Consider the following 144,179-nt stretch of genomic DNA (forward strand, 5'->3'; position numbering starts at 1 on the left):
TCATTCATAAGGGAATCCATCAGGATACAGACACATGTACAGGTAGGTAACAACCAATAATTATAACAAGATTTATCTTTGTCTGCTTTGCCAACGCTGCCTGTGTGTTCAAACTCCGTCTAGCTCAAAAGCACAACAACAGCACCTTTTGGGAGGGCTTTCAGTGACCATAGCACAAAGCAAATATTTAAAAAACTAAATCCAGATAAGTCTTCCGGCAGCTTTTATATCATCACCAAGAAATCCACCTGATAACATGGATAAATGACAATGTCATCAGCTCCAAGACTATTTTACAGCTTTAAAAAATTCTGCTAGGTGTGTAAATATGATCATATTCTTTTCCACTATCCAAAGCTCTCTGTAGCTGAGACACGTAGAAATGCGTTAGGCATCTCGGGAGTTGGATTAACTCATTCTAGACAAGAGGGGTAGACGGCTATAGGCACCATTAGGTAGGTTTTGTCATTTCTTTAGAAAATCAAACGCATTCAACAAATCAGAGTTCAGATGTCCTGGAATGCTGCTGGGTGTTCCATTCATTTCAACGAGAAACCAGGGCCTAGCACAGGCATGGTACAGAGTCGTTAAGCGGACGTTTATTTAATAAATCGACAAAAATGACCACAGTCAAAACGAAGGCAATTATAATAAACAATGTTTATTGATTAATCCATAAACATGACCTTTAAAAAAAATCAAAGTATAAACCATATTCTTGACTTTAGTTAAGAAAACAAGGTGCTCCCTGGGCGAGAGTCCCCCCTAACCAGCACAGCTCTTGCAGCGCTGAAGACCGTTCTCGTTGCAGGCGGTGCACTTCAGGGCCTTGAAAGAGTCTGTAAAGCAGTTTCGGAACACTGACATCTTGCTCCCGTGGCAGGCGGAGCAGGGCAGGAAGCCAAAGCCTCCGCAGGAGGGACACTCATGCGGATGCTGCACTCTCTGTAGCAGGAGGCCAAGGGACAAGAGGGGACAGAAAATGCATTAGCATGAGCAACTCCATCAGCTCCCCTGTCTTTCTGCACTGTGGACAGTCGGAAAACAACTGTGGCATAACACGGTTGTGGACTTGAAATCACCCACCATTTACACACATAGAGACCCCGGGGAGGGCTCTATTATCCCACTGATGGCCACCAACAGCACAACCTCCATCTGTGAAGACTGGTACTATTTAGGGTAAAGGGTCCGAAGCTCTGGAAATCTAGCATATGAAAATGCATATTTACAAACCAAACAATTCACGGGATGGTTATTTATATTAGAGGAAAGTACTATAGCTTTCCCTTCAGTGCCTCTTAAGTTTTATGTCTTTGCTTATAGAAGAGTTATCACTAACAGTGAGTCTGGAAAATCAGAAATCTAAATGCTAAAGGGTGGAGGAGCCACTATCAAGTGAAGATTTATTGTTGTGCTGCCCATTTGACTAATGCTTTGTTTTTTAGAAGCACTTCCAAGTGCCTTCTTGTATAGCATCTCCCCTCACCCCATCCTTTACACAAACAGACCCCTTCTACTGCAAAGCACGTAATTCAGGCATCTTTACCCTCATTTTCTATTTAAGGAAAGGGGCATAGAATTCTTAAGACATTTATCCAAGTCCATAAAACTTCCCACAATGGCCATCCGCCTTTCTACCTCAAGTAAAGATAAAATACCCTCGTACTAGAATGAAAATAAGTATGCGGTGTGTTGAGGATAATATTTTGAAAATTATTCACACACATTTCTATTTGCTCCTTTGAGCACATATCCCTTGCTGGAGTCCACTAGAGGTATCCATCAGGCGGGGAGCTTAGGAGCCACTGCAGAATCACACCAAGAGAAACGTGAATTAATGCCAAGCTTCTGACTTGCAAAATAGGAGTCTACAGTAGTGTTTGAAAGCTTGATTTTGTGAAGAAAATAATTGCTAAAATAAGACTGGGAAATGTAAATACACACACACACACATACACACACACACACAGAAATGCATTCAGGCATATTTCACATACACATGTGGATGGCCATTCTCTGGAGACTCACATCCGCACATACGAAAGTCCCCAAAGCACTCAAATGAAAAGGAACCTGATTAACTGGGTTTAACCCACCGTTTCCCCAGCATTCACAGCTATGATAAGCCTCTTCCCAGGAAACAACTACATAATCCTCTCACAATTAGTATCTTATGGAATACATTTTGGGAAATAAACATTAAGGGCATGATTGCTTGAAAATTTATATGTTCCCAGACTCCTTTTAAGATGTACATTTTCTATATATGACAAAGTTCACTTGCAATTACAGTTTGACTTGGCCATTATATGAGGATGGTGAAATCCATGTGATAACTCTCTTTTAGTGGCACAGAATTACTTTGATGGAAAGTAGTAGCTGGCAAACTAAATGTCACAAGCAAGGAATTTTATCAAGATTATAGATTCAGGGACGCCGCCCGGGTTGCTCAGCAGTTGAGCGTTGCCTTCGGCCCAGGGCATGATCCTGGGGTCCCGGGATCGAGTCCTGCATCAGGTTCCCTGCATGGAGCCTGCTTCTCCCTCTGCCTGTGTGTCTCTCAGAAATAAATAAATAAAATCTTTTTAAAAAATTATGGATTCAAAACTAACCCAAGAAGTTAGATTGAGTGTGTATAGCAATCTAATTACTTTGTAGGTGAGTTTTTGTCATTTCTTTGTACAAGATTTGACCAAAATATGGTATAGTGAATTTACAATTTTATATTAAAAGGTTCTTGGAATAAAAAAAAAAACACAACTTTGAGTAAAAACAAACCTAGCTATGGGAAAAGAGGGTAGTTTAAAAGCAAATTATTGGAGAATTAGTAAATAATGGTGTTCTTATCAAATTTTAGAAAGACTATGATAAAGTAGACAGGCACTTGACATTCACTATGACAAAAGTTTGTATTAAAGATATAACAATGACCTGTACAGCACGAGCCCTGACTGGTCAGAACAGATGTTGGGCTGGCCTAGGTCCTAGAGAAAGGAACTGCAGGGACCCGGAGTCTGGGACTTCACCATTAGTGCTAGATTATAACTAGGTCTGAGTTCCAAGTGGAAAAGAGTTGTCAAAGTTCGCAAATAAAAATATGAGATGCCCAGTTAATTTGAATTTCGGGTAGACTACAAACAAATGTTTGTATAGGTATGTCTCAAATATTGTCAAACTATGGAAACAGCCCAAGTGACCCTTGACACTTGAATGGATAAAGAAGACATGGCATATATTTATATATATATATTATATATTTAAAATATTTTAAATAAATATATATATTATATATTATATATTATATATATTATAAAAGTAAAATAAATATACATATATATATATTATATATATATATATATAAATGGGATATTGCTCAGCCATCAAAAAAGATGAAGTCTTGCCATTTGCAATGATGTGGATGGAGCTAGAGAGTCTTGTGCTGAGTGAAATAAGCCAGACAGAAAAGGACAAAAACCATATGATTGCACTCATATGTGGAATTTAAGAAACAAAACAAATGATCACTGGGGGGAAAAAAGAGAAAGGCAAACCAAGAATCAGACTCTTAACTACAGAGAACAAACACGTTTATCAGAAGGGAGGCAGGTGGGCAATGGATTAAAAAGGTGATGGGGATTAGGGAGGGCACTTGTGATGAGCACAGGGTGATGTATGGAAGCGTTGAATCACTGCACTATATACCGGAAACTAATATTACACAGTATACTCAGTAACGGGAATTTAAATAAAAACAAAACAAAAGAGCAAATTCCATGGTCTTTCCTCTTGCAGCTTTTAACCTTTATTTACATCCAAGCTTGTCTCCAATAACGTATTACATGGGATCCCCAAACCTAAAAGGGTTCAAACAAATGCTGCGACTAAAACAGAAGTGGAGGTGGGGGTAGGGGCGTGGGTCTGGAGCCCCCACCACTCCACTAGCCTCCAGGAACCCCATTCATGTAAAGCCGTCCAGCACAATCTACTCCATTTGTCCTTCTAATAACAATAAATAATTCAGTCATTTCTCACTGTCTCCTTCAGAGAGCACTTGTGGTATAAGGTTATACTTTTGTTAGACTGTGGTCCCAACCTAGAATCTCAGCAAAGAGAAAGAACTGACTTGAATTAGATGTATTAGGTGCAGCTAAGTGGACAGCTCTGCCCTCAGGACAGATGTTAAAAGAGCTAGAAAAACCCCCTAAGCACGGGCAGTGTTCTAGGAAGGAGGAAGAGGGATCACCTGAAGTTAACAACAGTCATTACTCATGGCAACCAAACAGACTTCCACTCTCAGGGGGGAGGTTTGCTGCAGAGACATGGCACCTGAAGCGCTTGGCTCCGCGGTGCCCTGTAGCCCCCAAAGCAAGAAACCATGCATGGGGTGAGAATAGCACAGAGGCCTGAGTCTCCAGAACGGCCCTCCTCTGAATAGTGCTTTGGGTAGACACATGTCCATTTGGGGTGGAATTCAAGAAAAAAGGAATGAGAAGTCATCCTCCCTTTTGACCTATTTCTGCTCACATATACTCGGTGAGAGACTTTAAAAAATATACTCGGCAGGTGAGACACTTTCCTGTACTCATTCCTTCGGCAAGTATGGAGTGTCTCCTTGCCAGGCACTGTACAGGGCACTGCGGATAGAGCAGCGAGCCAGACACTTCGTCGTGGCTCTGCGCCCCACCCTTAGGTTTTTGAATAGGTCCACTCCCTACTGCAATCGTCTGAATTGAAGCCCAGAGGAACTCCAGGGTCACTCACAAAGGACCGAGGGGACAGGGACAAGAGGGTGGAGCTCATGAATGGTGCTCAAATAGATTTCCTTTGTAGCCCAAACCCAAATCCAGGAATCTAAAGAGATTTTCTCATTAGCTAACAAAAGAAACATCAAGGGCTTCCAGTCTCTTCCTCGAGATTAGGAAATGAAGGTATTTACTATTTATTATCTATTATCTATTCCTATTCTAGGAGAGCTTGAAAGACTCTTACATATGCCACCAAAGAGGAAGTGATTTATCTGAGTTCTTGTAACCATGAACCTCATCATCCAGATTGTCTATGAAGCAAAAATATCCACATGACAAATTGTCCAAGAGCGCACACTTGGCATGTAATCATCTCTGGACAATTTACCTCTGTCCGTGTATTTTGTTTTAAACTGTATTCAACAATTTAAGTCGACAAATGATTGTTAAGTGCCTGCTAAACACCTCTCTGAACAAACTGCTAATAAACACAATCTTCCCTGATAATCAGAGTTTCCAGCGTCCTCAGTTTGCAGCCTTGAGAAAGAAGCCACTGAGCAAAATGCAGACACAGAGGAAATCTGTGGCTTATGATCCTAAACGTAGTAATCTAAATATATGAGGCTGATTCTTGAACCCAGGGTGATAGACTGCCCCATACCTACTTAAAAAGATGCTTGGACTTCAGAGAGAGGTAGACAGAGTACATGGCCTGATTTCCCAGATGAGTAGGTGGTGCTCTGCGGCCCTGGTCGGTGACTATGCCATGGCCACCCCCACTGGGAGGGGCAATCACTCAGAACCATACCCCGCCAGGGAGGGCTAGGGCAGTTTCTGACTGTTCCAATGCCCTGCAAAAATAACCTGTGCCATGTCTAGCATCTTCCACATGTAGCTAATAAACCTTACCTCTGTTCTTCATGCACAATAAATAAGTAGTCACTGGCCCTCAGGTGAGAGTCAGATTTTACAAGAAAAAAGTACCGGAAATGAACACTATGTTGGCAATCTCATTAGAAATGACAAGACTGTTCATATCTTTAAAAGAAATAGTAAGACAAAAGCTTACTTGGAGCCTCTCTACCATCTGCAAGCTTTAATTCAGTATCTGCCATAACCAGGTGTTTGCTAATACATCTCAAGGCTCCCCTGGCTTTCTCTGCATGGACACCAGCAGGATCAGCTATCCATCATGGTTATTGTTCGGGGGGAACACTTCTTTGCTTCTAATCTCCAGCTTGTTTATTAAGATAAAGAAATACATAAATATATAAACAAGTAAATTTTACACAAATGGTGTTTTGATTTCATCCTTCTCACCCGAGCATTATCCTACATGAAACAATTATTTTTCTCTTCTTTTTCATCAGTTAACTGCTTTGCCTTCTCAAAAAAGAAACCTTGGATGAAAGAGGACTCATCCATCTTTTCGCTCACCAAATACTTCTCGTCTATTATTTGCCAATCCCTGTTCTCGGCACTAGAAGTAAAGAATAGCACAAAATAGACGAGGATCGTGTGTCCACGTGGAGCTCATACTGTAGTGGGAGGATCCCCTGCAAATTTGGTCTCAGGAAGAACCCCCACTGGTGCACCTAACTCCATTGAGCCCAAGGATCCACACCAGCTATTGCTGTATTCCACTGGCTTCTGCTGGCTTTTGGCCAGCTCTTCATGTTTAAGTCCACTGACAATCTTAATCAATGAGTCAGGCCCATTCGGCTTCCCAGAGCAATTTTCACTGGGGCTGGATGTATGCTAAAATTATTTGACCGGGAAACTTGAAATTCTTTGCTGACTCTTAGAGCCCAACTGCAGCTACTGTGCCTCTTTCCTCACCATCACTTGGAATAACTACTAAAAACTAGGACCTGCATTACAAGGGCCAGGAGAGTCATCGTCTACCACGTAGCACCAAGTAACAGCAAAGTAGAACTTGGCAAGGTCTGTCTGGTGGCTCTCTAAAGTCATTACCAACTCATCTACCTTCCAGGATGCTTCACCCCTCTGAGAAGAGCCCAGTGCCAAAATCTAGTCTGTTCCCTGGACCCCATGTTCTGTCTACTTGAGCCTTGGGTCTTGCCACATGTGGTCGGATTTCTCAGACAACTAAATGACACTTCATTGGAGCCATGACAGCATGAATTCATGCTGAAGACCACAGGCTTTGGAGTCAAGATGACTAGAATCATGAATCCAACACTAGGTGTTAAGGGCATCAGCAAGGGATTTAATCCTCTGTGTCTCCATTTCCTCGTCAGTAAAATAGGGATAGTAACAGAAGCCAGCCTGCAGAATTGTTTGGAAGTTTCAATGACGTCATACATATAAAATACTGAGAATATTACTTGCTACATAGTTAAGCCACCGATGTTTCCAACCTCATGAATATTTAACTCCTACTCCACTGCCAAACATCTGTTTAGACCTGAATCTTACATCCCTTATCTCCTTTTCTTGACTCTTCCACCTGCCTCTCTTGAGGGTCAGTATCTTTACCTAGGTTAGCGTGCCTCAAGCCCTAGCCCCTTTCACAGGCAGAGTTTAGGGCTCGATTTCTCTGCTAGTTTTGTTTTTTGTGACAAGCAGCCAAATAGAGTTATAGCACCTTCTAGCAACTACAACAGAAGAAGCCAGTAGCATACAATTCTTTTCAACGTCAAGAATCATCTTAAGGCACCTGGGTGGCTCAGTGGTTGAGCATCTGCCTTCAGCTCAGGGCCCTACCTTGGGGTCGCGGGATCGAGTCCCACATTGGGCTCCCCGCAGGGAGCCTGCTTCTCCCTCTGCCTGTGTCTCTGCCCCTCTCTCTGTGTCTCTCATGAATAATTTTTTTTTTTTTATAAAAAAAGGGGGCAGCCCCGGTGGCTTAGCAGTTTAGTGCTGCCTTCAGCCCAGGGCATGATCCTGAAGACCCGGGATCAAGTCCCACATCCGGCTGCCTGCATGGAGCCTGCTTCTCCCTCTGCCTGTCTCTCCTGTGTGTGTGTGTATCTCTAATAAGTAAATAAAATATTTAAAAATAAATAAATAAATAAATAAATAAATAAATAAATATAAAAAAAGAACCATCTTAAATATGTGTACCCTATTTATGTCATCTGTAGAATGGAGACAGAATTAAGTAGAACAAAATCTTCTTTTTGAAATTCTTTGAGCTCAGAAAGAGGTTATATTTATATAGCATGATGATGTTAATCAAGTTGAATTAAGGGATTATAGACTCAAAGAACAAAAGTCCATGAACAGCTAAGCCAATCATCAATCTTTAAAAAAAGCAATGAGATTTACCCTATATGACTCTAAAAGATGCTGTTAAACCACAGAAATAAAAACAATATGATATGACAATGGAACTGACCAGAGCTCAACCCAAGGCCCAAGTATATATGGGGATTTACTATCATAGAAAATTGGCACAACAAAGCAATAAAAAGATAGATTATTTAATAGGTGATTTGGGGAAGCTATCTCATCATAAGTAAGAAAAAAAAAGTGCATTCTATATAAAGACCTAGATGTGAAACATTATAAAGTTAATAGAAAGGAATGCAGGATACTATCTATGTGACCTTAAGATGAAAGGTTACTTCATTATGAGGCAGAATGATCAATTTGATGATATCAGAGGATTTCTGTTGGGTAAAGGCCATCCTGAAAGAAACTGAAAAAAGGAAAAGAAATATTGACAATGACTAAAACAAACAAAAAGCTAATATTTAGAATACAGCAGGAGCTTCTGAAAACCAACCAAGAAAAAAGACAATTCCAAGACTCTTCTGATGTGAGGTATAAGAATACACAATTTACACACAAAAAATTAAAATCTAACAATCACAAATGAGATACCAAATTCAGTGGTCATCAGAAAAATGTAAATTAAATCCATAAGGCAATATGTCTTTACACCTACTACGCTAGCAAAAATTAGAGAACAGAACCTTAGAAAACAAGGTAAAATAGTCAAGAATGCAGAAACAAACAAACAAAAGAATGTGGGAACACACCGAATTTCTTTCTCTACAAAAGGGCGCATTTGTAAGGTGCAACCATTTCAGAAACCCCTCTACCTAGAAAATTAAGTGTATGCTTAGGCAATGTCTACTCCCAGAGAAATCCATAAGGGAATGTGTTCAAGGTTGTTCCTGGCTGCACTGTTTGAGAAGGGTGTAGTAGGACAGCTGGGTGTCCATCAGTGGGAAAGTAGGCAGATAAAAAATAGTGGGTGGTCACCATGGAGCTGCACTGTCCACTGGCCACCTGGGACTATTCACATTTAATTTTAAATCAAGTAAAATCATATAAAAATAAAAATCCAGTGTATCAGTCACACTAGCCATATCATTCACTGTCATAGTGGCTATGACGTGCTCAGTAGCTCATCTAGCCTGTGGTTCCTACTTTGGACAATAAAGATATAAAATATTTCCATCATGAGGTAGTTAGAAGACATGGATTAAATGTTCGCATAGCAACATGGATCGCCCTTGGAAACACAGCACTAGTGAAAACACTCTGCAACGAGACTAGGCATAATGCATAACAGCATTATATACATTAAAAAATGTACACAGAGGGGGATCCCTGGATGGCTCAGCGGTTTGGTGCCTGCCTTTGGCCCGGGGTGTGGTCCTGGGGTCCGGGATCGGGTCCCGCATCGGGCTCCCTGCATGGGGCCTGCTTCTCCCTCTGCCTGTGTCTCTGCCTCTCTGCCTCTCTCTCTGTGTGTGTCTCTCATGAATAAATAAATAAAATCTTTAAAAAAAATGTACACAGAAAATAATGATACGCGTCAACCAAGTTAAACCATTTAAATAAAAAGATATGCCAAATTACTGGTTTTATAGGGTTGGAGTCAAATATAGAGACAAAAGGAAAAAATAAATAAATGCAACCATCCAGATTTTCAAGCTGAGAGGAGCTTCAGACTATGAAGTACACGTCATCACTGTGTTTGGTCTTTCTGGGAAAGATCACAATATGAATAAAACGTGATTCCTAAAACCAAGGAGCACATAGCTCATTTGGGACATGAGTCAACCAACCAAAGAAAAGTAATACAAACCTCAAAAGACTTGGATAAGCACCCAACAAAAAAAAGAAGGCTATAGGAATTCCAAGATGAGAGAGACCAAGAATGATCTGGGGAAGAAGGGATCCCCCACACGGGTCTCGAAGATCGCGGGAGTAAACGAGGAACTGGACCAAGAGCATTCCAGGCAGACACAAAGGAACGGTAGGAAGAGGCCACACATGGTTCTCTCTGTCAAGTGGGCATAAAAGATGGTAGAGAATCAGACACGTGGCCGGTAAAGGAGACCAAAGCAAGAGGAACCGGTAGCGGCCTACAGACACCAGGTGACCATATCGCCTGGGAATGTCCCGGTTCCCCTGCGCGGGCCCAGAACAATTATTAATATATCCTTTTCACTGTCAAAACGTCCCAGTTTGGGCAAGAAAATATATAAAAATATACATTCCACCCGTCGAACCAGGCTGATGCGACAGCTTAGCAGAGGGCTTCCTGGTCCCATACTGATGTGCTACATTATGGATGTGAGCCAAGCGCCACTCTGATGCTCCACTTATAAGCGTTGGGACAAAATTAAAGTGTGCACTTTTGGAGAAATAATTTCTCCGTAATCTTTGGAAATGATAAGCTGGTCCACGGGAAAAAATAATTTAAATGAAAAATTGTAAACGTGCTTCAAGACAATGGCCTGCCCCTGAAAGCCCTCATCGCCACCTCTATTGCCAAGAATCAGACTCTAATAAAGCTGACGAGACTTCCCGCCCAACAGTAGGAGGTGGGTAGAAGCGAAGCCTCAAGTCACTCCAGCCCAAGCAAACCTAACAGTAGGGAATCTCGAATTGAAACTGCCACACGCGTATCCTGTGACGTGTTCGTGAGAACACAGGGAGAAAAATTCAATGAGGAAAACTCAGTTACAATCAGAACGTGTTTAACATTTTGATTACTAAAAATAAGTTGCCAAAAGCACAATTACCTCAATTTTGGTTAAGAGGTCTTGCAGTTCTCCTGATTCATTCATTGACAAAATTTTCTCAGCACCCTATTAACAAGAAAGAGTGGGGAGGGGGAAGAAAATCCAGTTTGTTAGTATTGGAGGGAACAGTTCTAGGCAGGAGAGCTTAACCCACAAGAGACTGCACGCCGTTCTCCCCTCAGGTCTAAGTAACCCCACGACCAGGAGGCCAGAGAGGGGAGCTCATTCCTCTTTCCTTTCACCTACTGTCCCACGTAGCGAGGCTTGGTGACAGCAAACAGAAGACTGTCAGCCGGAGGGGACAGCCCACAACTTGTCACAGTAAGTCCAGGTATGGAAGGTTCCAGAACACCCTTTGCAGCAGGGCCGCAGGCAGCTTGGTCATCTGGGAGAGGGAACCATTGGCCGACAGGCAGCCAGGACTGTCTGCCCCGAGGTCCCCGCGGTGCTGACATGACCCCTTGGAGTCCTGCGTGTAAAGCCCGCAGCAGCTGGCGGCGGTGAGCAAGTGAATAGGCCCTGGCACTGAGGAAGCACACACATGAGTGAGGCAGCCAACCTCACCTCCCGGGGGACAGACCCCAGCACTAGCCTGAGGCCAGCCTCAGCAACACCAGGCCCGGGTGACAATTCCAAGGCCACCCACGAAGGAAGCAGAATGGGAATGGGACACCAGCAGGGGCCTCACTGCACCGCCAGTTTTCACTTCTAGAACTTTACTATGGGGGCCCCTGGCGGGGCTCAGTGGTGGGCACCTGCTTTCGGCTCAGGGCATGACCCGGGGTCCTGGGATCAAGTCCCACATCGGGCTCCCGGCATGGAGCCTGCTTCTCCCTCTGCCTGTGTCTCTTCCTCTCTCTCTCTGTCTCTCTCAGGAATAAATAAAATCTTTTAAAATAATAATAATAATTTAAAAATACAAGTCTACTATGAACGCAAGAAGGGGGGGGGCAATGTTTGCCCTTCCCGCAAGGCCACGGCACCTCTTCTCACTACTGTGTTCTCCTTCCTGAGTCCAGCCTCGCCATCTCCTACCCGATTGCCCCAAGCAGAGCCACAGAGAGGGAAGGAGACTGTTCCCCATCAAGGGCAGAGGCCGTGGAGGCCTGTCCACACTGGCTCCTGACACCGAGTGACTGTGGCGGGCACAGAGAGGCCGTGGAACCAAGTGTTGATGAACCACCCAGCCTGGGACAGAGCATCCCCTTCCTGGATCCCCGTTGGTGCTGCACATGGTGGGAAACACAAAAATGCCCTTCAAAAATTGTGAAAGTCTTCATTTTTAAGAAAGTTACAATGGATTTTTATGTAAATGTGCAACAAAGGAGCCCCAAGGTAGAGCGGCAAGAAGTGGGGGGGAGCACAGGGAAGGAGAGACGGAGGCTCAGGGAGTCACGTCGTGGGCTGGCCTGCCCACTGGGGCTGCTGGGATGGGTCCCAGGATGGGCCACTGGGATGGGCGCCACGATGGGCCTGGGAATGGGCCTGGGGATGGGCCGCTGGGATGGCCTGCAGGGATGGGTTCTGGGATGGTCCGTGGGGATTCCCTGCTGGGATGGGCCTCCAGGATGGGCCCTGGAACGGACCATGGGATGGGCCCAGGGATGGGCCCGGGGATGTGTCGTGGGGATGGGCTGCCAGGATGGGCCACAGGGATGCACCACTGGCGATGGGCCTCAGGGATGGGCCACAGGAATGGGCCCCAGGTTGGGCCGTGGGGATGGGCCACCACTGAGGGAGGCCTCTGAGGATGGGGGGCTCGCAGTTTCGGTGCACGGGGGCCTTTAGTTCTGCGTTTTCGTGGTGCTTCAGTTTATCTTATAAAATCTGTGTCATCTTCATCAGCATCAGAGGTGTCAGCCTGATGTACATGTTACAAAGTACAGCGAAGGCTGGCGCGGGCTCCAGGGGACACCGTGGCTCCCCGAGGCGGTCAGTCTCCTTGGGGCTGCAGAAGACACGCCCACAGTGACAGCCAAGGCCACCGAAGCCCCGAACAGAACAGGAAATTCTAGGAGCCAGCAGCTGCAGGTGCTATTTTCCGTTGCCGCGCATGAGGAGCCAGCTCCGGGCTCTGGCCGTGGAGGGGCAGCCCGAGAACCGGGCCTCGCGCCTCCCCAGGCCGGCTCTGCCCCTCCACGACCCCCAACAGCACGAAGGTCCCAGAGGGGCCCTCAGAGAAGCCACGGCGGCCCTGCTTCCCCGCCCCTCAGCCGCCCCGGGGTCACCCCCCAGGTGCCCAGAACTCTCGGTGCAGGCGCGGAAGGGACGCCGGCTCCAACCTGCAGGCACTTGCCCCGGACACCGGCCACCCCCGCCCCGCACCCTGTGTGCTGCTGGAGCAGCCCCATGTCAGCAGAGCTGCCCCTGCTCCCAGAGCCACAGCTGCCCCCGGGTGCCCAGGGGCCCACCCAGAGCTGAGGGGACATCCCGTGCCCGACACCAGGCCCCGGGGTGGCCCTCGGCTGCTCACCCGCCCACAGCGTCCCACCATGTCCCACAGTGTCCCACCGCATCCCATCGCATCCCACTGCGTCCCACGGCATCCTATGGTGTCCCACAGCGTCCCACAGCATCCCACTGTGTCTTACCACTACCCACAGTATCCCACAGCATCCCATCGCATCCCACTGCGTCCCACGGCATCCTATGGTGTCCCACAGCATCCCACCGCGGCCCACCACGGCCCACAGCGTCCCACAGCATCCCACCGTGTCTCACCATGACCCACAGTATCCCACAGCATCCCATCGCATCCCACTGTGTCCCACGGCATCCTATGGTGTTCCACCATGTCCCACTGCGACCCACAGTGTCCCATCGCATCCCACTGCGTCCCACAGCGTCCCACAGCATCCCACTGTGTCTTACCACTACCCACAGTATCCCACAGCATCCCATCGTATCCCACTGTGTCCCACGGCATCCTATGGTGTCCCACCATGTTCTACTGCGTCCCACAGCATCCCACCATGTCCTACCGCATCCCACCGTGTCCCACCGTGTCCCATGGCATCCCACTGTCCCATGGCGTCCCACAGCATCCCACCGCATCCCACCATCCCACCACATCCCGCGTCCCCCCTGCGCTGACCCAAGAGCGTGACCTCTCTGGGCAGGATGAGGGAATCACTGCCCCCTCCTCTCCCAAGCAGCAGCAGCAGCAGCAGGTCAAGGAGCCCAGCCCAGCCCAGCCCATAGGCCTCACAGGAAAATTAGATTCCTCGGGTCCTGAGGCCCTGACGTTGCTTGGGGTGGCCTCCACCTGCCCTGCTGAGCACCTTGCCTCCCTATACAAAGGTCTCCTGCCCCACAGCCTTCCAGCAAAAGTTAATACTTTATTTCTAATTATTCTAAATCATCACTTGCTTTATAAAAACACTGGTATGTCCGACAAAAGGGACAGTAGTTTTGGAAGTATTGACATTCTTAGGGAACTATCTTTCCAGGTTGGTATTTGGCTAAAAGTATCACATGTGAGTTTATTAACTTTTGAAATGTAAGCCTAGGAGCCTCCGGGTGGCAGGGCTCAGGGGTTGAGCATCTGCCTTCATCCCAGGGCATGACCCTGGGGTCCTGGGATCGAATCCTGCATCAGGCTCCCTGCATGGAGCTTGCTTCTCCCTTTGCCTGTCTCTCTCTCTCTCTCTCTCTCTCTCTGTGTGTGTGTGTGTGTGTGTCTCTCATGAATGAATATATAAAATCTTTAAAAAAAATGTGGGTCTACCATTCAGTTCCATGCAAGAAGAAATTAATCTTTCTATTACTCGGTGGAGTTTACCAAGACTTCCAGGATGCCTACAGAAATATTTCTAATGTATTTTTCAATTGATTCAGAATTTTTTAAGAAAATCAATACAATCCTGGAATTAATGATAATAGTAATGTTTTGGGTGCATCAGCTCTTTTAATCATCAGTGCAAAGTAAGCATTATTTCATTTTTTCAAATAAAGAGAGTAAAGTTGGAAGAGAATAAGGAACATGCCCAGCACCTGTCAGTTAATCAATACAAAGCCTGGCCACATCTTGAATGCAGGTGGTGCTGCCTGTTAAAGCTGCACTCGCTCCATTGTGCCACCCATGCTGCCCACACACTGATAGGATTTATCAGTGAAAACATGGTCCCGATAAATCCTAGTCCAAGGAACAGGACAGCCTATGACTGGGATTGATTGTTGACGGGTGCCCAAGAAAGTAAAGAGCATGAAAGCTTTCACTGCAATGACTCTAAGCAAAATGAATGTGCAGAGCAGCTAAGGAAACCCCCCCCACCCCAGTTCTTTCGTTATGCCAGGGTCATGCCTTATTTGGTTATTTCAAATACGCTGCATATTCCAGGAGAAAACTTCATTCATTATAAACTTTGACACATGAAATTAACTCTACTCTCAAATTCTTCCCACCCTAAGATTCTGAGCAGCGAGCTGTGTCATGTGAACAAGCTGCTTTATTTCAAATGTAACAAGCTCCTCAGACAAAGATAAGACAGTCCACATACTCTTTCCCCACTTGAATCACCAAAAAGAGACTCCTCACACCTTCACGGAACAAGAGTAAGATGAGAAAAGCTATCAGCCCCTTGCTGATTGGGACGGCCAGACACGTACCCATCGTTCTTCATCTGTGAATGTGCAAAAGTGTGCAACCATACCCACTCATACTCATGTCCATTCATTCAGCACAGCTTTGAGCCTCGGCTGTGGGTTAGGCACTGAGCTCTTAGAGATATGAACAACAAACAAACAAACAAAAAGACTCCCTGTCCATGAGGGAATGTGAAATCTTTTGGAGGAGATAGATGTTAAACAAAAGATCACACAAATGAATGCAAATTTGGAACCATCAAAAATACTACAAAAGAGGGATCCCTGGGTGGCGCAGCAATTTGGCGCCTGCCTTCGGCCCAGGGCGAGATCCTGGAGACCTGGGATCGAATCCCACGTCAGGCTCCCGGTGCATGGAGCCTGCTTCTCCCTCTGCCTATGTCTCTGCCTCTCTCTCTCTCTCTCTCTCTCTCTCTGTGTGTGTGTGTGTGTGTATGTGACTATCATAAATAAATAAAAATTTTAAAAAATACTACAAAAGAGATATTGGGATAAGATGTAAAAGCATACGTAACAAGGTGCAACTAACCTAATCAACAAGGTTAGGGGTGTAATGATTCATTTGTTATCTTTATGTAAAAGAGCAGGTAACCGAGCACATAGAGAAACTGAAGGAAGGAAATCATTTAGGGCAATAAGGATACCAAATATCACATGTACACGACTTTCGTGGTCATCCCTTCCTTTGATTCAAAAAAAAAGAAAAACTATGTTCATCAAAACTTCCTATCAGATTCTGCATAGTATTTTGGGTTGGAGCCCTGGAGGAAACGTACATAAGATACCCAGCCACAGTGTAAGCAACCTATTTCACCAGTAAGTCAAGGAAACCTTAAGATTGCCATCAGCCAGCGTGGATCATACTCTTCCGAATTTCTGTGAAGAGCTGTAGATCAAGGGTTTCCAAACACCATCATCCAAAAACAAAATAAACAAATAAAAACACTTAAGTGTTGTGTCTGAAGAATTACTTAAAATCACACGTGCAGACTGAAGCCGCCTCCGGGCTGACGGACCTCCATGCTGCTATCCAGGCTCCAGGAATCCACATGGAACTCCGACGTTTGGAAACTATTGACCTGAAATTTCTGAGAGGTCCAGAAGAACTAGAAGAAAAATGTTCTCATTAACCAACACCAAACGCAACTTTTAATGCGTTTATACATATAAGCGTATCGTATGCTACTCATGCATATTACACGCTCCCTTGTCTTCATTTTTATTCACATTTATCCATACAACTGCTTCTTCCTCTTAGGAAAGTCGCCCCCCAAAAAAGATCCATATGATGATATCATAATTGAATTAAAAATTCAAGACTTGAGGAATGTCCTAAACACATTTCAAAACAGTAGCTAGGACTGAACCCTAAATGTAATTCTAAGCCACCCCTCAGCTGAAACAAAGTCTTTCTTGGCCTTGTAGCCGAAATGCAATGCCTTCCAGATGCTTTAGGTGATCTGGCTACGATAAGAAATAACACCCTTGCTTCTTCATTAACCGGTAAAAGATAGTCTCCAAATAAATGCCGTCACAGAAGCGGCTCTTTACTCAAGTGGGACAAGGTTTCATCCTCCCTGCTGGCTTCAGGCAGGCTCCTTTGGCCTCTCCCTTCCGCTACCTCCCTGCCATCTATTTCTCTCTCTTTTACTGAACATCCTACACTGCTGTCAGTGTCTCTGCCCACGACTGGGATGACAAGCAGACTCCGCAGCATGGTTGACAAAACCTACAGGATCTGGAGGCACCAGCCCTCCCAACCCTGACCTTTAACACCTTGTATTCTACATGCTCTGAATCTCTCTCCTTCTTGCAGATGTGACAGGGTCTTCCATGGGATAATAGGCCTTTACGCCTGTTTGTACCTTGGCCCAAAGCTCTGGCTCCTTCCCACCCTCTCCTGGAAAACTCCTAGGCATCCTTCCACACCCGACTGAAATATTAGCTTACGGATGAAGCTTCTTCGATTCTCCCAGACAAAAATGGGTATTGCGGCCTCTGTGTTCTCATGCCATGCTGGACCCCAGGGCATGGCAAGCCCGGTGGTGGGTCTGGGGCCCAGGGCCCTGCGAGGTGTACCACACACACTCCGTAAGGTCAGTGGCAAACATGGCTCTAGATTCCAGGTGGCCGCTGCTCACAGTGAGTGCTGATCCTAAAGGACAGGTCAGCCAAGGCCCAAACCAGAATGCGCCTGGGGCAGGTGAGTCTATAGCTGATGCCAAGTGACGGTATAGCACCGGCCCCTTGGGGACTGAGGCATGAGGGCCAGGAGGTGCCCCTTCAGCCCCTTGCAGTGGCCACCTGATGGGGAGTGAAGGGTGCACCCCTGGGAGCTGTGCCCTGATGCAGACCAGGAGGCCTGGGCCGTGCCGCACCAGGGGCGGGAGGCGAGAGCAGAGGGCGGGGTGACACTGAGAGTTTGATGGCTGCTGAGGGGTGTCTGTGGCTTCCAGATTCCCCCAAAATGGGGCTTAGGACACCCAGGGATGGGCCGCCTGAGCTCACATGGGGAATCAGCCCTGGGTCGTCGCCAGGACGTGAACAGACTCCGTCGAGCTCCTGGCCGGGGTCGGCCCCAAGCACCTGGCTGGGGAGCATCCAGAGCAGGTGTAGCCACACCTGGGCAGCGCCAGCCCGTGCCCCCTCCAAGGAGCACGGTTTCCCTGCATCCCTGGCAGCAAGGATGAACTGCAAACCAGTTGACTTGGTTTGTATAATTCTAAAACACTAACTTTGGGGTCTTAAAAAAAATGCCTGTCAAAGACAGTGATTTGGGTTGGGTTAATTAACGCCCAGTCGCCTCTTTTCAGTGTTGCTATAAAGAAAAATTTCTCACAGGGGCTAATTTTGATTTTTTTTATAATAAAGCCATATCATCAAAGTGGATGATCACGGGGATATATCATTCTCTTTTCTATGCAGAAGGCCATCTCTCTTGTTCCTCTCTGTATTTTCTCTTTCCTTTAAAATTAATATCAAATCATAAAAAAGTGACATCAAGTTACTAGGTTTAAAAAAAAAAAGGATAGTATTGGGAGCTGAGCTACAAGCCAGAAGACTGTTTTAATTAATACACTAAGACTGCTGTCTACTGTGTCACAAAATTCTCTGCATAAACTGATTTTTAGAATGCAGTGATTAAAGGGTATTTTTAAAATTCAAATTGACATATAACATTTTTCCAGTCTATGGGGCACAATATAACGATTCAATATTTGTATATGTTGCAAAATGATCACCGCAGTAAGTCTGCTTGATGTCCATCACCACGCGGAGTAGCACATTCTTTTCTAGTAATGAGAACTTTTCAGACCTACTCTTTTGGAAGCTTTCGAACACACAGTGCAGCGTTGTTAGCGATAGTTACTACACCACACATTACAGCCCCAGCGTTTATTTATTTTATAACTGGAAATTTGTGCCTTTTGACCCCCTCCATCTATCCTGCCTGTCTGTCCACGCCCCCACCTTTGGCAACCACCGATCTGTTCTTTGTATCTATGAATTTGTTTTTTTTTTTTTTCTTTTTCTTTAGATTCCACAAATGAATAAGGTCATGCAGTGTTTGGCTGGCTGGCTGGCTGACTTACTTCACTTATTAGCATGATGCCTTAAAGTCCATCCATGTTGTCAAAAATGACAGCATTTCATTCTTTCTTCAGGCTGAATAATATATATTTTTACATATATATATATACATATAAAATATATATATTTCTATATGAACATCGCAGTTTCTTCATCCATTCATCCAATAATGAACGCTGAGGTCATTTCCATATCTTGCCTATTGAAAATATGGCTGCAGTGAATATAGGGATGCATATACCTTTTTGAGTTAATGCTTTTGTTTTTGTTAGATAAACACCCAGAAGTGAAATTGCTGGATGATATTATGGTTCTCTTTTCAATTTTGTGAGGAACCTCCGTGCTGTCTGCCACAGTGGCTGCACCAATTCTCTCTAACACTTGTTATTTCCTGTGTTTCTGATTATAGGACTTCTAACAGGGATAAGGTGATATCTCATTGGGCTGTTTATTTGCATTTTCCTGACAGTAATGTTGAGCACCTTTTCATGTACTGGTATGTGTTCTTTGGGAAAAAAAAATCTATTCGGATCATCTGCCTATTTTTTAATTGTGTCGATTGTCTTTTTGCTATTTAGTTGTATGAGTTCTTTATATTTTTGGGTATTAGTCCTCTATCAGATATATAATCCGCAAATATATTCTCTCATTTGGTAGGTTGCCTTATCATTTTGGTTGATGGATTCCTTTACTATGCGGAAGTTTGTGGTTTGATGTAGCCCCACTTGTTTATTTTTACAACTAAAGGTTTTCTGAATAAGACTCCAAATTCAATCCTGGTGCCTCCACTAAGAAATTAATTTAATTTGGACAAATAGTGTAAACTCTTTAAGATTCAGCTGCCTTATTTGTAAATTGGGTATAATTATGTTTCTAGTGTTGTTGTAAAGATTACATGAGATGATATATAAGTCTAGAACACGATATGACGCACAATAGGAATTCAATAACTGGTAGTTGTTTATTATTATTATTATTATTATTATTATTATTATCATTGAACTCTGAGAAAATTTGTGATTTAGGATCAATTTTGTGTGCACAAAATTTGGTCCATAAACATTTCCTATCTAGAGTCAATAAATAAAAAAATAAAAAGAAGATCAAAAAGTGTATTACATTGTTTTGGATAGAGCCACCATTAAATAAAGAATGTAATTTTTTTAAAAAGGAGGTGGGGTGTTATACAAAATAGTGGGATGAAAGTGACTTATTGAAAAGAAAAGGTGATATAAAACTTGAGGACTTTCCAGCTAAGATGTAGATTTGCTAAAGTATTCTTCATTATGAGAGATTTAGCCAGCTTTCAGCTAGGGCTCTCTGGAAAGTCAGAGACTAAGGACAGTTAGTGAACAACAGTACTGAAAAAGAACTGAGTTGATTATTTTTCTTGGATAACATGGATATTTAGTCACACGGTGAGAAAAATATATGAGGAAGATTCACATGGTGAGGGGAATAGAGAAATATAATTAGTTGGTCAAAATTGTCCATTATAAATCATTAATAAGAGGGTGCTCCTACTCAAATAGGCCTAGATCCCAGATGGGATCCAAGGATGTTTAGACATGGACAGGCTACTGAAGAGTCAGTCATCACTGAAGCTTATGCATTCAATAAAAATTACTCTGTTTTTCTTATTATGAGCTTAGTGAAATTGCCACCCCTACTTAGTTGCTACCTACAAAGATTTTCTGCAGTGTTTTGAAGTTCATGGTCATGAAATGAAGCAGACGTCCCATTTTTATAAGGTACTATAATGCTAAAGAGTCATGAGTTGTCTAATAATCATTCTTTTTAAACTCATAAGGATGACCCAATGCATCTTTTAAGATGGCAGCAGGAAACGTGGATGCCCAGAGTTTAGCTGAGGAGCATTAAGGAAAGGATAATCTACAGACGCGGGGATGACATTTGGCAAACCAAGCTTGGTGAAAACACCGGGGGTGGGCAACAACGAAGCTAACAATCTTGAGGAAGGTACCGTAGGACAGAGCCTAATGGAAGAGGTGGCCATGGGAAGGGTCTGAGAGGAGCTCAGCAGCGGACCCAACTGCACCTCAGCTTGAAGGGAGCAGAAAACGCAAGTAGTCTCTCTCTCCCGCCTCACTCATTTCCCCCTGGGCCTCCCTCTGACTGAAGGCAGAAGGCAAAGGCATCTGTGTGGTGGCAACTCTGAAGCTCCTTCCTGAGGCTCAGAGCTGGCCTGTGAAGGGGAGAGAAGGGATCTAGAAGAGAAAGCAGAAAGTAACGAGCCCACCAGCCATGAATCACAGGATTCCTTTCATTCTGCTGGAGTCGATCACAATTTGAGTCCATCTATTATGTGTCTTCAGAACAAGAGAATAAAAATATGAGAATCTTCCTGTAATCCTATGGTGAAAGGAAGTGAATCGCATGGGTAACAAGATATGTTGGAAAGGCTGAACCGCTGGAGTTAAAACTGTGGGTTTGGCCACATATTAAATCCTGTCCCTGATACTTAATTGGGTGTGCAGCTTGGGCAAGTTACTTAAGCCCTCAAAACCTCAGTTTTCTCAGCTATAAATTGAAGAGAAAAATATCCCCATCAGGTAGGGTTGTAAGAAATAAATGAGATAAGGCATGTTACGTACTTAGCATAGAATCAGGCACGTGTGGAGCCTCAGTAATGAGAATCATAGTTGTTCATTTTTGTTATTTTTAGCAAGCTAGTAGAATTAATGGATTTGCCACTGAACCTAATTCCAAAGATCTATTTTGAAAGCCTCATTGTCATCTGTTTTCTTTTTAAAATCAACTGCAGTGACCTCCTTATTGTGGGACTACCCTCCTTGTATTATTGTTGTGGAGACAATATTAATTACCTCCACTCCACTGTCACTATCCATTCTCCTTTTTAGTCAGAGAATCCTCTAAAATTTATTTACACACAGCTTATAGTGAAAGACTATTTTCCCAGTCTCCTGTGTAGTTAGATGTAGCCATGCGACTGAGACCCTGTCAGTGAGACGAGAGCAGAAGTAATGCATACAGCTTCCCGGCCAGACCCTTAAAAGCAAAGAGATCATCCCATATTCATTCTTTTTACCTTTTGACAAGCTGGGAAAAAAGTGTGATGGAGGTGAGCCATTTTTAACCAGGAAATGAGGCCTCACTCCAAAAGAAGGGTCAATAAGATAAAAATCACTCATGGAGCACAGACGATCTACACCCTTGGACCACTACCAGTTCAGTTACTGGAGAGGCAAATAAATATCTACCTTATTTGAACCGATAACCTATGATTCATATAAATGATGGATAAACACAGAGATACGTAGATATAGATATACATACATATGATGGATGGATGGATGGATGGATGGATGGATGGATGGATGGATGGACGGACAGACAGACTTATGTAGGGACATAAAGACAGAGACAGAGATAGATAGACACAGGATGAAGAGGACATTATAGAAGTGAGCTGGAGGCCAGCATAAACTCCTGGGTACTGTCCAAAATTTAAGAACTTTTTTAGCTATAAGATTTAGGAAAAGAAATAAAACAGGATGGCAATAATAGCCTTGTCCAGAGAGATTTCTTGTAGATATTTTTAGACTCTTTCCCCATTCCTTTAGGAACTCTCCCTGCCAGAAATGTCTTCTGTTTGGGGAAGGACACCAAGGAACTAATTGTGTAGGCAGGTCAGGAAGGATGAATAAAACTCAGGTCTCTAAATCTGGACTGAGAACAAAGCGCGGTACTCCTTTGTCATCTCCCTTTGTCTCAGCCTCTGTGGCCTCCAAAGAAAGCAAGCTTGGGATTTTCTCAAAGTTTTGAGGCTCCCGTGATTCACCTCTTAGAAACTTGGCTGTTGAAGTGGTAGGACAATGCCAGGAGGACAGTTCTTAAGGGGTGTGGGAGGAGGGGGTTTGAGCGATGGCCCTAAGCGAAGCCTCCAGGAGTTTAGGAGCACCTACCATTAGCCATGTGCCCTATAAACATTGCCCATTTAAATCTTTAGCACATCCCAGCAAAACATTTCTTAAAATCCTAAGCTTTAAAATGAGGAAACTGAGACTCAAAGAGATTAGAATAATATGCGTGTCATAGGAGTACTCATTCAAGGTCATCACATGGCAAACAGTCGTCAAGATAGGGTTCAAATCTAGATCTACCTGGCTGCAAAGTCTATGCTCTTCTTCACTGAACTTCACTTTTTCCACTTTTAAATACATATATTTTTCCCCAAATAATATCCACCTCTAAGGGATGCTATGAGAATAAAGCATGATACCAACATGTTAAGCCACAGTTTAATATAGAACGTTGCAAGTGCTTAATTAATAATGCCCAGTGCTACTATTATTACTATGACTTTGATTATTGTACTCACACACCATGATATTAATACATTACAAATTTACAAATTTTGCCTGATGATCAGTGACGGTACATGATAAAGAACATAGACTTTAGATCTTGCCATTTCTTAGGTCCTATAGACCATTTCAGCATTTCATTTATTTCACTGGTAAAGGCAATCTTCTGCTCTAAAGTGCTGACCTGTGAGTCTCCTATTTGCCTCCCTGAAGCACAGAAGTAAATGGGTTGAAACAGAGGCCATCTGTCAAAGTACAGGTCTGTTTTGGAACCTCCAGAGAGTAAATATGTCATGCTCTTATTTAGAAGATGGGCTAATGCAAAAGTCATCCATGAAATGACCATTTATCTTACTGACCATTTAATACGGTGAAGCACATAGATAGATAGATGATAGATAGGTAGATACTAATACTAAAAAGATGTAATAAGCAAAGAGAAATGAAAGCACACTTGAAGTCATAAAAAAGTAAAGTAAAAAAGTAGATTCCAAGAATTAAAAAAAAAAGTAATATAATCAATGAAAACAGGGTAAAATGAAGCAAATAAAAACCAGGAAAAAGATATTAGTGAAATAAAACATTGTAGCCAAATCCACAGCAGATGAAGAAAATTAAGATAAAGAGAGCCCCAGAAACGTTTTAAATATAAAACAAAATGGGGGAAAAAATATGTGAAACTAGGGAATTGACTAGTTAACGTGTTAAAGGCATGAGAACAGAAGGCCAGGAGTCGTATGTAATGCATAGGCGAGGCAGCCTCCACGGCCTGAGGCACAACAGCCGACATGGGGAGCACCCGGCCTTCAGAGTGGTGCCAGCTCCTGGCCCGTGACAGGCACCCCCAGGCAGCCAGCTGCTCGAGTTCAGTCCAGCCTTCGTCCAGCCTTCGGTCGAGCCTTTGGTTGAGCCTTCGATCCAGTCTTCGGTTGAGCCTTCAGTTGAGGCTTCGGTTGAGCCTTCGGTCCAGCCTTTCCAAGACCGCCCGTGCAAGCAGGGCAGGAAATGCTGCAGATTCGCCTGCAAGTTCAGCTCGGGCCACCCGTTCCTCATCCCCCAGCTGCTGACATCCACTCTGAGACTCGGCCCTTTCCCTGCTTCTCTCCTTGCACGCCCCCCATGCTCTTCTCCATGAGGACAGAACACTGACTTGCAAAACCAGGAGGGTGGCTCACTCACCAGCCTCCAGACCCCAAGCATTGAAGCCCCCGCCGCCCTGCTGTGTCAGAAGCCAGCTCTGGCCCTGCGACCTGTCGGGTCCTGTGCAGATGGCCCACAGTGGATCCCCAGGCCCTCTTGTCTCCCCTCTCTCAAGCCCACAGACACACACACCCCCGCTGGGCTTTCTTTCCCTGTTTTTTTAGCTCCTAGAACATGTCACCTTTTTTCTGCCTTGGGGTATCAGCAGGTGCTGCAAGGTTCACGGTCCCCAGCACCAGAACACACAGCTCCCTGAGCACCTTGCGGTGGCCTGGTGGCCAGGCTCTGAGCCTTAGCCTCAAGTCCCAGAGCCTCGCACACACCTTCCCGGATCACTCACATTCATTAGGCTCTCTAATTGCCATCAATCCCAGATCCTAGTAGCTTCCTAGCAGTTCATGGTCTGCTGTGCGGCACGGACTCAGACCCCTGCTCACTTGGGCTCCACGGGCTGCACCCCAGCTATCACCTGCAGTGCTGGGCCCAGCTGGCCCCCGGCCCGGACTGCACTCCTACCAGCTTCTCCTAAAGATTTGCTGAGCAGCAGCATGCTGTGGGCTTCCTGTCCAAAGTTCTGGATTCCCCGTGAACAGAGATCCTCAAGACTCAGAATCAAAGAACAGAAAGCAGGATGCTGGGTCCCATGGGTCCTACCCACGGAGGACACTAGTGTCGGGATAACTGGATACAACAAGGTGGGATGCTGTGGCCTGTCTCCTGGGTGGTGATCCCTTCAGAGGTGACTATTCCTTGAAACAAAACCCTCTGCATTATGGGGAATCAGGAGACACATGACGTTTTTAGATGAGGTTATCCTCTGCTGGGAAATGCAACAACTGTGAAACTCCAGTGGGCCTGCCCAACCGCAGAGCCTGCCATACTGCCTTTGCTTGTTCTATTTTTTTCCAAGATTTTATTTATTTATTCATGAGAGACAGAGAGAGAGAGAGGCAGAGACACAGGCAGAGGGAGAAGCAGGCTCCCTGTGGGGAGCCCGATGCAGGACTCGATCCCAGGACCCTGGGGTCATGCCCTGGGCCAAAGGCAGCCCCTCAACCCCTGAGCCCCCCAGGCTCCCTGTTCTATTTTTTTAACGAGAAGACACAGACTTTTTCCCTTATACAACTTAGCCATTTTGGTGGCTTTTTATTCAATCATTTACCTTTTTATGGCTCACTATTAATTTCACCAAATATTTGAAGCTTCCCACAGATGGCAAAAAAAGGAAAAATAGCATAGAGGTAATCCAGATTTCAACTTTCAGTAATCTCTTTTAAGACGTTGTCTAGGCAAAATGGATTATACCTCTGGGTGATAATCTATCCTATTGATTTAGAATATTTTACACACCCATCAATTAAGACAACCATAAATGGCACACAAAGATGTTCATATGTCATTCATTTGCTCCATAATTTGTCAAGGTAGCCACAGACTAAACATGATAAAAGCCTGAACGAATGCAGTAGGGTATAAAGAAAAGGAGCAGAAATAAACGATTTTCAAGAGATAGAATCCAGAGTTCTTGGTGGCCAAGGGATTGTAACCAAGGGTGACCATCCCATTGTGTGTGATGAGATAAAAAGAGGAATATACATGCATATGGCAGGATATTCATATTTGATTAATGCCTATCTCATTAGTTTGAAATATTAACTCAAAATTGATAGCATCTCCTGGAGTTTATATTGTTATATAGTTAGGATGTTATTTGGCCATCTTCTATAATTACAATTTTGAGGGTGCATAACAGAGTCATCTTCAAAACACTATAATTAAGGATGACAGCTCTCCGTGACAAATCTGAACTTGGAGAACTTATGGTTTGGCTGTGTAAATTTGCAATGAAAGGAATACTTGCCAACTTTTAGGGCCAAAGTAAAAAACTGGTCACGGGCAAATCTGTTATTATACCAGAACTGCAAAATTAAATCTTTCAAACACATAGATTATTAGTCAAGATTTCTTCATTGTGCAAACCAAAAGGTCCACATATCACAAAGCAGAAGTTGAGAAAATAAGATGATTTATTCTCCAAGTAACTTTAGGTCAAAGTTAAATATGACTTATTAGGGTCATAAAATAGCTGTGGATGTAGTAAATTTATGTCTTTGCTTTGTTCCCTGTCATATTGTAACCAAAGCTATTTCTACCCTGCCATAATGTGTATTTTTAATCAGACAGCATTAGCCACAGCAGAGCAAACCACAAGTCACAAGGACAGATGATTCTAACTCTATTTATGTTAGAGATGGATTTCTGTGACATTGCATATAAGCAGGATTTATAAATCAAATTAAATATCCACTTCACTTCCATAATAATTTTGCTTCCGATGAAATCATTTTGACCCTAGGTTTCATCTTTAAAAACAAAGCTGGAGAAAAATAGTTGGATTTTTCTGCAGGTTTCTAAAGTAGCCACAATAACCTGAAAAAATAATAATAATACCTACTCTTTATTGATTAAATGCTGCCCATGATAAAGGAGGGGAATGAAGAAATCTGGAAGCCTCAGGATGTTTAAATCTGAAGTGTTCCCTAGTTAAGACCAAACAGCAGGACGTAAGGCCTGGTTTTGTCTGAGCAAGTCAACCATAGTTTTGTTTTGAAACTACTTCTAAGCCCTCAGAGGCCATGAGACCTTGTCTCCAGCTGGTTCAATGGCCCCCTCGATCCTTCCAAGATAAAATTCTGTTGACTTGCACTTCACCTTAGAAGGGAAGAACCATTAAAAACTTAAAATGTCCTTCCCGAATTTGCCAAGTCATTGTATTGACTTAAAGCGTGGCATGCATATACCTCACAAGCTTCTGAAGGCAGCAAATACACTGGCATTTACTCAGGTTTGCACCCCCGGGGCTTTCCCTAGCAGCCCAGGTCAGCTACGCCCCGGGATTGCAGGTCCAGCTCCTCAGAGCGGGGATGCGGTGATCTAGCGCCTCTTAGTGCTGAGAGCACAGCTGTGCACGTTATCTCCTGCCTGCAAAGTCCAAAAGAAAGGGGAAAATAATATATTCTGCTTTATTCCCTTCCAAACGAACAGATGAAAGAGTTACTGCTGTCAGAAATATTTTTAAATGGATTATTTCTACACATGCAAAATAAACACATGTATGAATAAACATTTTTTAAAAGTTCTCGGTAATAAAAACTACATGAGAGATTGTCCGAAGCAGCACAACTAACATTCATTGCTGAATATTGCTAAAATACAACCATAGCTTAATATTCCCAATCTCTGGGATTTTGTCCTAAAAACTTAATTCAAAGGGGACAAAAATCCATATCCGACGCTATCTATGAAGCAAACCACAAAACCAGAAAGATTAATCTCCAACAAGAAGGAAATCTTTTGAACAAATTCAAATAGGTCACCATGATGATACGCAATCAAACCATTCTCAAGTTTAATTATAAGTACGAGGGTTAAAAAAGAACACTGTTTTTGGTAAGACATTAAACTTAAAAAGCAGAGTAAAAAAATTTATTGTGAAATGATTATCATCAATTTATGTTGCCATAAAATATACGTACCCACGTATATACGTATGTCTAGACATGCTGGAAGGTACTATAGGACGTGACTGTATCAAGGCAGTAATATTATGTATTTTTCTTGTTAAGGACAATCTTCTCCAGAGTGGTTTTAGGTTCACAGCAAAATTGAGATGCAGGTGTAGGATTTCCCATACACTCCCCGCTCCCACACATGTACACCTCCCCCCATTATCACTATCCACACCCCCCACCAGGGCGCCCGTTATCACAACTGATGAGCCTGCACCCACCCAGCATTGTCACCGAAGCCTATGGTCTATATGAGGGTTCACACTTGGTATTGTACACGCCGGGGGTTTGGACAAATGTATAATGACACGTATCCCTCCTTATTGTATCATACAGAGTATTTGCCCTGAGAATCCTGTGTATTATATATTTTTAATGTTCCAAACATCTTTTTGTTTTCCTGGTTAAAAAAAAATGTCGAGGAAAAGAAAATAACGAAATTTCAAATCTATCTCAGAGTCACATGTAAGGATAAGCTACCCATGAACTTCTCAAACTTCAGATCTAATCAGCTGTTTCTCTCCAACGCCTGTTCACCTGGTGCAGCCCATTCCCTCCTGCTTCCTGAGAAAAGTCTGTCCCGACACCCTAGTCGGGGTGGAAGCGCTTTCTGAAATGTTCTCAAAGACCCTGTTCTTTTCCTCCAGAACGTTTCTCTCGCTTGGCGGTGGTTGGAGCGCCTGCTAGAGTGTGTGCGTGTCCTCCCCCAGGTTGTGAGAGAAACGCGGTGTACACAGGAAGCCTCCGTGCAGCCTGCGGAGCAAGGTGAAGGGCAGCACGTGCTCCGAGAGGTATGCGACTTGCACAACTTCCTGCAGCAGCTGGAGCAGAGCCAGGCACAGGTGTGAACCTGTGTTCAGTTTGCAATTTGCGCCCATCCACAGAAGAATCCTGATGATCGGGGCGCCCAGGGGGCTCAGGGATGGAGCACCTGCCTTGGGCCCAGGGCATGACCCCGGGGTCCCAGGATCGAGTCCCACCTCTGCTGCTTCTCCCTCTGCCTGGGTCTCTGCCTCTCTCTGGTCTCATGAATAGATAAATAAAATAAAATAAAAAAATTCTGATGATCTTAGAATCACCTGGTACCCTAGGGTGGAGTTCATCAGAACCTCTGGCTCTTTATTTCCTCCGATCAACTCCTTCTGTCATCTAGAATGGACATGTTGAGAGGCTGAGTTTCATTCATTTGGGGCCCCTGTTTTTGTCTCCTGATGCTGCTTCTCTCCCCTACTCTCCAGCATAATGACTCCAGCCCCCAACCCATCCTCTCTGTCCTTCCTGATACCATCCAAATCGATCAAAAGTTGTTGTGAATCTACAAGAACAATATAGTCCCTCTTTCAAGAACCGGTTTTGGCCAATATTCCTTAAACCTGATGAATCTTGCTGATGCTTGCTGCGGTCCTATGAAACCTTTCCTCCTCCTTCCCAAGTGACGAAGCTCCTGCCAAGCCTCCTTGTGGTGGCCACTATCAAAGAAAGGCTGGTTCACACTTGCTAATAAGCAGGTGAAAAACAAGAGGTGACACGTGTGCTCCACTCCAGGCTGTACACAGCACCAGCACCATCTGCTTGGAGCCTACCAATATTTTTCAGTGGAAATGAAGTGACTGAAAACCAGAGCCTGTCGTTCAGAAACTGGCGTGATAGGCTGGCAAAAGTCTGCATCCTCCCCACATTTCCCCACTTTTGCAGCTCAAGGGACAGACGCATCAAGGAATTAATAACCCAGAATCCAGGGAAAGCAGGAAGGAGACAGATAATGAAGATGAAGGGAGTGTTCCTGAGATGTTACGGAGGTGAATAGCTTCCATCTGGCCGGGAGCACATCTCCAGCTGCTGCTCTGACATCATCTATGCTTTGCCCGTGAGAGGTAAAACCCAAGGGGGTTGAAGGAAGAAAGAAGACATTCCCACCGCTAATTAAAGCAGCATTTGCCATTCTCAAAGCTAAAATGAGGCGTAGTATGTGAAATGGGGACAAAGAAAGGAAAGGAGAGGGGGAAACGAGGAGGGAGAGAGCTTTTAAGAAAAACTACACATTTGTTATGTTTCTCCCCAAATCAGAAATGTAAGAAATTTTACGTTACAGAAATGTAAGAAACCAAAAGAACTACAAAAATGTTCATATTTATAAAAATACGTGAAGATATTTTTGAGAAAGCCATTTAACTACATTTCATAATTAAGTAATTCCACTAAAACACGTAAACTTACACCTACACACAATCCCCTCACTTTCATAGTCTGAAAGTACCGATGGCTGTGAGCAAGGCAACGTCATTTGCTCAGCGTGTCATGAGCCTGAACCAACCCGGTAGACACTATGGGCTCTGGGTCCCAGGGTGAGAACCAGGACAAGGGTTCCCAGGTCACTGAGGACATAGCAGGATCCACTACGATTGTATTTAATGTAATGTAAGCAAATCTTATTTTTGACTCTTTTCCCCACTCATAACAGGGTTCTAAGCAGGGAAATTATGACAAGAGAAAAAATGAAAATTAGGTAACTGAATAATAAAGTATTGGCAATCTTCAAAGGTAGAAAAAAAGCAGGCAGCTTAATACATCTCATGTAAAAATATATAAAGCTCAAAATCACAGTAAATTAGTCATCTGTGTTCTAGTTAATTTAAAGAGTGACTTTTGGTGTTTGGAGACATTGATATTTCGGTAAAATAACGATCCCAGGTTTGACTTCTAGCGCTCCTCTTTCTCTCGACTACTAATTATCAATCAGGTTAAATGATTTAGCTCTATGAAGAAGGGCATTTGCAGAGTTTCATTTTACCCCCATGCCTATGGTTGTATTCCAGAATTTTTTTTTTAGGAAACAGCCATATGGGTTTCTAGGTAAGATGCTGACATAAGCCTAATGGGTCTAACTTCTCTATCCTCTGCTACCAAATCCCCTGAAGAGAAAAAGGAATATAAGCGTTAGGGAAAACTTGATTTAGTGATAAGAACTAGGACAGGGTAACATCCTCATGCCAGGGTCTTAAAGGAAATGCTCTAAAAGAAAGGGCAAACAGGATTGGAAGTTCCCTGAGCTCTGCCGTGAACGGGCTGCATGCCTGTGAGGAAGGTGGGAAATGCCTCCAAATACTCACCCACCACCAGCTTGTTCAGGGGTGGGGCAGTCGGGAGACCTCTGCCCAGCACATGTCCTCAGAAGGGACAACGTTGTCTCCAAGGGGGTGAAAGTTGATCCTAACAGGTGGGAGATTTTTCTTTTTATGTAAATTTATTTTTTTATTGGTGTTCAATTTGCCAACATATAGAATAACACCCAGTGCTCATCCCAGGTGGGAGAAAGTTATATAGCCTCTATAAGTGTGTGTATATATGTATATGAAGCTAAGAGGCAATAATAAAAAATAAAAAGTTTGAGAAACACTGAGATTTAGCATCAGCCACAGAGAAGGGCTTTGGACACAGGAACCACTGAGCAGCAATGACGATGTACACTCTTGTTCACGGGGCTCCAAGCTCATCCGCCAAAAGAGGCAGCTTATTGCTGCAAAGGCCTCACGTGCAGTCCTCACCCTATTCTTCCTAGACTGCCAAGAAAGCACAGTACAGTCGACAAGAGAGAGTCTGGTTTTGTTTTTAAAGAAAAAAAATAGAAAAAAATACATAAATCATAAGATAGAATGTCAACACTAAAGTGGAAAATTCCAGTGATGACAATAAATTTAAATATGTTCATTCTCTTATGGAAACAGATTTGCAGATTAGGTCAAATAAAACTCAATTGTATTTTTGTTTACAAAGCAGATACCTACATCCAAATTACTAAGTGAGAGAATATAGGCAAACAAAAAGCACATAAATACGCCATGGGAGATATGATGTGGATGTTGCTGTGAGTGGTGACATAAGACAAGAAAAATCCAAGCCAAAAAGCATTGATTTATCAAAAATTATTATTAGAAAAGCCATGAATATATCTATCTCTACATATTTAAATATATGAAGCCACATTGATAAAGACTAAAGTACAATAGCTCTCCCTATTTGATGAAAACAAAGATTAAAATAAGAATCAGAACATTTGAATGATATATAATAAGAATGCTGTGTTTTATTTATATAGAGGTATCTATAAAAATGGAGGTGATGTATCCTTCCCAAGAAGCCATGAAAATCTTACAAAAATGTATCATATACTAGACTACAAAGAAAACATCAACAAATTCCAAACACTAATCATCTCATTGGTCATATTACCTGACCACAATGCAATACAACTAGAAACAGACTGTAGATTTCAGACTGTAGATTTGTACATTTAACAAGTCAAGTTTAAATGTAAAACTGGGGAAAAAACCAATTTTCTTAGAACTGAATAAGTTCCCCAAAGAGGGCAGCCTGGGTGGCTCAGCAGTTTAGTGCCGCCTTCAGCCTGGGGTGTGATCCTGGAGACCCGGGATCGAGTCCCCCGTCAGGCTCCCTGCATGGAGCCTGCTTCTCCCTCTGCCTGTGTCTCTGCCTCTCTCTCTCTCTCTCGAATAAATAAATAAAATATTTTTTTAAAGTTCCCCAAAGAATAATTAGGTCAAACATGGGGGGAACCCTAAAATTACCAACTACCTTAACTCCATAAAAATGAAAATGTGACAGAGCAAATTTACATACACGATGTTTTAAGAAGCAAATTCTGATCACTTTCTATTCCTTAAAAAAAGCAAATTCAAGAAATTGCACAATGAACATCAAAAGTGTCCTATCCAAGCAAAAAGAAGAAAATAATAAAGTAGTAAATTTAGAATCAAGTTTAACCAGATAGTCAAGAGGATGGGTGGAGAAGAGCAACAGCTCAAGCCCTGATTATCCTAAAATGCCTATGTTCTTTGCTCTAAGTTTGGCTCTAGGAGAATGTAAACAACACAGCCCATGTTACCTGGTCCAGCAACCTCTCCAGTCTCGTTTCCCACAGATCCCCATATACACCTGTGAGAGAGGATATCCAGTAAAGGCCACCCCCACTTCCTTCCCACCCTGTAGACATGTCACTCCAACCATCAACAGGTAGAGTCTGTCCTCTTCCTTGAATCCAGGCTGAACTTGTGATTTGTTTTGACCTCTAGGAAGTGGGGGGATATGATGTTCTAGAACCTCCAAGCCCAGGCTTTAGGAAGGTCAGTGTGTCCTGCTTCTTCTCCTTTGGAAGTCAGAAGCCATACAAAACACCGACTACCCTGAGATCATTATGTTGTGAAAAAACCAAGAGAGCTACCTGGAGAGGTCACATGAAGAAGCACCAAGCTGCTCCACTAGAAATGAAGAAGGATAATGAGGACAAGGAGAAGAAAGGAGATGGAGGAGAAAGAGAAGGAAGAAGAGGAGGAGGAGGAGGAGGAAGGAGGAGAAGAAAGAGGAGAAAGAGAAGGAGGAGAAGAAAGAGGTGAAGGATGAGGAGGAGGAAAAGAAAGAGAAGAAGGAGGAGAAAGAGAAGGAGGAGGAGAAGAAGAAGAAAGAGAAGGAAAAGGAGGAGAAAGAGAAGGAGGAGAAGAAGAAGGAGAAGGAGACGGAGGAGAAAGAGTAGGAGGAGAAGGAGAAGAGGAAGGAGGAGAAGAAAGAGGAGAAAGAGAAGGAGGAAAGAAAGAGGTGAAGGATGAGGAGGAAGAAAAGAAAGAGAAGAAGGAGGAGAAAGAGAAGGAAAAGGAGGAGAAAGATAAGGAGGAGAAGAAGAAAGAAAGAGAAGGAGTAGAAAGAGAAGGAGGAGGAGAAGAAGGAGAAAGAGAAGGAGGAGGAGGAGAAGAAAGAGAAGGAAAAGGAGGAGAAAGAAAAGGAGGAGGAGGAGAAGAAAGAAAGAGAAGAAGGAGAAAGAGAAAGAGGAGGAGGAGAAGAAGGAGAAGGAGGAGAAGGGAGAAGGGGAGGGGGAGGAGGAAGACCTTTGAAAGGGTCTTTACTTCCAAGCCCAGCTCAGCCGCCAGCTAAATGCAAGGGACTGAGCAGCCCCAGCAGATGCCACTTGGAGCAGAAGAATCACCCTGTTGAGTACACTCAACCCATAGAATTTTGACACACAATGAATTGCTGTTTTCAGTCACTCCCCTTCGGGACACCTTGTCACAAGGAGGTTGCTAACTGAAACACGGCCGACGCTGTAGTCATGACTACATGACTGTAGGTGACTCAGAAGCAACCATGTCTGTGAGCTTGTACATTCTACTCTCCTGTTCCCGCCTTTGCCCACTGTATAGACTTCTAGCCCACTTGAAAGACCCAACTAAGCATTTCCTCTTCTAGGAGGCCTTCCCAGAATATCTCAGCCCATTACCCGTGATGCCCCCAGATGTAGTAATGCACCGACGTAGCACATACTCTTTGCACTCGGCCTGCACGCTGAGGGACACGTTCGTTGCCACGTCCACCTTCACACCGTGAGCTCCTGTGGGCACAGCCTGTGTTGTTAGCATTTCCATATTTCCATTGCTTAAAACAATACCTAAAAAATAATCCTATGAAGGAGAAAGGATCGTTCCACTCTTACATATATGGAAGCCGATATATACAGTGCTAAGGTGATGCACTCAAGGTCACTCAGAAAGTTGAAATACAGAGTACGAAAGAGTGAAATTCTGTGAGCTCAAGAAGTGTTTCCAGATAACTCCGTCTTTCATTGATCTTTTTCTCCTCTTAAGTCCTATAGCACTTACATCCCCCAAAAACTATCCCTATGGAACAAAGAATACTCTTGTCTTCAGACTCATGGCAAGTTTCTGGCAGGCCAACGCCACAGTTTATATTGCTACTGAATCCTCCGAAAACCCTGGTATAGCACATGATAGGTTCTCATTCATTTATTAGCAGGTTGTTTCAAAAGTATTAAACTAGTCAACGATAAAGAGAGGTTCAGGAAAATGTGTCAAGTATTTTTCTAAAAATAGAAATACACTCAAACATCCTATATTTTCAACCCCAATTTATTAGACTATGAAGTGCAACACATTTTTAAAATATATGTTTTAAAATAAAATAAATGTCTTTGAACACAGGGAAAAGAATGCTCTTGAATGACTATTCACTGTGAATAATCTCCTTTTCACTGGAGTTCTGTTCTACCCAGAGTGAAAGAGGAGACTGAACCGGGCAATCTTCAGGAAAGCTCATACCGTTATTTTTGTTGTGTCCCTTGGGTGAGAAGGGACTGAGATTTGGTGTCATTTCTGCGTCAGTGCTGTCAACCAGCAACAGAATAAAACTGATTTATTTCTCATTTTGACTCTTAAAAAAAAATCTGAAAATTTAGATCTTACCCTTTATTCCCCCGGGGACAAAACACACTAGACAGAGAGGAGCCAGGATTCTCAGCAAGCATTCCGGTAGCCGGGACAGCCCATGTCCCTCTCACCCACTATTTACTGCATGTTCAAATTCTCCTGACTCACTCAAGGTCAAACCAAATTACTGAAGTGCAGACTAAGGTCATTTCAAGTCCAAAACTGTGTGACACCGGAGGACTCAGTGAAAAGAGCAAGGAGGGACCGTCCTGCCCTCGGTGGGCACTAATGCCTTCGGGGCTTCTGACTTGTCAGCCACAGAGGGCCGGACACCACCAGCCAGAGCTGGGCTGTGTGTCATACAAACTGTGTCCTTAGGTAACTCTACTTTAATTCTGTTTTATGGAGCTCTAAGTCGGTCTGTTACTCCTTCAGGAAAGCCCAGTGAGTCCCTAGAACTCCTTTATCCCGCATTTCACCCCCTAGATCTCTCCCAGAACTCAGCCGAATCACACAAAGATGTTCACAAGTGGGGCACCTGGGTGGCTCAGGGGGTGAGGCATCTGACCTTGGCTCCGATCATGATCTGGGGGCCTGGGATCGAGCCCGGAGTTGGGCTCTGTCCTCAGTGGGGAGTCTGCTTGTCCCTCCCCCTCCCCCTGCTCATGCTCATTCTCGTTCTCTCTCTCTCTCTCTCATAAATATAAATAACGTCATTTTAAAAAGAAAAAGATGGGGATCCCTGGGTGGCACAGCGGTTTGGCGCCTGCCTTTGACCCAGGGCGTGATCCTGGAGACCCGGGATCGAATCCCACGTCGGGCTCCCGGTGCATGGAGCCTGCTTCTCCCTCTGCCTGTGTCTCTGCCTCTCTCTCTTTCTCTCTCTCTCTCTGTGACTATCATAAATAAACAAAAATTTAAAAAAAGAAAGAAAAAGATGTTCACACGTTAGGCATTCTGCTATATTTTTCTCTAGAAATCTCTTATGCTGGGAACACACGTGGCACAGAATTAGGGGCACATTCCCACCACTTCTGATTAAAATATCATGCATTTTGCAGAGCATAGCTCAAATGCTGTCTCCAGCTTAGAACCTTCCCTCGTTGCCTGGGTTGAAATGCGTCTCTCGTTCTCTAAACTTTTACAATTAGCTTAGCACTTAGCACAGCTAGCTCGGGGTGACATAGCATGTGTCCTCCTCACTCCCTTCTCCCCCTCACACGCATCTCTTACATTTGGAGCATTAGATGGCAAGGACTGTGCATATAAAATCTTTGAACCCCTGGAACATTGCACAGTGCTTTGTACACAGAGGGTGCCCAATGTTTGCTCCATGACTGTTCACTTTATTCCTTCTGGGATTTTCAGGATGACAACTTTTACGAGAGCCTGGAGGTCATGCAAAGAGACTAATCCAGACCCATGCCACCTATTATAGATCACGACTCCCACCCTGCATTTTAAGGAATATGACTCAAGTTCCAAAAAAAAACACTGAATTTTTTTTTTTTATTATTATTTCAAATCTTTCAACAGAAATTATAGATGGAATACTACAAAATGTGTGGACTGGAGGGTGCGTTGCAAGGAGAGCTTGAAACCCTTCCCGCTCACACTATCCAGAGGGTTCCCCTTAAGGAAATGTTGAAGGAATGTCTGGGGTAACACAGAGGACACTCTGATAATCACTAATTCTGACCCACCTCCTCAGATTCTGAAATAGGCCACAGGAGTCAGAGAGTTGTCCAAATCACAACCAATGGATGAACCCTGGCCCCTGGGGCCACTGCCCCTTATTGATTTCCTGCAGGATGAACTTCATGACACCCAAAGAGGCAGCCCCGGGGCAGCTCTTGCCCCAGCATTTCAGGGCTTGTTGTTAGACAGGTACTTCGCTTCATTTTATTCATTCTATTGATTCTTTGAATCTAATCCAGAGAATAAACAGCACCAGGACCAAACATATGGTGGAGTCTTTAGCTTAATTTTTGTTTTTGGAGAGAGAAGCATCTTGGGCTGAGTTCCACCAAGCTGGGAGTACAAGGAGTGATTAAAACCACAACACAACACAAGGTATCCTAATCCTACCTGAACATAAGGAAGCCTGCCACTTGGCGCAGGAGCTATTTACTTTGTCAAATCCCCATGTGCGATGTTTGCTCCATTGTAATCATATATAATATCATGGTAACAAACTAGATGTTTATAGAAAAATAGGTCCTAAGGGCTAGAAACTCTCAGAGAAAATACATGCAGTTTAATTTTATTTTTTCCATTCAAAATATAAAGGAATGGTGTGTTTGATTTAGGGTTAGGCCCCCAAAATGTATTTATTACATGTAAGTTTTTGAATACTCAATTTAAAATTGTTCTGATATTTTTTTTCTTTTCCTAAAAGGAAATCTGGATTTGAAACTTTGCTTATTATCCATGTATTTAAGACACTTAACTTTAATTGAGCTCATTTATCCTACTATATATTCAGTCTATTTTCTTATATTGTGAGAGCCCTCTGGTGGTTGAGAGAACACTAAATCTCTATGCTCATGAGAAGAGGAATAGTTCATTACCAACCAAAGCTTTTCTTTACTGAGATACTGGTTTCAAGTTCTATTAGAAATGAATGCTCATTAAAATTTCTATTAGCTTTCACCTACTCAAAGAATAGTATATTATTTTTTTGCATTTTCTAAGATTAAAAAAAAGATCTTAAATGCTTACATTATGTCTTTAAATCCAAATAAGAAAACACTGATTATGCACAAATATATTTTCTTTTCAATCAGATTGGGGATAGTTTGCAATTTACATCTAAATTGAGATACAGGCAAATTGGCTCTTGGAGCCCTTTATTAGGTGGGGTACTCTATGTCCTCTTTTAACGTGTGGCCAAGTCACAAACAGACACAGCTCTTTTATATTTCCACAGAGCCTAGGTCCATTGCACCAAATTTAAGACTTCGGTTTTGACATATTATGCAAGTCACTAAACAACAAACTTACCAGACACTTTATAAGTATCTTGCCATACAGAGAATTAATTACAGGAGGCAAAACTAGAAGGAGTGAAGTCTTGATCACGTGAGACAATTCATTGAAATTTGTGAAATGACAAAGCCCTGATATATATAAATATATATAACATATATGTATATGGGTAAAGCTGCTCCTTGGGCCTATAATTTAAGAATACCCAATGCCTGCATGCTCTCTTTTTAACTGACTCTAAGTTTTGGGAGTGAAAGTTGAATAGGACATAAACAGGTATCAACGTACTTACTGCTATATGACTCTTCATCTCACTGATTTAAGTGTGGCACCAAAAATATGAGGTGAAAACATTGTACTCATGGTACTTCTGCATTTCCTCTGCAAGAACAGGGTGAGAGCCAAACAAATCAGCAGAGCTGAAAGCAAAGATTTGGTCAATGGACCAAGTATATCACAAGATGTTAGTGGTGATGCTACAGGATTACTGTAGGAATAAGATGATGGTGTGTGACTGTGGAAATTTGAAGAGGGATGGTGCTTTGACTTGGTCCCACACAGCTATGCTTTGAATGCCAGCTGTTACACTAATTTCATGAGCACATGCAGTGTTAAAGCATGATTAACTGACTTTGGCAAATCAAGAGTGTACAATCCTCCAACATGAAAATGTCAGTGAGCACACCTGACCAGCAAAAAGCCAGGATTGATGATGTCAAAGGTCTCTACTTTGGTAGTTTGTTGCAATAATTACCACCAACGTGTCCATGCCTCATTGCACACCACTCTACGACGTGACATTGGTGGTCCTCCAATCAAGAGGTGGAATCTGTTTTCTCCATCTTGAATCTGGGCCTGACCCTCTGATCTGCTCTAGTCACCAGGACAAAAATAACCATCTCACTTAAGCAGAGGTTTTAAGTGTGCGTGAGCTTCAGGGCTTGCCCTCTTTCACTTCTAGGAACCCTTTAGCCACATTGTAGCAAGTTCCAGCTAGGTAACTAAAGAGAAAGAAATCTGAGGAACCAATTTCCATACAAGTGGGACCATCCTAGAGCACCCAGCTCTAGACAAGCCACAAGTAGACCACAAAGAGCAGCCCGGCCCAGCCAACATCACAATCCATACGATAATTATTGTTTTAAGTCACCAAGTTTTGGGGTGGTTTGTTATGTAGCAAAAGCTAACTGATACAGCTTCTTCCATCATAGAGAGCAAAGTTTGACTGTGGTTTGTTCCAGTCCATGACCACATTTCTCTGAAGATGGAATTTTGAGTCACTTGATAAATTCTTTGCTTCCTGATTTAAGGAATGATACAGCACCAGACTGAACTGCTCATAGAAAGAAAATAACTGCAGCCCAGGTGGCTCAGCAGTTTAGCACTGTCTTCAGCCAAGGGTGTGATCCTGGAGACCCGGGATCAAGTCCCGTGTCAGGCTCCCTGCATGGAGCCTGCTTCTCCCTCTACCTGTGTCTTTGCCTCTCTCTCTCTCTCTCTCTCTCTCTCTCTCTCTCTCTTTCTCTCCCCCTCTCTCTGTGTGTGTCTCTCAAGAATAAATAAATAAATAATCTTAAAAAAAGAGAGAGAATGACAGTCATCAAAAATAATGGGCTATATTTCCTCGTTGTCTTAATTATTGCCTACTAACCACACATCCATGGGAAAGGGATCTTGATACCTAACAAAATGGACCTAAATACCACGGGCACAAGGAGTTTATCTTGCAAAATAGTTTGCACGGAAGTTAAGTAAGTATTTTAGTTAGCCTCAGACTCAATATGATCAGTTGTATGGCACAGATGCTTAAAGTAAATGTAAGCTCCATTAATAGAGCCATAGAGATAATGTTCACAGAGATAAGCATCTAAAAGTTTGGCTCTAGTTTTGGGACCTGCACTTAAAGACTAGACTGTGTCCTAAGGAGAATAATTAAGATGTGGACGTTCAGAGAACTGGGAGTTAAGAATAAGAGTTAAAGGAACCATGTAGAAAACCTGCCAACATTTTTGTACACAAAATTATAGTTATGGATGAGGGAACACTTTGAATTTGCATTGTTTTAGGTAGAAGAACCCAGGCCAACAAGTGAAGGAAGTTAGAGGCAGAACTTTCTAATACTTACGGGGGTACTACAACAAAATTGGTTGCCTTGAACCATAGTGAGGTTGTTGTCACAGGATGTGTTCAAATGTTGCTCATCTGTCCTGGGATGTGGTAGAAAGAATTCCTGCACTGACAGTAACACTAGACAAGCTGACATCTAAGGCTCCCTCTAGATCTAAGAGTCTATGCTTCTGTATGACCCTTCTGTGGGCATCTATCTACATTTGTCTTTACAAAATCTCATAACGTAAGTCTTCTGTAGCCTCCTCTTGATCATTGCCCCACCAGTCTCCTGACTTGGTCTTGATCTGAGAGGATATGAGAGAAGAGAGATGCTGACTGGAGAGTGTAAAAAATTGATTCCTTCACCCCCTGCCTCTTACTTGGGCACACGTGTTTAAATGGACTAGCTTTGCTCTAATAATAAAGAAAAAATCAGATGTCACTTTGGGGCATTTTCACATAACAAAATGCTTTCTGAGTTGGATAAAGGTAAAATTGGATTCATTATTAAAAAGAGAAAAAAATCAGTGTCATATTGTAAGGAAATAATTAAGTTGTAGAGTTTTGTATATGCAACTCTTATGTTTCATCTTATGAGAAAATAGGTATGTTGCTAATAATTTTCAAACCTCATATATTATAAACTCTCTAATATGTTGTAGATAGCATTGTTAGCAAAAATATTAAGAACTTATCTGACTTTAAAATGAACAAATATAATGCTATTTAAGTAATTATGTTTAATATTCATGGAAAAGTGACATGAATGAAGATGGAATATCTCTAATAGCCCACATATTGGCTCATAAAACTGAACGGCATTTGGCCTTAATACCTGCATCACATTAAGACCACTACCACTATCCAGAAGCTCAGATGCCGTGCAGCATCTTGTCCCCATGAATCAGATCATTTGGACATTGATGTGTGAAGACGGACTCAGAATTATACTCCACCTTTCCTTCTCTTGTGATTTATTGATCCAACCCCATGTTAATTCTTTTCATTCTACCTATTTCCACCTATCCACCCTAAGTATAAGCTTTATCTAAAGCTTTTGCCTTAACAATATTAGCAGAGGGTTACTTAGAGTACACCATGTCCCAGGTACCGTGAGTCTTTATGCTCATTTAATACTCAAAATACCTCATGTTGTAGGTATTTTATTATTTTCATCTTAAAGAGATTAAATAACTTGACCAACCTTCATTTTCATTCATATGGGGAATATAAGAAATAGTGAAAGGGATTATAGGGGAAAACAGGGAAAATGAGTGGGAAAAATCAGAGAGGGAGACAGAACATGAGAGACTCCTAACTCTGGGAAACAAACAAGGCTTGGTAGAAGGGGAGGTGGGCAGGGGGTGGGGGTGACTAGGTGATGGGCACTGAGGGAGGCACTTGATGGGATGAGCACTGGGTGTTATGCTATATGTTGGCAAATTGAACTTCAATAAAAAATATATATATATTAAAAATTAATATATATTAATATATTTTTTAAAAAAGAAAAAGAACTTACTCTTGTATCCAGATGTCTGCTTCCTCTGTACCTTGCCACTCCTATTTTCCAGGAGGAACTCCCAAATGTAAAAATTAAGATCTCTTAGGATACAATGTAAATCTTGGCAAGAGACTAGATATGAATAAGAGAAAGATGGTGGAGTAAAAGAAAACTGATATTTTAAATCTCAGTGACTGGGAAAATTGTGAAGTCACTAATCAAAACCAGAGAATTGAATTAAGTAACTAATAATGAGGAATCATTCTGTGTTGGTTTTTTTTTTTTTTAATGTTGAGGTAAAATATCTGCAAAAAAAATTTAAAAAAAAGCTTACAAGATTGGAGCTAAAAATAGACTTGAAGCCTGAAAAAAAGAGAAATATTATAATGGATGTAATAAAGAGGGAGAAGGAGATGTCAAGGGGCCTCTTTGGTGAAATTAGAAAGCATTGTAGCAGAGGATCCCTAGGTGGCTCAGCAGTTTAGGACCTGCCTTTGGCCCAGGGCATGATCCTGGGGTCCTGGGATCGAGTCCCACATTGGGCTCCCTGCATGGAGCCTGCTCTCTCTCTCTCTCTCTCTCTCTCTCTCTCCCTCTCCCTCTTCCTCTCTCTCTCTCTCTCAAATAAATAAATAAAATTTAAACAAAAAAGAAAGCATTGTAGCAGTTGGTTATATGGATTCCAATAGAAAACCAACAAGATAATAATAATATTAGAAAATGGGCCTAGATAATGCTGATGATACCAATAATACAACTTTATTGGAAACTTCTTTGCTGTGACTGAGATTTTTCTTCAGTAATACCCTTGGTTATATTGGAGTAAAAGAGCAAAAATAGATGAAGGGGGTTGCATAGGACTGGGAATGGACAAATGTGGAAGCTTAACAGAGCTAGTCCAGCAGGTGATAACAGACTAGGTATTATCATATTCCTGAATAAAGTAAGGTACGGAAACAAGTGAAATCAAAATTGTGACTGTAAACTGAGAGATGTGGAAAAAGGGGAAGGATAGTCATTACCATTGATGGTAGAGCAAGTTTAATGGGTTGATGAGGGGATAGACTGAAGGGCAGAAAAAATCATGGCCACAGCAGGACATTTCTAAAGTTCAAGATCTTGAATGTAGAGCGGTTTCAAGTAATGAAGTAATTCAGGATGTGAATATGCTGGTAAAGAGTGAAACTGAAAGGTATAGAGATGAGGATTAGGAACTTCTCAGCCTTGAGTTTAAAGGGCCCAAGCTCTAGAGTCAGACACACCATATTAGAATCCTGGCTATGCCACTTGTGATCTGAAGGTATTTATAAAGCTTCTCAACTTCCCTAAGCCTTACTTTTCTTTAGGTACAAAATTTGGGGTGGGAGAGATGAGAGTAGTACTATTCACAGCACTATTTTACAATGTGAAAGAGAAAAAGCAGTCAAAAAGCTTGGCAAAGTATATCATTCAAGTTAGCTTTTACCATTATTGTTGTTGTTGCTAATAAAAATGACTCTCAGATATTCAGAAAAGAAGGACAAAGAAGCAATCACACAAGAAAATATTGCTTAATTTAAATTCCAAGAACCTGACTTAAGGCTTTAATTTCAGACTTCTCCATCCCTGTGCTTTCTGTAGTAGAGTGAACAGACCAGAAACAAATCCTTCATGACTTTGAAGAAGGGGGTTTGAAGATTAAACATTTACTTGTCTATTATAAATAAGATCCATGACAATAGGGGTAGATTCAAGTGTTCAAGAGATTCTCATTCCTTCTAGACCTCTAATGAAATTGCTAATGATCAAAATGGCCACAAATGGATAAAGATGACTTCTAAAAGAGAGAGAGAGAGAGAGAATAAAGATTTAAATTCATTGATTCCATAATTAAACACTACAATATCAAAATGAGCTATGATTGTACATATTTGTGATGAAGTGGGTCACATTACTAAATAAAATCTTCAAAAACAACCAAGAAGTGGAGTACACTCCAGAAGACACCATCTCCAAAGTACTCCTTTTAATGAAAAGTTAGTCACCTAGGGATAAATTCTCAGAAAGCCCTGATACTGTAAAGAAGATTGTATACATGTATAATTAGAAGGTCTATAACTTTCATCAGATTTTCAAAGAAGAATATGACTCCAACATTTAAAAACCACTTCTTGGGGCACCTGAGTGGCTCAGTATGTTAAGTGTCTGACTTGGGCTCAGGTCATGATGCCAGGGTCCTGTGATCAAGCCCCATGTCAGGCTCCCTGCTCAGTAGGGAATCTGCTTTTCCTTCTATATCTGTGTGCTCTCTCCCTCTCTCAAATACATAAATAAAATCTTTAAAAAAAACGCTTCTCATATGTATACGGTAAATATTTTCAAGAGGTTCAAAATGGAATGTTTTCAAAAGCTAACAAAACATTTAACTTTACATTGATTGCATTGATGATTTGTAACACTAGTTATTATCTCATATCATAACACACTCCCATAAAGAAACCAAATTTACCAAAGATTCCCCACGAGTCCTCCTACCATCTTTGTGACTCTCATTAATAGAGTAAATGCTAGGAATTTGTCTAGTTCAAGGAAAGAATTAGTGTGAAACACAAAGCATAGAGGAGTTTATTCTAGGCAACTACTCAAAAAGAAGTTTTTTTTTTTTAAGATTTCATTTACTTATTTGAGAGAGAGAGAGAGCCCAACAGTAAGCAAGAGAGAGAGCATGAGTGGAGGGAGGGGCAGAGGAAGAGGGAGAGGCAGACTTGATAGCCATGATTACTCTTTTCTTCTTAAAAAAAAAAAAACTAATGTTTTTTTTTCTTCAACATATCAGTGTGTCCCTCTGGAAGATCACAATTCTCGCCTACTTTGCAGCAAAAGGTGAACCATAAAATGCAAATGAAGGTTCGATGGGATTTCTGGAAGAGCTCTTTAGAAGGGAGCTCTGTTGGACAGAATGCACTTCTCTTTCCTCTTTTCCTGCTCATATTCTTTTTGCCTGAAATGCAGGTATGATGTCAAGAGTTTCAACAACCACCTTGAACCTTTGGGACACCTCAAAGATAGAAAATATGTGCTAAGAATAATAGCAATACTATAAAACAGAAAAAGGCCCAAGGTGAAACCATGAACTTTATGCCCCACATGGAGCATCTTCCTATACAGTTTTTATGTGAGAGAAAAAAGAAAATAAAACTCCCAATTTTTAAGGCTTCAGAGTTTGTTGCTGTTTTTTGCTTAGGGATTATTTTATGTGTAGAAAGAATCACTGCCACTCAGAAAAGAATGTAATTCACAACTACCATAGACAACCAGCCTGAAAATCCCACTTTGCTTTGTTATATTGCCTAAAAGTGGACCAAATGCTGATTCATTTTGATAAACAATGACTTTCAGTAGGGTTGTTTGCATGATATTGGACATTAGGCAACAATGAACTATGATCTCTGAGGGGCAGGATATAAATGAGGTGAAGGGAAATCCAAACACCTTGTTTGAGGAAATAAACTTAAAAACCCAGAAGACTAAGATGGCTAGAGTTTATAGGATAAAGTACTAGAAAGTAAAGAGTTTCATGGAGAACTCTTAGAGATGTGCAGAGAGCCCAGCTTGTATCCCACAGAGTACTGATCAGCACATGCATGTAAGAAAACTACTGGTGGCCAGCAAAAGAACCTGAGAAGATTAAAAGGGACAGTACCTAGGGATAGGGCTGAGGAGGGTGCCTGCTCCACATCAGCCAGACTGGGAATCTTTATGATCAATGAGGCATTAGATAAATATCCCACAATATTATGCCTCCACACTGGGGAATAATTAGCTTTGGACTAAACACCAATCTGGCTTTGTCTAGAAACTCTTAAAAACAAAACACCAAAGAGCAAACTTTTTCCAAGTAATTGCATCCCAGTGAAAACTTTTGCATATTATGGAATTTGATCTGGTTGGCAAAATCCAACAAAAAATGACCAGAGAAAGAAGTAGAAAATATGACTCACGATGAGGAGAAAAATCAATCGAAACCAACTGAGAATTGACACAGATATTAGAATTGTTAGACATAGACAAGGAGTTTAAAAATCCAGTTTCTCAAACCCAGTGATAAAAAGAAAAATCTTAAGAGCAGCAAGGGGATGGAGAAGACACACATACGGAGGAACAAGGTAAGGATGAAAGCATATGGTTTATCAGAAGTAATGCAGATGGGAAGACACAGGAGCAAGTCTCTTAAGCTCTGAAAAGAAATTAAAAAAAAAAAACTTTTGAAACTAGAATTCTATACCCAGCAAAAATATCTTGTAAAAGACAAAGGTCAGATAAAAACTTCAGATGTAAAAATGCTGCAAGAACTCATCTGCAGCAGACCACATGACAACAGCTGCAAGTCCTTCACATAAAAGGAACATGATGTCAAATGATTTCATGTTCTATACCAAGCAATAAAGAGAATGAGAAATTGAAATTGCAGAAGGTAGAGCACTTCCAAACCCACTTGACGAGGTCGTGGTTACCCTGACCAAAATCAGACAAAGCCATTAATTAGAAGAATAGAAAACTATATTGACAGAAAGATCAATGGTCACCGGGCACCTGGGGTTGGAGGAAGAGACGTACGGCCAAATGGCACGAGGTATATATGGAAAAGCTCTGATCTCAAATGTGTCGATAGATTCACGAGTGCACGTATCTGCTCAAATCCATCAAATTATAAGTTATATGGATACAGTTTATGATATGTAAACTGTACCTCAGTAATCTGTTTATAACAAAACAAAATAAATAAAAACAGTGTATCTGGCCAACACTACAGTATGGCTCACTCAGTAACCGATGCAATCACCTTCTAGGTCGGCTTCCTGTGCTGTAGAGGCTAGAAAGCTACAGACCACAATTCCCATTTTGCCTCCTTGTTTTCACGTGTGACGGATTCAGTGATCACAGATACATTCACCCAAGACTTTTCTTAGGAACAGAATTATGTAGAAAAAGGGGCAGAGAACAAGTCATCGGTTTTGCCATAGAGGCTCAGAGACAGCATTTCTAGAGCCAGCCACTTCCTGATTTCAGCAGGGGCTTCCAGGATGGCCCATTTCTGCAGAAAGTTTTGCAAGTTGTCCCTAAAAACATGCTCAGAGTCTATATTTCTAGGGTATAAACTACCTGGGCTCAATCACAATTCTTTCATTCTTAAACTGGGGGGGGAGGGGGAATCAACAATTTCAAAGGATATGGAATTCTCAAGCAGTCACAGCTCAGCCTCAGCTAGTTTAAAACATCTGTCTGGGGATCCCTGGGTGGCTCAGTGGTTGGGCACCTGCCTTCGACCCAGGGTGTGATCCTGGGGTCCTGGGATCGAGTCCCACATTGGGCTCCATGCATGGAGCCTGCTTCTCTCTCTGCCTGTGTCTCTGCCTCTCTCTCTGTGTGTCTCATGAATAAATAAATAAAATCTTAAAAAAAAAATCTGTCTGGATCCGCATCCCTTCTATTTCTCTCCATCACCAGAGTCCCCACACTGATTCATTCTATGTGGTTTTTTTATTTCTGTTTTTTGTTTTTGTTTTTTGTTTTTTAGCTCAGTTCCAATGTGGGTTTTATGGGGTTCTATCTACTGTGAATTTTTATGGTTGGTCCAGAATCAAGACAGTACTTCTAACCTATTTCCTACCAGAATTTCTAAGATAATTTATGTCCAGACTGTTGGAACACAATCTTTTTGTGTAAAGATCCACTGATGCCAAAGCAATGGGACAACTGCTCTGAGCCAGCATCAGGTTGAACTTGCTTCCCCACCCTCCAACCCTCTGAGGCCCCAACTCCCTCCTCCTCCCTCCCTCCCCCCATGGAACAGGGCAGTGGAGACTTGTTTTCTTTTTTTTTCTTTTTTTTTTTTTTTTGAGACTTGTTTTCTAAAGTAATTTCTTTCCCTTGAGTGTTTCAGCGCTTCTATCTTTACACAGAAGTTTGGCTGGGAATGTAAAAAGAGCTCAGTGTTCTGGTCGATCCTTTTGTTCTTGCCCATTGAACTCTGTTGTCTTGCCCTCGGTGAAGATAACCGAATTCCTTTGGTACCATCTGTCCTTGAGGCTGGCAGCAATGATGGCAGGAAATAAGCAAGCTGCAAAATGGTCTCATGCTCTCCCCCTTCCATGTCACTGCCTCCGGAGGCCCGTTTCTGTCTCTATCTACCTCGTTCTCTGGCCCTCTCTAGCTCTTGCTCTCTCCCTCCTTAAAAAAAAAAAAAAAAAAAAAAGGTTGTATCGCACCAGGTGATGTGCACATCTTGATTTTTCTCACTCATCTGAATTTAAACTAAATCAAATGGTTTCATGGGAGTGTTTAAAACACCACAGATGTTAAGGAAATTAACAATATCACCAGCTTCTGTTCCTTCCTAAAAATTATGCTTCAACATGTGCCAAAACCCAGCAGAGGGCATCCTTCCATTTCAGATGAATGGATACTGCAGGGGATGTATTCTAACCCTTTACAACTCTACACGGGGATGTAAAGAAAAGCACTTCTGTAGTAGGGGGTGGAATTGTTGTAGACGTCGTTGTCAGGAGTGTTTACCTCCATTTCACATTATAGATTTAGAAGCAATTCTCCTTTTACAAGGAAAAAAAAGAGAAAAAGAAAAATCTCCATCTCTGGTCTCTTTCCCAGATTTGAGGCATTAGCTTCAAATTGCAGAAGCCACACGGTAGCACCTGTGTGGTCCTTCCTTCTCTAGGCTACCGTGTGCTAAAAAAGTAATCACGGAGACAAGGAGAATGAATCCACACCCCACCTCCCGGTCTGTGGCGCTCTCCCTCTATCCATCAGACGGGAAGAAAAATATCACTACTGCCTGTTAGACTGTCTTGAAGCAGAAAGAAGGGAAGTGTGGTCAGAAGCCGTGTATCAGCTAAGGCCCAACCACATTACCCCCGCGTCACCCACTATATTTGGTTGGGCAGTTTCACAGAGATTAGAATTCCACGATGGGAACTATCTTACATCATAATTCTTCCGGAGTTCAAAGGCAAATGAGCACAGCCCTTATCAGTGATTTGTCCCTGGTGCGGGTGAGTTTATCAGATCCTTTCCTGGTGGAAGAAACGTCCCAGGGAGAGAAGGAAAGAATGTGAGAGGACAACACAGCATGACTCTTGGACCCGTACGTCTCTGAGCGCTCTACGCCCAACCATGTCTCAGATTTTAAGACCATATCAGCAACATATCTGAGATCCCTTTCTCTGAGATGATGACAAAGACTGGAGATCCGGGGGGTGGGACAGAACCAGCTTTGAATCCCGGGCCCATCACTTGACAGCTAACGCGACCTGGAGCAAAGTGATTCATGTTGTCTTTGGCAAAACAAGGAGAACAGTTGTTACTGTTCATTAAAGACCCACTTTGTTCCAGGCACAGGAACGGAGCGCTTCTCTACAAGGTATATGTGGTGCAGTCCTCACAATCAGCCTGTGGAAGTAGCGCTATTATCGCGCTCCTTTCGCAAACGAGAGAACCAAGGCACAGAGTGATTTATGAGTTTGCCCAGGATCCCACGCAAGTATCAGAGTGGGAATGAGGAACAAGGCTGCCTTGCCTCTTGACCGGTGGAGCAGAGAGCTGCTCCCTAAGGCCATCCTGGGGATTCGAGGACATGAGGGTGTAAAGCAGAGCGTGCAGCACAGTGACGTTATTGCTACTATCATCATGAGTCTGTCGTCATCACCACCACCACTGTTACAGTTTTCTGGGACCTGGGGGTACCTGCGGATATATAATAAAAGAGGCTCGGAGCTGCACATCAAAATCCGTCGGCTTCAGAAAGTAGTCTGTGTCCAGCTCAAATTCAAGGAGAGGCTGCAGAAGGCATCGCTAGTGGTCCTGGCTTCTGTGCCTCTATCTCTCCCTCCGATGACAGGCTGCCTCTGACAGCGATGGCTCCACTCAGGAGAGAACAGTCGCCCTCTAACACAACGGGAGCACGTCCTGCTCTGGATCGTTTTCTGGCCTCCCCCAAAAGCTGCAAGTCAAGACCAAATGCAAAACAAAGCCAAGATCCAAATACCCATCTGCCATTTGAGAGGCAGCTCTTTGTTCTCTGATAAGTGACCTGGGGGAGCCGGCCTTGCCCCCTCGAACACCGGCATCCCTGGGCTCTGTGTGCTCACCTTTCCTCACGTGTGTCCTCCAGGGCCCTCTTCTCGGGCTTCGTAGCCACTGAGTGTGTTGGGAGATCAATGGGGGTTCATTTTGCCAACAGTATTATTCAAAGAGAAATGAGGCAGTCCTGTTTCCCCGCTGCTCTGGGAGCTTCCCCTGTTTACCACAGGCCTGGATTTGGGCCTCATGCTGCCAAATTACAAAAATCTAGAATAGTTTTAAACAACAAGCAGCTAAAATTCTGGCTCCGGGCCCCATTTCTTATTGATTTTGCCTTGGGACCGCCATCTTGGTTTCCTTAGGTAGGAAGCTGAGTGTTGGGTGACGGACGTAAGAGAATTCACAAATGCGTATCTTATAAATATTCCATTTTTCTCGTGTGCACTAAAAAATAGTTTTTATTTCGCACATCAAGCTTCATAATGTGAAGCTCAAGTCAACTGAACATGTGAAAAATGTCTTCCTATTAAAAAAGGCAATTTCATGCTGATTTTATCTCACCATGCTTCTGTGGGGATGAACGCTGTTAGCAACACATCATTTGGGCTAGAAATAAGTGCTTCCATCCCTTTGCTTTGAACTCCAAAAAATAGCAAATGTCCTGGGAATTATATTGCAAGTGGCCTCGTCATAGGCTTATAGATTTCTAACAGCACCGGTCGGGTTCAATAAAAAGGAGATTTTCCTTAGTAGAGTACTTACCCCAAGGTAATGGCCATCGATGAACACAACGGGGAGGGAAGGGGCTTCCGAGACACGCCGGCACCGCTCATCTAACTCTTTTCCATAGTCACCATTCAGAGCTATGTTTTTCTCCTCAAATTTTACTCGATGGTTCTGGAAGATCTTTCTAACCAGTTCGCATCTTTCAAAGGTTGTCCGTACCACACGAAGGCAAGTGGTATAAATCACCACACGGTCAAATTCTAGGTCAGCTGATGGTTGCTGAAGGAAGAAGATTGTAGCGTAAACATTTGCATTTGCTTTCTTACGTCTTATCATCTGAGAGACAATTAACATTTTAGTAAGTGTCTTCTACATTAGAGGTATACAATAAAAGTTAAAGAGCCATATTTGTCAATTCTAAGACATGTTTTATGTTAGAAAAATCTGTCCTTGAGAAGGGGATAACAGTCAACGTGATTTAAATGACATAATTTACTTGACAGTGTTTTTTCTGTTCTCAGTGGCATATCAAATAATGGCATATCTGGGGGCCCCTGGAGGGCTCAGTGGTTGAGCATCTGCCCTCGGCCCAGGGTGTGACCCTGGGGTCTTGGGATTGAGTCCTGCATTGGGCTCCCTGCAGGGAGCCTGCTTCTCTCTCTGCCTGTCTGTGTGTCTCTCATGAATAAATAAATAAAATCTAAAACATAATAATAATAATAATAATAATAATAATAATGGCATATCTTAAAATCAATGACGTCTCACGTGGCATACCATATGGTACAATACGGAGCGGCTGGATTATCTTTCTCATGTTTTGTACACATTGTTGCATTACTAAATAGGCCTCATAAACCCAAGAAAAATATGTGACACAACAGTCACAGTTTGCATTTAACCATTTGAAAATCCTTCTCTTCGTCTGCGGGCCACAATTGCCCGGGAATAACACGACGTGTATCAGAGGACTGTTGTGAGGCCTCAGCAGCACAGTGGACGTGCACGCAGCCTGTGGAGTGACCGGGCTCCAACCTTCCATGAGGAGGCTCCGCAAAGACTGAATGACTCAGGGGGATGCAGAGACACCAGCACCATAGCGGGCAGTAGGCCGGAGCCAGGCCTGGAAAGGAAGCAAGGAGACAGGCTCCCTGCACCAGAGGCAAGCACCTCTCTAAAGCAAGGAAAGGTCTCCTCGGGTGTGAGTCTTGCTCTCTCCAGGTCCTGCTACGTCGGAAGTCAGCGGCCACACTCCTGGGACAACCTGCCCATCAGGGATGCTCCTCGTCTGCCCCATCACACTCTTCCTCAAAGGAGACCGAGTGGAATACAAGATGCCATGAGGCCAAGGGACACAGGAGTTTCTCTGGGGCCACACAACCACACGACTTACAAACCCCTTTGAAGTCAAAACGTTGACTGGAAACAACCCCCAAGAGCGAAATACTAGACTCGGAAGGTCCGATACTAAGCTCTACTGCTCTGTATTCAAAGAAATCAGCCCATCAGATGCAGAGATACAGAGAGTCCTAAAAGCCCTAAGTCATAAAGGTGGCAGTGCGATCATCTCCATCTCACTAAGAAAAAGCTCATTTTTCTTTTTACTGATGATAAAATATATTCCTTCCCTCAATAGGGCTCAGAGGCTGAGCTGAAAACCCAGCGACCTGGAGGGGCCAAAGAGGTGTCATAAATGTAGGGCCAGGCCAGGAGTAAAGAGATACCGGTGAGAGGTAGGGAGTCCTCTGAAAGCGAAAAATGTCACTGAGCTTCAGGCCGGCAGGCGTGTTACTCGGCATTGATGGACGCAATTATTTCATTTTTTTATTTTACTTTTCATAGACATAATTATTCTAAATATAAGCTTGAAATTGGATGTTTATGGGAAATCTCCTTTTCTAAATGGCTGCACCTCGTTAAAAATGTGTTGAGACCACGCAGGCTGATATGTTTGCAGGACAAGTTTGGCCAAGACCCTGCTACTGAACGCTGGGCAGAGGGAGCCTCAGGTCCACCTGGACAGTGCCGCTGGCCATCTGCGTGTGTCAGGGAAGCCAGTGAACTCGTAAGCCTCAGTTTTGTCATCTGTAAAATGCAACCCCCCCCCCACCAATGGATTTGTTGAGGAGACTGAGTGACGGAGGTGGCGCCCACAGCTAGCATCGGGCTCGCCTTGTATGCTGCCCTCAGCAGCCGGTGCGAAAGATCCCACTTGGCACGGGGGCAGCTTTTCAGATTAAAAACACAAACAAACAAACAAACAAAAATCAGTGGAAATAATGTTTTAAAATATTTGGTAAGACATCAACGTCCCCCAGGACCAGAGGTGGAAAGCCTAAGGCCCGTTAGCCAACCTCTACGGATCCTCTCCTTGTGCGCAACAAATGCCAGGAATCACTCTGCGCTGTGTCTCTGAAACATGTAAAAATAATAGTAAAAATGATAGTGGGCGGCTCTCAGGTAGCCATGGTGGGCGCCGTTTAATGCAAAGAGTGACAAAACTATCCCTTTCCCTCCCCTTAAGGCTGAGCGTGGCCTGGAAGGAGTGGATCTCCAAGAGTGTCGGATACTAGAAGGACACTGAGTTTTTTGGTTGTTTTGGTTTGAACCTGGGGAGTTTTCAAAAATCCCCCAACCCCAAGCCACATCCGTAACAATTAAGCCAGAATCACCACGGGTGAAATCTCAGAATTGTGAATTTTTTTTTTTAAGTTCCTGAAGGGATTCCAATCTACAGCCAAGCCCCAGCGCTACTTAGGTATGGGTTGGAAATGCAGAATGACAGGCTTCGCCCTAGAGCGACTGAATCAGAATCTGCATTTTTAACAAGTTCTCCGGGGACTTTGGATGCACGTCACATTGTAAGGCGCCCCCGTGCAATCCCGTTGACAACTTGATGTGACAGAGAAACCGGGATTGTGTCCCTTTAAAATAACTGCCAGTCATTCATTCAGTTACTAGAATCATCTATGTTTGCTAACCCTGGCGCCAGGTCCCAGATACACAAGGGCGAGCAAGCAGTATCATTCCCTCACAACCTGAAGCTCATAGTTCAAAAAAAAAAAAAAAAATCACATAAAAAAATTAGATTCACAAGCAGTTAAGTGCTGGAAAGAAAGTGCACAAGTCGTTACGGGAGGCTCTTGGAGTGTGTTCCTTTTCTTGTTTCAGAGGTCGAGAAAGTGTTTTCTGATATTTCTGATATGTCACCAAGAAAGGGTTGGGGAAATTAATTAGGTAAGAGACCGTGGGGAGAAGTATTACAGGTAAGTGCACACATCTTGAGATGGAGGAAGATGGCACGTTTGAGACTCTGATTGAGGGTCTTTTGCTAAAACACAGAGAAAGGGATCCCTGGGTGGCTCAGTGGTTTAGTGCCTGCCTTTGGCCCAGGGCGTGATCCTGGGGTCCCGGGATCAAATCCCACATCAGGCTCCCTGCATGGAGCCTGCTTCTCCCTCTGCCTGTGTCTCTGCTTCTCTCTCTCTCTGTGTGTGTGTGTCTATCGTGAATAAATAAATAAAATCTTTTTAAAAATAAATAAATAAATAAATAAATAAATAAATAAATAAATAAATAACACAGAGAAAGAGAACTAAGGTAGCACTAAAGGAATCTGGACAGGTGCGCGGGGGAGATGCCACGCTGTACGCTGTGCCTGGATAACCACCTTAAGGAGCTTTAACTTCAGCGCAATGGGAAATTCCTAAGGGTTTTTAAGGAAGAAGGGCGGAATTTAGATTTTTTAAAAAGTAAGTGAAGTAGGACCAGTGCGGGTAGTTGCATAGGATGTGCACTGCACCAGCCTCAGGAGTGTCATTATCAGCATGGTCTAAATGAGTGACTCCCTCAGGGCTGCCAAGCTGGGGAGCTGAGCAATACGACCCAGGCCTATTCCCAGCCCTGGGGGCCTGCGAACTGAGCTTGAACACGGATAGAATCAGGGTGGAAAATCTGATTATCTATCAGAGTGACCTATTTTCTGAACTGTTCTAAAAAATAAGACCTTATTGAATGACCTCTTGGTATGACTTAGAAGTAGACCTGCCTAGAGGTAGCAGGCTGAAGGAGGCCTCAAGGTCTTTCCCAGTTTGGTAATACGAATTTAGATGATATTCTTTGGGGGAAAAAAAATCCTCTTCTCCATGCGTTTCATTTCCTTTCCCTCAACAGATCTGTTCAAAGCATATGACCAGAAATCTAAAAATAGCCCCCTGGTGTCCTTCTGGTCCCCGCCGGGGTTACCATGGGGCTGGCGAGGTGTGGGCCTGGTGACCTGGCGGGCAGCCCTTGGGGTCGCGGGCCGTGGGTTTGCATGAGCCCCCCGATGCTAAGGGGGGGCCTCCCCGCCTCTCCAGGCCCCGAAGGCTGAGCCCACCGCCAGCAAGGACCCAGAGACGGGAGCAGCCCGAGCAACTGCAGCCCTCATCTGTCCTGCAGGGGCTGCGGACAGGTGCTGACCTCCAGTCATCGGGGGCCCAGGCGGGCTGGCCTGCTGCAGCTCACCCCGTGGACACGGGTTCAGGCCGAGGAGGGGGGCCACTCTGTGTGTGTGGGGTCGGTGGGGAGCACACGGCACCTGCCTGCAGGGGAAGGGTGGGCAGGGAGCACATGGAGGTCCTGGGGCTGCGGCCTGCAGGGGAAGGGTGGGGGAGCACACAGCTCAGGGCTGTGGCCTGCAGGAGAAGGGCGGGTGGGGAGCACATGGGGGTCCTGGGGCTGCGGCCTGCAGGGGAAGGGGCGGCGGGAACACATGGAGGTCCTGGGGCTGTGACCTGCAGGAGAAGGGGGGCGGGGAGCACATGGAGGTCCTGGGGCTGTGGCCAGCAGGGGAAGGGGGGGCGGGAGCACACAGCTCAGGGCTGCGGCCTGCAGGGGACCTCTCCCCTGGGCCCGGGCCTGCCAGGTCGCGCTAGTGGGAGACACCTGCTGGAAGAGGGGCCTCCAGGCACCCCAGGAATTCAGGCCTTAAACAGAAATAAAACACAAAATAAAAAAGTGACCTTGTAGGTCAGCCGCCTCAGTGCCAGCACCTTTCCCTTCCCGTCACCTCCACTCTGCCCCACACGGCGTCCTGCTTCACTTACACATCGAGAAACCAGGCTCGGCAGGCGAGTGTCCTAAACACGGTGACCCAGGTCGGAGCAAGCCATCCAGAGAACCCGACCCTGATGCACGGGCTCCGCGCTGCGCCTGCTGCACCGGCCCCCGGGGAACCTGTGGCCCAAACACCGAGGCCTGCAGGTTTGTGACTCGGAGGTTTGTGTCTTTACCCAACCAGGCCCCCACGTGTGGTTTAGACTCAAGGAGGAGATCCCTTTGAGACGGGAAGGACGCAGAGATCTTTCCTCCTCGAGCTGGAACCCCAGAGGTGCAGCCGTCAGCCCCGAGCCGCACGGCCGTTGAAGGTACCGGGAGCAGAGGCCTGGTCAGGGCCAGGCTCGGGCCGCGGAGCCGGGCGGCGGGGCCTTGCAAAGGGCACGCGGTTTGGCATCCCTGTGTCCCTGTCCCCGTCCCTCTCCTAAGACACAGACTCTAAAAATAAGTGTCCTACCTAGTAGCCATTGCCTGACGCCTGCGCACATATGCAGCTCCTGGGGCTTTACATGCACGACGTTTGTTTCTGGTGACATGAGGTTTATAACCTACATTTTTCAGGTAAAGAAACTAAAGCTTGGAAGGAACTGGAGGTGCCCCAACACCTCAGAGGAAAGGGAGCGGAACCAGAATTTTCACCCGGGCCTGCCTTCTAAGTCACTGCCATGGGAAGACACCAGATAATCCTCTTAAATCCACCACGGGTGGGCCACGCGGTTCCACAGCGGAGTGGGGGGTAGACCACGGGGTCACAGGGAAGGCCTGGAAATTCCATTACTCATCCCTCTGCTTCCATCCATCCATCCTACCGCTGGCTCCACGCCCCCCCCCCCCCCAAATGGGCCCCATCTCCATAGCCAGCTCTTTCCTTGGACTACCTCGTACCGCTAGACGCTGCACTGTGTTTGGCTGTTGGTTTATTGCCTATTCCACCCAAATAAAAATATGACCCCAACAAAAGTGGGAACTTCGTTTTGCTCATTAGGACCAAGCACCTAAAACACAACCCGGCACATAGCAGATGCTCAGTAAATACCTCCTGGCCTCTTTCCCACACATTGAATAAGAACTTGGTTTGAATCTGCCACCTAATAAGCGGATAATCTTGGACTGGTCATTTAATCTCTTTAAATTTCAGTTTTCTGATCTGTAATATAGGGACGCTCACACCTCCTGCATGAAGGTTAGTGGAGACTCTATGATTTCATGAATAGAAACCCTACCTGGCGGGAAGCCCGTTGCATAGTGAACACTCGCTACATGGCGCCTGTTGATTATTGGTATCAGCATTACCATAAAACGCTTCTGACACCCACCAGCAGCAGCGCTACGCCCCGTCCTTAGGGCCAACTGTGAGACCCAGACGACCCCTCAGTGACCTGAGCCTTCTTGAGCACAGCTCCCTCCCACCACATTCTTTCTCTGTGTAGCTGCATAATGACCCTACAGTATACCCTAGAGGCACGCTGTCCTCGATCTGCCCTGGAGCTAGGACTGTGACCCACGACTATCCTCAGACTTCCCCCGGCGGTCCCCCCCTCTGCTCCCCAGTACTCCCAGCCTGCGGCTACAAAAGCAGGTTTTTATGGGATGTGGGCTTGTGGAGATGTACTCTCGCAGCAGCCCAAGACTTCTGTCCGCAGGCCCCTTAAAAAACCTTTTCTTATCAAGTTGGACTGATGAGGCTTTTTCTCCAGTCTCATGCCTCCCTATGGCTGGTGGAGGGCATTTTGCTCACCCGTCCTATACACGGACCTCCAAGTCCAAATCTACACAAGCCATCAACCTCGTAAGCTCCGAGGCCAAGTTAAACCTCATAATTACACAGCGACCAAACAATAAGTCTCTTCGATGACTTAGATCACCATTCACACTTGTTTGGATGCGCCATCCATTCTAAGAGTGGAAACAACAAAGTGGAGCACATATCTCAGATGCCATACAATTTCTCCTTTTCTAACTTCCAGCACTCCGCGGGGGGCATGAAAAGAAATGCGTGAGCACAGTCGTTGCGCGCAAGGATTTCTGGAGGAAGCGTTTTCTGGGTTTTTAATACTCTAAGATCATGTAAAAAAATGGAATTTCCGGTGCTACCTTAGGGATTATCTGTTTGTCCAAATCAATTACTGAGTTGGCCCAGACATTAATTGAAAAGTCAATGAACCTGATGAATTCTCCATACCACACAAACAAACAACAGAGATTTTTCCAAAAAGTTAAACGGAAGCAATGTTGATTTAACAGCCCATCTGAGTTAATGAAAACGAAGGCGCCCCACACCCCCACCGTGGAGACCTCAGAAAAAAAGGCCATAGCTCTGCCGACATAGCCCTCATCACGCACAAGGAGATTTCCCTTGAAAATCTGGATTTTTGTCTGTTCTTGAAACAACAGAATCTGACAACACTGGTTCTGTTGCATTTCTGGGCAAAAACAGTGACTGAAGCTTGGTGGCAGCTACCCCCCCCCCCCTTAGGGGCACATCTCTCTTGAAGCCACACCTAACAACCATTCCCTCCCATCTAAACAATTTCTTGCATTAAGATTGCTGCATTTCCCCTTTCGACCTGAGTCTGTGTTGCTGCATCTAGTCTCATGAGTCTGTACACACACCTTAAGTGGAGGGAAACTGAGGCTCACGGTTTACTTACTTGAGTCAGCTTTTGGGAGGAAGCCACAGGTAAAGAAGCAACATGTAAAGAAAACTCATCTGGAGCCCATGCTTGGGGCAGCCGTAGAAACTTGGGGAAACCAGTTTACTTTTCTGGAACTAGGTTTTCTCTTCTCTAAGATGGGAATGACTGTAACGCGGCTCACAAAGGAGTTGTAGGGTCATACGTAAAATATGCCTGGAGACGCACTGTAAATTATGATACTTTCAGAACAGCAGCGCTCATCACTGCCCGGTCAGCAGCTGGGAGAAGAGGGAGTGGCCTCTAACGGAAACCACCTTCCTACCAACAAATAAAAGCATCTCCCCCAATAGGAATATTTTGGTTTCTATAGACAGCGCTGCAAATAGGATTCATCGGCATTTGCTATTCCGCTCAACTCGGAGGATAACACTAACGTCAAGGTGAGTGTCCGGATCATCATCACAGTCGGGAGCATCCATTCCCACTGTGATGTGCCTACAACAGTGAAAAGCCAGGCAGCAAGTGGATTAGGAACATCCTGCAAAGGGAGACATTGAAGAAACATACCTTCTCTCTTATCCGATGAAAAATTAAGGTTGCGAAACCAGAAGAAAAGGAATTAAAATGTTGAACAAGAAGATCAGAGTTATAACTGGTTCCATAGTCCTGCCCTGACTGTTTTCCTCACGCCTTTCACCTTCTTACATCATAAAATCCCGGAGCTCTTTTTTTTAAAAGGTACAGGTGCCCTTTCCCTTCTGTTCTCCCAAATATATACAAATCATGGATAAAAACTACACGATATAAGATTAAACTCTTCCTCAATTCTCTCCATCGAAGAAATTGCCTGAATAATCAGCTAGTGATGTCAACCTCTTTTAGGGGGTTTCAATGCGATAAGAAATCTACTTTAGAGGTTGAAATACCTGCAACTTTCGCAGCCTGATGGTTTCATATATACAAGTGTGACGAAAAGACGTGATCCTGGCCTCTGTGGAATTCCCAGAATAGACGGAGAACCACGTGCAACAAAGGCAGTGAAAACTCAGAAGTACCGAAAATGGGATCCAGCCTCAGGCAAATCCTTACTCCTGATTCTTGCTCTGGTTTCCGGGTTTAACTCTTAAGTCCGCATGATGAGTCTGGTTGTCACGATTCCAACCTCACCTACACATGCTCTTCTCCGGATTCCAACACTGGATGCAGGAGAGAGACTGCTGGAGAGCACTTACCGCAAGTTCGGAAGTTGCCGGGTGAAGCTGGTATCTGTATTTTATGAGCACCGAGTCCTTCAATTCTATAAGGAACATAGGCCCTCTATTATCCCAACTCTTCGGGGGATGAAACTGAGGCACAGAGAAGTATGCGACAAGCCCAAAGTCAGACAACTAGCAAACGATGGTGCCAGGATTTGATCTGAGTGACTCCTAGAACTCAAATCTTTATATGATCCTATTGGTCATGCACTGACTCTGTCTAGATGTGTCTATACCCCATCTCATCTGGTAGAAAACAAGAAATTAGAGGGACAGATACAGAATCTATGAATCCTAAAGTTTCATGTGTAGATAGATAGATAGAGAGATAGATTTAGATCCATCGTGTACTAGTTCCCTAGGGAATTAGGGAATTAAATGTAATTTAATTAAATTAATTAATTAATTAATTTAAATTATTAAATTAATAATTTGGTATTAGCAAATACCAAACTCCTTGAAACAGTAAACCTGCATTGCCTTGCTATTCTGAAAGTCAGAAGCACCAAATGGGACTGGGAATAAATCACGGTGTCAGCACTGATTATGCTCCCCACTAAGGCTCTAGAGGAAACCCCTTAGCTTCCCTTTCCCAGCTTCTAGGGGTCACCTGCATTCCTTAGATCTTGGTGCCTTCCTCCATCCATTGCCACATCTCCTCCCTCTGACTCTCATCTTTGGGCCTCTCTCTTATAAAGACCATGTGATGGCATTGGGCCCGTCCAATAATCCAGGATAATCTTCCCATCACAAGATCTCTAACTTAATCACATCCTCAAAGCCCTTTTTCCTGTAAGGTAACTTAGAGTTTTCGGGAATTGGGACAGAGACCCCTTTGGCGGGGCTGGGGGCAGATTCCGTAACTTTGCCCGCCATAGACAGACAGATATTAAGGTACCGGATCATAGCTATAGGAATAAAAGGACTTCAAGTTACACAATCCTAATAAGGAAACTGGGGATCATCTAGTCCAACTTGAAAAAGGTGTGGCAATGTCAAGAATAGACCCAAGCCCCCAGTTACTGAGCTACTTCTCATTGTGCCTGTCAGCTTGCTTTATAAACGCAAAATAAGGCAATTCCAGTAAGGGAGGCGTGAAACACATCGTTCTTCTAAGACCTTCAATGCAATTACTTGTGAGTAGAACTTTCTCCAAGTTGCCACCACAGAAATAGACTATTTAAAAAGAAGCAAGTACATTAAAATAATAATAATAATAATAATAATAATAGATTTGCCTGACGTTTATCCCTTTATCAACCCAGGGTGTTTTATCTGTCTTTTCTACTTCTTACCTAGAAATACGCTTCATTTCCTCCAAACAAGCCTTAGAAGCTCTTCTGAGAGCCAGACACTAGGCATGACCAAATGCGGGAGGTACTTTGTGTTACATGAAAAGGAAAACACAAATGAAAACGTTTGAAATTTCTGCGTGAAGCCAGAGGCTCAATTTGTCTGTGTTCTCCACAAAAGCATCGAGCTAATTTTTCAGTTCAGCTTCAAAGAGAATAAACAAATAACCGTAAGATTTCAAAGGCAAGAACATGTTGCCTTTCCATTTCTTCTCAAATTTCCCCAAATTAAGTTGCTTTCATAAAAGTGACTAAATTGCAAGGCACGTGAAGTCCCCAGAAGCAGACGTGAAGAATAACGCTCAAAGCCTTACAAGCCCTGGGTTTTTTTCCAGTATATGCCATACTGTCTGGGATGACCAGAGTAATTTTGTAAAGGAAGTTCACTTGATGTTGATTGCATATTCAAATAAAGAAATGCAGGTGTTTTTAAATAAGATGAAATCCCAGTATTATCAGAAGGAAGAAAATAACCTCTGGAAATGTTCTTCAACAGACACTGCTTGCTTTGACGCCAGAGCTCCTAACTGGAGCTGATTATTGAATTTTGGAGATTCTGTTATCAGGGGAAAAACAATATGAACAAATCATTGAACCAAACAATTAAGTCCCACTGAGTAAAAGATTTTATCGAGAACAATTTTATCGGTAACCCGATCAATACTGGAAACAGAAAAAAATAGTCACTGATGAATTGTATGAGACAGGCATCGTGTCAAATGGATGCATTTATCGTCACTCTAGACCTCACAACACACAAGGCGAGATACCATTATTCCGTTTTCACCGATCAGGTAAGAAAAGTCACAGAGAAGTTGCAAACCTGCTCAAGACACACAATCATAAAAACCCTTTCGTGTTGGCATAGGTAGTACCCTTCCCCCCAGATTTTCCTTGCATTCCCTCTCCGCGTCCAGTTCGAGCCCCACGGCCCCTAAAAACTCTGGTTCTCGTGGGCTCTCAGCTTGCTCCACCGTCTTCTCTGTGGATAGTCTCACCCCAAGCTCAATAGCTAATTGAAGACGAATGAACTCTTAGGGGTAGAGCCTCAGCTTGGACCTCACCCCAACAATCCAGATGGGATGCCCGGGGGCCTCCTTGGATATACCCTCTGTGCTTGAAGTCATAATGCCTGAAGCCGGCCTCATCGGTGCCACTACACCTGCAGAGCCAGTTGCTTGAGACCTGGAACAGTCCTGACTCCTCCAGAGCTTTCCCTCATCACTGCCCCCCACACTCTACACATCGAGCAGCCTCATCAATTCTTTCTTTATAGGTTTCCAACCTGTCTCCTGCTCTCTGGCCCCACTCCCCCAGCTTTAACTCACGTTCCCACAACACCTCACCTGGATTACACGAGGCTCTCAGAGGGTATCCACGCCCCCCAAGTAGACCCTTGCCATCTGTTCCCCAGAGTGCACGTAAGAATCTGATCATGTCGTTCCTTTACATGAAATAATAATAAACACTGGCTTCCTACAACCATTGTAGGTCAGGATGAAGGTCGGATACCATCAAGCCCTTTGAGATGTGGCTCTTACTTTGTCGTGCACTGATTATTAATTTCACTAATATCTATAAATTCCAACTATGTGCCAAGTTCTCCCAGACACAGCAAAACATTTTTTTTTACCAAAACATGCCATGTCCTTTAATGCCTCTGATTTTCTCTTCTGACATCCTTATGCCTAGAGCACACTTTCCTCCGTTGTTCACGCTCCCTTCTCAACAGACACAATTCTCGTCCAGCAGCATCTCTAAGGGAGCCTCTCCCCGTCCTCCCTCCAATGGGATACGTGCTCTCCATCTGCTGCACCCCAGCATTCACCCTGCACCATCCCCTCTTCCTTTACCAAGGGACTACGAGCTTCCCAAGATCAAAGGGTTTGTGTTATTTAATTTCGCATCCTCTTCCCGTAGTAGAACATCTGGAGCATGATGGGAGAAGGCGCTAAGCAGATGGTTGTTTATTGAAGAACAAACCAAGATTTAAACCTATGACCGTCAGATCCCAAAGTTTATGCAATTCCCCCTAGAATGTCACGACACAATATAGCATGAAATGGGGAAAATAAAGAAAAAAAGAAAACTCTCTAAAGTAAGCTTTTTAATCCAAAGTAAGTCAACCAAAAGAAGCCAAACCCTATTATCTTTATCATTGAATTGATGGTTACTTAAGGAAATTTTTACAGTGGATATTTTTCTACATCATTGACAAGCTTATGACATAATGACACATTTGCCCTTCGCAAAACACTCGAAGTGGAGATGCAGGCTACTGCTGTTGCCTGGTCATTGCGGTAGGTGCATGTGACTCAGGATACGATAATTTTACAGTGGTTTTCTCTGATTAAATTGAAGCCACGTATGGGATCGTTGGGTGGCTCAGCGGTTGAGCCTTTGCCGTTAGCTCAGGCCATGACCCTGGGGTCCTGGGATCGAGTCCTGTACCAGGCTCCCTGCAGGGAACCTCCATCTCCCTCTGCCTGTGTCTCTGCCTCTCTCTGTGTGTATCTCTCATGAATAAATAAAATCTTTAAAAAAAAAAAATGAGGCCACGTTACCCAGTGAAGAGCCCAAGGCCAAGTGTCACACAGTAGCAACAGGATGCATTCCAACTAATCATCACAGGACGCTTTCACTTGTCCTCATTGTATTGTTTTCAACCACACATGGAGAAGAAAAAGATCAAAAGACTTGCATTTATAATTAAAATCAAATAATGTAGTTTCCTTCAAATCAATGATAATTTTGGAAATATCGACTATGAAGTGGTACTTACTATACATGTATCCACATATATGAACCATGAGGTATGATAAAAACTTGCTAACCACATTTAAAACAGAATAGGGAGCATCATTATTCTACATTAGTCTCCACCAAGCTGTGGCTCAATGCTTTACGGGTGTTAGCCACGCCTGAGGAGGGGCTAGCCCGCTGCCTTGGTCGTCATCCACCGCCTACCTGGAAGCTTCTACTAAAATGTTTTTTTTTTTTTCAAGATTTTATTTATTTATTCCTGAGAGACACAGACACAGAGAGAGGCAGAGACACAGGTAGAGGGAGAAGCAGGCTCCCTGCAGGGAACCCGATGTGGGACTCGATCCCAGGACCCCAGGGTCACACCCTGAGCCTAAGGCCGACGCTCCACCCCTGAGTACCCCGGGGACCACACCCCTACTAAAATGTATTTAAAGGTCTATAAGCAAACAGTCACCCTCTGAAGAGATCCCAACCTTTGGGCCACCGTTGAACCCCCAGCCAGCCCTGGGGAAAGAAATCATCTTTTTCTCTGGTTCCCAAGCTATGAGACTATAACCCAGGGTTGGGGTCCTCATCACCCCCAAATGTGGAGAAGGAAGGAGGGGGGAAGGAAGCAGACTGAAGGAAAGGTTCACAACAGTATTTCCACCTCGTTTCCTGCTCCTCCGTGGCCGTGGTTTATTGACAGGAGTCCATAGATGGGCTCCCCTTCCTGAGTGTTCTGCTTCGGTCGTGTTTGTCGTGACCAACCAAAGACACTGTTCCACACCCAGGATTTCAGCGGATTCAAGGTGCTTCAGTGATCACACTTTTTCTCTCCAGAAATAAACATCTTTCCAAAAATAAACTTGTCAGGGGAACTCAGACTCCTTAGCAGTGTCACATGCTTGGGACCCAGCCTCCTTCCACACTCCTCTGTCACCACAGACTGTCTGGCTGATGTCTTCTCTTGACTTCACGGCATTAGGAATTCTGAATTTGGAGCTATGAAACCTGAGTGGTGGATCCCATCCCTGCTCACCCCATAAAACAGGTAAACCCTCCTGCGTCCACACCATCCATCTCTCACGAGGCTCGGACAGGATGGATGGCGTTGCCATGTTGTGCAAGGGACTGCTGCCAACCACTGGCCTTTCTCGACACGGAATCTTCGAATCTTTGATATCTTTTCTAAAATCCTCTCCTTTGATGAACTAGCCTACTTGACTGCCTTCAGCTACCACCTTCCTGCTCCTGGCTCCCGGGACAAGACTTCCTTTCCGTTCTTCTCACCTGAGCTAGTCTAGCAAACTTTTCCTTTTTTAAATTCCTGACGTGGGGCCACCTGGGGGGCTCAGCGGTTGAGCACCTGCCTTCAGCTCAGGATGGAGCCACATTGGGCTCCTGGCTCAACGGGAGTCTGTTTCTCCCTCTTTTCCCCCTTTGCCCCCCCTTCCCTGCTCATTCTCTCTCTGTCTCTCAAATAAATACAAATCTTTTTTTTTAAATATTAAAAATAAGATCCTGACATAACGTCAAACTCAGCAAGTCTAAAAATCAGACTTTTCCCCAAATCCATGTTCCTCCTATCTTCCATCTCTGGCTTTGGTCTGTTCGCCTTCCACTGGGTCCTGAAGGCCCCTTCCATCCAGGCCTCTCTGTTGATCAGACCGGATCATAAACCAGTTTCTACCGTGGTCGTGGCCGTATAACTTTCTCTCACATCCTATGTCTTCCTACCGCCCCCATCCCATCACCTTGTGCCTGGACTACTAAGTCCTCACTGACCGGTCTAATTCTCCTTTTCTATCCCCTGCGATGTCTCCTCTTTAGCAACATCACAACAGTCTTCAAATCTTCTTCCCAGTAACTTACTGATCACACATGCATCACATGGACACACACACGCACACACCACAGTCTGCAACGTGAATGTTTTTATTTCCTTGGAAGAAGAAGAAGCTGAGACTCAGAGAAAGACAACGACTTGCCCTAAACCATGTCGTTATGATGTGGGAAGCCAGAAGCGAACCCTAGAACGTCTGCCTCCCAAACCGACAATGCAACGCCTTCTGCTAATCTGTCCCATCTCAGGGCCCCACCGGGGGCTGTGTGGCCTCCTCTCACCCTCAGGCACCCTCATGTTCTCCCCACACCCCTCAACCTGTGCTCTCCTGTGCCCCTCATGAGCGGCGTCCTGACTGACAAACCGATAGCGAAGGCCTTGAAGGCAACGTTCGGGCTGCAAGTGCCCCATCTCTGCATAACTGTCTGCTCCTAAAAGTTGAACATTGCAAAAGAGAGGGAGAGTGAGCGGACAGAGGGAGAGAAAGAGGGAAGGAGAAAAGGAGGAAGGGAAGGAAGGAAAAAGGAGGGGGGAAATCAGATTTTCTAAAGTTCGTATAGGAAACGAGAGGCATTATCACGTCTTTACACGAGGCCCTTAGGTGCCCTGCCTCAAGCCCCAGGACGTGATCCCAGGCCCACCCCCGGCTTCCTGTCTCACTAGGGGCCCCAGACAACTCTCATGCACACTCCAGACCACACATCACTGACACTTGAAGTCTCTCCATGTTTTCCCACAAGGCAGAATTTTTAAACAGCATTTTCTATCTGTGCCCCCTTGAGAGTAAACAAACGTTTCATAGGAAATGGGCCTAATTCCCGTGAGACTGACACCTTTTTCTCATTTTTTCTCTTTCCTCTGGAGAGAAGAGCTCTAATTAAAGCCTCCCCTGGAGGTGACAGTGAGTCGGGTTCGAGCGCCTACACTGTCTTACTTCCTCTCCTGATTTTGTGAAGGAAATGGGACAGAGGACAGTGAAATCTCATGCAGAAGTCCGAATCCTTGTTACAACATTCATCTCATTTCACATAAACCTCAACTGTTCCCGACTTTTTTGCTTGTATACGCTTCCCGTGGCTTCCAGTTCACCAGATCCAGAGTATTCAGAATTAAGGATTTCAAAAATAATAATAATAATAATTAATTTAAAAAAAGAATTAAGGATTTCATTTTACTTCCTCTTATATTTCATAGACATGATTTCATTGCTGTTACCATGCGTATGACCAGAAGTTTCCAATTATGATGCTCTAGCCCCACACACATAACTTTAGCATGACTCTCTTTTTTTCTCTAAAGTACAAACAAAATTTTATATATATTTTAAAGATTTTATTTATTTATTTATTTATTTATTTATTTATTTACCTATTTATTTGAGAGAGAGAGAGCAAGTGCACAGGGTGGTGGGGGAGCACAGCGGGGAGGGACAAAGGGAGAGGGAGCAACAGACTCCCCAGGGAGCAGGGAGCCCGACTTGGGCTCCATCCCAAGACCCTGGGATCATGACCTGAGCAGATACTTAATGACTGAGCCACCCAGCTTCCCCAGAACTTTATATTTTTTAATTGAAGTACAGTTGACATACAATTTTGTTTCAGGTCCACAATCCAGTGGTTCAACAATGATGTACCCCACGAAACGCCTACCACGGTTAACTGTAGTTGTCTTCTGTCATCCTACAAACTTACTACAATGTTGACTATATTCCCTTTGCTGAATTTTCATCTTATTTATTTTAAACCAGAAGTTTGTACCCTTTAACCTTAACCCTTCACCTGTTTCACCTTTTCCCCTCCCTTCTCCCCTTCGGCAACCGTGAGTTCGTTGTCTGTACTTATGAGTCTGTTTCTTTTACTCCCTCTTTTAAGGACAGCTCAAGAACAGGCTGTGCATTGAAAACCTTGGGAGCAGATTTTCAAATGATGTGCTCAAATTTTAGTTTACAGGAGAAGCCAAGTTATTAAAAAGGAAAAAAAAAAAAGCTTCTTGATGGTTTCCTAGCTTGCCCCATCTTTCTCAATTCAAAAAGGGAAAAAGGACATTGCGACGTACCTTACATCTGTTTGTTTTGTTTTGTTTGGCTTTTGGTTTTGGTTTTGAATGTGAAGATCATTTTGTCCTTAAGAATGTACAGTCTCCCCACTGACGTGTATTATAAGATGACTGGTCCATGGGAGGCCCTTCGGTCTACTGTCTTTAAAGAGGGACTTGATCTAACCATCCCAGCTGAAGCAGCAGCTGTGGGGGAATGGGGATGACCTTCTAGGAACCAGAAGTTGCAGATCAGAACTTTGGGGTCTTTATATAATCCCTCCAGAACTCACTAGCCTCTCTATCAAATGAGAAGATTAGCCTAGGTCAAGGGTTTCTCAGGAGCTAAGTAGGTAAAGCAAGTGTGGGAAACAAAATGATAACAGAAGATGGCAGGCAGTAATGGGGATTATCAGGACTGGGTCATATGCCCTCTCAAAAGGCATTTGAATAGGGGTGCCTGGGTGGCTCAGTCAGTAAGTATCTCACTCTTGATTTCCGCTCAGGTTCTCATCTCAGGGTCCTGGGATCCAGTTCTGTCTTGAGCTCTGCATAGGGTGCAGAGCCTTTTAGGATTCTCTCTCTCCCTCTCTCTCTGTCCACCCCTCCCTCTCGTTGCCCATCTTAAAAAAAAAAAAAAGACATTTGAATTGGAAAAATTTTAAACTCGCATGTTAGCCAAATCTCTGAAAGTCCAATTTAGCCCACAAGCTACTTACGATCCCTGAACTACATAGTTTTTCAAGTATCTTTTAGCTTTAACCATATGGAATTCTAAAAATAACAAGTAATGGTAAGCAAAGTCACCTTAAAGCAAAGATAATAAAAATTAATATCTATCTGGTTCTTACTCTGTGGCAGGCTCTTAGCTAAAAAGACAGTTATAGTGACTCATTTTAATCTCCATAATTACTCAGTGAGGTGGGTATGTTGTTATAATCTCTTTCTTCCAAAGAAGAAAATCGAAGCACAGAGAGTTTAAGTTGTCCAAGCTAATCCTCTTCTCGTGTTACAATTGCCTTATGTTATCCTCAAGTCTTGTGATAACATTATGTTAATTTTACTTTGGATTATTTTTTATGTATAAAAAAAACAAAGAAGCGGTTTTTACTCTTGTGAGCCTGCTCCCTGGAAACAACACACCATTCTTGATTTTCAGCATATTTTCTCTGGTCAGATTTCTATGTGTTTTGAATTCCAAGACCATACTGTATACTTTAGATTTTATTTTTAATTTAGGTTTTTAATTGATATGTTTTATGCTACGTATTGTCAGAAGCAGTTCTCCATGTCATAAAATATCTTTTGTAAGTCTGATTTCTAATAAATGCCTCAAATACTATTTAAAAAAAGAATTGCAACAGCACCTTGCAATAGAGCAAACCAGGCTTAATCAATTTTAAAATGGATTAAATATTCAAGTTATAAACTTTAATCAAGAGACTTAATGAAGGATAAAAGTAATATTTAAAAATTAGGAAATATTTTATACATTAACATTATTTAATGTTCTACTCCGTAAGTAATAAATAAAGCTATTTTTGATGTCTCCAAATGACTGAACCAGCATTTTGTGCTTAGAGTATGAGTTGTTATTAACAATCTAGAGAATAAGAATGAATAAACTTCTACAAAAAGTAAATTACCTAAAAATAATTTTTAAAATTAAAGAAGTGTTTGATCGAGGTCACCTGAAAGTTAATAAAGTCATATAATCAGAATAATAGAATTAGAACAGATTTCTAGAAACTAATAGGCACTGTTCCTTGACCCATTTGTTGGACTGGACTATAGCTGCAATCAGAGCATAGGAATTAACCATTTATTTTGATCCAAAGTAACAAAGGGGATAAAATTTGTTATTGAAATCTGATAGCTCGGAGTTTTGGTTTCTGCTCCAACCTGTTAAAGCTTGGAAGTTGTTACTTCCATCTTTGCAACAAGTTAAAGCCGGACAAAACTATATCACTGACCTTGGGGCGGTCCATCAAAGATGTGGGGTTGCAGGGCAAAGTGCCACCCTGAAACCCAGAACGACAGACGTATTCAGAGGGGCATCCTGAGCTCTGCTTACCTAGAATGAAAGTCTTCGTGCCATAAATGGATAGGACACTTAAACGGTAATTTTGATAAACTGCTGGAGGCTAAATGTGGCTTGTATGACAGCGTGGAAGTCCAAAGAGCTGCTGTTTTGGGGGGATCTCCACACTTACATGAATTTTACTTCCGGGAACCCCAACAGGTTCTCACAGTGAAGAACCAAAAATGATCCCCCCCAGGCTGTGCCAGGCAGGGGGGAAGAGTGACCCCTGTGAAGCACAGTTGGAGCTAATTCCCCATCCTTCAGGGAAGGCTTCATGGGGTAAAGAGTACAGTGGGAGAAGCAGGGAAAGAGAGTGGGTATATAGTGGAGAAACCTGGCAAGCACTGCCTCAGCTTCAACCTGAAAAGTCGGGTCGATGATGGGTACCTTTACATGATATGATGAAAATGGTGCTTTACCTTGTGTCTCCATTCTCCAAACATAACCCCGTTCTAATGTGAGGAAAACATTGAAAACAATCCCAACTGAAATCCTTTATCTGTGCAATACTCCCCAAAATCATCAGTCATAAAAACCAATTACAGTCTGAGAAACTAAATGTACTGTGTTATCTTACATGGGATTCAGGAACAGAAAAAGGACAATAGGTAAACACTGAGGAAATCTGAATAAACTATGGACTTTAGCTAATAATAACATTTCAGTATTGGTTCACTAATTGTAGCAAATGTGCTACACTAAATTTAAGGGGTTAATAATAGAGGAAATTGGATGTGGGATATATGGGAACTCTCTGGATTATCCTGACAAGTTTTCTGCAAAAACTATTCTAAACAAAACACTTAATTTTTAAAAGGCAAAGGTTAATAAACATGAAAAATCTAACACGAGAAAGAAAAAGCTTACAAATTAATTCAAACATTAATAGTTTGCTATAACTCAGATAATTATTAATTAGAATTAAAGAATTGGATGTTGTTCCCTCATTAAAGTCCAATTTTCAGCTTGGCATGTGATCTCAAATATCAGCATATCAGGTTACTGTAATCTTTATTGAAATGATGTTAGAAAGCAAAATGACAATTTAATTTTTCAAATATTTCTATTATTTGATAAACAAACACAGTCACTCCAAAGAAGGATACTTCTCGTTCTGCTTCCCCTCATCCAAGAGAAGAATGAGAAAATATAACTGGAAGAGCATTTTCCAAATTTAATTTCACAAAATCACAAATTCTTTCCAGAGGAAAAACAGAAAAGTAGAATGAGAGATTTTTAATGAAATATTACATTCCTCTCTGGAAGAGCCACAGTGCACTTTAGCATAAAAGCCTGAGAAGTCCAAAAAAAAAAAAAAAAGCCTGAGAAGTCCTAGAGTAAAGACCCATTGTGGGGCCAACATACAGTTTTTCATGAAGCACATGTTAATATCAGAAAGAACACCAGATTTCCAAATAAAATCTGGATTGCATTCATAATGCAATGATGCATAAAATGATCTGCATTCAGATCATTCAGGGAAAACTTTAATTAAAATAAATTTAATGTTCTTCTTAATCACTCCAGATGCTTCTGCCTGGCATTCCTACCACTCTAAAGTCTATTTACCCTTCATTATGTGTCCAGCCCCTATCTTAGACTCCTTCGCCCCAAAACTCTGCTCATACACAGCTGCTCTCCCTTCATCTGGAGATGAGTTTCATTTCTGAGACTTGCTTGTGTCTACCTATCGGAAATGCCTCCTTCCTCCCATCCTCTCCAGCCTTCCCTCTTTCAAAGACTAGCAGAAGGCACACTATCCCACAAAGCTCTCCTTGATCTCTCGTGGCCCTAACCATTTCTCTTGTCTTTCTTCCTCCTACTCGTCTATGATGCTTATTTTGCCACTGACTGCACGATGTCCAATGACGTGCCTCAGCATTTTTCAAAATGTGTTTCCATAGACCATCCAGTTTTTATTTGGTTTGGTTTTTTCCAACCAACTCTTACTACTAGAAATCCATATAAAAAATAAATAAATAAATAAATAAATAAATAAATAAATAAATAAATAATAAAAATCCATATACTTCAGTACAGAAAATGCTAATTTGGCTCCTGATTATGTGTCTCTGAATGTATGTGTGTGCCTCATCCTTTACATAATTGTTTGAAGCAAAAATAATAATAATAAGTCCTTCACCTGGCGGTAACTTACCAAATGTAATGTTGAACACACGGTGCATGACAAATATGTGTTCCATTAACATGTTCCAGAGCAGGTATGGTTTCAAGTATTCCAAAATCATCTTGTTTAAGAATTTTCTCCTATCATCAGAGGCCTAGAGTATGGCGTTCCCACCCTAGTCTCCATTCAAAATCCCAATCCCAGACTCAGATCCTTGAGGAAATGTTCTTAACTAAATGTAGTAGATCTCAAAGAAAGGTATTATTAACCTAAGAATGATCTTTGTCCAGGCTCCTGAGCTTCCTCTGAGCTCATTGATGGGATCCTGTCATCACCACTCATCTCCTACCCAAGCCCCTATTTGCACGTGAATCTGTCCGAGGCACTAGTTTTAGCTGTTATATATGAGGCTCTCATTCTCTTTTTTTTTTTTCTTTTTTTTTTTTTAGGCTCTCGTTTTATTAAAAGTTTATTCACACTGCAGGTCTAATACAAACATGGAGAAAAGGTAAGTGAAAATATTCAATAAAAATAAAATAGAAGTCAAGCAAAAAGAAATTCACTCTCCCATGTGATAGAGAGAGTGCAGGACTAGGAAAATGTGTAGTATACTGTGAGCTAAGATGGAGAGAGAACTTCTTCCTTAAAGTCAACCTCAAAATCCTCTCTATAGATTAACATTCTCAAGAAAATTATATGAATTCTATGAAAAGAAGTGCTAATCCATGTGTTCAGACATAAAAAAAGAGAGACTCCCTGTGTGTGTGGTGCAGAGGCAGGGTGTTAAGCTGAATTACCATTTGTCTCATTACAAAAGTGTTCGCCTCTCTTCTGCCCTTTGGACGGCTTGTTTCCTCTATTACCAAAATTGCACTTAGGGTATGCTAAACCGTGTGGCCCCCTTGGAATCTCTATGGTACCCTATCCTATATATGGGATGGGTATATTCCAGAGTCTCGACGGAACATAAAACTTTATTTTTTTTTTTCCATTAACTGCCCCTAACTGTGCTTTGTCAAGTCCCACCACAAAGAAGAGGTGTCCTTAAGGATCCCATGGCGTCTCTGCTCCTTTCTGACTTGCAGCGGTGTCATTGACATATTTTAAGTAGTACTATGGATTTTAAAGCTCCATGTCAAACCCAAAGCAGATTCTCCTCCTCCTCCTCCGTGTTCAGCTACATATCTCCTTGTGTCTCACTTGGGTGAAGACAGGGGAGCCCATGTTGTCTGCTCTTTGCTCTCCTTTTTCCTTTCTCAGAGCACCAGCCCCTCCTCCCTGTAGGTGAGGAAGAGGAAGAGGGAAAAGGAGAAGCACCTCACTGCCCTAAGTGCACAGGCTGGTTTCCCCCTGATGCACCAAGGCAGCTGTTCTAGCTACAGGAGGGTAGATAGGCAGGCACGGGTGCAGCTCTAACAGGCCGATGCAGCACCCCCCTTCCACCCGGGCAGCGCCTTGTAAAATGGGGCCACTTCTTCTGGATGATCTCCAGCTTGTGGATTCAGGCAGCATCCCTCCGACTCCGCTCCACTTTATCTTCCATAAGGCCCTGGTTGCAGACAGACTCCACTATCACTGCCCCCAGTAGCCAGGCATATGGAAGGGCGTCTTCTCTTCCACGTCTAATTAAAGTAGGAACTAGATGTGGGGTGTGTCCTGGCTTCCTCTCTGCAATTCTTTAATTCCCTCTTCCAGGTAGTTTAGAAGGTTCTCTCATGAAGCAGATGTCTAAATTGAGCAAAGAGGTAGTCTCTCCTCCTCTGAGGCTTCCTAATATCATAGATGTTTCCCTCATCACTCTCTCCAGCAACCTACCTTAGCTTAAAAAAGAGGAGACATGAGGATCCCTGGGTGGCTCAGAGGTTTAACACTTGCCTTTGGCCCAGGGCCTGGTCCTGGAGACCTGGGATCGAGTCCCACGTCAGACTCCCTGCAGGAAGCCTGCTTCTCCCTCTGCCTCTCTCTCTCTCTTTGTGTCTATCATGAATGAATAAATAAAATCTTTAAAGAAAAAAAAAGAGGAGACATCAGCATACTTTTTCCCTCTCCACCTCAAGGGGTAGGATGGTGGTCAATGAAGGGGTAAGTTCTCCCAGCAAACCCTTCCAGAAGGTAGGCATCTCCAACTGCTGCTGGTTCTCTACAACTCAGGAGCACTTAACCCTTTTTATACTTAGCCTTGGTCTTTTCAGGGCAAAAGGAAATCCATTCTCTCTCAACAAATAAACTGCAGACAACTAAGTGGACAGAGATGCTTCACATTTCTTTGAGGCCCCACGTGTGGCTCAGTGCCCTGTGCTACCATTCAAAAATATATATATATATATTCATTTATTCATTCTAGGGTCACCTGTGCTTGATCCTTAACAATGGGGCCTACTCTTTGCATTCTGAGGATTTGCACCTGGTCATGAAAATAAGTATGCTTTAGAGGCCAGAGAGGAGAGAGAGACTTTGATCCATGTTTAAATATTTACTCATGAATTCTGAGATGCCCTTGACCATATTTGAAACTTCAGTGAGTAATACTGAACGAGGAAAGAACTGGCCACCAGCTTTCCAATCTCTGCTGTTTGACTTTCCAAAAAGGAGTGGCAAGTCAAATGACTAAGCTAGCGTCCTGTTGGCATATTGCAACAGGGCAGTTTCTCTAGCTTTGAGAAGACTTCAGGACTGAGAGGAGGCTCTTGGTAAATTTTTAGCTGCTAGGCCAAAAGAGCACCGTGATAAGAAACTATTTACCCAGGATGATAACATACTTAAAAGGTTTCCTGGCCATTATCTCACCATTTGACATCTGACAAAGGATGAGATGAGACTTCCTGTTATAATTTTGACTGTGACCTAAAGTGGAAACAAATTAATCGGTGCCCAAACGACTCCTGTACCCTGAAACAGTGGTCTCTAGAAAGGGTAACCAGTGTGCTGCATGAGCCAGCAACAAGAGCAGCACCTGGGGCCCTGTTGGAAATGCAGACTCTCAGCCCCAGTGCAGGCCTACTAAATCAGATCCCATGTTAGCAGCATCCCCAGGGGGCCCATATGCACAGAGCACTCAACAGGGCTGCTGCCAGCTTTATCCCCAGCCTCACTGACCTGAAGCATACAAAAGGATTGAAGCCAAAAAAAAAAAAAAAAAAAAAAAAAAAGGAAAAACGGAGAGCATTTATTTCCTTGGGATATGTTGCTGAAAACTGTGGGATTTCTCTGTCCTTCACCTCATTACAGGCAGAGGGGAACCTAGAGATAAACACTCGGAGACCGTGGCCTGACTCTTCTCCTGGAGCGTATGGAAACGTCTACAGGCAAGAGCCTGGCTCAGAGGCTTTGGCCTCAGGATAAAGAAGCAGCATTGAGAAGAAACTGCACCGAAACCAAGTGTGGGGGGTTCACCAAATGTGGGCCACGAATCAGGGAGCCGCTGAGAGCTGCTATGAATCTTGCCCAAGAATACCACTGTGGAGAGACGCATTCGTGGGATGGGGCGTAAAGAGCTGGATGCCAGAGGCTGAAGGAGGAATCTGGGCAGGCCTGGGGGGTGAGGCTGCATGCATCAGGAGAGCAGTTGAAAGGACCAGCAGGGATATCACAGACAGACACAGAGGTATCCCATGAGAGGCAGAGTCAGCCTCGGAAAGGTGAAAGCCCCAGAAGATACCATCACAGGTTGCATTTTATCAGCCCCCCAAGACCTCACCTTCACCCACCTTCCCCAATGAACCAGGTGGGGAAACAGAGATGAAGTCTTCATACTCCATTGGAGGCTGGAAAAAATTCACTCTGAAGGTAGTTCAGATTTTTTATTATTGCACTAGACTGGGCAATTTATTTATTGAAATGGCCTATGACCAGGCCAGAAGAGCTTTTACTTTCTAAGAAGGGATACAGCTATGCAACAACTTGCCAGAAAATTTCCCGAAGTTTCAGGAAGAATTCACCCAAAAGTTTGAAAGACATCAAGGAAATGGAGCCTAGATGTGTAAGGCTCATATTATAACAAATGCAAATAAATAAATAAATAAATAAATAAATAAATAAATAAATAAATATTTTTTAAAAATGCAGCTCATTCAATGTACGTGCAACAGAAACCAGAAGAGATATAGAGAGAAGAAATCAGATAATATCTTAGTTTAACTTTTGCTGCGCTGCTATCCGCAAGCCTTAGCTTTTAACCTAGACCTCATTAGCTCCGTTATACTTCAACGTGAGCCAACCGGCACTATAAAAAAACAACACAAATTTCTAGTCTGGCTACCAGTCTCAATCCCAGCAAGAGTCAATATTAGCACTATGTTCTGGATGCCAGAGACCAGAGAGTCGAATAGATGAATAAAATGAAAGAAAGGACAGGAAACACGGGGAATGTAATGAATATCTCAACATCAACACATCCAAAACCAATTTCTGGATATGCCAACAGAGCCCCACCGCTTGGTTTAGAATAGAAATTTGAAGCTGATCTGCTACAAGAAATAACCTAGAGAAAGAGGCGATAGGGCCTGACTCAGAAAAATGGTCGAGAGAAATCCCCCATAATGGAGAAAGGCTGATGGATGGATTGTTAGCCCTGTGGTGTCTAATAATAAGTCTTAAATTGGTGCTTTACTGCTACTGGGTGAGTCTAGAGTGCCCTTCCCTCAGCTCCGAAACTTAACTAACAAGCTCCTACACGCAACTCACCTCTTATGGGTTTTTTGTTTTTTAGAGATTTTATTTATTTTTGAGAGATAGAGAACAAGCAAGAGGAGGGCAGAGGGGGAGGGAGAAGCAGGCTCTCCACAGAGCAGGGAGTCTGACACGGGGCTCGATCCCAGGACTCTGAGGTCATGACCCAAGCAGAAGGCAAACGCTTAATGGAGTGAGCCACCCAGGCGCCCCTGACTTCTTACATTAATGGAATTTTGAGGGAATCTTCGAAGAGATGTGTAAGGGTGATGACAGGTTGGTCAAGAAGAGCACATAAACAGAGGTGAGACCGAGAATGGATTAGAATAGACCCAGAGATGCCACTAAAACCCCAAACTCCGGGTGGAGAGGTAGGGCCGCTTGGGCTCGTAGCTCAGTCCTCCCGTCTGCCAATCGTGCGGCTGAGTAAGACAAAAACGGGTACTGAGAAGGGGGTGCTGCTGCAAGAAAATGAAAATGTGGACGTGGCTCTGGAGCTGGGCAACGGTAGAAACTGGAAGAGTTTGAGACACACGCTAGGAAAGGCCGCAACTGCCACGAACAAAATTGGGAAGGTGTCTCTAACGAGAGCTCGGGAAGAAAAGAGGAGAACGTCAGAGAGCAAGAGAGGAGAGCCATCCTCTTGGAAAATACCCGACGGCTCAGGAGCGCAGTGTTGGCGGGAATCCCGGCGGTCCAGGCCACGCGGATGAAAATGAGGAGTTCGTTATTAGACAGTGAAGAAAGGCCGCCCTGGTCGCCAGGTGCCACCGAGCCCGGCTGGCTGGTAGCCAGGGCGTGGTGTTCTGTGAAAGCAGGACTTACAAACAAGGAAGAGCAATATTTAGCTGAGGCCCTCTCTCAGCCAGACGTAGCAGAGTAGCATAGTTCTGAAGAGAGAGGAGCGGAAGATGGATTGTTCGGGAGAAGGCAGGCAGGACGCAAGGACCTGAGAAGGCCCCAGCCGTCCAGACCGCACACAAGGGGCAAGAGGGCCGCTGGGCTCAGATCCGGGTGGCGGGCACTAGCTGGCTGCAGGTCTGGGAGGTTCTCCAAGACTAGAGAAGGGGACCCGCGATGGCTACTCAGGTACCAGGTCTGGTGCTTCCACCTCAGCCCGCAAAGACAGGGCTGCCCCCACCTTGACTTCCAAGGGCCCGACCGATGTCCCACAGAGCTGCGTGGCAGTGGCGGTGGCGGTGGCGGGCTGCACCCTGGGTCACAGCACCGGGCCTGCAGAGCTGGAGCCTGAGTGATGCCGCTGCAGAAAGCCAGGCCTGGGCAGGGCTGCAGCCCTCTGGAGGCAACGAGTAGGTCCAGAAGGTGAGACCACAGTCCAGTGCGTCTGGAAGGTGAGACCACGGCCCAGTGGGTCCGGAAGGTGAGACCATGGCCCTAGTGGGCCCAGAAGGTGAGACCACTTCCCCAGTGGGCCCAGAAGGTGACACCCAGCCCAGTGGGCCCATAAGGTGAGACCACTGTCCCAGTGATCCGGAAGATGAGACCACTGCCCAGATCAGTCCAGAAGGTGAGACCACTTCCCCAGTGGGTCCGGAAGGCAGAGCCTCAAATCAAGAGGATGATTGTCAAGGCTTAAGATATCAAGGAGCTGCCTTGCTAGGTTTTTGACTCGCTGGGACCCATCAGCCTTCCTTCTTTCCTATTTCTGCCTCTTAGAATAAGAATGCGTGTCCCACTACCGTATTTTGCAAGCACATAATTTATTTGGTTTCACAGGTTCGTGACTAGGGAAGAGCTTTACTTCAAGATGAGTCTCACTCATATCTCATATAGCTGATATTTAGATGATACTTTGGACTTTATACTTTAAATTGATGTTGGAGAGAGTTAATATTTGGGGGCTTGTTGAAATGGAATGAATGCATTTTGCATGTAAGAAGAACATAAATTTTGAAGGCAGGGAGCAGAACGCAGTGAGCTGCTATCCTCCAAATTCCTATGTTGAAATCCTACCCCTCAACATGATGGTATTACAGGTGGGGCCTCTGGCAGGTGACAAGGTCACGAGGGTGGAGCCCTCATGAGTGAGATTAGTGCCCTTATAGAAGAGATCCCACCGAAGTCTTTTGCTCCTATTCTGTCCTGTGGGGACATATGAACCAGGGCGTGGGTTCTCCCCAAACACACATCTGCTGGCACTTTGATCTTGGACTTTCCAACCTCCACAACTATGGGAAACAGACATCTGTTGTTTAAGCCACCCCATCGATGATTCTGTTATGGCGGACCAGGCTGAGACAGTGGTCTTGGATGAGTATTTGACCTCATTATACTTGTTTCCTTGCCTCTAATGTGAAAATTATAGAATTTACTCCAAGGAGTTACTATGAGAATTGAGATAATATATGTAGGGAGAATATAAAAATATCTGCAACAACTCTGTTGGTAATGTCATGGTGGTGGTTAGTCATGATGATTTTGAGGAATATTGGGTTTCCCACCATTCTTTGGATGGGGGCTAAATCATTCTATTGGATATTGCATGAAAATGTGACCCACCGAATACAAAAAATGTCTGAGATGCCCAGACAGCCTACCCTTTACTACAAGAAATAACATTTCTCTCCTCATACCCCCATCGTGTCCACTACCCCCCACATGGAGCAACCTCCAAATCCTTCAGCAATCAAGGTGTTTATAAGGGAACTCATATATGCTAATGTGTACCATCGCCTCAGCAGCCCTTCTGAGCCTGCCGCGTTTCTCTTCTCCTGCTCCATCTGTCTCTCTTGTCTACTGACAAGGTTTCTGCTGAGAAGGCTCCATGAACTCATTGTTACCAAAGGCCCTCCTGCTGAGATCCATGAGTGCCTACTGAAAGTGCTCTCCTATGGTTCTCTGCTCCCCATTCACACCGGTACACACCCCTGTGCAAACCTCCCTGTGTGCTAGGTCTGCCTGCTGGGTTGAACCTTTCCAATCCTTGCCATCCAAGGCATAAATGGTGGCTCTTGCTCGGAGACTGGTCATTATTTTCACAGCTGCAAAGGGACTGCCTATATGGGATAGCTGGTTATTATATAAACTACGGGCAATATAGCAAAAGAGTGCTGGTGGAGAGCAAGAAATTGTACCCAGAACCCAGACATTAAGTCCAGATGAGCAATTTCTGCAATGAAATAAGGTAGTGTCTGGAGTTCCAGAGTGTATCATATACATTTTTTAGCTTTCCATATATTATGATATTTTGACATCTTAATAAAAAATCCTGTCTAGGGAAAGACTACTCCTTCTGGGGCTCACCAATTTTTAGAGACAATAAAGGATTCAGCCAGAAGCATGGCTTCGATACGTAAATTAGCCAGTCTAGAGCCCTGCTTCCTCTCTGTGGTCTGTGTGCCCCAGGAGACAATATCCTCCTGTCATAATCACCCAGGGCCACTAGGACAACTAGGGACCATTCTCATAGTTTAGAGTCTGGGAGTATTATTCAAACTGCCAGTCCTAAGCTATTGATTCTGCCCCACCTCACATTCCCCATGGAAACCCCAATACAGGTTGCGGCTCAAGCTGTCCCCTCCTTCCTGTATTTGCCTCATGTTCACCCTGGTGGCTTTCCATATGGCTCTGCGTGTTATACCATGTGTCCTGCCCCTAAAGCTGTGAGTATAAAAGCACTTTCTCCTGAGCCTCTCCTCTGTCTTCTCTGGGGGCCATCCCCGATGGACCATCTCATAGAAGAATCCAGAACACCAAGCAAAGCAGTTACTGGTACAGAAGTTGTGGTAGGCCTCTGCCCAGCAGGACCTCGGCCCAGGAGGCAGAAGACCACCAGGGCTAATGAAACATCCCATAAGAGAAAATGGAGAGACCTAAGGAGCCAAGCTTCCTGAACCCCCTCAGGGCTAATACCTTCCGGTGCCATTTGCTGAGTGTGTATCTTTTACATTTATTACAGCAAAGTCAACTTCTAACAGATTTAAGTATCAGGATGCTTTTAATGCCAGGCCCGAAAGCCTCTGTGGCACCATTTCCCCACACATGCTCCAAAAGTAGGGCCTCCTCCCCGGTGTTGTCTCAGGGTTTGAGCTGATCCTAGGACACAACCTGTGACTCTACCTGTTGGCTTTGTCTCGGCTGCAAGTCCCGGGGAGTTAACACCTCTGTGGGACAGCCTGCCACCAGGGACTTATGAGGGCTAGAGAATAAATATCCCAGGTTCCTCGCCCCTCTGAAGTGCATTCTATATCGTAGGATTGCGCTCTGGTTGTCAAGAGTAGTAACTTGCTCAATAGCAATGTTTATTTGCTTCCTTCCCTTCTCTGTCTCAGTTTCCACTCTTCTGCTAGGGCTTCCTGTGATCACTTCACTCAATTCCTTATCTGGGGAACCCAATCTAAAACAAACATTTACCCTTGATGAGAAAATTCCTTTCGTCCCAACAAAGCACATTTCTGTTCTATTTTTATTTCCCAAATTTCAAAGAAAGGTTATCTTAGTCCCCAAGCTTTCCAAAGATCTTAGTAAAGTGGTTACTTGTAACCCATTCTACCTTGAATCCAGGCATTGAAGCTTTCTTTTGCTATTACTGTAGTTTCACATGTTTCTGTCTCTTCCAAGTAACAGGTAAAGAACTTGAGAGAAGGAATTGAGTCTTAAACACCTTCCTGCTTCTTGCTTCAAAATGCCTAGCATAGTATTTAGCACATAAACATTCAGCATCTGTACACAAGTTCCTAGCAAATGCATCGAGTATAAGTTGAATACTCTCAGGTGCCAGCCTCAGAAAGATCCTTGGAGATCTAAGGAAATACAGCCATAGGAGGGGATTTGGTACCATCACTCCGAGTATCTTTATCTGTATCTGGCTCTGCTGTAGATTCTTTAGTCATGGTACTCAGCCCAGAGCAAGACAACCACACCTCACCTTATGGAACCAGTACACAGTGTATTTCAAACTAACCTGTGAAACCTAGGCAACTCTTCAAAGTCTTAGTGTAAAACTACCAGTTGGTCCATCCCTACCCTACAAACTAAACTAGGTCACCTCAGGATCCTTTGGAATCGTTCAAACTAATTAATGCTAAGAGGGTCCCATTCCATGTTAGGTAATGTCAATAGTGGTACAAAGGTGAAGACAAATAAAACAGTTCAGGATAATAATAATAATGATTTGGGTAATGGTTTGTTTTTATTTTCTTTCTCCCATAAATTCCAGAGCTTACAGTGTACAGCAATCTGTTTTGCACTGGCAGCAATGAGGGCTATCCTACAAAATACAGTAGATGCTCAATAAGCATGAGTTGAATTAATAAATGAAGGGAGAATAAGTAACTTTGGGAGAAACAGAAAGAAGAAAATCAATAAAGCAATATGTTATTTTGGGATTGATTTTTCTGATGGACAATTAAAAATGTACTTGAACATAGTAAAGGTCCTATATGACAAGCCCACAGCTGACATACTCAATGGTGAAAAGCTGAAACTTTTTCCTCTTAGATTGGGAATAAATATACCCTCTCTCACCACTTTTATTCAACACAGTATTAGAAGTCCCAACCACAGCAATCAAGCCATAAAAAGAAATAAAATGCATGCAAGTCAGAAAGGAAGAAGTAAAACTCTATTTGCAGTGACTGATGTGCTATGTCGAAATATTATATATTTTTACCTGAAAAGATATAATTGTAGATTAGAAGAATTAATACCGTTCAAATGTCCATACTACCCAAGCAATCTACAGATTTAATGCAATTCCTATCAGAATACCAGTAGCATTTTTCACAGAACTAGAAAAAATAATACTAAAATGTGTAAGGAACCACAAAAGACCCCAAATAGACAAAGCAATCTTGAGGAAGAAAAACAAAGCTGGGAGAAAATCACAATCTCAGATTTCAAGATAAGCTACAAAGCTGTAGTCATCAGAACAGCATGACACTGGCATAAAAAGAGACACGTAGATCAATAGAACAGCATAGAGACCCTAGAAATAAACTCACACTTCTATGGCCAATTAATCTGTGACAAAGGAGACAAGAATATACAATGGGGGAAAGATAGTATCTTCAATAAATCGTGCTGAGGAAACTGGACAGTGACATCCAAAAGGATGGAACTGAACTACTTTCTTATACCATTCACACCAAAAAAAAAAAGCTCAAAATGGGTTAAAGAACTAGACTCAAGACAAAAAAACATAAAACACTTCGAAGAAAACATAGGCAGTAATTTCTTTGACATTGGCTGTCACAACATTTTTCTAGATACGTCTCCTGAGGCAAGAGAAACAAAAGCAAAAATAAACTATTGAGACTACACCAGAATAAAAAGCTTCTGCACAGCAAAGGAAACAGCCAACAAAATGAAAAGATGCTGAATGAACAGAAGATATTCACAAACAACATATCTGGTAAGGCGCTAATATCCACTATATAAAGAACTTATATAATGCAACACCCAAAAAGACAAATAATCTAACTAAAAATGGTCAGAGAACACGAACAGACGTTTTTCCAAAGAAGATACACAGAGGACCAACAGATACATGAAATGATGCAACATCAGGGAAATGTAAATCAAAACAATGAGATATCACTCACGCCTGTCAGGATGGCTAGAGTAAAAAAAAAAAAACAATAAATAATAAGCATTAGCAAGGATGTGAAGAAGAAAAGAAAAAAAAGACCCTTGTGCACTATTGGTAGGAAAGTAAATTGGTGCAGCCACTGTGGAAAACAGTATGGAGTTTCCTTAAGAAATCAAAGATATAAATACACTATGATTCAGTAATTTTCTACTAGGTATTTACCCAGAGAAAATGAAGACACTAATTTGAAAACATATATTCACCCCCTGTACTTACTGCAACATTATTCACCACAGGCAAGATATGGAAGAATCTCAAATGTCCCTTGATGGACGAATGGATGAAGGAGATGTAGACTATGTATGTAATGGAATATTACTCAGCTACAAAAATGATAAGATCTTATCATTTGTGACATGAATAGAACTAGGGGTTTGGGATGCCCGGGTGGCTTGGTGGTTTAGCACCTGCCTTCAGTCGAGGGCATGACCCCAGGGTCCTGGGATTGAGTCCTGCGTCGGGCTCCCTGCATGGAGCCTGCTTCTCCCTCTGCCTGTGTCTCTGTCTCTGTCTCTCTCTCTCTGTCTCTCTCTCTCTCTCTCTCTCTCGCTGTGTCTCTCATGAATAAATAAAATCTTAAACAAAAAAAAAGACCTAGGGTGCACCTGGGTGGCTCAGTCAGTTACATGTCTGCCTTCAGCTCAGGTATGATCCTGGGGTCCTGGGTTCCAGCCTCTAGTCGGGCTCCCTGCTTAGCAGGGAGTCTGCTTCTGCCTCTCCTTCTGCTCCCCTTGTGGTTCTCTCTGTCTCAAATAAATAAATAAAATCTTGGGGGGGAGGGGAATAAATATCAAGGGACCTAAAACGTGTTATGCTTAGTGAAATAAGTCAGATGGGGAAAGACAAATGCCGTACGATTTCACTCATATGTGGAATCTAAAAAAACAAAAACAAATGAACAAACAAAAAGCAGAAACAAACCCATAAATACAGACAACAAAACGATGGTTTCCAGAGGGGTGGAGGATGAGGAGTTTGGCAAAATGGGTATAGAGGAGCGGGAGGTACAGGCTTCCAGTTACGGAATGAATGAATCACAGGGATGAGAACGACAGTGCAGGGAAGGGAGCAGTGGCACTGTAAGAGCCGTGTCTGGTGACGGGCGCTGGCTCCGCCTGTGGGGAGCAGAGCAGAAAGGCCGTGGAACTACCATGTGCGCTCCTGAAACTAATGTAAGGTCGTGTGTCGACGATAGTCAAGTGAGAAATTTTCAGGACAAATATCAGTCATGCATCTCTAGGCAGATAGAGTCAGGAGGTTAGAACCAAGTGGCTTTCATTAGAGCCCAAATGAAGGAAACCCTGTCGCTCAAGGGGATCGGAGACGTTCGGTTTATCCCATGTTAGTATTTAATGAAGCGATTATGGAGCCAGGGTCACCTGAACTTTGTCCCCCTAGAGGTGTCCTACCTGGAAGTTCTTGCTCATTGGTGTCCAGAAGTGTCCAACTCAGCTTCAAGGCCTGATCCTTGCAGGTGGTGAAAACATTTGATGAGATTAAATGAATCAACCCATTCCTCCACTTTTTGCCTCCCTCAAAGTAAGTACTTTCTCTCCATCTTGCCCTCCCTCGACCTCATCAAATCCCCTGCAAAGGTGGTGAAAGGGGACAGACCCAAGGGATTCCATTTCATTCATAACCGTCAAGGAAGAAAACTGACTATAAAGGTTTTACAGGTACAGAGTCAGCATTTTCTTTTAAGGCAGTTACATCTGAGAATGTCACTCTGGGAAGATTAAGGACATTGTTGAAATAGGTTAAATAGGTTAAAATAATGGTCAAATTGCCGGAAAGAAAAATAGGCAATTAAAATGAGCAAAAATCAGTTAATTGGTGTGCTGCAATGTATTTTTTTAAGTTTTTATTTTGATTCCAGTTAGTAACATGCAGTGTAATATTAGTTTCAAGTGTAGAATATAGTGAATCACCCCTTCCTTACGACACCTGGTGCTCACCATGAGAAGTGCCCTCCTTAGTCCCCATTACCTATCTCACCCAACCCAACCCACCTTCCCTCTCGTGACCGACAGTCTGTTCTCTACAGTTGAGTCTGTTTCTTGGTCTCCTTCTCCTTTTCCCCTTGCTTGTTTTGTTTCTTAAATTCCACATCTGAGTGAGATCATATACTATTTCTCTTCCTCTGGTTGACTTATTTTGTGAAGCATTACACTGTCTCGCTCCATCCGTGTTGTTTCAAATGGCAAGATCGCATTCATTTTCATGGCTGAGTAATATTCCGTTTGCATATATCTGTGTGTGTATATACACTACACCTTCTTTATCCATTGATCTATTGGTGGAATGCTGCAACTTATTCTTAATATGAACCTCGGGGCAGCTTGGGTGGCTCCGCGGTTTAGCGCCGCCGTCAGTCCAGGGCGTGATCCTGGGGTTCCAGGATCGTGTCCCACATCGGCCTCCCTGTGTGGAGCCTGCTTCTCCCTCTGCCTGTGTCTCTGCTTCTCTCTCTTTCTGTGTCTCTCATGAATAAATAAATAAATAAAATATTTTAAAAAAAATAAATAAAAATTTTAAAAAATAAATAAAAAATAAATAAATGAATAAAAATTTTAAAAAATTAAAATGAACCTCAGATTAGGATGCTGAGGCATTTCATAAAATGACTCACTTTTCATTTGCTTCTAGAGCTGAAGTATCCTAAAGTTTACACATTCCTGAATAACACCAAGTTGAGGCTTTTGTTTTTGTATCTGTATGTTTCACATTCCGCTTTCATTAGCAATTCATCCCAGTGCCAGACCTAATTTCTCACTTACCCTCTCTCTCCCTTCCATATAATTTTCTTCCTCTTTCCAAAACATGTAATATTGGTCCTGTTAAATATCGTTGCTAGAAACACAGGAATCCAGGAATCTCTTCAAGATAATGATTTTGTTTCCTTTGTATCTATACTCAGAAGTAGGATTGTTGGACCATAAGGTAGTTCTATTTTTAATTTCTTAAGGAACCTCCACACTATTTTCCGTAGTGGCTAATTCATTGCTTTTGAAATGTATGAACTTGGGGAAAGACTCTATAAGTTTTCCCAGGCTCTGTGTCCTTATATAGAAAGTGGAATTATCTTTACTTCTTCTACCGAGGTGTTTTAAGGATTAAGTGTGAAATACAGGTAAAATCATCAACTCATCAATCATTATTCCTGGCATATTATATGCACACATGTGCACACACACACGTTTATTATATGATTCTCATCTTGTCTCACATAAATATCTCTGAAAGCATCCTATAAATGTGAAAGCATGGCAGTGGCTACTGCTGTTGAATCTGGAAGTGAATTACAGGACGTGTGTATTAATCAAGGACCCACCATAAATCAGGGTCCCTCACAGGAATCAGATCCTCTGTCTTTGTTACAATGCCCTGCTGTCCATCGCCTTCTCTACTTTAGATCGCCAAAGGAATTGCTTGTCATTTTAGCATCACCATCAGCTGTGCAATTTGTGGTGATTTCCTACCAATAATAACAACGATGGTTGTAAGTGATTTACCTTTTAATGCAAAGCAGAGTGAATTCAAGGTTATCCCCATAACGACTTCATGCTCAGTCACTAGCATTCTGAAATGATCCTTGAGTGAGAAAGGTCAGAGAGAAGGTTGCCTATAAGAAGGTGTGAATCACCTTGCCTGTGGAACAATGATTAGTAAGTTAGCAATCTATTATGTATGTCTCTGAAGGAAAATAAAACAAACATGTTGACACATCTTTGGAGATTTTTTTTTTTTTTTTTTGGAATTGGTGTTTGTAGGAATACTGTGTATGTGCATTGCCTACCCTGGTGACAGATGGTGGGTACAGAAGCATGGGGCGAAGCTAGGAAGTGAAGGGATTAAATTGGTAGTTTGCATGTTGCTCGGAACACATTCTTAAGCCAAATTACAATTATGCTATTTGCATCCTGTGAAGTAAAAGAAAATTTCTATACACAGAAAGCAAAGATCAAGGTAAATATTTGGCTAAACACTCCCTTTTCCTTTTAATTGGCAAAGCTACCACTCTAATTAAGGAAAGATATTTGGTTTGCATGTGTATTAGGGTATTGAGAAATTTTCTTATTGGTCCTGGAGCAGCTACTGAGATTATAAACTGAGAACACAGGAGCTTCAATGACCTAATAATTGGGGACCAACAGACCCTCCTGGGTTTATTAAGAAATAAATGAACTCTGCTCTCCTCCAACCACTTCCTCACTCACTTCAAATCCCCCCACCCAAAGACAGAGGATCTGATTCCTTCCATCAACAGAAGACAAAAGGGAACAGAGAGGATCATTGGCATAGCTAGTTGTTTGCTTGCTCTTTAGAGGATTCTATTCTTGCCTTCCTACTGCCAGGCCCATCCCCATAAAGTGAGTAACAAAGGGATGTGCCTCTTGAAGCCTGCACCATCTTCATATCACCCTGAATACTCCAGAATTCTCTCTTCCAGTGGTCCCAAGCCTGTTTCCAGAGCCCACAGTGACATCTTCCCTGAGGAGCACAACCTCTCCACCCAAAGACTGGCCAAGGAGTGGCTGTTTGCAGCAGGTGGCAGGAAGTCAAACAGGACTTAAACATGTTGGCCTCAGCAACTATACACAACAGTGCGAGGCCACGGTCAGTGTAAAACAGACCCACAACTAGAAAGATAAGGATGGTAGACCTTGAACCATGGGTGGGGAAAAGGGGAAGAACAGTTCAACCCCTAGTAACTCACAAAATTGCAAGGAGTTTAAGAATTTTCAATTCTAACCTGGCCTTGAAGGTCATGATGGATGTATATCTATCTATCAAGATAAGTATATAAATATATTTGCTTAACACTTTGTTGGTTTGATATATAACTTTTCCATATTTAGACATAGGGTTTGTAGATCTCGATCTGTATCCATGCTACAGGCCCCACAGATGTTAGGCAACTATGTCCTAAAGGCACCTAGGACAACCAATCAGTGTCAGCCAAGAGATAAATGAGGACCATTTGTCACTTTCAATCACTTTTATCCTTCCTGAAACGTAAGGATGGGAACTTAGAGGGGGGGAGGAGAGTGGGGAGGGAAGGCAGATGGTATGTTCTAGGAGCAGATCACAGCCTCTCATCTCTCTGAGTCCTCCAAGCCCTAAGTCAAATCAGCAGTAAGGGAAAGAAACATCTTGAATGAGATAAAAGAAGTAATGTTTTAGGAATAGAAAAGTTTGGAATAATTATGACATTTGTCTGAGATATTGATGAAATTTTAAAAAAGTAGGGGGATGGCATGACTGGGTGACGGGCACTGAGGAGGGCACCTGATGGAATGAGCACTGGGCATTATACTGTATGTTGGCAAATTGAATTTAAATTAAAAAATAATAAAATAAAAGGATAGAGATTGGATGAAACACATTTAGAGACAGTGATTTAAAAGGAATAAAAGAGTTTATTATGTAAATCTCACCAAACTCACACTAGTCAAAAAACTATTTAGAAACAGACTAAGTGTGTATGTGTATTTTCGGTATCTCCCATGTACAAGAGCCCCCCCCCCCCCAACATTCTAACTAGAAAATACCCACCATCCTCCATCACAGCATTTCTTGCAATGGGATCTTCTGTGAACAGAACCATGATACAATTCAGAAGTCCCAAATTTAGATGATCCTTAGAGAAAAAAAAAAGGAGAATCTAGAAATGGTTAAAACTGGGGAGGCAGGTATAAATGGAACCTGTGTGGACAGCTTTTATTTTCTGGGATAGAGATTTAAATGGAAACTATGATTGGCCTGAATAATACTCCTAGAGCAAAGGCCATGGGCAAGAATCTATTGGCCTTTGCTTACTAGAGATGGAAGATGAAAAACCAGAGCAAAGAACTCTTAAGATGACTATAATAAGGATTCAATCAGGACAAATGTAACAGCTTTGTGTAAGAAATGGAAAAAGAATTAAACATTTGATTTTCTGAAAATTACTTTCAAGAAATTTTTGCAAGAAATAAGAAGAGGAAAGAAGGGAGGGAAAGGGGAAGAAAGAAGGCATGAAGAAAGGAAGGAAGGAAGGAAGGAAGGAAGGAAGGAAGGAAGGAAGGAAGGAAGGAAGGAAGTTAGAAAGGAAAGAAAGGAGTGGACTCTTCAGGATAAATCCAATTTGGTGGCGAGGAGACTTGCTCCCATATGCTGCCCAGGTTACCCGCACCCCTTTGATGGGCGCTCTGCACGTGCCACGTCCACACGTCCTCGGGGCTTCCAGCTCCTCTAGGTGTGATCGCCACACATTACACTGCTATTTGCCATTCCTACGTGACGCCCTGTCCCCACATATACATCATAGTGCAGTAACTGGTTTTGAATGCAGCTCTTCCTGACGGTACACTAAGTGCAGGGGCTGGGGAAGCAGAGTAGTTCTCACACCAGCTCATGCTAAGCTGCAAAATAGAAGCCTTTTTGGCTGGATGGGTAAGCATGTGATTAGAGACATTAAACTCTTCTCTTTAGTTGGGCTCACTGCCAAGGAAGGTGTGCAGTCTCGGTGTTCAGTGCTCAGCCTTCCCCCCACCTCCCCCTTCACCTTTCCAATTGCTGACTCCAACTAAGGCGGCCAGTTCTAGAAGTCACCCTGTATCCCTGGTCCTGTCATTAACTCTACCTGTGGGAAATGTGGGGGAAGCACACTGAAAAAGCTCTCCTCCCCTGGTGGCCAGCAGTGCCTAACTCCCCGCCTGCTCTTCACACATAGGCCTGACTCTTCACTTCCCTCTCTGAGATTTTGGGCCCTTTCCCTTGTGCCACAAAGGCCACGGGGAGACACTCGACAGGCAGGCTGGAGTCACTCCCTATCTCCCAAAGCAGGCCAGTGGGACATACATCAGACTCCTTGAGAGTCACAGAAGCCAGTTATGGATTTCCAAATCAATAATATAAATGGAGAAGAACTATTATAGACATTTGCAGCCCTAGAAATGAACATTTCAAACTCCAGGTAGAAAAAAAGAATGAGTTTGGGAAATTGATTTTTTTTTCACTCAGTACATAAACTGGTCTTGGCCATGGCCAATACCCACAGGTTTAGTGGATTCTAAAGGGTCCAGGGAGAGCGATCAAGGGAACATGGCCTGCGGGTTTCTGTATCGTTCAACCGTAATCTCACAGTCTGTCAGGCTCCCCGGTCTGAAGGGACTGATGTGAAAGGTCAGAATCTTCCTGTGTTTGGAATCATAGTACCCCAGGTGTGCCTTGGAAAGGAATGCCATTTTATGCTGTGCCTTTATAAAATGGAAAGCAAAAGAAAATGGCACATCGCAAAAGTACCATGTCTAGGAAAGCAGACGAAGAAGCTGGCCTGTGGCCCCAAACTCAAATGCCCACAGAAGATAAGCAGGCAATGCAAACAGGAGGGACTCGGGCCAGGTATAAGCAAATGACAGAGGAGATATGAGGATAAGTCCCAAGGACCTTGAAGTTGGAGTTGGACACATAACAAGGTGGCATGTTGGAGGCGGCAACCCTGTCTGACAGCCAGTCACCACATGGCTGTACCTGGTGTCACCTGAGGAAATGTAGGCCCACACGTGTCAAGAGATGCTACTAATCTGTATTTATGTAAAATCTCCTGATTCAAAAATATTAGCAACTAATAGGGTTTTTTTTTTAATCCAGAGTATTACTAAGTCATATGATAGTTATTATTAAAATGCTAGTAGAGCTCCCAGCTTGAATCTGAGACAGAGTCACCCTAAGGTTGAGCATGCACAAAATACAGAAAGGGGGGAATGTTCTAGCACCTTATCCACATGAGTGCCCTCAGGTGCCAACTGGGCAAGAGCTCTTGTGTCAGAAGAGAGGAGGTCAGAGCACAAGGACTTGTCACAAAATTGACAGGAGGCAGCAGAGATGGGGACAGGCGTCCCGTGTGTGGTCACCTACTCCTTCAACACAAAGCACAGAGAGCCTCAGCACACGCCGCACGGGCACCTGCAGGGGCGGAAGCAAGTGGTGTTCCCACGGTGGTCGGGTTTGGTTTTTTCCAATTCTCACGTTTTAATCAATAAAATCTATTAGTTAACCGATTGTAGCCAATAGTCCCTAATGACATTCCGGCAGATATAAGACACGCTCTGAGGAGTGAACCATCCAGAAGGGGGCACAAGACAGAGAACCCTGAAGCTTTAAGGAACCGTGCCTGTGACCAGGACAGTGGAAGGCGGAAGATGAAGCTGGAACGCGGGGAGACCAGGGGGGTTCCGTGAAGTCAGGGGACATCCGGCCCTGCGCAGCCTGCCTCCCTCACTGTGGCTGGCAGAGGGGCCCCCTGGGCATCTTGTTAAAGTGCCACCCCGACTCCCTAGGTCGGCTGGCACCAACACTGTTTCTTAGGGGACGTTTCCAGGCGCAGCTACTGACCCTCACATGAGACACTGAGAAGCAAGGAGGCTTCCCTCTTTCTAGAAAAACACAACGTTGTTAGGGCTGGAGTTGCTCAAGAAATAACATGATTGTGAGCCCGGGTTTCTCCTTCATGAAGGGGAGGCGGGTGTGGCCAGGGGACCGCCCGGCGCGGTGACTTCAGGAGAACTATTAGGTGCATATGCAGCTGATTTCAAGGCACCTGCTCTGTACGCGGACGCCAGTGGGCCCTGGCTGGGCCGGAATCCCAAACGCTTGCTCGCTCACCACAGAGGCCCGTGTCAGGCCCCATCACCCCAAACAACTAAGTATGAGGGTGACTATTTCATGGACTGTCTTCCTTCCTGTCACTGTGTCTAATCCCTGCCTTGCTTCCCATTAGGGGACCATGGCTTGTGCTCCATGATCCCAGGTGCTCCTGTTCCAGCCAGAAATACTCGCTCCTCTCTGCCGGCTCGCTCCTCGTACAGAGGACAGGTTCACTCTAAGCAGCTCTGACCCAAGCAGCCCTCTGGCCCTCCTGCATCCCGCCTGGCCACCTGTTTCGGCCTCTATTTCATTGAAATGGGTGTCAGTGGCTCCGTCTGTCACTGTCCCTATGGAAATAAGAGTGATCATAAAGTCACGAGTCGCTGCCCATCAAGCCCCCGCTTGCGAGTCTCAGCTGAGCTGCAGACATACAGCATTTTCAGTGGCAGTTGTTCCAGCCCTTCCTTTGGGATTAAGTACTCTGCAGGAGCCGCCCGCCTGGTGCAACAAAGCAATTTTCATTCATCAGCTGTGAGTGTGAAATTAATGAAAGTCACAATCTCATTGGAATGTGACCCTGAGCTCCACTAGTGCTGTCAGCACTGGAGGGAATGGGCTCCTTTCTCCCTCTTCTATGTATTTCTGCTTTCAGCAATAAAATCAGATTATATTTTCATAAATGCCAAGGATTATGCTTTGGGATACACACACACACACACACACACACACACAAACACAGAGAAAGCGCAGAAATGCCACATGCATTGGAAGAATAGCAACAGCCTCTGATGACAACGTATGAAAGCAAATTACAGAAGCCAGCCTCCCAAAACGTTCATTTTAAGGAAGTAATCCTTGGCTTTATTCCCCCACAAGCTTTCTTCTCTGACTCTAAAGCAACCACACACTGTTAAGGTAAAAGATGGTGCGGAGAGCATAAATTTCTAGTCTCAAAGTTTTTTATCAGCATGTACATTGATTCATTGAAAATCTCCATTTAAATTTTAATTTCCCTGGAGACTGTGCCCTTGATAAGGGAGACACCAAGAGATTGGATCTCAGAGGTTCCTGTTGGCATTCCGTGGTGTTTTCCTGAGTCCAAATCACGGTACACATTCTCCCTGCCAGGAGTAAGATCAACAAGGAGCAAAAATGAAATGACAGGTTCCATGCTTCAGCATTACAGTCAGGAAAGAATAGTAATAAGCTTCAAATTAACATATATATATATATATATATATATATATATATATATATATATATATCCAAATTACAACAGAGCGCCATCCACCACCATCATTAGCTTTATTCACTGAAAGGACAGGCAAGTAATACCTGAGCAGCAGTAAGCAAAACTACTACCCAGATTTTGAGTTCCTAATGCCAGTCTACACCAAAATGTACCAAGGGTCTCTGAAGAAATGGTTGATTCATGAGATGAGCAAAGAAGGTATTAGTGAGCTTGGAATACCTTATGCCAAAAAGTAAGGGAGTGCTTAAAAAACTGATTGGGACACGTCAAAAAGACACCAGTGCCAGTTTCAGGGTCTCCTACTGGCCAAAACTGGAAGAATTACAACATTAAAATAAATAAGGACAGTGATGGATTATAACCCAGTGAGTAAGAATCCACAAGTCTGCGTGCTAATAATAAATCAATGGATAAATAAATCTATAAACAACAGAGAAACAAAATCTTTCTAACAGAAGAAGGCTAATAACGATAGAGGGAAAATGGTCATTTTGCAAACAGAATTCCAAAAATTTATTTAGGCAAATATCATCAATGTGTGCTTAATCTTGGTAATAAGTTACTTTGATGAGAAGCATGATAGTCACACAGCCTCAAAATCTCCCCCAACAAATTATATATAATTAAAATAAGATAAATGACTATATAGTGGAGATGCTAGACAACTCCATAATAGTCATCAAATTCATGTTACTCATTAGGAATAAGTGGATACGTGCCTTCAGATATGATACCCCCAGAAGGATACACCACTTACATAATATCCCAGCCAAAAATGTATAACCTGAATCTAATCATGAGGAGACATCCGAGAAACCCAGATTGAAGGATGTTCTACTAAATAACTGTATTCTTCAAAATGTCAATATCATGAAAGACCAAAGCAGACCGACTCAAATCTCAAAATGATAAATTTTCATGTGCTACATATTGGATAATGACTATTTTTTAGCTTGTGTGCCTTTACCTGATGTTTATGATTCACTTTCTTTTCTCTTCATTAACACATCTATTAGATAATGACTATTTTTTAGCTTGTGTGCCTTTACCTGATGTTTATGATTCACTTTCTTTTCTCTTCATTAACGCATCTATGTATCCCAGGTAACTCACAATGTTTCCTAAATTCCAAATCTTCTCATCTCTTGATTTGTACCTTTCTTTTTGTAAAGGTGCATGTTTAATTTCTTTTCCTGAAATGATATGAGGAAGGCAAACTCTTTGAATCTTTACACGTATGAAAACACTTCTGTTCTGCACTTATACTTGATTAGTAGTTGGCCTGGGAGGGAAAGTATCTGTTCCAAACCCTTTTTCCAAGAGATATCCAATCAAGATAGCGTTGTAACTTTAGGTATAGGTATGCTTCAACTCAATGTTCCAAGTAGTATGGGAGATTAAAGTGAAAAAGAGTAGATTTTTTTTTGAAAAAAGTCAAAACAAGATATTCATGTCAAGGACCAGAAAAAGAACAGAAACAAAGTGGTAGGTGGGGATGAAGTCACATAGTTCCTACAGCAATAGACTGACGCCAGACTCATTACTTGAAATGGGGCTAGGCTAGGACCGATCATCTCATGACAGGTACCTGGGGGAAAAAATAACCTCGTTAGCTGCCTAGAAATACAGCTTATATGAAACATAGCAAGACAGAGCCCCACAAACAGAACCTGAGTCAAACTACCTCTTGGGCTTGTAATTGGATATAAAATATACCTAGTATCACCAGAGAACAAAAGTCTTAAGTAACCATTTAAGATGTGGTTCTAGACTGACTTGGTGGTGCCAAAAACTACCAAAATGGCCAGTGGAGAGAGAGAAGGAGATATCTTTCCATTGACGGTGGCCCTGCACACCCTAATTCCAAGTCTACGAAGAAAATGAACTGAACACAAAGAAGAAGTCAGTTCAGGTGAAATGAAAATACCAATGCATTCTAAGGAAGACTTCATATCAGACCCCTCTTGCAAACCTCTTTAGACCCTCACGGTGACGCATCTCTCCTATCCCACTTTCCACTGGAGTGACCAGCTTTGCATGGGTTCTGACCAACTTCAAGCTGGTACAACCTAACAGGGCTCATGGAAGGCCTCGCCTGTGTCTCCTACTCCTGCCCAGTGAGTGGACTTAGATTGACTCAACACTAGACTGATCTGTTTTTTAAGCACACCTGATGGTTTTGAGTTTTGCCTTATTAAAGTCATAAGGAGGGGCAGCCGGGTGGCTCAGCGGTTTAGCACCACCTTCAGCCCAGGGCGTGATCCTGGAGACCCAGGATGGAGTCCCACGTCGGGCTCCCTGCATGGAGCCTGCATCTCCCTCTGCCTGCCTGTGTCTCTGCCTCTCTCTCTCTTTCTCTGTCTCTCATGAATAAATAAAATCTTAAAAAAAAAAGTCATAAGGACCATGTTTCATATCACTGGTAGCAGTACTTTAGTTTCCCAGTTTCTTAGCTATGTTCACCAGATAAGAAGGGCAAAATGCAGAATGTTGACATTACCACTTGTGGTGTCGTCACTGTCCAAACCAAACTATCGACTCATGTACATAATTCTAAATCCGGCACATGAAAATGGTTCAGGGCTGCTGCCGTTTGAATATGAAATAAAGGACTTCCCATAGGCATGAGCTAGTTGGAGTTTATTTGCCATGAGCTTTAGCTTCCTGCTGTATTTATTGTGGTTTTGTCTGTTGTTGTTGTTGTTTATACAAATAATAATAATTCAGCTTCACATCCTTCTTTGAACAATTTCCAAATACACTGAAAGTGAATTATAATGTACCAATGAAGAATGAATTCTATGGTATTATCTCAAGTGCTGAGTTTTTATGATTCTATGGAAACAAATGCAATCTTAAAGAAACATGCAACAGTTTGTTACCAACCCGTGAAACGTTTCCCTGTAGTGCACGTTACACATTTATGTCACATCATCTCCACAAATCCCTATGACTCTTGTTTAAATATCAGTTTTTTTAAAATATCAGTTTTTTAGGCATCTTTTATCCAAAGAAGACATTTTTACAAGTGAAAGCTGTCCTAAGAATCATACCAAGGCACTAATTAAGCCACAGGAGAAACTAAGACCTACAGTCACCTCTTCTCTGTTGCCCTCGTTCTGGCTATCGCCGATGTTTGGGGTCCTCCCTAAGAATCCAAAGCAGCTTTTCAGCTTTATCCCCCACAATTTCCCCCACACAAACTCGGTCTGTGAGTAAACCAGTCCCCTTATTGGCTCCCAAACATATCTTATGTCTCTACTGAGAGACTCACTTTGTCATTTTCTAAGGTAAGTAGATCATCTGTAATGAAGGGTCATGCGCCAGGCACTGTTCTAATCTCTATAAATATATTGTTTATTGTAATCCTTGCAAAACCCACGTAAATTAGGTATGATTACCGACTCAAATTTATAGACGAGGCAATGAAAATTTGCCCAAGATGATACAGATAAAGTGATTGAGGAGCTTGAACCTAGGGGTCCTTTTCCAGTCACTGATGTCCACCACTGCATATACTGCCCGGTTCGAACCTGCCCACTGCCCAGAAACTTCCTTGTCCTTCTATTCCCAGGAGATCCCAGAATCCTCTGATCTCCTAGTAAATATATTTTATGCTAGTTATTTCCCTATTTACCCTCACTACCTAATAACATTTCTTCTCTCAGTGTGTTATTTTCTCTTTTATTATTATTATTATTATTATTATTATTATTATTCATAATGTTATGTGTCTGGGTCTCACCTCATTCTTGAGAGCAGGAGCCCTATGTTTATTATTACTGATTTATTGCTTGATTTCTTTTTTTATATAATTTCACAGTTATTGGTTTGTTGATTTTATATATATCAAATACATATCTGGATACCTAGCAAATTTCTTTCAAAATATATCCATGTTCAATTGCTTTGGAGTGGCTTAACTTAGATTAGATTCTTCTCTGTTTGGGAAAAGCAGTCCATTGCAAAATCACAACGCACTCAATTCATTTTGTCCACAAGTGTTTATGGAACATGTATCACGTAGCCAAGTATTATGCCAGGCACCCAGTATACGGAAATTTAAAATACAGTGCCTTGCAGACAGACATGTGTGGAAAGCTGAGTAATAAACAGATTTCAGTGTTAAGGTTACAGTAGGTCATAATAGGGCTTTAGGCGAGCCATAATTCAGGTATTTCAAGACGTTTAGAGGCATTTAACACTAACTGGGGGGAAGCATGGAAGCTTCCAGGAAAGAGGCACATCTGAGGTTAGTTTAAAAGACTGAGTTAAGGGACGCCTGGGTGGCTCAGCGGTTGGGCGTCTGCCTTCAGCTCAGGGTGTGATCCCGGGGTCCCAGGATTAAGTCCCGCATCAGGCTCCCGACAGGGAGCCTGCTTCTCCCTCTGCCTGGGTCTCTGCCTCGCTCTCTGGGTCTCTCATGAATGAATAAATAAAATCTTAAAAAAAAATAAAAAAAGACTGAGTTAATCAAGAGAGAAAAGTGGCAGCATTTCAAGAAGAGAAATCAGCGTGTGCCAAAAACAAAAAGGGGAAAAATCAGACATGCAAAATGGTGAGGTATGGCTGGCTAGGGCACAGGTATTGGTACATGTAGGCCACAAGGGATGCGATGTCCAGAGATGAGCCTGGAAGAGGAAAGGGGAAAATCAGGGAAAGCTTTCCGTGTGCTGCGTAGCCACTGCCTCTTCTGTTCCACCTCCCAACCAGGGCGGCACGAACACATGAGCTTCGTGTCCCCTTGTCCCGTCAGAGACTCACCAGCAGTCTGTGCCGTGCATGTGTCGCCCCCAGCTCTGGGCCCTGTCCAGCTCCTCAGAGCGGGGCACTGAGAGCAGACCGCTCAGCTCCCCGCACGTACGGAGCCCTGGAATGTGAGCCTGCTCAGTGGGGGGACACAAATCTCTCAGGGGTGGTCCTCACCAAAGGGAAGGAGCCCATAAAAATGCTTTTCCCCCTTGGTGTGGACCCTAAAAGGCTTCCTGGGCAGAAGGTCCCAGCAGGATGGAGAGTCCAAGGAGCCCTGGTTGCTCATGGTGTGACCAATGCGCCGTCGGCTTTCTCTCTTCTCTGCTCCCTGTGCCTCCCCCTGCCCCGAGGTCACGGCCCCAGGGAGCCCCTGGCCTGAAGCCTGGATTTTGTCGTGGGCTTCTGAGAAGAGCTTGGCTCATGGAGCAGACGGGGAGGCTGGAGCCCAGCGGCAGGCTGCGGCCTGTCCTTGGCGGGGTCAGCGAGGTCAGCCCTTCACTGCAGGAGGAAGGAACCCGCGGGAAGCTGAGCCACAGAATGGGGGTGCCTGCATAGCTCTGGCAGCACAGGGTTACTCAGAAAGCCCTGGAAGTTAATTTTTTTTTTAATGAGAAAATGACAATAATGGCCTTTAAAACTGGCTCAGCAGATGGCACGTCCCGGTGGCATTTTGTGGAAAAGAAGAAGGTGCGGGGATGTGCTCTGGCTCCAGGATAGATTATTAAGGAGAATTTGGGGGCTTGGGGCTCTCCTACCCTCCACCTTTTCCTCTTCTGACATTGTTTTTCAGAGACTTTTTAGTAACGACGCCGTGCTTGTAACCGCTTGAGGGGAGAGGAAGGAAGCACCCTGATCCGAGAGTCCGCCTGTGGCCGGTTTGAGCATGCAGGCCCCCCCAGCTCCAGGCGGCCAGTGGTGTCACAGCTGTCACTAACCTCCTGGGTGGCGGCCCTCTCAGCTGTGTCCCTGTCCTTGGTGGGGGCCTTGGGGCTCAGGATGCGGGCCTGCCCCACCCGGACCCGGTCCCTCCCCACCCACCCCTCCTCCCCCGCCGCCAGGTAACTAAGCCCACTCCACTTTGGCAGGTGCGCTGGGCGCCAGGTGTGGCCACATGCCTCCCCCTATGGGCCGCAGCCGCACCCTCTCCCCAGCTGCCTCTTCCTGAAACAGGGAGGCTCCCTCGGGATGACGGGGCGGCTGTCAGCCACCTACCAGTGTGAGCAGCTCACCTGCCTGGAGCGAGGGACACCAGCCCCCCAAAGATCCAGGAGCTGGCAACTCCTGGGGAGTCGCTTGGGGTCTGGGGGCCTCGGGCATGCTGGAACATCCTCTCCAAAGGAAAAGGCAAACTCTTTTGCCTCTTCTACGTCTAAGAAAGAAACAAAATGGGGATCCCTGCCTTGGGCCCAAGGCGTGATCCTGGAGACCCTGGATCGAGTCCCATGTCAGGCTCCCCGCAGGGAGCCTGCTTCTCCCTCTGCTTGGGTCTCTGCCTCTCTCTGTGCGTCTCACATGAAGAAATAAATAAAATCTTAAAAAAAAAATAAGAAGGAAGCAAAATGCGTTGTGGACCTCTGCGGGAGTCAGAGGCCACAGCCATCTACCCAGGGGCGCAGAGGTCACTCGCTGGGCCGGGCTCACACAAAGAGCAGCTGCAGGCCGGGCCCGAGCAGGCCTCACGCTCTTGGAGCGCCCTCTGTGAAGGAGGCGTCGTGCCAGGGCCTCCGGCAGCCCCAGGCACAGAGACACAGCACCAATCCCTCGGGTTCCGGGTCAAGAGGAGGACCACGTGGGCCGCGGGCCATTCCACCCAGAACCTGCCCCCAGTAGAGCTTTCAGGCAGCATCCTGAAGGGCCAGGTACTGGCCAGCTGGGAGATGACGCCCTGGGGGACGGGGCGTCATTCTCCAGGATGCCACCGTCCCTTAAGAAAGGGGTCACTTGCTGGTGCTACTTCTTTGCCAACAGCTAGAATTCAGGGACTGGGGGCCGTGGGGGGAGGTGGGAGTGATCCCATTTGCCTCCCCTGGGAACCCTACGACTTGGGGCACTAGCGGCCTGAAGCTCTGGGTCCTGGAAGGGCCCACTCACTGCCCTGGAAGCCACGGCCGCGGGACTCCCTTCCACGGGAAGGCACCACTGCGCGGGCCGTGGCCTTTGACCCCACTCATCACCCAGAGACAGAACTGCGGCCACATATTCGGGGCAGATCAAAACGTCTCTCGGGCTTAGGGGCCTCGCTTGCTGTTCACCTGCTGTTAGACGTAGACAGTCAAGTACAGCGACCAGCCCACCCAGGCCCCGCTGAGCTCCCGTGCCTGCCCCCACTGACTGCCCCCTCCCGGGAGGGGCACCCCTCAATATGTCCCTTTCCCCAAGAACCCAGGCACTCAAAGCCCAACCTCAGAGACCTCAGGGCAGGAACACGGGGGAAATAGCAGAAAGGCCTTTGGGCCGCAGACCAGAGCAAGGCCCAAATATGTGGGGACACACGATGCTGCATCGTCCTTTAAATCACACGGGGCTTTGTCAGCCTCCATCAGGCAAGATGAGCAAACCTGCAGCCTTGCAGTTGTGCTGAGGCCCGAAGAAGGGGAAACGAACCTGGAAGGATAGGAAAAACCGAGGACACGCAAAAGGAATGTCATAAAACATGATCACTGTGAAAGTGCTTTTGTAATTCAAGTTTGAGCACGATCTAGGGTGACTTAAATTATCAAATGAAAATTAAATCTTATCACAGTTCTTGAGTAACAGTAGGGCAGGCGCCGGCAGTTATCTCCAAACCCAAGGCTCCCGGCCCCCTCCCACCAGAGCACTGGGCCACATAGTCACATTCCCAGCCTCTCCTTATAACAAGCTGTGGCCCTACATCCCTATTCCGGCTAATGAAATATAAGACAGTACTCTCAGGAGGTTTCCAGAATTTTCTTTTTCTCTTCTGAGAGAGGAGGCATGCCTACAAAGAATGCTCTTTTTTCACTGCGCCTCTTTTTCCATTTTTTGACCCTGGCCTGGCGTTAAGCTATGGCAGTCATCTTGAATCCATGAGAGAGCTTCACACACAAGCTAGGGATGAGGAAGCAGAATCAGAGGAACTGGGTTATTTACCATGGTATCAAGCCACCAAACAGCCTGAGCACTGGCCTCTCCTGAACTCCTCAATTGATATAATAAACGTCTGAGTAGTTGAAGCCACGTCTAGTAGTCTGCTCCGTGGCTTGGAGCAGAGCACATCCCATATATTTACAAATAATTCCCTGATTAGTGTTGAAAAGCCCAACAACTCAATCCAGGCCGTGACTAAAGAAGAGAGTCTACCTCTGCCCAGAAGAGGCAGGCCGGGCTCTCAGGACAGCAGGCGTTGTACAGGAACGTGCAGACTCAAGGCCCACGGGTGGCTGCTGAGCTCAAGGTCCAGAGCCAAGGCTGCCAAACACGAGGCCAAGTAGTCACAGGAGCTTAAAACTACAGAATCCAAGACAAGGACACAGCTCGGGGCCCAAGCCAAGAGAGGACCTCAGATGGAGGAATTGGCCTCAGGAAAACAGGTGCGTGTGGCAGGGGCTAAGCCAAGTTGAGAGGAAGCAGCGGAGATTTCCCGGAGGAAGCGAGCTCAGCCAGTACAATGTGCAAGAGCACGCTGCCTTGTAAGGAGCAGCCCAGGGCTTCCCAGGCAGCCCTGGTTTTATTAATTAATTAATTTATTAATTTATTAATTTTAAAGATTTTATTTATTTATTCATGAGAATACACAGAGGAGAGAGAGAGAGGCAGAGACGCAGGCAGAGGGAGAAGCAGGCTCCATGCCGGGAGCCCAACATGGGTCTCTATGCCGGGTCTCCAGGATCACGCCCTGGGCTGAAGGCGACGCTAAACTGCTGAGCCACCCGGGCTGCCCCCAGCCCTGGTTTTAAAAGATGTCATGAGAGGAGAACGAGATCCCTATAGGATTTCCAGAGTTCAGACGTCCTGCCTCGGTCCTCCAGGAAGCTCTGAGTACTTAACCGTATTTTACAGTAACATGAGTTTGTCTCCCTCCTAAGAAAGAGCTTAGTTCCTCTGAGGACAGAAGTCATGCTTTATTCACCTTTGTGTCTCATTGCCTATCCAAATACCTAGCAATGACTGTTCTAGAAGGGCCAATGGTGGGCTCCCTAAGACGGGCCACTTTGGCATGAACATCACTGTGAGTAATCAGCATAATCAAAACCCATTGCATGAGGTGAAAAAGCTCTCTTCCTGGTCTTCAACCACCGGAACCTATGCTGGAAAGTAGAGCCCGTTGCAGGAAAAGAGTCATTAACAGAGACCCCCACCCTTTACCCAAGACACGTACATATCTGTTTAACAGGGCACTCTTTGGTTTTCAAAACGCCTCCCTTCACCTTCTTGCTCATGGCCTGCCCCCCACTTTGCATCCTCAGATCCCGCCCCTCTCCTTAGCTCCATGTTGCCTCACTGTCCCTGGAATGTCCATGTCTGTGTGGATTCCCTGACACACACCAGGAAATCTGATCGTCTCCTGTTAATCGGTCTCCTGTCAATGTGATTCTAAGTCTAACTGGAAGGACCTTGTAGAGCAGAGGAAAGTCTTCCTCCCCCAGCAATTCACAGTTGTTTAGAAGATGGATGATAGGGGCACCTGGGTGGCTGAAGTGGTTAAGATCCAACTCTTGATCTCAGCTCAGGCCCTGACCTCAGGGACATGAGTTCAAGCCCTACATTGGACTCCACGTTGGGCCTACTTAAAAAAAAAATGAATAATAAAAATATAACAGTATTCACTGAGCACTTACAATGTGCCGGGCATTGTGCAAAAATTGTTTCATAGGAAATCGTCACAATCATTATCCTGACTTCAGCAATGAGAAAACTAGGGCTTACAGAAGTTACATAAATTTCCCCCAGTAAACTTACCCAAGAAATAGCAGACTCTGCATCTGAAACCGGGTTACCTCCAGAGAATAGTGTTCTTACCCCTTCATGCAGGGAAAGAGAACACAAAAATCATTTAAGACGTTACTGAGTAATTACAGGATTTGTCTCTTCTTTCTCTTTGCAAAGGAAAGTGGGGATTCTTAGGAACTCTGTTTTTTTCTTGCCCTTGGAATTAATGGATAGAGCAATGTTTTCAAGAGCCTGGACGTTAACAAGATGAAGCTGGGTAGTTCCAAGAATTGGAAAAAGTAACAGTTGGGCATTCTGAGAGAGAACTTACGTGAAAGTGGAGTAGGAGAGTGAAGGTTCTCGTCTCACGGAGCCGGAGCGGATGCATGAATCTCCCTGACACAGGAGGGTGAGTAAAGCAATAGAAGTTTATTAAGCAAGGATACAGGAAAAGCTCTTGGGAGTGAGGGGATCCCACTGAGGGCTTTAGGGTTGGGCTTTTATTGGAAGCCAACCAGGGAACCTAAATCTTTTAACATCTCTATTGACATCACCATTGAGTAAGGACTAGCACTAACACCTTCAATGGCTTACTTCCTTTTTAGGGTCCGGTAATTCTTTCTTGGTCACAAGTAGTTGTTATCACAGGACCCCACCTCTGGCACCTGGGACAGGATGGTCCAGCTTGTTTATCTCTGGTTTCATCTCCACATTTTGGGGATTTCTGTGAGCCTGACCCCATGGCCCCCTACCTAGCCCTGCCTACCTAGCCCTGTCTGTCCCTTCCTCAGAGGGCCTCCTAAGCTGCCTGCTGCATCAGTGGAGAATCATGGGGCTGAAGGAGCAAAGATGAAGATGCATATACCAGATCCAGGGACCAGGATCACCGCTAGGTTTTCTGGCCTCTTATAAACCTGCATGTCCTGCAGGTCACAGTGGGTAGGAAAAGAAGCCCCAGTGATGACTAGTGTAGGACTTCCTGTTCCCCCTGAGACATAGGAGGCAAATCTTTTGTTGCTTTTAATCTAGTATGGAAAAATCAAGTCAAATGATGTTTCCAGCATGGTAGGTTGTGCCTCACATTTGCACCTCCAACAGAAACAAGGCAAGGAAAAGAGAGAGGAAGGGACGGTTATGCAGGCCGAGTGGGCAGCTACCCAATTTCCAGCACAGGCTTTGGGCCTGCTTCAGTCCTTATAAGCTCTCACCACCAAGTCGCCCCTTCAGGTGAATAGTTTCATCTCCAGAAGCCTTAGAGATTCGAAAAACACTTCTTGAGAAAGCCAACTTGTAACAGAGGCAGAAAGGACCAGCCGTGAAGGATGCTGAAGAAGGCATGAACTAAGAATAACAATAAAATATTATATAAAAATATATATTACATATATACAGTATATGAAAAATCCCCCCATTAGAGAGAAGCCCTGACAGCTGTGATTAATTAAGAGACTCTATGATGCTGTGTCTCAAAGTTCCATGATTTAGTGTTTTGCATGATTAAAAAGACAGGTGGTCACCGCAGGAAAGGGTGGCAGGTTTATCTGGGTTATACCCTCGTAGGATATTTCCTAATACCTTCCTTTGCCTGACAAATGTGCCTAATTTTATGTTGTCCTAGAACTACAGTTAAAAGCACGATATCCTCAGAAAGGCAGATATTCAGCCTTCTGGCTCCTCCGCTGTGTTTTAATTGTGAATGAAGTCCCATGTCTTCTAGGAGCCCAACACCATGGAGTATTGATCCAGTTGACTCCACATACAATATCTGTGCCATGAATACAAGCTATCGGTTTCCCAGAAATCACAGTTATTCTCCGGAGATTGTAGGAATTAGGATCCATGACCCTCTAGGAAACAAATTACTCCCTTCCTGAACTAAGTCTCTAGCACGGTATGAGTCATGTGAAAGATCGTCGTCAGAGTCTCATAAAGGGAGGCCCCCGGAGCCCTGTGAGGCTGACACAGTTTGTGGTACAACCACTTACACATCATTCGTTTCTCTCTTTTTTCTGTGTTAGTAAAAGATGACTAGTTTGTATTTATTAGCTTCTAATTCTCACTAAAGTACAGCTTCTACTTCATTGGGATGCTTTATTTCCTTTAAGTTCATTTCTTTTTACTCACTTAGTATTACTCCAGGCTGGGGCACCTAGGTGGTGCCTCTCAGGTCATGACCTCAGGATCCTGGGATCGAGCCCCACATGGAGCTCCCTGCTCGGAGGGGAACCTACTTCTCCTTCTCCCTCCACCCCTCCCCCTACTCATGCTCTCTCTCTCTCTCTCTCTCCCTTTCTCTTAAATAAACAAAACCTTTTAAAAAATACATTATTCCATGCTGATAATTTGCATGAATATTTTGCATTATCCATGGATAATTATCCATTAATTATTAATTACTGGATAATAATTAAGTATCCATTATCCATGGATAATTTGCATTATTCCATGCTGATAATTTGCCATCATCAAAATTGTGTCCCGTCAACTCCATAAAGTGCTAAGGCACAGCTAGTTATAAGATCAGAGTCCAAGAGGATTAACATCTGGGACTAACAAAATAAAATCAAAATTTTTTTAATATAGACTCCTGTAGGTAAACACAGGAAAAAAATTAATGCGTGTTATATTACATTAAATAGATGTTTTATGGGATTGAAAGTTTTAAACTCATGGGGATCCCTGGGTGGCTCAGTGGTTGAGCGCCTGCCTTCAGCCCAGGGCGTGGTCCTGGAGTCCCAGGATCGAGTCCCATATCAGGCTCCCTGCATGGAGCCTGCTTCTCCCTCTGCCTTTTTCTGTGTCTCTCATGAATAAATAAATAAAATCTTAAAAAAAAAAAAAGAAAGTTTTAAACTCATGAATCTTTTCACTAAGAAAAGATACTTGAATGAGTCAACAACCCAACCAACCTCACACCAGCGTGATGTGGCCACCAAAAATACTAATGTAGTCCTAAGCTATACTCAGTGGATTTGAGATGGCCTTGTCTCTACCCTCGTATGATCAGTTTCAGTAGGTCCAAGACCCATAGGATGGTGAGACTTGAATCCATGTCTTACAAAAGACTCTGAATCTCTTGTCCCTAGACTCTGTAAGAGCTTGACAGGGACTCTATAGAGAAAGTTCAGGCATCCAGTAAACGGTTGGGTACTAGTTGCTTAGTGGATAAGAACCCAAGCTCTGAAGTCCAACTTTGTATCATTCACCATCGTGTGACTTTGAGCAAAATCCTCGGTATCTGTGAACTTGTACCAGTTTGCTCCTGCTGCTTACCCAACCACCCCAAACAGAGTGTAATGCAACACCAAGCATTTATTGCTTACTCGTGAGTCTGCAGTTTAGCTGGCACCAAGCAGATCTGGGCTGAGCTACGCAGGATTTGGCTCCAAACTGTTGGTTGGGTCCAGGTCTGTTCTTGTTTCTCTCACTGTCCTAGGACCAGCCAGCCTCCTGCAGCATGCCCTTTTCTTGATGATGGAAGGGGTGCAAGAGGGAAAAGTCAACTATTGCATGGGCCACATCTATTCCATCCCATTGTCCAAAGGGAGTCCTGTGGCCAGCACTAAAGTCAAGGGCTGCAGAAGTGCACTCCTATCCCCGTGTGGCCACAGCAGAAGTGTGCTGATGTGTAACACACATTGAGAAAAAATGTCATCTACCACGAAGCCTCATTTTTCTCATAGACAAAATAAGCTTATTGCATCTACCAGGTGTGGCAGGCAGACTAACGGCTGGCCAGAAATGCCCATGCTCCAATCCCCACAACCTGGGACTATGGTACCTTATACAGCAAAGCGTGTGCTGACAGCTGTCGAAAGAAGATGCTCATGAGTGAGTCCTGGCTCTGCATCAAAGGTCACATGCAGGTGAGCACAGCTGCCCTGCCCGCATGGGCTGCTTCTGGGGCACTCATGAGCAGGGCTAAGCCCACAGTTTGTCCATGCTGACCCTGCTCTAGTCCATAAAGCCCACCCCCCAATCTCTAGACCTGCCAATTTCCCCTGAGCTCACACCCCATCCAACTCTTTCCCCTTCCTAAATTGACCCTCATTCAGCCTCCACCAGATTGGCACTCTTTCTCCCTGTTTGATTTCCACTGACTTGTTAGAACACAATTCCCCTCTTCCTTCTCTTCTGACCGGAACGACCTCTTGCAAATCAATAACCTGGCTTTCACTACTCTATCCATTTTGTGGACTAGTCAAGCTTTTGGACTTTTCATATAATAAATAATAATAAAATAATAAATAAATAAATAATATGTAAATAAATAAAAATAAATAATAATAAGATCTTTAATTCCATACAGTTACATAAAAGGTGCAAAAAAGGGGCAACTTACTTCTTCCCTGGCCTGACTATAGGAGGAGTTAATTAAGAAGACACGACCATCCTTTGCTGTGCAAAAGCTTCTTATCTTGATGAAGTCCCAATAGTTCATTTTTGCTTTTGTTTCTTTTGCCTTCGTGGATCATCTTGCAAGAAGTTACTGTGGCCAAGTTCAAAAAGGGTGTTGCCTGTGTTCTCCTCTAGGATTTTGATGGAATCTTGCCTCACATTTAGATCTTTCATCCATTTTGAGTTTATTTTTGTGTATGGTGCAAGAGAGTGGTCTGGTTTCATTCCTCTACATGCGGATGTCCAATTTTCCCAGCACCATCTATTGAAGAGATTGTCTTTCTTCCAGTGGATCATCTTTCCTCCTTTATTGAATATTAGTTGACCATAAAGTTCAGGGTCCACTTCTGGGTTCTCTATTCTGTTCCATTGATCTATGTGTCTGTTTTTGTGCCAGGACCACACTGTCTTGATGACCACAGCTTTGTAGTACAACCTGAAATCTGGCTTACACTGTTGGTGGGAATGTGAACTGGTATAGCCACTCTGGAAAACTGTGTGGAGGTTCCTCAAAGAGTTAAAAATAGACCTGCCCTACGACCCAGCAATTGCACTGTTGGGGATTTACCCCAAAGATTCAGATGCAATGAAACACCGGGACACCTGCACCCCGATGTTCACAGCAGCAATGTCCACAGTAGCCAAACTGTGGAAGGAGCCTCGGTGTCCATCGAAAGATGAATGGATAAAGAAGATGTGGTCTATGTATACAATGGAATATTCCTCAGCCATTAGAAATGACAAATACCCACCATTTGCTTCAACGTGGGTGGAACTGGAGGGTATGATGCTGAGTGAAGTAAGTCAATCGGAGAAGGACAAACAGTGTATGTTCTCATTCATTTGGGGAATATGAATAATAGTGAAAGGGAATAGAAGGGAAGGGAGAAGAAATGTGTGGGAAATATCAGAAAGGGAGACAGAACATAAAGACTCCTAACTCTGGGAAACGAACTAGGGAGGGTGGAGGGGAAGGAGGGCGGGGGGTGGGCGTGAATGGGTGACGGGCACTGAGGGGGGCACTTGACGGGACGAGCACTGGATGTTATTCTGTATGTTGGTAAATTGAACACCAATAAAAAATTAATTTAATTAAAAAAAAAGAAGAAGAAGAAGACACGACCGTCAGCTGACAGGCAATCAGAGGCTCCTCACGCCACCCCCCCCCGTCCTTGGAATGTGTGCTCTCCCTCCCCGCCATTCTACAGTGGGAGCCATTTCAAGGGCGTAGCCTGAGAGAGTGAAGTGTTATTGAGGTCATCCGGATAGCATTTGTGACGGAAGCCAGCTAAGGCCTCTATACAAATATTTAAAATTCTGGCAAGTATGGAGCTCCACTCATCTTGTGGCTGCTCAAGACAAGCTTCATATAGTAGTTCCTTTGCCTATTAAACCTGCCACCTGCCAATCAGGAGTGGCCTGCCTCTTTCCCTGGTCAATTCCTGGCCTGCAGGTGTGGGAGCTGGTTTCAGATTTCACCCAGGAAGGTCCAGAGGTTTCGAACTAATGCTAATTTTGTTGTTTGGGAATCAATATAATAAGGAATACTTCTTCCATTTGTTCTATTAGCTATGAGGGAGAGTTACGTGAACACAATGTGCATCTATCGCTTTCTTCTTAAAAAGATGTTCTAAGGCATAAATAATTTGTCAGAAATTAGGTGAGATGACGAATTATTGCAAAAATAAAATTGAGCAAAAGAGATCCTAAATATTACTTGAATAGACTTGGGTACATGAACCAAAGTCCCTAGACAAAAATTTCTGTATGACATTTTAATCTGTCTATAATCTCTAAAATTCCTTCCAGACAATAGTGATTAAGGATTGATATATTTATATAGTGTGTCAACTTATAGACTATTGAATGTTTATATTGCTTTTTTAAAAAAATTTATTTATTAATGAGAGACACACACAGAGAGAGAGAGGCACAGAGATACAGGCAGAGGGAGAAGCAGGCTCCATGCAGGGAGCCTGACGTGGGACTCGATCCTGGGTCTCCAGGATCAGGCCTTGGGCCAGAGGTGGCACTAAACCGCCGAGCCACCTGGGCTGCCCTATATTGCTTTTATATAAAATTCAAAGTACTGAGTTTGAGAGAACAAATTCAGAAACTCTGCAAGCATGAGGAGGGTCACCCAAAGGATGTTTATCTAGTCCTGCTATTACACTGCTTTCAAAATGTTTGGAAACATCAGATGCTAATTTCCTAATTACGTGGTCACCATTAGCTGCCAGTAAGACTTCATTAAGTGTTTTCAAGTCATCTTATAGAATCTGTGGGCTTGCTCAGCATGTTGTCCTAAAGTCAGAATTCAGGTAAATTAGTGGATTGACCTTCAAGCTTCCACCAATTAAAATGCCGCAGTGATCCTATGTGCTGATGATACAAGTGCTCTGATGAGTAGGGGAGAATGAGAATTATTGCAAGGAGATTCATTGGACTAATGAGGGAAAAGTTGTAGCAAGATCCATGGAACTTGGATAAGTGCTCATGGTTGAAGTCAGTGTTACTGACTTCTGGAGCCTCACAGGATCAAGGAAAGAGTCATTAATTATACAGATTACCCTTTAGTTCTTGGGCCTTGAGATGGCCCTCAGTTAGAAAGCAAGCAAGAGAGGTTGAAGAAAGGAATACAATAAAATGATGATCTAATAAGAGAAAGACTAAATGGAGGAAAATATAAGCATCAGAGAAATGAAGAATGGGAAGCAGAGGCTACTTAGGCCAATTGGAAAACAGAGAAGGAGAATCCTCTGGAAAAAGAAAAGGAAGTCAAGTTTTGTATCTGAATTCTTGCAGAAATTCATTTATACAACCATTCACAACAGACCACTGACTAGTTCATGAAGGCAGGCGTTGGGTTTCACTTGTCACGTTATCCAGCTCAGCGTCTGCTCCATAATCGATATGCAATAAATGGTGATTGAAAGAATGATCGAATGAATATAGAAGATAACCTACAACAAAAAGAATTCAAGGGAGCAAGCCCCTAACACTTCACCATGTAAAAGCTATCCCTAGCTGTAGAGACCAAAATGGAGCCCCTGGTGTCAAGCAGGAGCCTGTGTCAAGCAGGGACCCATGCCACGCAAGGACGCTGGCAGGTAAGGGCACCGCAGCTCGGAGCCAGCTCGGAGCCAGCATCAGCCGACGGCCCAGAACTGGCGACGAGCAGAACCAGAGGGGTCCGCAGGGGCCCCAAACCGATTCAATCCCTTTAAAAAGGGAAGGATCTGGGCGACAAACTGTCAGGCTCCTGAGACCTGCCCCCTCTGTGCCTGACCACTTAAAAAACACAACTGCTGCTGAAGGCTCTGCTCCATCCATCTCTGGACAGAGTCAAGATCCTTCACTGCTTGACCAGAAGCAGCAGTAGGTGCTGAGAGCTGACCAGGACCAGACCGAGGCCTTATCCCGACTGCACACCCACGGACTGACGTGGCCTTTGATTGGTTAACTCCCTGCACCCTCCTGTCACCTTGTTTGTCGTGTGGCTTGTCCTCTGTCCTGTTGCATATGCCATGTAAGAGGCCGAGCTTAATGACATGGTGAAATGCCACTGAGTTTGGAATCCCGAATCTGCTCTATAATTGAGACTTGACTTTGCTTAATGACTGAACAGAGCTGACCCTCTGGAAAGACACAGATGGCGCCGTGGGCCTTCACAGGGGCTCAGGACACTATCGTACATGGGATATCTCCAAACCCAGAAGACATGGAAAAGAAGAAAATAACCACCGTGTAAGAGAACCATGAACTCAAAGAAAGAATATTTCTTGAGGTCCTAACAGTATCAGTGCCAAATGTTGTGGCCAAGAGTAGCAAAGTGTTGGTATGCGGAATCCAGAATCACCGTAACGCGCTTCTCCAAGCCCACGTACGCCTTGTCTGCTAACCTAAGTCCATTGGTTTGAAGCAGAGCTAACCCCTTTTCCTTGAGGTTTCAGTGACCTTGAGGAATAAAGGAGCAGACTCTCCTGGGAGCTAAGGTGGTCCGACACCATTAAAAACAGTTGCCACTGATGCTAGCAGGCCTGTTCAGGATCGCGTTGATAAATGATTAATGCCTGAGCGTCAGCTTCTCCTGCACGCAGCCATCATTTCCCAAGGCTAAAAACCCCCTGCCTTTGCCTGAATGGAGAAGATGGTCTTTGGGACATTAGTCCACCATCTTCCCAAGTTGAGGCTTCCTGAATAAAGCAACCTGTCACTTGTCTCTCGAGTATTCATTTTCAATAGGTGAGTAGCCGAAACCAGAGTGTAGAACTGGTTCTCTGTCCAGTAATAACAAGAACTTCTGGTCCATCCGTTTGCAATTCTTTATTTGTACATAGAAAATATATCAGCTCATTTCTGGTGCTTCTTTTCCTGCTTCTGGGATAACAAATCACCTAATTTTTTTTTAAGATTTTATTTATTCATGAGAGACACAGAAACAGAGGCAGAGACACAGGCAGAGGGAGGAGCAGGCTCCCTGTGAGGAGCCTGATGCAGGGCTCGATCCCAGGACCCCGGGATCATGACCTGAGCCGAAGGCAGCACAACCTGAGCCGAAGGCAGATGCTCAACCACTGAGCCACCCAGATGCCCCACAAATCACCTAATTTCGTAATGCAGTTTCTTGCATCATTTGGAATTGTACCCAAAATCCTAGTTTCTTGCTACTTCCAGATAGCTAAAAAAAAGGCAATATTTTCATTATAAAATGCTTATTTTGATAGAATTAGAATAAGAATTACATAAATTACATAAGAATTTTTTCTGAATCAATGGTATATTGAATCCGTAGCAATGTTTCATACACAAAGAAGATGCTCAAATTATTATTAATAATGTACTACCTCATAAAGTTGCTATGAGAAATAAATGTCAATGCACATAATTAATAAGAACAGTGTACTCTGTATTTAATCAATATTTAGTATTGCTGCTGTTTTCCAGTGTGATCCAAACAAACCACTAGGACCAAGGAGTAATAAAGAGCATCACATTGTTTTCACTGGAATATTGTTCTATCGCCAAGATAATTCTAGAGAGAGTGAACCAGAGATGAATAATAATAAGCACCGCCATGAATTCCCATTAATCATCCAACTTAATGTTAGTGAACAACGCTGAGCAGGGGGTCTTTCTTGAGCTAACCCATCACCACCTTCCAGTGTCAACCCTCGCAATCTCAAAACAATTTAGTCAAATGATGTTATAGAGATGATAAGTTTTTTTTAATTTTTATTTATTTATGATAGTCACACACACACACACAGAGAGAGAGAGAGAGAGGCAGAGACATAGGCAGAGGGAGAAGCAGGCTCCATGCACCGGGAGCCTGACGTGGGATTCGATCCCGGGTCTCCAGGATCGCACCCTGGGCCAAAGGCAGGCGCCAAACCCCTGCGCCCCCCAGGGATCCCAAGATGATAAGTTTTGCTAATTTTTAAAAATACAATTTAAAACTGAGGAGAAGCTATTTAACTCTGCAGAAAAACCTTCCCCAGGTAAAGATTTGAATGTTCAATAAGCAATAGATTTTATTTTTTTTATTTTTTTAGCAATAGATTTTAAAAGCTGTTAACCAAATACTGAAGTTTCAAAAGACTAAATCACAGTTATGATATGATTAATCCTCAAATTTGTAATTATAACGTTTCAAAAAGTAAGGTTGAGTCTTCCTGTATATAACATTGTACTTTTAAAAATTAAAAGAGCCTAAATAGTGAGAGGCAGAGTTGTCATTTTACTAGGCTTTGGGCCAGACACTTGATTTCTCTGACACTCAGTTATGTACAAACAGACATTATTAATAGTCATTTTCTTGCTTATTTCACAAAAATCCTTGGTACAATCAAGTAAAATAATGTATGTGAAAACCTTTTGCAAAATGCAAACTATTCTGCAAATGCCCGATTATTTTTATTTTACTATCTTGAGATGTTAAAATGCTCATAAATCTAAGCACATTAATCACAGATATGCATGTAAATACAAAGATGAGAGTTACATGTTTGAGTTTTTAGAAGAGAGCCAGCAAATTATAGTAGATGGTGGAACATATTTTCCTGTTTTGCACCTATTTTTCTCTAATATGATAGTTTGAAATTTGTAAAAAGACGGAATTAAAATTTACAGAAATTACAGAAAAAGATTCTAACCAAATATACAACAGATTACATAAATTTGAAGATAGGGTCAAGACAAGATTACTGATACTTAATTACTACCTGAAATTTAATCCCAGAAGAAAAAATTAGAAAAAAACAAATGACCTTAATTATCTGCATCATTAACCCACCCCGAGAAACTGTGGAAATACGTTGCTATTAAGGTCAAGCCGTATCTCAAATCTAATTATGCATTGGGTGGATGAGAGCTATGAGCTATATAGCGGTTTTGTAATTTGTCTTCCATGAAGTAACTCATTTTAAAAAATAAACAAAAAATATTTTTTTCTAAATTTTCCAGTTATGAGGTATAAAGTTATTTATCTAGATAGGATGATCCTTACAGCAGAACATCTTAAAGAGAACTAAAACAGAACACCTACCTCGGAATGTACTGATAATTTCAGGAATCATTTCTAAGCCAAACGATAAACTAGGATACCAGTGGGAAACAAGCCTTTCACAATATCTTTATTTATCTTTGCCTCAGGAAAGACCCTTCTGGTGATCTCACAGGATCAGAAGAACATATAGAGATCAATACATACCTTCTTTGTTTTCCTCTTAAATATTGAAGACATAAAGGACATTAAGGAATATTTTTATTAACTCTAGTGAACTGGATGAATTTCCCTTTTACACGCTAGGTCAGTGCTTCTCAAACTTTAGTGGATGCATGAGCAGCTTGAACAGTAGCTAATAAATGCATATTCCAGGCCATAAGTAGATTCCAGGTTTTCAGATTTCCAAACCAGCCTCTCTTGAGCATTATACTCCTGTCATTTCTAGAAGAAATGGAAAAGCCCACCACCTGTATCTGCAGAGCCATAATCTAGACCAGTTGGAGGCCTTGAGTGATTCACAGATGAAACAGTGAACCATGAACCACCCTCTACAAGCAAGGCCCACCTGAGGGTCCAAGTGACTTTTCTCTCTTTCCCTCCTGGTCCATCACTACCCTCAGAAAGCTTAATTAATATCGCACATCCTCAATTACCCAGATTTCTATAGGGTAAAATAAGAAATGAAATAGAATTTTGTACTAATGTCCCTCTTACAGACAATTTTCTAAATGAGTACTGCTAAGAAGTATAAATGTTTGAGGCAAATAATTTCAATGGTTACTCTGCACAGTTGAAATTTTTGCAAGGTACTTGCCAATATTCTATGCTACAGGAATAACAGAATGGGAAACTCACTGGGGGAGGTCAAGTGATATACAGGTTCTTTGGAAGCTTTTATTTATATTTAGGGTTTCCTCTTGAGTTTTAAGTTGAGTGCTTTAAGACTCTATAGTTTAAAACAGGAAGAAAGACCTGTTTCTTTGATTATAGTTCTTCATTTCTGTAAGACTGCACTGAAACCTTAATCAATATCTAAGATACCACCCCTCACTTTTTCCTCCCTGAGAGAAATTGCTACATGCCACTTACATCCATCAGTTTGCTGCTTATTTCCCAAGGCATATGGAAAATATGGAGATCCAGGGAAGAGTCACACCTGGTCCCACAACCATGGATGGGAGTAAGTGAATGGTAAGCTCTGCTTTTAGTCCCTGGGGCTTCTCTGCTACTGTATGTTGGGAAACCAGCTCAGTCACCCTTACAACATTTGTCACTCCTTACGACATGCTTATCCTTTAGCCAGCAGCAAGCATCCAGATAAGCTCTCTATACAATGCTGTGTCGGCTGTATTGCACAGCTCCAAGGGGTATCGTCTACAGTGATGTGAATGGAGCCCCTGAAAATAGTGTAACTGGCAGCCCTCACCCGAGGTAGGACCTCCTTTAACTTATGTTTTGTCCTGGAGACATCAGAGAACATTCCATGTGCATGATGGCGATGAAACGAATGATGATGGCCAAAATTTGTGAATACCTACAATATGCTGATGACTTTGCCCACATTATGAAGAAAGAAGGACCAGCTAGGAAAAAAAATTATTAAATGTTAGACTTTGAGGGATCTCTGCTAGTAACCACTACTGTTCTCTTAAAGCAAAGGGTAAATGGAGTGGGGGTAAATTATTAGGAAATAACAGTTTTATTGGATTTTTTTTTTCTCAAGAAAAAGGGTGATGGAAACATGCATAGAAACATATACAAATAAACTATCATAATCTAGTACTAACATTTGATTTTGGAATTTCTTTTATTTCCTATGGGTGACTTTCTAGCTCTACCAAGACAAAGCCATAGGGAGGAAGAGTTTTTCTCCTGAAGGATTTGAATATTTAAGGTATTTACTCATAAATAATAGTTTTGTGGGGAGATTTGAACAAATTTAAATCACAGTACTAAAACGGATGCAGTAGTTTTGTAAATAACCCTCCAGATCATAAAGCAACTTAAATCACAATTCAACTAAAAGCTAAATTAATCACAATAATTGCAACATTTTTTTAAGCTTCGTTATTATAGTCTTGTTCTACACTTTGCTAATAACAATTTCCACATTAGGTGAAACACAGAGGCTACTAAGATGATCTCAACCTAATAGTCACGTCTGTAGAAATCTATACAAGATTTTTTCCAACCTAGTCATATATAGTCATCAGTGTCTAATGTTTGATTCCCCACCCCCACCCTCAATCAGTGAAATCTTTCATGGGTAAAGTCTATATATGAAAAGAATCTTTGATCTTAACTGTTTTTACCCTTAGATTTCTTTGTTTAAAATCCTGGTGATGTGATCTTTCCAAACACTTCCTTCAAAATGAAAAACAATCAAAAGCCTTTGGTTAAAATCCTTTCTCCTTACCACTACCGCATCCTTATATAATGCAGAAACACTGAATAATTCATCAAGGAGATTTTATTTAAATATTGAGAATAATATAAAATGGTATTACAATGAAAAATATTGGTTTGCTACCTTAATGATAGTGATTATGAATTCTATTCCTGAAAAAAATGAGGCCTGTTTTCAACAGAAAATCATTTTACCAATGCTTCCGGGCAATTTTGAAAATTTGTCTAAACATTAGATCATTGCCAAAGGCCCCAGGACCTGAATGATACATTCCTCCATTACTGTGCAAAATCTATCATTTTAAAGGCTAATGTTTTCACTATAAAATCTGGATCTCAGTCCATATATTGACAGAGGAATAACTTTTTCAAGAGTTATTCTTATGGGCACTCTAGAGTTCTTATGGGCAAATGAATAAGGAAACGCACCTCCAATCAAACCTGCAACCTCCAAAGCAGTGGGGGAAAGTCAAAGCTCATCTTTACAGCTTCATGCCTTTCCAGCCGAATCCAATGCCACTGAATGCAGCACTCAATCTTCTCTGGCTTAAAATCTATACAAGTGACGATAAATGCTAACCTGGGAACTCGAGGGTTATAAACCAGAGATGAACTTCTAAATTGTGCTCTGATGCTTTGAACACTAAAGTCCATCTTTTTTTCTGGGCCGGGAAACAGATGCATTGTTTTAGTCAGAAAAGACCATTTAAATGTTAGAAATTTGGCTTTGAGAATCCATTTAATTTGCTAAGCATAATGACCCTATTTTTAATCAATGCCCGTTGAGGCAATACCTTAGATGGAGGAGTGACTCATGAAGTATGTAGGAGTCAAGGAACAAGAGAGGCTTGCTTTCAACTGGAGGGCAGAGAGGTATCGAGAGGGTGAGTTAGGAACAAAGGCCGGGATGAACAAAGTGCATTGACTTACCTGCAGGACTTTGGCCAAATTGTTAAATAGAGCTTGGCCGGCACTCACTTTGTACTTGACGCCTCTGACTGTGCCATTTTTGCTTAAAATGTTGACTCTTCGTGTCCCAAAACCCCTCTCGCTGGCAGCCCTTGCTAACACCAGCAAGTTGTCCTGGTCGTTCTCATACTCATCACCCTCCGATCCTATGTGGCCATTCTGCTGTCCGTCAGGCTCGCTCAGTCCGTCTATCCCACAGATGCTGGCACATTCAGAATCCAGAGAGCCGGATGGCTGCCCATCTTCATACACCTCTTTCAGAACCCGCCCGCTGTGAGAGGACGCGATCCGAAACCGGACTTTCCGTGGCCTGTCACTTTGTGGCTTTATGTCCCTTTTTAGCATGATCACGTCCATCCATATAAACAGTTCACATAATTCTGGATCCCTTGTTATCGCAACAGTCCACTTGCCACAAGGCAATATCACAGCTTCATTCTCATGACAGCTGCACCCACACAAAGCTAACATCGAAAGGAAAGAAGATTCCGGAGAACCTACAGTGCATCTCTGCTATTAATAATGGATGTGTGCGTGTGTGCTATGGTTACCTTTAAACTAAAACCTGCAAATGATCCCAGCCTTTAAATATTAAATAGCCATGGTGGACTCTTTACCAGGATGAGTGCAAGAAAGTGGCATGCAGTGAAACAGAAAAATAAGTAGGAGGCAAGGAGATGAAAGACATGAGCTTTGAAGCCAATGATGAGTGTTGAAAAGGATCTTAGCAGAAAAGTATTTCTACGGTTCACTGTCCAGAGTGGGGAGCAGAGATAAAATGTGGAATCTAATGTGTAGGATGGGACGAGTCATAGTCCTCCCACATGGCTTGTATCTTCTATTTCCCACTACCAGCAGGTGATCTTTAAAAAGGGCAGCGAACACACTACATGCTAACATCAAGCTTCTAATATTAGCTCTTTAATCATCTCTCAGACCTCATCAGCATTGTATAAGTTGCATTCTCAATCTACATCTTCATGTGCAAGTGGTTTTGCTAAAGCATAACTTGTTGACAAATGATGAAAAGAGAGAACATTTGCCTCGTCACTTTCCCACTTCTGCCAGCAGACAACATTCTCTTGGCCAGAGGGAAAGGTTTTGGAACAAGACTTATGGAACAAGGAAGGAAGAGTGGAAAATCCTCCAAGCCAGCCAGATCAGGCAAAGCCATCCAGATGATCTGTATTAATAAATATTACATCCAAGTCAGCCATGCATAGAGAAGGGACCTCCTCACGCTGTGCTCAGTGGATCTGCTGCCACTTTGACGAGTGTCTGAACGATCTCTTAAGACGCAAGGGCCATATTAAAACATCCACGATGGAGAGTGCCCCAACCTGTCTACACCTCCAGAGGGAGGATATGCAGCTGGCCCTCATCCTGCACTTCAAGTTTTCTTAATGTTTACAGCTCTCTGATATCAGCTTAATTTGCATTTGTTTTAGAAAATTCAGACAATAATAGCACAACGGTGAAAGTAAGTCACACACAGAAAGAAAACCTCACGTGAGATGTTAATTTTGTGAAATATCTTTCAGTGCATGCAAAGATGAGATGCTCTGATGGCCACAAAACTACATTGCCCTGCCTCTTGCAATTTAAGGGGAGAAGGAACAAGTGCCTAGTTTTTGCTGATGGGATGTGAGCAAAAATAATGCATCATTTGTGGACCAAGGCAGTTAAGAGACAGAGCCCCCCCATCCCTGCCCCTCACTGCCTCCCCCATATGCTAGCTGGATGACCACAGCAAAGTTGAAGCCATACACTGAGCTTGTCAGGGTCACAAATTCACAACCATCACCCCCCTTGCACTGAGCTAGCTATGTTATATGCAAAAAATAAGGCTTTATTGTGTTAAGCGATGGAAGTTGAAATTTAAGGGTTATTTGTTAGAGCATCTATCAGTACTGACTGTGCTCTCATATATAAAATCAGACTATTTAACATCTTGCTTTTTTCATTCACCATCACATAGTGAGTCATTTCCTATATCTTCATTTCTGAAAAACATGGATTTAATGTGCGTATTAAAAGTCTTTCCAATAGTTGTACCATATTTTATTTCACCTTCTGGATTGCTAGATGTTTAAATTATTTAGTGAAAATTTAAATTAAAATATTTAGTGAAATGCTGCACTGAGTGTGTGTTCTTGTTCAAAAATCAGTGTACATGTGTCTCAGTAGTTCTGTAGTGTTAATTCCTTTGGGTAAAATTGATGAGGTAAGAATTCTTTCAGTATAAAGCTTTTGACATAAATTGCCAACTGCAGATAAGAAAAGTTGTATAATTTACGCTTCTACTAGTATGTGAGTTCCTATTTTACTGCACTCTCACCAGTGCCAGCAGTGCATATTACCAATTTTCAATAATGTTTGTCAAGGTGAAAAGCAGTATTTCAGTGATGTTACAATTTTCCAACTTTGAACACTGCTGAGGACTTTCATTATGAATTTTCTTCATATAGAACTCTCACTGAAGAAAAAGATGGAGAAAAATGGAAATATCTGCCTCAGAATTGAACTCAGAATCAGAGAGTAGAGAATTGTATATAATACCAAGAAAGAAGCAGGGAGAGATGAAGTGAGGAAGGAAGAGAAAGAAAGAACTAACACTCTATTAACTATCTCTAAGTGACAGTATAAAGGGGCTCTAACTTGGCAAAGTAGAAGCGTATGTAGTCAAAGTACATGATAATATCTTATCATGATAAGACACATGAATGAGGAAATACTTATTGGGGAAGTAGAGGAAAAATAATTCAGTTTTATACCCGAATGTCCAGATCTTTAAAGTATACTGTAGTGAGTGGGAAGGGCATGAATATTAGCGCTAGTCAAGAAAAAAATCACAATTCTGTGCTTATCCCAATTATTTTTTGCCCTGAAAACCCCAAGTAATCTGTCCCAGCTCCATTTTTCTAGGTGTTTGGGTTGAACAGAATGCTATAGCATGAGCAGAATTTTGAAGTCAATAAGCTTAGGTTCAAATTCGAGCATACCTCAGTGAGAATGCTCCTTTCGCCATCCAAATCTTCAATTTCCCCATCAGTAGAATGGAGGCAACAATACCTACCTTAGTGAATTGTGCTTGCAAAGTATCCGGAACACAAGGCTCAATGTGTTTGTGATGGTGTGTATATGCGCTGTGTGTCCTCTGGGTGGAAACAACTAATTTTAGCCTGAACAAGGCGAGAGAATGGCTCTACAAGATTACAGCCAATAAATATACTTGAAAGATAGAAAAATATTCAATAGGATGATTAAGAAGTTTGTCATATTTTAAATGTAGATGTTAAAAACATAGTGTGTGTATGTGCCTATACACATGCATATGTATGCATACCTAATATTTATATACTATTTTAAAATAATGATACTAGTTAAGAGTCGTCTCTCTTTCAAGGATGAACTGAAAGTCCAGGATACTGGAAACCAGCCTGCCACAAGCATAAGGAGTTATCTACCGGTGTGAGAACACATTTTGGTAATTGTGATTCACATACTTACCTCAAGCTAATATAAGAATTAACCTGCTATTTCAGTGGATAAACTTTACAATTATTTGCTCTTTCAGGCAATGAGTATTCCAGAACAATCTACCGAATGCCACCAAGGATAAGACCAGCTAGACTCTAAATACAAAAATATGTAAAACTATGCCCATGCCTTCCATTGATAACGTTGCTTAAACAACATAGCTAGAGTTCAGTGCAACGTATTTTAAGCTAATATATAATCCTATTTCCTTGAAATAACCAAATTAACAGTCATCCTCAATAGAAGACATCAACACAACACTATTCGCACCACTTTCCAATCTCATTCTGTTTACGGTTTGTTCCCAGCTGCTTGCTATTAATATAGCAACTTCTAACTACTCCATTTGCTATCTTTTCCCAATATCAGTTCATTACTCCCTACATTTTACTCACGTTGCTAGGTTAGCAGCCTCCCTTCAGAAAGAAGCTCCTTCTCTTCCTTCAAATGTACTCTTCCAATCATTTATTCATTTAACAATATTTATCAAGCACCCCAAAAATACCAGAGAGTTGCTGGATCTATACGGTGCACACAACAGGCATATTTCCTGCCTTTAGAAGTAGATGACACACAATAAACATATAAAGGTATTATGGAAAATATAACAAGGATTTCTAAGAAAAAGAAGTGCTTATAACAAGGAATCATAAAAGAAAGGGAGCCTACTTCAAGCTAAATAGTCTCAGTCAGCCTCTCTGAAAAGGAGACATTAAACTAGAGTCTACCAAAGTTAGAGGAGATTGATCATGTAAAGGTTTGAGGTGGGCAGGAGCAGTTGGGGACAGTTCTTCAGCTGTGGTGACATGTGTAAAGGCCCTGAGGCCCAAAAATGAGCAGGTTGGTCAAAGAACTAAATAAAGGCAGAGTGGCTAAAGATATCTATGACTCCTATTCTCTAAAGCCCTTCTCAAAAGGACAAGACTAACAAGTCCTTTCCTTCTTAACCTCATTCCTTAATTTATGCAACCCCCTCGAAGCATGAAACAAAAACCTGTAAACCACATTACCAATACAGAAATATTTCAAATATGCATAAGTTCAACACCAATAGACATCTGTTTGTTTAAAATAGTAAGTCATAAACTCTCGTAGCTAAAGAGAAGGTAAAATGTTCCATTATCCAAACTAGAATTACTTTGGAAAATACTACTAATGATCAATTCAAAGAAAAAAAAATATCCCTTGTTCAATTCCAATAGAAATGATAACCCAGCAGTTAGACGCAGGCCTGGGTATTTCTTGTTGGCGTCAGTTTTTAATCAGAATATCTAATTATTTCCTTATTTGTAGAGAAAGCAGAACATCAAATTTTAATTATTCTCTACTCATCCTGTCTCCAGATACTGCCCACATACTCTTCTGTGTGTGATCACCATTGCATGGTGAGGATTTTAACCATATTCTTGGGTCTTGGAGCATAATTCTTTAAAAATCCTTTGAATCAGAGTAAATATATACAACATGTCTCCATATGCTGCTATTTTATAACTATCACATTCACTATTTTGTTTTTTTGGTATTGAAAACAGTAAAAATTGGTCGCTGAAAATGAAGCAGCAACTCTGCTGGTCATTAACAAAATAATTGTCTTTTCTCCAGCAACGCTTGTCAACAGAAAAGCAATGAGCCATGACGCACTCCCCAAGTGCTGTTCTCAGAACTTCTGTTTGGATGGAGAGAACCTATTGATTTTTATTTTCTAACCACGCTGGTGACTGGAAGGGAAGAGAGATCCACTAACCATCAGTGAAATAGGGAAAATATGCTGTCCTTGAAGCTTTTCAGCATATAGAATATTGAATCTTTCTTAACCAGCATGACTTTTTTTTAAAGATTTTATTTATTTATTTATTCATGAGAGACCCAGAGAGAGAGGCAGAGACACAGGCAGAGGGAGAAGCAGGCTCCATGCAGGGACTCGATCCCGGGTCCTGGGTTCACGTCCTGAGCCACCCAGAAGCCCCACCAACATGACTTTACAAGTCAAAATTCACAGTTCAATTATTAATTTGAAGTGCAGAGAACTTCTAATCAGAAAAGAAACTAAGTGCAGTAAAGACAGTATTCGTTGAAAACAGGACTATTTTCTTATTATATAACAAGAAAGATGGATGATTTCTTAGTTTATAGATTAGTTATGAATGGGAGCTTTGGGTCCACACAATGCTGGGTTTGAATCTTCAATCAGTCATCCTCTGAGTGACCTTGAGGTTCAGTTTCCTTATTTGTCAAATAGTAGTTCCTACTGCATAGAGTGTTTGGAAAGATTAAATACATTAAAGATGTATATGAAGTGCTTATGATGCTGCTCAAAAAAACAAGAGCCATAAATTCTTATCAGTTACCTAAACTAGCTAAAGACACAGTACATTCTGTTTGGAGGACAGTGAGAAGAATGGAACCAGATGAGTGGAATTAACTGACGGGGAGTCCGGGCCATCCCATTCTGTTTCTGGTCTGATTCTAGGGCGTTAAGGCTCACGCAGTCTGTCACCACTAAGGTCCTGGAGAAAGGCTATAGCTTCCAAAGTCTTGTTTGCTCTTCACGTTTCTGGACTGAGACTTTACCACATATTAAGGGCTTCACTGAGGACAGGAGGCCTCGGAGCCGCCTTACATGCTGTCACTGTGGATCCAGAGAAGGCACGGCTATCTCTGAACCCGGGCTGCTCAGCTGTGGATTCAACGTGCCCCCCGGAATTTCCATTGGATAATTATATAAACTCTCTAAAATGGAGCACAACCACAGATGAAGGAATATCAATAAAGAGTCCCCAGAGGAATATAAAAAATAGTGAAAGGGAATAAAGGGAAAAGGAGAAAAAATGAGTGGGAAATATCAGAAAGAGAGACAGAACATGAGAGACACCCAACTCTGGGAAACAAAGTAGGGGTGCTGGAAGGGGAGGTGGGCGGGGGGTGGGGGTGACTGGGTGAAGGGCACTGAGGGGGGCACTTCGTGGGATGAGCACTGGGTGTTATTCTATATATTGGCAAATTGAACACCAATAAAAAATTAATTTATAAAAAAAAGAGTCCCCAGAGAAACAGCTTCCCACAATGGACTTTTATAGTTTGGTTTTCATCTTTGACTCACCTCAATACCTTGTAGAGTGTTTTGCAAATAAACAGTGCTTCAGAGAAGTGTTTGCTGAATTGCAATTAGCTAGGTTAGATTTCAGGGTCGGAAACACTGACCTCACATTTTAAGACAGAGGTAAGTGTATGAGGTGGAAAATAATGGTTATTTACTTTTCAGGCAAAATATCCGAGCCGTATCATGCTCTTGGTGTCATTAAGGGCCCCATCCATCCCACGTTACAAACTGTCGGATGCTAGAGAGTAAATAGTGTGTCTGCCTAGAGAATCCAAGTCCCAGAAAAAATCAAAGAGCAATAAATCAAGTTTACCCATGTAGGTGTTGAAAACTTGACTTGGTTGCCTTCAGCTTATAAAGGCCAAGCGATTCAAACATCTAGTCCACTTCACACCAAATAGCTTTATATAAGATTCACTCTCAAGTGTGAAACAAGGACTTTCCTCTTGAACAAGGAGTCTCTTGTGTACCGTGTGACGAAGATTCTTCAGGGTGAAAAAAAATCACTTTTATATAATTCTTCAATTAGACTGTCAATATGGAGAACACCTATAAGTATGTCTTCTGGTAGGAAGATTTGTAAACTAACCGTGTTGTACTATTACTTCAAGATACTGGTGCGTGGAGTCAACATTCTTAGTTTCTAATAAATAGATAATGAATGAATTAAATTATGCATACCTTTATCCTCCACGTGGGAAGTTTAATTCCCACAATTCTGTTTGGAACCATACAAAGGAAATCCAACTGCTTTGGGACGGAGGAAAGGTTGGACAGACTGAATGAACACGACACTCAAGGATGAATCAAGTAATGAGATGAATCAAGCATGAAAAACACTGAATCAGATCCAGAGATCCTCAAGGAGTCACACTGAGTATCATAAAGATGAGAGCTCACCCTTGAGATTTTGCCAGAATCCGATAGAAACAAGAGAACAGGCGAATAGACTCAGTCTTAGAAACATCAGCCTAGAAAAAACTAAAAGCAGGTTCCCAAATCAGCAGCGGGTTGCAACAGAGCGTCAGTGCTGAATGTGGTAGCGTAGGAATGTAATCCCTTGGGTGGCAACTTATTTTTCCATGAGAAGAATATGTTTTCAGAAAGTAGAAGGGATTCTTACGAATTTTCAAATCTATTGAAGTAAAACAGCCATGCTCTCAGAGACTGCCCTGCTGGTAAATTTTTCTTAGTCATTATTTTTTAAATTGATGAAAAAAATAAAATAAAATGTCAAGAGAAACATGCAAAGCTGACTGGAAAACATATATTAAAGAAATCCTTGGGCAGCCCGAGTGGCTCAGAGGTTTAGCACCTGCCTTCAGCCCAGGATGTGATCCTGGAGACCCGGGATCGAGTCCCACGTCTGGATCCCTGCATGGAGCCTGCTTTTCCCTCTGCCTCTCTGTCTCTGTGTGTGCCTCTCATGAATAAATAAATAAAATCTTAAAAAAAAAAAAAAAAGAAATCCTTATCCCGAGAGACAACTTCCTGTCTTATTCTTGCAGCTGAATTTTCTTAAATCACTGATAATTTGACATACATTATCTTTGACCAATCGGTGCCATAAATTTATCACAAATTATATTGCATGATCGTGTTGCTTTTTTTTTTTTCTTCCAAAAGCATGATACCAAAATGGAGCCCTGGGACAGCCTAATTCTATTATCCTACCATCGTTGCCAGGGTAACAGGGGACTGTTGATTCTACTGTCGGAGATGAGGGTTAACTGGCAGGAAGAAAAACAGGAAGCCAAGACAGGAAAGAAAAAAAAAGACTATGTTCATTCAGAGATCTAGAGATGTTTTTGTTTTCCTTGTGTGTGTGTGTGTGTGTGTGTGTGTGTGTGTGTGTTTAAAGATTTTATTTATTTATTCATGAGAGACACAGAGAGGCAGAGACACAGGCAGAAGCAGGCTCCTTGCAGGGAGCCCAGGACTCCAGGACTGGGCCAAAGGCAGACGCTCAACCGCTGAGCAGCCAGGGCGTCCCTGTTTTCCTTGTGAGATTGTAGTTTTAAGTTTACAGATAAACTAGAAAGTTGCTTTTGGTTTTTTTTGTTTGTTTGTTTTGTTTTGTTTTGTTTTGTTTTGTTTTGTTTTAGAGCACACAAATGGTCCCCAAATGAGGCCAGGAAATTTCCCCTCGAGAGAAGGCATGATGCGGTGTGGATGACGATTCTGTGGCTGGAAAGGCGCAGCACCCCAGAGAGCACAGAGTTTGGTCAAATCACTCAAAGTAGCAGTTACACATTGAAAAGGGGACCTTTGCAGTTAGGTCTTTTTGCATCGCCTTTTGCAAATGAGTTGATGCAGTTTCCAAAGCTTTTGCATGTACAAACTTGGAACTATAAAATAACCTGAGTTGGCTTTGATCTGCTCTGTTTGCAAATAGAATCTTTTTCCAGCATGAATACATAAGTCATATTAGAAACTAAATAAAAATTCATTAATCTTTTATATTGGCTGCCTATTATTAGCTCCAGAAGCTGAGCGTCTCTTAGAAGTCCACGGACCCTCGGGATAAACCTTGATGCTTTGTGACCCAGGAAATAGATCAGGATGAGGAGTTGAGGAAACCATGGTTGGTTCCCACTTCTATATGAAAACTGCTCCATCTCTGACCCCCTGGACGTTAACCATTGCTGGGAGCATTAGGAGATAACACCCCTGGCGTGGACGCTGGAGCTTCACAGGGGGCGAGGGCAGCAGGTGACTCCTGCGAGGCCTACCCAGGCAGCCTCAGGGCCACTGATAAGCATGGGTCAAAGGGGAAAAGTACACCACGTGGGGCTGTGCAGTTTTCCATGTGAGATTTGCTGAGCCTCCTTTTCTGAAATAATTCTGAAGGCTTCACAGCAAGGGACTCTGAGGTCCAGCCATCCACCTGTTGGAGGCTCTGAGCCACTGTGATTTAGGAATCCTCTATTTTCTCGGGCTGTGGAAGCCTGCATCATCTGCTCACCAGGGCATATTAGTGAAAGGCTCAACCCAGGATGCAGTTCAGGTAGTTCAAGAGGGATCTGGGCACCTTTGCACTATTAAGGATTTACTGGGGGGCTTCCTCAGTTCTAAGATGTGCATTTTCCATGCACATTTCACATGTTAGCATCTCTGAAATTGGTGGCCATCTGACCTTCACATCGGTCTATAACAGCCCTGACATAACTGCCCACACATTAAAACTTACAGACTGGTTCCACTGACTCGGAAGAAAATCCAAGACTACAGCAAAGCACATTTTTAATAAACACTGCATCCCTGATACTTTTGATTACAGGAAGGACCGATTGCCTTGTGTGAAAAATCACACGCATCAGTGACTCTGAGCAGAAACGTGATTAACAAGACTCAACGTCTGAGTGTTTAGGAATATCCTGATTAATTTATTTTCCATCTGCCTTTGTATGTATCCTCAAGAGAGATACACAAGAACAAGCTCTATATAAATACACCTGAAAGAGCTTTTTCCATATGTTTAAAAATTTCCAGCCATAACAAAATATTGTGTGCTTTGTTTTTCTTTCTCAGCGCTTCCTAAAATAAGGATGCATCTTCCAGCTGATAGTATCTTAGATTCGGTGAAACATGGGCATACGCTACAATTTTCATATACATGCAACTTTTATTTAATGCTGTGCAACCTCCAGAGGGACAGGCAAGGAACAATTTCATTACCAGGAGGGACGCATTCTTACCAACGGTCTAGAACTCACTGGGATCCAGAGGGTGGGCTATTAATTTATCTGCTATCTGCATGGGGTCACCTTTCTATCCAATAAGGTCAGCCTCGGAGAAGCATCCATTTCTTCCTTCCCTCTCCTACTTTCCCACTACCCTCCTCCTTTTCTGCCTCTGTGCTCTCTTCCCAAGACTCTAGCTCCATTTGGTTGTCACGGTGTGGACAAAGTCACTGCACCTGGCTCCTCTCACCCCTTCAAGGAGACAAGCTCGGGTCTTGCAGATATTTCAGAATGGAGCATCTTTGAAACCCCAAGATATTCTCTTGCCCATACTGACCACATTTCACAGCAACAGCACAAATGCAATGTGCATTGGAGGCAGTGGGGTGGGGGAAGTCCCTAGCCACAGGAGGAGGATGCAACGAACACCTTGGTAAAATAGAGAACACTGCCTGTTACCTTCTCTAGTCTCATAACATTCCTGACAATGGGGGATTCTGAAACTCACTTTACAGGTGGCAAAATTGGGACTAAACGGTGAGTCGTCCACTAACCCTAACATAGACACGTAGAATGAGGAGTTGGGGCAGCACATGAACTGTGATGTGCACTGGGGCGCGCGGGGGGGGGGGAGGGGAAGAGAGTCTTTTATTTCACTTAAAATAGCAATTAGCAAGAGTATGGGTTGGTAACAACCTCTCATATGTTTACAGATGTTTGTGTACAACAAATCTATGAGGCCTTCCTTACAGGGGATCTAATTTGATTGATTGACTGATTTATTTATTTATTTATTTATTTATTTATTTATTTATTTATTTTGAACTTATTTTTTATTGGTGTTCAGTTTGCCAACAAATAGAATAACACCCAGTGCTCATCCCATCAAGTGACCCCGCCAGTGCCCGTCACCCCAACCCCCTGCCCACCTCCCCTTCCACCACCCCTAGTTCATTTCCCAGAGTTAGGAGTCTTTCATGTTCTGTCTCCCTTTCTGATATTTCTCACTCATTTTTTTCTCCTTTCCCCTTTATTCCCTTTCACTATTTTTTATATTCCCCTCTAATTTGATTTAAAACAAAACAGTGATTATTATTTCAATTGATATTAACCCAATTCTTAGAGATACTAAAAGAACGCTACAAAAATGCATACAATATTGCAACACACAACAAATTTGAAATAATCCAGTACAAGAAGGTATAGGGAAAATAAATATAGGAGGTAAATATTAATATATCCAATTTTCAGACTGAAGGAAATGAGGCACAATGAGATAAAATCATTCCTAATTCATTGCTTCTACTTTTTAGTATGTTTCTTGTACCTGGCATTGCCCCAGGCCCTGCCTGCCTGTACAAATATGAACAAGGCTAATCTCCACTGACACAGAAAGTGACCTGTTCTACTTCTTCCTCTCCAAGGGGACATCCCGTTTAAATACCAACACAGGATGATTCGAACATAAATATTTTGTCCTCCAAAAGCTCCCAAGGTATCTGCAATCATTGGTGCTTGAGTGGTAGTACTCAAAAAAATAAAGTGTTCTTCACACAAAACAATTCTCTTTGTTCCAAGTAAATACACACACAAAAAAAGGGAGACATGTCCTAGTATATAGTCTGCTTTGAGCTCCTTTCTTAAGGGATATATTTGTCCTTCGTGACTAATGACTGGAGTTATGCTGCCCTGATTAACACAGTGCATAGTGAACAACATCTTATCATCAAAAAAGAATACTTTCGCGGGAGGTTATTTCATCTCTCCCAGTTTTCCTCATCACCCCTTACATAAAAGTCTAATGAAATCTCAGATAAATGTAGGAAAGAGTCATAATCAGCACTCTCATACTAGGGTTTCTGGCATTCCTTTTATGTTGATCATGATGTCCACCATATGCATAAAAAAATCTTCAGTATAAGAGGCTGAAGAGTCTTTCAAAGAAGAATTCCTCTTCAAAGTCTATGGATCTACTTAATTTTCATATGCTCAAATTCATCCTTCTTAATATCAACTCTCTTGCTCAACATGTCAATATGAATTCTCCAAAACCAATGTATAGCAAATCATTGTTGCTCTCAGAGTATCAGTCTAGCATTCAATACAAACTTGAGGATTTGTGTCAGAGATGGTGTGAGTAGTGAAGAAATCATCAGTAGCTACATCAAACACATGAAGATATTGAATCCTTGGAGAATTTATTAGAATTATTGGCTTAATTTTTCTCAATTTCATTAAAAAACTTTCAAGGAAGTTTAAAATATAAAAAAAGTAAACATATGCCTAAAGGAGAATTTTTTTTAAAATACCATATATGATAAGGTAATTCTGGTCAATGATTCCTCCTCTATATGAGGCATAACTGATAGTTGCTTTTTACTTCATTGACTACATGCATGTCCAACAACATGATTGTCAGGGCATATCATGTATAGAATTGCTCCAGAAGTTAGGTTTCCATTTCTTTTCAGTTTATCATTTCATTTAAGTTTGTCATTGAATTATTTCTCTTGATATAGTCCAAGTTTCATTAATTTCCTCCAACCAAAGAGTAGTATAGGAATACTCCATGACTAGTAAGAATGCTAAACAAACGATGATAGTTCAATAATTAAGGTCTAGCCTTGAATACAACACTAGAATATTAGTTGAAAGCATAAGAAAGTGGGGCAGCTCGGCTGGCTCAGCGGTTTACCACCGCCTTTGGTCCAGGACATGATCCTGGAGACCCGGGATCGAGTCCCATGTCAGGCTCCCTGCATGGAGCCTGCTTCTCCCTCTGCTTGTGTCTCTGCCTCTTTCTCTCTGTGTGTCTCTCATGAATAAATAAATAAATAAAATCTAAAAAGAAAAAAAGAAAGAAAACATAAGAAAGTCATGGTAAAACAGAAAATAAATTATATAAAAAGAAAATTTCTATTTCTTAAAAAATGTGGACAGAAAACTCATTAAATACATCAATTTTGGAGGATATGGAAAATGGAAAGCCTCCTAAAATTACTGATGGATGTATACACTCCTGCAAACATTCTGGATCCCGTGACCCAAGAAATGTACTCACAGCTATATAACATAGAGATGTTGCCACAAAGCCCACAAGGGGACATGTACAGGGAAGTCTATTTCAATACTGTATGGGGTAATGGGAAACTGGAAGTAATGGCCCTCTAAATGCTAGGCAGAAACCGGGCTCAGTACACTAAGTTCCCCCATAACTCTAAAATGTCTTTAACACACAGTATTAGCGTTGACTAAAATTATTTAGGAACAGAATAGGTTCTACAAACATAGCATTTCAGTAGAATAAAGACAAATGCACGCATAATCTTACAAGGCTGTTATAAATCAGTGTATGTTCTGTAAGGGCACATAAGATAGAGGAGAGAAATAAAAGTGGGAATAGATGAAGGGGGCATGTGGGGCTATGCATGGGCCAGTGATGACTGAGCACCCTGGAGAGCAGGATGTAATTAATTCACCTCGCTGTAACCAAAAATAGATATGTGATTATCTTGTGGTTGAGATGTTAGGGCTAGTTTTTATGTTTTTGTGCTTTTCTATATTTTCAAATGAGCATGTTTTACCTTCATACCTACTAAATAGAGTAATTCCTCATTTCTTGAGTTATATTTATACAGGTTGATTTACACACGATAAAATTCACCCTATAAGTACTACAGATTGACGGGTACCTGCAGGACTCCTTAGATTTTTAAGTGGCTTGTTTGAACCAGAGCTTCTGTATGCAGATCTGGTGCTTTTCTCGCTGCATCAAAATAACTTTTAAAAACTTACCCCCAGACTTCCATTCATTTCTGTTGATATTTCATAATACATCATACCATTTTTTACCTTGAAAAATTAATTACTATAATAAATGCCTCCGTACAACTGCATGTGGGAGGACACCACTAGATGTGCCCTTTGTTATGTGAAACAACGGAATTGAAAGTAATTTTTCACAGCGAGAGAGCAGAGACCAGATAGGAAATCAGGACGCGGTGAGCCTGACATTTGCTTTGGAGAATTTTAATGACTAACCTTTTTTTCTGGAGAGCAGGGGACCCATCTTAAAAGGATAGGAAGCCAAGACTTTCTACCTTTAAAATAATGCCATTGTAGGAGGGATAACTTCCAACTCACTCCTGGTCTCCTTCTTCCTACCTGCTATGGATCATTTGGGGGCTCCAGGGAAGTTTGGGGAGATATTAGAAGCAGAGACAAGTGAGAGATAATAGTAATGTTGATGGGTAAGAAAAATGAGCTGCTGGCATCCAAGCGACACAGCGCAGTGAGTCTGGACGCAAGAAGATGGATATGATATGAGGTCAGCCACCCTGACGATGGATGATATTCTTACAGCTGTTAGGACATTGTTCCCAACTAGACTGGCAACAGCTTGTAGTCTAGCTCAGAAATCAGATCTCCCTCACCCAAGATAAATTAATTAACACCCACCCCTCTGAATTAAATAGCCTTGTCTGCCTGCCCAGCTCCTGTCAGCATTCCTTCTTCCTTAATGCCTGTTCCTTGGCTGAGCTCTCCAACTGCCCTCGGCGCTGCCAAGCAGGCAGTTCCTGTTCTTTAATTCAGTTTTATCATGTCGGGAGATTGCAATCAAGCCTTAATAACATTCTGCAGCCCATGGAGACATTAGCCGTCCCCAAAGCCCAGCGAACAGGCATCTGTTCAAAAGATGGAAGTCTACCCAGGCTCAGCCCGCACAGTACACACACCCCAAAGAAGCATCGGGGGCACAGAAAATGGACCAGCATCATTGGCTTTACTCTTTCGTCGTTTCGTATCCCTATTAGAAAAATACGCAATGATCGCCAAATAATGTTCTGTAGTCTAAAAGATGACCAAGGACGGTTGAGACCAAAATTTTGAGAAGCATTTTCTACCAAGCTTTCCGGGTGGCCGTCAACTCGTCGTAAAGTTAGGATGCTAACATTTTGCATTCGTTCAGTGCTTTAGCTTCCAACGCCTCTCCCATGCCTTTTGCACTTGAGGTCGAAGAAATGGGAGCTGAAGGAGTTGGTTTTGCAAAATGATCACCCAGATAGCTTCTTAGTGGGAGAAAATTTCAATTTTCGACCAGATGATGGTGTTGGCAGGCAAGTGTGTAATTATTTGCAAACTCAGACGTCTATTACCTGAAGCACGGCCAGTACTACAGCCTCCTGTGGCCTGGAACAGCTTGGGAAGAGGGAAGATAGAGCCCAATATTGGGCCAGGCTGTGACGACTCTTGACTGAGCACCGACACACCAGAAAAGAGAAAAAAAACAGCATGAGAAGAGACTTCTCTGGCTTCTCAATGTGGCTTGATACCAACTATAGCAAACATGTCACTTTGCCCACCGTGTGAACCACATCTCCTCCTTGGAGAGTGTGCTGGAACCTGTCCCTGGCCTCGAGGGACCTCACACCTAACCCTAATCATTTGGCTTGGTCTCGCTGGAAAACTTCTAACTCTATGCAGTGATTCTCATCAGAGTTGGTGGGCACTAAAATGTAGGGTCATTCTTGGATCCTTTTTCCCATACTCATGAAGAACCTGAGAAAGCCATTTGTAAGGAGAGGGAAAGAGGAAAGGCAGATATCCAGAGGAAAACAGAGGCAGAGTTTGGGGTTGGGGCTGCTAGCAGGACAGAGAAACAGAGAAATTCCTCCTCGTTCCCAGTCTCATCCCCATTACTGGCTCTGGTCTGACTGCAGGAGAATGCTTAGTTTCCCAGCCTGTTTGGTTCAGACACCTCATGAGGAACTTGGGATTTGAGGAACCCCCATTGGGAAATGGTGCCAGCTTCCAGCAGGCTCCTGTTCCACGTCCAGGTCACAGTGACGTCTTTGCATGTCCTCTTAAAAGGCTTTCCCCTGAGCTGACTCTTTTGGCCATTTCCCTCTGTTTCTGACTTCACAGCGCCCTCTTAGTGTTTAGGAGTTTGCCTATAGGGTCCTACCCTTGAGTTTAAATGTTCTAGCAGTGGGTCAGTTCTCTGCAGGATCAGGGGAATTCGTAGGCTCTACAAACCTCTCCGTCTCGGGGTGTTCTATCCTGAAGTTCTCCAAAGAAAGAAGCAGTTAATCTGGTTTATATAAGATAGAGCTGTCAGCGAGGCAGAGGGCAGGGACCACAGGCCCAGAACCAACCCACTGGCATTAAAATACTGCTTATGGGTCAAGTTGGGTCACTTTGGTAAGTTTATTTTCCTTAACATCGCTGAACTTTGCTTTCTTTGCCTGTAAAATAGTAGGTCTGACCATATGAAGATGTCATTTCTGTAGGTCAAAGACGACACAGAGGAAGGAACTTCACGAGGACAAACCTAACGGCCTTATGCCGACCTCACAGGTGAGTGAGAATTTGAGTTTTTAATGCCTGATGTTTTTAAGTGTCTGGCAAAAGTAAGAGCTGTTAGTCTTACTGTGCTGTTGTCTATCGGTCCCCAGAACATCGCTGTGCCCACAGGTGCTTGATGACAATGCAAGGGACGAGGAGGAGAAGCTAATACAGTAAGAGGGCCAACCTCACCAACCGCCGGGCTCCCCGGCTTACTCAGCCCAGAGTGTGGCTTCTTGATAGAACAACGACCCCGCTGAGCTGAGCCAGACATGAGGCAAACAGGCCGCGACAGGAGAGTGGCTGACAGGTGCTCCAGGACCTGAGCCGTGGGGGGAGCAGCCCACGCGCTTGGAGGCCACCGAGGTGCAGAGGCTCATGTGTGAGGCCAGGGCTCATTCCACGGGAGATCTCAGACTGTGGGTGAGCCACGTCTCTAGACGGAAGGGGCTCCTCAAAATGGAGCCACAAGTTGAGTTCTGCCTCTCACCTCAATGCCATCTTTCTAGGCCAACGAGCAGGCCTTCTGGCGGGCGATGCCTCTACTCCTACACAGACAGCCACCTGCAGCAGTGGCCTGGCTCCGACAGGGCAGGTGAGCCAGTCCTCGCATGGCTCGCCCTTGGGTGCTGTTCTTAGGGAAGCCAGTGCCATGGCGCAGTCATCTTCCTGTCCTACGAATTCTAAAATTACCAGTTCCTAGAGCCCAAAGTCTGCACACAAGGGTTCAAGTGTTCCCTCGTCCTGGACCACTTTCCCCTAAACACATCACCTGTTCCCCGATTTCTCCTGGTCGCTGTTCATAACGTCGCACTGTCAAGGGAGTGACCATGACCAGACTGCCGTCCAGGTTGCCCGGGCCCAGCCCAGTTAATGTCCGTTATTCCAGAATTACTAAATAGCTGCTTGTTTTCATACCCAAAATATCTCCATTTAGAAAATAAAGGCAGGGCGCCCTGGGGACTCAGTCGAGCGTCTGACTCTTGATTTCAGGTCAAGTCATGATCTCAGGGTCTTGAGATTCAGCAGTCCCCAGCCCAGCTGAGTCTGCTTGAGGCCCTCCCTCTCCCTTGGCCCTGCTCCCTGCTTGCACGCATGTGTGTACTCTCTCTAATAAATAAATCTTTCAAAAAAAAAAAAAAAGAAAGACATTATATCATGACTCTGCCTGTCCTGACAATTTAGATACAATCTGCCCCCATTTCCCTGACGCTGCTTTATTATTCCTCCCGTCATGAGGACGTGTCTCGTACAGCCTGTCTTCCCACTAAGCTGATCTGGAGCAAAGACCTCAACAATTGTGATGAATACTATATTCCAGCATCTAGAACAATCCCTAGAAGGCACATGGAAGGTATTCCAAAAAGACTTGTTGAATGAATTAAAGAACTAAGGAATGAGAGCAATGGCCCTTCTACATAGTAATACTTATTTTAATTATCTGGTAAAATAATAGTAAAGTCAATCAACTCAGCTCCTGCACAGTCTTTTCTTCAAATGCTTCAATATTCTGACACTGTGGGATCGTCTTGGCGGGTCTGCTACTTTGCTATGTCTCCCCCAAATGGCCCAGGACCCACCGCCCCCGACACTTCCAGGGGGATGACATCCCAGTGGCAGTTAGCAGGTGTATTTTCAAATTGCCTGCCTTGGGCAAGCCTCTCCGGAGTGTCGGTTCCAGCAGCTCTGCTAAGTCCTGGTGGGCTGTGTAACCCTTCCCCTGGGCCCCACCAGGTTCTGGGGATCAGAGCACGGCCTCCCAGAGTGAACAGGATAAAGAAAACCTGCCTTCAGCCCCGGGGTTTCCAGCTCCGGCTCCTCCGGAGGATGACGTCCTGCCGTGTGCACCTCTGGTCAACCCACCTGCCCTCACCTGGGTTGAGTAGCTCTGCGCGGCTGACCGCCAACAACTCTGAGCCACCAGGGCGAGTTCACCAGAGGACCTGCGCCTTCTCGTTCCTGGAAAGTACCGCCCAGGCCTACACCCCCTGGAGCTCACTCCTCTGGGACCCAAAATTCCAAGTGGGAAAACCTGGAGCTCTCTGGAACTGATTATACGTAGATTGGCTTTAAAGACGAGGAATATTGGAAGGAAAACACAATCGACGGTTCAAAGCTACTTGGTGACTCTCCCGGAGGCCCACAGGCTCCCCCACATCACCCCCAAGGTGTGTGCCTGTCGCCCAAGCATAAAATAGACAACGTACAACATCATCACTCCTCCTTCTCTTCTTTCTCATTCTTTTTTAGCAGATTTAGAACTTCTGCTCCCCAATCCTATCCTCCTCCTTCGTCTCTCTCCACGTGGTTACCAAACCCACAAGTACGACTGTGCACCCCCCCAAACATATCTCAGGGTGTCCGCCTCCCCCCCCCACCCGTGCTCAGACCCTTTGCTTCAGCCTAAATCCTCAGTGTGGAAAGACAACTGCACTCGGAACCAGTAGATCTGGATTTACTCCAGCCTCCCTACTAAGTAGCCTCACGTCCAGCCAGGCAAAAACTCATGCATTTTGAGTTTTTAAATGTGAAAATAGAAGCCAGGGAATTTGCACGGATGAACCTGAGCACCCAACCTATCTAAAAACGATGACCATTAGTTATCATTTCCTATCCAACAAATTCACTGTTCAATAAAATTCGATAAAATTCACCAACCAAGTGTTTCCATATGGTGATTTTTTTCTCTTTCCTTTCTACCTTTCCATTGAACTTACTTTTCATTTATTTCTTCTCCTATGCCCATTTCCTGTTTCTATTTTTGAAGTGTCTTGTTTCAGCTTTCTCCACATTTGATTTTTATGCCCTGGCACCTGGAGAGCACATGAATAAATTCCAATTTTAGAAGGTACAGCTGGCTTTTTATGGGAAATGGAAAAGGACAAAGCCTCTTTTTTAACAACCTGGCGGGAGCTCATCTGGCTTTTCTAACTGTTGCTTTATGTCTCATTATTTTAGTGGACTAAATAACCTTCTCATGTCAACGAAGCCCCAGTGGCCCTGAGTGCAATCCCTTGTTGTAAACGCAGATAGAGATAAATAACGTGGCTTGTACAGTTCAACACTGTGTGAATGGACTCCAGTCTCAGGGAAGTATTCCAGACTCTAAGTCGTAACCCAGTCTGTGATTCGCTGCATATGGTTACTCAAAAGTCCCAGTTTCTTCAACTGTATCCATGGTCTCTAACCGTATCATTCCCCAAATCTCCTTTTGTGCCAAATATTTTAATATCCCTTTTAGTATCATGGAATGAAACGCAGAGGCCCTATAATCCATCTACACAGAGATAGCACGTTTGTCCTGTTGTTTCTTCTTTACAATTCTAGAGCCCACCAAGCTCTGAAATCTGAAAACTTTTATCAAAGTTTGGCTCCTTAAACTCACGTGGCTGCATCCCGTGGCCTGAACTGATGACAATGCTTTATTTCACCTTCCCCATCTATTACAAATATTTGCTACAGCAAAATCAATGTATTTGGTTACAGATCCCGTATTCCACAGAGGGCATCCCCCTATATTAGGTGTACGTACTTCACCGGTATTCTAAAATGTGAAAAAGCCTGAAAATACTTTTGGCTAAAAAAATCAGAAAATGGTTTTTGGGACTATATAACCTTGCTGATACTCTGGAATCTTGGGTACCTCCCTTCCAGCGCATCCCATCCAAATAGGAATCCTGACTCCATGGCTGTCGGCAGCACTCCACCCGTGGGCAAGCATATCACCCCTGCGTCTTCCCCACGACCTCTGTTCCATTCACTCTTCAGCTCTCCGTTCAACCCCTCTGGTTGAGCTCGTGTGTTAAACAGCAGGGATTGAAAACTTGTTAAACTCCTGCCCTCTGAGAACTTTCAGGATAATCCAAGTGGCACCATAAGGTAGACGAACAGAGGCTCCTGTGGGGCTCAGCGGTTGAGCATCTGCCTCCTGCTCAGGCTGACCCCGGGGCCCCGGGATCGAGTCCTGCGTTGGGCTCCCCTGCAGGGACCCTGCTTCTCCTTCTGCCTGTGTCTCTACTTCCCTCTGTATCTCTCAGGAATAAATAAATAAATCTTAAAAAAAATAGAGAAAGTTTGGATTAATCTGGAAGTAGGTTGAAGGGATGCCGAGGCTCAGGTACAGGAGGTGATAGCTTCTGAGAAAACATTAGCCGTTACTGCTGATACGGTTCCCAAGAACGCTAAAGAAAGGCTTTTTGTGATAAAGGCAAATAGAAACATTGCTTACACATTTAAAGATTAATAATTTACCCGTTTTCTGAGTTTCATCCTCAATGGAAAGAAAACTGGGTAGTAGTCCATTCACTCAAAAACACGGTTTTTAGAACACCCATAAGAACGGGTTTACTGAACACCCATAAAGTATCATACAACTCTAAGTCATTGTTTTCATGACTTTTTCCCAAGCTATGCTTTAGATTAAGGGGATCTCCCCAAATATTTTCTTCTCCAGAGTTCTTAATATTCCATAGATGCTCTCTGGTTTTGCCTCACTTTCTCTATAAAAAGAATATATATTTTTATCAGCACCAGTTGAGGGCACAAGTATCCAAAAGCACAATGTGTCCAAAGACAAGTTCTTACCGTGTTTATTGACTGTCTACTTCGTTTACAAATAAGGTGAGAGGATAAATAAAAGGCTTGGTGGTGGTGACTTACCATTCAATAAGTAAGATCAGCTCTTAAAATAGAAATGTTCCTGAGAAAACGGTTTCTGCTATTTTGGAAGTAATATCATAACTGGAACATGCGCCTAAGAAGTTGTTTCTCAAACTTGGAAGATATAAAAACATATTCCATTTCCATGGCCTATTTAGATAAGTTTAGACTGTTTGCTGCTTCGAATGCCAACATATTCTTGGGATTTTTTTTTCATTTGTGAACTACATTTTTTCTTAATTTTTCAGAAATTAAATTGTGTCATTTCAAATTGTGAAGTCTACCTGAAGATAAGAACCTGGATCCTTAGAAAGTGTAGTTTGAAGTGAGAAGCTCACATTGTGCTTCCTACTGGGTAGTCTCCATTTTGGATGCTTTGTAAATAATAAATAGCAATGATTAAAAAATAACACTTAAGAAGGATTCCCTAAAAAAAAAAAAAAAAAAAAAAAAGAAGGATTCCCTAATGGGCCAAAAAAAATGCTCCTTATGTGACTTCTTTCAGTCCTTAAAGTAAATCAGTGAATTATGTAATATTGTTCCAACTTTATGGATGAGAAAACTGAGACACTAAATACTCAAAGACCATTGAGCTGAGATTCAGACAGAGCTGGTTGATTCTTGCGTTCCGGATTATAGACATCACAGCATCAGAACGGAAAGACCAACTCATTGCTGCTCCTTCATCTCCCGCTTCTGGCTGGAATCAGGTTCCTGCTCCCATGTTCCGAAAATGCAACTGGCTTCTTATCCTCATGCTTCCTTACTCTGTGCCCGGCGCTCCCCACCGCTTCCGTGGGGTACAAGGTTTCTCTCAAATACCTCTCTTGGAAGCATCATGTGGGAAATAAAGAAGTCCAAGTCTCTGAGAGGCGGCAGTAGGGGCTCACTTGATAGTGGTAGATGGCTCGTGGGCCACGTGCCAAGATGCTGTGAATTATATGAAACCAGAAACTGGATATGGCACCACAGTGAGTAATGTTTTACAACTGATCTAGTTGGTGTCATAATTCTTCTTCCAGTTCTAGGACATGGGTACCTCTTGAAAGGACCCAAAGACAGCCATTGGCTAAACCCAGAAGGTACCGGCCCAACCGTGGGAGTGGAGGCCGCCAGCAATGCTTACAGGATAACAGAACTAAGAAACTTGGATATAAAAACACGTTTGATCAATTTTCAAAGGAGAGAACCAGGGTGATCTCCTGGCTCATGAGGGATTTTACCCAAACTCGGACTGGCTCCCAGTGGAGATCCTGGTCCCTCACCCTATTCCGTGCTACCAAGTCTGAATAATGCCGAAGAGATCATAGCTACACTCTTGGGCTAAGCTCTAAGGTCACTCTGTTTACTGCTGTGCACTGTACAGGGTTCGATAAACAGCCGCCTGAGGCGACAAGTATTGTCATGGATCCTCTTTCCTTTTAGTTCCTCCTGACAAATGCTGGTCACCTGTGTCTCCATTATTTCCCCTTCTACTCCACACCTGTTGGGCTCCATAGCATCTGGTTTTACAAATTTACGTCGGCATTTATCTTCCTTCCCTCTCAAATTTCAATGCAAGGCTTTATATGTTATTTTATCTGGGGTGATAAGACTGAAAGTGAAGCCTGATAGAGGCCAAGAAAAAGGTGAAGACCAAAGAAGAGGCCATTATTCAAGCAAACTCAGACAAAGGACCCACTGAAGAGAGGAGAGAGGGGAGTGAATAGAGAAGAAACCAGGAACGGACAGCACTCTCGTAAGAGAAAACAGACCAAAAAAGATTAATTGGTAACCAGAGGCGTCTGACAAACTCACCCCCAACCCAGGTGAGCACCGGTGTTCAATGAGGGGCGGGGTAGGTGGGGCACCTCAGGAGAAGGGTCTGGATAGGGGTCATGTTCACTGCAAGGCTAGAGGGAGGTGGGGGAGCGGCCCGGGCCAGGGTTCTGACCCCATCACGTACCCAGTTCCACGGGACACAGCTTCCACATGTGGATAGTAAAAAGGGAGCTGGCAAAAACGGTAGGTCCGAGCCAGGCAGGTCGTCAGAGACCCAGGAGAGCCTACAGGGCCTCAGGACTAAGCTCTAGTTCCAGAAGGACTTGACGCAATCGGCTTGAGACGGAGAGAATCCGCACCGAATGCAGGAGGCCCAGGATGAAGGCATTAGGGCAAGGCCGCAGCTTGGAGGCCTGGAGGCCTTGCCCTGACCTTGCAGGTTTGGGCAGCAAGACTTGCCTTCTACCTCCTGCCCAGCTAGGCTCTCTCCCCCGGTCTGTCCCACATCAGGGAATGGATGGGACCTCAATGCTCACCGCTGAACTAGAGAAAGCTGGGGCTGTCCCCGGCCATGGGCAGCACGCAGGACAGGATCCGAGACCAGGGAGTTGGTGTGACGGAGCTGAACTGCTGTCATGGTACGAACGATGTTGGCAGACTTGCTGTCGGTTTGAAAATGAGGCAAGAGCTGTTCTGGGAACTTTGTCTTCTCCGTGGAACCAGCACCAAAACCTAGCTCCCTGGAATCTGATGGCTCAGGACCCAGGCGCTCCAGGGCCACAAAATGATGCAACCCCGCGTGGCACCTGCCAGGACCTGAGCCCTGAGAGGCGTGCGTCCGTGGGGTCACGGGAATACCGCCTCCACCCATGCTCACCTCAACCTCTAGTCTGAAGGCTCCACAGGGCACGACCACCTCTGGGAGCAGCAGGCATCTTACCCCATGTGCTGCTGACCACAAGCAAAGCCAACTGAGGGCTGACATCACTGTGTGCCAGAAGCATCTTCGCCACATGTCCTTCTGTTACACAGACAGACTGTAACTCTCCTGAGGAAAAGACACATGAAAGTAAAAATAAAGTGAAAGGTGTGGTTTTCAACCTTTCCCCCTGAAAGTAGGCAGTAGGCACAGAAGCAGAGGGCAGTACGACCCAGCAACTGCACTGTTGGGGATTTACCCCAAAGATACAGATGCAAGGAAACGCCGGGACACCTGCACCCCGATGTTCACAGCAGCAATGTCCACAATAGCCGAACTGTGGAAGGAGCCTCGGTGTCCATCGAAAGATGATGATTAAGATGTGGTCTATGTATACAATGGAATATTGCTCAGCCGTTAGAAACGACAAATACCCCCCATTTGCTTCGACGTGGATGGACCTGGAGGGTATTTTGCTGAGTGAAGTAAGTCAATCGGAGAAGGACAAACAGTGTATGGTCTCATTCATGTAATATAAAAAATAGTGAAAGGGAATAAAGGGGAAAGGAGAAAAAATGTGTGGGAAATATCAGAAAGGGAGACAGAACCTGAGAGACTCCCAACTCTGGGAAATGAACTAGGGGAGGTGGAAGGGGAGGAGGGTGGGGTGTGGGGGTGAATGGGTGACGGGCACTGAGAGGGGCGCTTGATGGGATGAGCACTGGGTGTTATGCTATATGTTGGCAGATTGAACACCAATAAAAAATAAATGTATAAAAGAAAAAGAAGCCGAGGGCAGTCGGTCGGCGGTCATGAAGAACGAAGGATAGCAGCGAGGAGTCATGGTTATTGGAGGAGGACGTCAAACAACAAATGCTGACAATCTTATGACCTGTGGTTATTCAAATGCACTAGTTTTCTGTACTTTAGGAAAAGGCTACGTTTACAGTTTCTGACAGAACAGAAACATTTTACCATGTTGGCTTAAAAAAAACGGTTGAAAATAAATATCAAAAGACATGTGACTAAAAAAAAAAGACATGTGACTAAAAAAGACCAACATGGGGATCCCTGGGTGGCGCAGCGGTTTGGCGCCTGCCTTTGGCCCAGGGCGCGATCCTGGAGACCCGGGATCGAATCCCACATCGGGCTCCCGGTGCATGGAGCCTGCTTCTCCCTCTGCCTGTGTCTCTGCCTCTCTCTCTCTCTCTCTGTGACTGTCATAAATAAAAAAAAAAAAAAAAGAGAGAAAAAAAAAAAAAGACCAACATGTGACCTGATTTTTTTTTTCCCCAATCTCCCCTGGTTGTTTTATGTCGGCCCTGCCTGGGAGGGTCAGAGTACGGCTCTAGTCAAGGGAACAGCCATGACGAAGGCGTTGCAGGGAGAGGACACTTACTGGACTCGGCCCAACAGGCGCTGGCCAGGAGAGCACGGCAGCAGTGCCCAGGCCACTCACAAACACACAAGTGACCATCCCATTTCTCTAGTTTTGCAGAACAAAGTAACTCCGACTTCAGGAGCTCGACACAACAGCTGTTTTTTAAAATCGTCATCGCTCCCAGGCCAGGGATGTGAGCGGGCACAGTTAGACGGCCCTCACCCCTCAACCCTCACCTGGGTTCCCTCACGTGGGTGACATCAGAGGGCTCTGGAGGTGGCGGTCACCCCGGAAGCTCACATGCTCACAGGTGTGACGGTGGCCAGGGCCTCGGCAGGAGCTGTTGGCCAGAACCTTCACACAGAGCATCTCCACGGGGCTCAGACTTCCGTGCAACCTGACGGTCCCAGACTACTACTTGCTGACGCAAGCCTCAAAGGCCAGTCATCCAAGAGGAAAAGGTAGGAGACCCAGCCCCTTCTGTGGCTTCCCACAACTATCACTCTAATTCCTGCCATATCCTGTGGGTTGATTGGTCGCCGGGCTTGGTCTCGATCTAAGGGGAGGGGACACTGGCCCACCTCCTAAGGCGCTGGTGTCAGAGAACGGGTGGACATATTTAAGAACAGCGACAGAGGAGGAAGCTCCTAGTCTTGTGTCTGGGACAATGGAAAGAGTCAACAAGAGGTAAGACCTGTGGAATTGGAGCCCCGGAGGCCAGGGCTGGAGCACGCAGCGGGCCACACAGGAGTCACTAAGGGGAACCCGGCCTCGCCGTTGCAAGCCTGCAGCAGTTCTAATCATGCCATCGCACATCTTGCCCTCGTTGCCCGCCTCTCCATGAACAAGCCCTGACTGGACAAAGCACTGACGGGTGTGCCTGCAAGCAGACTAATTACTGATGTTTGTTACAACGGTATTTTTCAGTGAACAACCCCATCACAATAAGCTGGCTGCTTTTTAAAAACCAAGCCTGTAATATTTTAGTACAGGAAAGTCAGGATCATAAGAAAAAAAAATGGTGCCAAGTTAAAAATAACCCAAGAGACGTAATCACCAAATGCGATGTGTGGTCTTGACTTTAGGACATTTTTAGCCATTTGTAGAAATGTGATTATAAGCTGTTTTTTTTTAAGATTTTATTTATTCATGAGAGACACGGAGAGAAAGAGGCAGAGATACAGGCAGAGGGAGAAGCAGGCTCCATGCAGGGAGCCGATGTGGGACTCGATCCCGGGTCTCCAGGGTCACGCCCTGGGCTGAAGGCAGCGCTAAACCCGCTGAGCCACCCGCTGAGCCACCGGCGTCCCATAAGCTGGGTTTTAGATGAGATAGGAGTTTATTAAGCAGGAAAGATGAAGATCATTGACTAAGAAAAGAAGCTTACAAAACAGAGTGTGCTAACGCCAATATGTACTAAGGTATTAACTGTGGCGATCCCTGAGAAAGTAAGAATGTGGTGTTTGTGTTCTTTTTAATTTTGCCTTTTTTGTTTCTGATTTTCTGCATGCACGTGCGTTATTTCTGTAACTATAAAAAAGTCATTTTAATAAAAGCCTTCTAAAATTATTATGCTTTATAGATAGACTCACTCTCATGTAGAACCTCTCAGCTTTGCAATTTCAGAAATGCAACGTCACACTGAGAAGCAAATTTATGTTCACGAACTCTGAATTCAGCCAGAAGCCTGGATTCAGAGATACGACTCCCTGTGGGATTCAAAGAGATATTAGTGACTCAGAACAAAGCGCTAAAGAAAAGGAAATTAAAAAGTCTTCCTCTAATTTCCTCTCTCTTGTCTCAGCCCATGAAAATATCCAAGTCTCTC

The 144,179-nt window shown here is 43.6% G+C and overlaps 1 protein-coding gene across 1 annotated transcript; it reads right to left on the reverse strand.

The window, feature by feature from the left end:
- Positions 1–765: 765 nt before the first annotated feature.
- GRXCR1 (glutaredoxin and cysteine rich domain containing 1) lies at positions 766–117,320 on the reverse strand. Its single transcript, XM_055341855.1, has 4 exons — positions 116,925–117,320; positions 50,739–50,981; positions 10,757–10,822; positions 766–945 (listed from the first exon to the last, which is right to left on the reverse strand). Exons 1-4 carry the CDS (start codon positions 117,318–117,320, stop codon positions 766–768), a joined length of 885 nt encoding a protein of 294 aa, XP_055197830.1.
- Positions 117,321–144,179: the final 26,859 nt, after the last annotated feature.

The sequence above is a fragment of the Nyctereutes procyonoides genome, unplaced genomic scaffold (assembly GCF_905146905.1).
Source record: "Nyctereutes procyonoides isolate TBG_1078 unplaced genomic scaffold, NYPRO_anot_genome, whole genome shotgun sequence".
Taxonomy (NCBI): Eukaryota; Metazoa; Chordata; class Mammalia; order Carnivora; family Canidae; genus Nyctereutes; species Nyctereutes procyonoides.

Bases quoted from the DNA above. Each gene is read 5' to 3' on its own strand.
- GRXCR1 (XM_055341855.1), bottom strand. From the start codon at position 117,320: ATGGACGTGATCATGCTAAAAAGGGACATAAAGCCACAAAGTGACAGG. The intron at 50,982-116,924 runs GTAAGTCAATGC...TTCTTCCTTCAG, and splicing joins ATTTGGCCAAAGTCCTGCAG to CAACCATCAGCTGACCTAGA. The intron at 946-10,756 runs GTAATTGTGCTT...CTCCTGCTACAG, and splicing joins ACCTCTTAACCAAAATTGAG to AGAGTGCAGCATCCGCATGA.